Genomic DNA, 144,179 nt, shown 5'->3' on the forward strand with positions numbered 1-144,179 from the left:
GTGGCTGAGTCTGTTAGAATTCCTCTTTGCACCCCATTGGTTCTGTGTGGCCCATCAAGTATTTTGTTTATCAAACATTTAATCTTTTCATATTCCTGTGAGTTGCTTCCCTTTTCCTTTGAAGTGTCAAGCCTACCCCCTGGTCCAGGATGAAGTAATCTCCTTCTCCCTCACTGTCTTTGGAACCCATGTCTATACGTAATTAAGCTTTGTTTTTTCTACTGTTAGTCTGTCTCATGTGTCAGTTTGATTCTTAGACCAGCTAGAAGAACCTTGAAGGGGTAGAGGAAATTTCCTCCTCCCCAGCAACATTAAAAAAACTAGCTGTATGGGGCTTCCCAGGTTTACCTTCTAACCTTTTCCTCCAATCCTCTTCCTGGACCTCATGAACTTATTCTTGTCTCTCCTCACAGCAGACCCCTCATTATCCCTGAATATGTAATGAATCTGCTCCTCTTTCCTTTGCTGCTGCTGTTTCCCCTTGCCTCTGGCTTTGCCCATCTCCTGAGGCTCTTCATGCAGTATTTTTTTTGAGGGGGGAGGGATGGGGAGTGGTGTCAAAACCACACCCGATTTTGGGCCTTGATGGCTTGCAGCTAAAAAAATCTTCGTGTCACAGTGGCAAATCTTGGGGCAGCCTGCCATTGGTCCCCACAATGTCAAATGCACACTAAGGGATATGGCACACAGAGATGGTAGAGACTGTGGCTGTGTTTTCTAGCTGGACCCAGCTGTGTGAATTTGGGCTTATCATCTCTGATATTTAATATCTGAACTCTAATTTCTCTACTTGTCAAGTGAGGATAAAATGCAGAATCGAGCTTTAACTTAAAGACACTGTAATAACTATCTAGCAAGTATTTACTATATACAACTGTTGTGCTTTGCATGGATTATCCCAGTTTTTAGAAAATACTGTTATACTTTAGATATTACTATCCATATTTTACCATAGAGGAAACTGAGATAAAATGATTTTCAAGTAAGTGGGTAGAGTATGATTAAAACAAAGATCTGTCTAATCCAAAGTCCATGTTTTTAAGCAGTATACATTTATGTCTGGCACATAATACATGTTCAATAAATGTTAGTTAGAAATAATAGTAGTAGTAGCAATAGTTAGTAGTGGTAATTACAGTTTATACATAGGAAAAGGAAATATAGTGGTGAAAATTGTAGTAACAGTAGTAGTAGTCTACAGAGAAATAAACAAAGGGTTTTTTTGTTATTGTTTTCATAGAAAAAATAGCATGATTATATTTGAATTCTACAACACAACTCTGGAGGACGTATATTTCAAAGATGCATTTAGGGAGAAAGTTTCTAGAGCTTCAAAGGCCATTTATTTAGGAGGTTATTTCATTTATTTAGGAGGTTATCTCCCTCTCTCTCTCTATTCCATTTCTATCTCTATCTCTCTATCTCTTCTTGCACATACACCAAGGAAAGGACCCCGTGAAAACATACCATCTGCAAGCAAGTCAGGAAGAGATCTCACCAAAAACAGAATCAACTGAACCCTGGTCTTGAACTCCCAACTAGGAGAAAACAGATGCTGTTATTTAAGCCACCCAGCTTTGGCAGCCCAAGCAGACAAAGATACATACGAAGGAGTTTGGACCTTGTCGTGTAGGTCAAAACCTTCCAAAGTTCAGTTCCTGGACCATCTGCATTGGGATCTCCCAGAGGCTCTTCCAAATACAGATAACCCACATTCGCTGAATCAGACCCTCTCAGAGTGGGGCCTAGGAATCTGCATTTTTACAAATACAAGGAAGGCAGTGAGGACAGAGAAGAGAAAAAAAACACAAAGGAAATAAGAAATGCCCAGGAAATGGTCTTCACTGGCCACTGTCAATGGCTTCCCCAGAAAGTGGGGCTAACCAGCATGAGACTACATTCAAACTGGAAACCAGACCTCTCTTGCCAGATCTGGGGCCAGGGCTTGGATGCAAGGCATGAATGATAAGGGCAAGCCAGGCCAGCAATAGCTCAATAAACCCTCCCCGCAATGGTGGGGGTTCTGCTGATGGTGACTGTTCCCAAGACAGGCATGAAGGGTGGGGCACAAAGGCTGGCCTGGGCCAGGGCCCAGCTGTGGCTGCCTCTCTGTGCTAAGGGTTGGGGTTCTGAGTCAGCCCCTCAGTAAGGGGCAACAGACTTGGGGAAGAGTGAGCAGTCTTGGCTGGTAAAAGGAAGAGAGCCAAGTCCAGATCTTTCTCCTTTAAATGGCCACATCTTCCCTTTGAGAAATGAATAGAGACATGAGGGGGTCTCCTTAAGTCCCAGCCGATCCTCTGTCAGATGGGAATTCCATGAGATGACCCCCCAGTTCTGCGTTGAACTGTGATTTGGCACGATTTGAGTTGAGCAGGAGTCAGTCAGTTCGAGTCTTTGCAGCACTGGTATTCCACAGGGATGTATGTATTCAAGCCCTGTCTCTGGTATTTCCAAACGAGGAGCCCTGGGTCAATTATGCAACTGTTCTGAATGTCAGTTTCTCTTACCTGTAAAATGGGGATTATATATGACCTACCTCATAAGGTTATTGTGAGGACTAAATGAGATTATGCACGGACAGTGTTTACACAGTACCTGGCACATAGTTGACACTTACTGTCAACAGCTATTATTTTTATTGTTTTGTTGTTGATGATATCATTTTCATAGAATAAGGACTTTCAATAAGGCAGATCTCTGCTTATCCAGTGGGTGTGATACTTTCATCAACTTGCTCAAAAATTCTGAATTTCAGTTTCCTTGTTTTACAAATGGAGGTAATGATTCCAACATGGTAGGCTGTTTCTGAAACCAGTGAGATGATGTATAGAAAGGTGCCTTGCACCCAATCCTAGATCCCACCTTTCAGAAAAGCAAAAGTCCCCATGAATCAGGAATGCCTCCAAATACCTCCACAAGCTTCCATTTCTTCCCCTTGAAATGTGCTTTGGAATTCCTAATACGATGGAATGCTCCCTAGGTAAAAATTGCCTTTCTTGGGGACTTTGTTTCTCAATGTCCCTAAAAAGGTGCCGAAAAAGTACCAAGACAACATGCCCCCAGGCTTAACAAGACACCACTTCATGCTTTTCCACAAATCCCATTCCTTTAACACATGGTGTAATGCTTTTGTAATACTTTCAATAAAAAGACAGCCATAGATCCAGAAAATAAATAAATAACACGATGAAACATGCTGAGTTTGGATTCAGTTATTAGCCTTGCACAATATACATTTAAGTGGCAAAAATCTCCACCAATAACCCGGAAACTAGCTCAACTCGGTCTTCTTTCCAGAGAAACAAAAATTCTCAGCCCTTACCACCACCACCACCTAACCACTTGGACTTATGAGTTGAGCTTCTGAGTTGAGCTTGACTACCCTTCCCTACATGGATAAGTCGCCAAAGATGCAGACAGCTCTAGGAATCTGTGGTGCAGAGAAAGAGGGGGAACACTTTCCAGTTGGAACCACTAGGAGTGTTGAAGCTGTCGGCAGCTAAGAAGCTAAAGAAATTAATTTGCCTCTGTGAAATTGGCACCAGATTTCAAAGGTGTTGATGAATCAGCTGTTCCAGACACCTTTGATCTCCAGGAGGGAATCTGTTTATCTATGGATAAGAGTTGCCTCCAGGTAAAAACTACCCAGGCATCCTGCCCATCTTCTTGGGAGATTTTAGGCTGGCAGTGCCCTCACAGCCCCCAACAGAATCAACCCCAGATGTTCAGCAGTCAAGGTAAAAAAATCAGACTGCTCTTAATGTTCTGCAGTCCTGAGGAATGGGGAACACAGAGCAAAGTAAAGACCATGGCTTCAGAGTCACAGACCTGAGTCCAAACTCTGGATCTGCCACTTCTCAGGTGTGCAAATTATTGAACCTTCTTGAATCGCGATCTTCATATCTGTGAAATGGGAGCATTGCCTTTCATTAAACTGTCCTGAATGTCAGTTTCTCTTACCTGTAAAATGGGGATTATATATGACCTACCTCATAAGGTTATTGTGAGGACTAAATGAGATTATGCATGGACAGTGTTTACACAGTACCTGGCACATAGTTGACACTTACTGTCAACAGCTATTATTTTTATTGTTTTGTTGTTGATATCATTTTCATAGAATAAGGACTTTCAATAAGGCAGATCTCTGCTTATCCAGTGGGTGTGATACTTTCATCAACTTGCTCAAAAATTTACAAATGGAGGTAATGATTCCAACATGGTAGTTTCTCTTACCTGTAAAATGGGGATTATATATGACCTATCTCATAAGGTTATTGTGAGGACTAAATGAGATTATGCATGGACAGTGTTTACACAGTACCTGGCACATAGTTGACACTTACTGTCAACAGCTATTATTTTTATTGTTTTGTTGTTGATGATATCATTTTCATAGAATAAGGACTTTCATAGAATAAGGATTCATCAGACGTGTGTGTGTGTGTGTGTAATGGCCTTAACTCTGGTTCAAAAATCATGCCAGCCCTTTGCTGTGACAGGCAGCATCACATCACAGAGTGGTGCAAAGCAGTAACCCAAAATGAGATTCTCTTCGAAAAATGCCCCTTTTGGTGTTCATGCTCTTTCCAGAGTCAGAGGGAATAACCAGCGATTTGACTGTTGAAGACCTGTTGGAGCTATTGCCAATATAAGGAAATAAGTACAAATGAAAGGGAGTGAATTGGATTAATTAAGGATATTATCACTTGCTCTGTTTAATTACCTCCTAGCAGCCGTTCCCAAACTGCTGTCAGATGCTAGCATGTATGCCCAGAAATAAAAAAAGGAAGGGTCAAATGATCTCAGGAAATGATCCATCTTTGAGATTCACAATTCATATTAACCTGTGAAAGACTCCTTTGAGTCCAGAAGCCAAGAATCCCATTTAAGTTTGTTACCTTGGGAGGCTGGCTCAGGACTCAGGAAAATATAGGCTTTAATCCGAAAGCTGACCCCAGTGTGGTTATCTTGAGCACCTTCCTTTAACCTCTCTGTGCCTCAGTTTCTTCCTCTGTGAAGTGGGGATAATAAGGGTCATGAGGGTCAAATGGATGACACACACAGCATGGGTCCTATGGATAATTAGGGCTTTAAAGATAATGATGATTTTCCAACCTGCATTGACCATATGTTGGGCAAAGTTTGGACAAAGCAGAGCAAATGGGGAGATGTGAAAAGGAGTGCCTTGCGGGTTAAAGAAGAAGCCCCTTAAGAGTCAGGCTTCTTACCTGTTTGTAGCAGAATATTTGGTGAATAAAGTTCAATACCGACGCCTGTCAGATGCTGGGGCATAGGGGAGTAGACTGAATGTGATCATTGCCACTCAGAACTTAGGGTCACGCAAGTTTCTGTTGAGTTCACAGCTCGTGAGTCGCTGCCAGAAGCCACTGGCCACATGTTCTAGGCAGATGAAAGCCCAGCTTCCTTCCCAGGCTCTGAATACCACAGGCGAAAGCCTTGAAGGCCAACACAGACCCCGAGCTAAGAAACAAAAGGGCCGCCAGCAACCTTGTCTCTGAGCTCATCACTCCAGAGGAACTGATGGTAGCCAGCCCCGCAGAGGACAAACAGCTTGCAGGGCACGTGTGTCTGGTCAAAGCTGGAGGCTTCAGCGCTCATTAGCGCTGGGCTCCTGGGAGCCCGCCAGCCCTGGGGTCTCTCATGGAGTTCGCAAGGCCCAGCGCATTGCCAGAAAGCTGCCTCGGATCCCAGCACAGAACGTGGAAATGTGCTACCTCCTTGGCCCCTGACCACTTAATCAGTAAGAACTTAAGAGAGGGAGAGCGGGAGAGAAAGGCAGGACGGCCTGGCAGTCCCCTAACACAGATCTGTTTCTATAAATACCCACTACCCAATGTGGTGGACGGGCGAGGGATGTTTATCCGGACAGGGAAAGGAGCTCTGGGAAGCAAGGACGAAAAAGGAGGGAAAAGAGAAGGAAACCAGCAGGGAGGAAGTTCAGAGGAAAAGGAGGGCAGGGGTGGGCGGGCTCCGCAGCGGGAGTGGGGGACCCACGCCACGGATCTTCCTTTGTGGCTGCAGCTTCGGCCTCCTCGCCCAAAAGACGGAGGACGGCATCCAGGAGTGGCCACCGGCCAGGGGCGTGGAGACACTCGCTCTTGGACCTCTCCTCTCCCGGCGTCAGAACCGCTCAAGTCCAGTGTTTATGCCCGGGCCCTCCCGCACCCCGTCCCCCGGGCCTCCCTCGGGCTTGGTCTCACCGTGTGGGCTGCGGCGGCAGCGTTGCTGGCCCGGAGAGGCGGCAGGGCGATGGGGGAGGGCGGGCCGGTCCCCACTCCGGTCCGAGGGGCCCCGCGCCGAGCCCCGGGGGAAGACTGAAGCTGATGAATGGCGCTGTCCCCTCCTTGGCCTGGGAACCACGCGCGGGAGGAGACAAAAGAGGGTCAGGGGGGCGTCACCCAGGCCCCGTCGCCCCGCCCCGCCCCTCTGGGCAGCAAACCCCGCTCTCCCTACGACAGATCCCCGACTCTAGAAACCGCCGTCCGGGGGGCCGACGCGGCGCCTGGGACGGGGATCCCCAGCGCGCACCCACGGGCGGGGCTCGGGCAGCTGCAAAGTTCAGTAGGGCCCAAGCGAGAGTTCGCGACCCCGCGGGGGAGCCGCGCTGGGCCGGAGCTCGGAGCCCCACGTTGCAGGCCGGGAAAAGGACTGGACTGCAGAGCGCGACGGCCCAGCCAAGCCCGGGCGGGAGGAGGCCCGGCAGGCTCGGAGGGCTCCACTCGGAGAAGCCTCCCGGCCCGCGTGCAACGATGAGCAGAACCGAGGCGAGGGCGCGCCGTCCGCGCCTCGAGGGTGGCCCGGGGGCGAAAGCGCGGCGCGGGGGCCCCGGCCCTCCTTACCCGTCGGGTAGGCGGCGGGAGCGGCGGCCGAAGGTTTCCTGGTTAACATGGCCGCTGGAGGAGAAAATGCATTTCAGGGCTGCAGTCTCCGCCGCCGCCGCCTCGTCGTCCCTTTCGCGGGTCTCCCGCGCCTCCTCGCCGCCTCGCGTCCGCTACAGCCAGACACACACAGTCCGCTGTATCCCCTCGGCCCGGGCTCGCCGCCGCGAGCCCCGCGCTCTCCTCCTCGCCGCCGCCGCCGTCCTCCTCTTCCTCGGGCGGCTGCAGCAACCCCCGGCCCGAGCACATGCATCGCCCTTCCCTGCGCGCCGCTGGCCTCCCTGATTCCCTCACATAGGGCGCGGAGGAGCGGGCTGCGCCGCCAGGACCCACACGCTCGGAGCCTCCTCCCGTGATCGCGGGCGCCCGGGCGCCCGCGCACACTGGCTTTCTCTCCCGCGCGCGCGCGCGCGCGCAGGGCGAGTCCCGGGAGGACAACCCCGCCTCCACTCCGGGCCACCGCGGGTGCAGGCCCCGCCCCCAGATCCCGCCTCCCCCGCCCAGCCACACACTCGAGTGTACACCCCGCCCGCACCAGGTCTCCCACAGAAGTCCCTCCCCGCGGCCCAATCATCTGCATGGCCACCCCTCCACTCCCCGGAAAACTGCAGCCTCTGCTCGCCCTCTGCCTCCCCCACTCACCCCCCACCCGGCATCTGCATCGCCCACCTTGGCTCCCCTACTAACGACCTTTTCCTCCCCAGCCTCCAGCCCCTGCAGGACCCCTCTTTTTCCCTACCGTGTAAACCTACCGCTCCTCTCCTAGCGAAATCACTGCAAGACCCCTCGTCTTCCATGGGCGCCCCCAAACACAAATTATTGCAGCTTTTCGAACCTAATGGCTGCTCACAAACAATACCACCCTCCTCCCTGGTCCCAGTGGCTCATCCACCCCCAATTTATCATCTCAATAACTTAGTTGTGCAAGAATCACCTCGGTAAGTCAAGTCCAGTAGAGGGCCGCAATGTAGCCCGGTGACCCCGAGTGTAGGCGAAGGAGGGAACTGCCTTCCCACTTCCACCTCCACCTCCACCACGCACACCCACCCCGATTTACTGACACCAAGTGACCGCTCTCCAGTCGCTAGGACAAGGGGAGGCAGAGGTGCGTGTGGACTGCTGCTGGGGAAGCTGCTGGCTGCGGGTTTGTCGTGTATGGCCTTTATTATGTTGAGGTACTTGCCCTGTATAGCCATTTTGTTGAGAGTTTTTATCATGAATGGATGTTGAATTTTGTCGAATGCTTTTTCAGCGTCTATGGAGATGTTCATGTGGTTTTTGTCCTTTTTGTTGATGTGGTGGATGATGTTGATGGATTTTCAAATGTTGTACCATCCTTTCATCCCTAAGTTGAGTCCCACTTGGTCATGGTGTATGATCCTCTTCATGTATTTTTGAATTCAGTTTGCTAATATTTTGTTGAGTATTTTTGCATCTATGTTCATGAGGGATATTGGTCTGTAATTTTCTTTTTTGGTGGGGTCTTTGCCTGGTGTTGGTATTAGTGTGATGCTGGCTTCACAGAATGAGTTTGGAGGTATTCCCTCCTTTTCTGTTTTTTGGAAAACTTTAAGGAGAATGGGTATTATGTCTTCTCTATATGTCTGATAAAATTCCACGGTAAATCCATATGGCCCAGGGGTTTTGCTCTTGGGTAGTTTTTTGATAACTGGTGATGAGTTTTTAATCAATATGAGGAAATCTGACTTATCTGTCACACTGAACTAAAATTATTCCAGCTCAGAAGTAAAATGCATTTTACTTTCCCTGCGTAAACTTATCACAGTAGTCATATAAGAAATTTGATAACTTACCATCAAGCTCTCCCCTTTTTTTGGAATTCTAGTTTAAGTGTATAATCTTTCTTCTTCACATTTTTGATAACTTGTAAATTAAAATAAGAAATAAAAACATACATCTACATAGAGAATCTAGGAATTTTAAATTTCTTTATTAACTTCTTAAGTTATAAACCCACTTAATATCTTATTCTAGCTATGCCAAACTATGATAATAAGTGTCTTATGAAAAAAAGTGTGGGGGTGTTCTTTGACCATATACATTAGAAGATGCGGTACATGTCCAGTTTGAGATAATGTTTTACTTTAGACCTTCTCAACATTTAATATGATACTATGAATCATGATTTTCAAGGGGGAAGGATGTTGGAAATGGAGTTTTTTTTTCAGACCACTTGTTAACCTCTCATAGAATTATGTTTCATGAAAACAGTTTAGAAAACTTGACTTTGGTATTTCATATAGAGAACAGATATTGGAAACTAATGGCTTTTCCAAAGGTCTAGAAATTTGAAATTCTGGTATTTACTTAGAGAATGTAACTTAATCATTCAGGAAATATCTTATCACTTTGTAGACTGAGATTTCTGATATTGCCAAAAGGCAAGTCAACATTTTGATGCACAACAACAATCCAGGGAAAAGGAAGTAGAGTCCATCAGAATGCAACTGTCAGACTACCAGGTGTGTACAGGGTTGGCTCTTCTACTCAGATTTGTTCCTTTTTCCTAAATTTACATTAGATATTGGAGTGATTTCATACCTTCAGTCAGAGGATATATCAAATAGAAGCTCCTGTTATTACTGATTGTATAACCTGATTTGAAAAACTTTTTAATTTGAAATACCATTAAGTACTCTTTAATTTGAAATGCCATGAAATTTCATAACACAGAAAAAGCATTTAAATGCCCACAAAATGCATTGTGCTGGCTGCTCATCAAAGTTGAAGTCGGGGAGGGGAAATACCAAATCTCTCATAACAGTATTTTCTCTTGTATTTATATGTAGCTTTTCACACATTCTCACATTATACATTTATTTAGGATTAAAAAAATGTCCACACCAGTCTAATACCAGAATTCTTTTTTACATATGGGAGTTAAAAAAAAAAACAGTGATATTGCAACTGTTAATTAATTAGATGCCAGATTTGGATTTAGAATGTTTGATTCTGATTCTTTTATAAATTTTTGATCATTCATATTAAAGCAAGGCTAGATTTTTGTAGTCTTTCAAGTACCACACTTTTAAATTTTATTTAGTAAGTTGTGATTTTCTAAATCCATGATAAGTTGCACTGGAAAAACTTGAAACTTACCACAAATATTTGTTTATATTAGGCACAGTGATGAAAAGTTGCTGATTGCCAAGTTGCACCAACACATTGTCTCTCTTCAAGTGAGCGAAGCTACTGCGCTTGGTAAGTTGGAGTCAATCACATCCAAACTGCAGAAGGTGGAGGCCTATAATTTGCGCTTAGAGCAGAAACGATGAGAAAGAACAGGCTCTCTGTTATGCCCGTTCCGAGGGGAGAAACAACAAAACATCTGTCCCAAACAATTCAGTCTCTACGACGACAGTTCAGTGGAGCCTTACCCTTGGCACAAGAGGAGAAGTTCTCTAAAACAATGATTCAGTTACAAAATGACAAACTTAAGATAATGCAAGAAATGAAAAATTCTCAGCAAGAACATAGAAATATGGAGAACAAAGCCATGGAAATGGAATTAAAATTAAAGGGGCTGGAAGAGTTAATAAGCACATTAAAGGATGCCAGGGGAGCCCAGAAGGTACATTGTTTTAGTTCAATATTTCCAAAAGTTATGTAATAATTTTAAGTTCTTAACGTGCCTATATGAAAAATACTTAACATACAATAAAAATTCCAATTATAATTTATTAATTTAGATTCCTGAAATTAGGAGTATTGATGATTTGTATGTCTATTTATAAAAATAAAATGAGATTCTTCTAAGTGATAGTTTTAGTAGAAGTGCTTAGATTTTGTAATATCAAAAAATTTTAAATACCGTGTATATTTATTAAATACTAATTATAATTATTCATAAACATAATATTTATCAGTTGAATTCCACCCTTCATAATAAGATTACCCTTCATAATCTGTTCAAAATTACTTATAAGTAATAGGCCCACAGTTATTTTTCAGTATAATTTAATTTTGCCCTCATTTGGTCAGAGTTAAGCGGAAAAGTTACATATTTACATAAGTACCCAATAAATAGATGAAAGTAAATAAATAAATGAAAGTGAATTTTAGTCATCTCCATTCCAACATAAGGATGTTTTAGGCTAAGCCACCACATATCTTAGAAAAGTCTATGAAATTTCTAAATAAACTGCCATGTGGCTCAATTAAGGAGTTTTATTTCTTTATTATAGGATATCCATTAATTTCAATTTAAATCATTTTAATCAATACAGATATATATTATATATGTAGTATTTACATTTGTATATGTAATTTATACATTTTTAGGTAATCAATTGGCATATGAAAATAGAAGAACTTCATCTTCAAGAGCTTAAACTAAATCGAGAATTAATCAAGGATAAAGAAGAAATAAAATATTTGAATAATATAATTTCTGAATATGACCATACAATCAGCAGTCTAGAGGAAGAAATAAAAATTCCAATTATAATTTATTAATTTAGACTCCTGAAATTAGGAGTATTGATGGTTTGTATGCCTATTTATAAAAATAAAATGAGATTCTTCTAAGCGATAGTTTTAGTAGAAGTGCTTAGATTTTGTAATATCAAAAAATTTTGTACAGCAGAACAAGGTTTCATTTAATATTTATTTTGGTGTTTTGTTGCTAAGATTTTAAAGATAAGAACATCATAGTTAAAGATAACTATGTTATTCCTCTTAGTGAATATATTTCCCATTATTATTGTGTTTGAAATATTGTTTCCTATTTTCCAAAGCTTTCTAAAATTGCATAGCTATGTTGTAATAGTAGTATTAAACTTAAAAGGAATAATGCCCAATTTATTTGGTAAGTTAATTTTTATTTCATTATTGGTTATTTGCCTTCTTCCTGTTACAAGTTACTACTGGCTCTCGCTGATGGAGCAGGAGATGGCAGCTCGGTGCAGCATGAAGTCCATGGGCTTTGGAGGCAGATGAAATTCACTCAGCACGATTGCTTGTCTTAGAAATTTTGTTATTCCTTCTCCGAGAGTTAAGGAGGCAAATAGCTAATACTGAAATACCTGTATTTATGCTCGCACTGCCTTCGGGTCTTAGCTCAAATGCCTTACTTACCACAGAGACAGACCTTCATTAGCCACCAAGTGTATTGCTTACTTGTATACTACATACAGGTAAATCCTACCACCAGGATTCTCCAGGTGGGGATTATCTAGCTTCATTTTTCTCTATAGCACTCATCACCCTCTGACAAACTACATACTTAGTCATTTATTTACTGTTTACCCCACACTAGTATATACGTTCCATGGTCAAAGGGATTTGGTTTTGTTCATTGCTTTGTTTTTATTGCCTAGAATAATGCTTGGCACATGGTACATGTCATTAAATATGTTCTGGATGGGCACATGGATGGACTGACAGTCTGACCCCACATGTGCCTACTTCTGCGATCGTAGGCAAATTACTTCCCCTCTCTGAGTTTTCTTCCCTTTTCTTCCTAAAAGGAGAAGAATGATAGTGACCTCAAAGGGTTTGTTCTGTGATTAAAAATAAGAAATGTATGTAAAAGTTCCTGTTATATGCTAGGTGAGTGTCTGTGTATATGAACAAAAAAAGAACCTTCTCTTTTCAGTTTCATGAAGAAAGGCAAATGGCCTGGGATCAAAGAGAAGTTGTGCTGGAACATCAACTAGACATTTTTGACCGTCAGCAAAATGAAATATTAAGTGCAGCACAAAAGGTATTAATTCAGTAGCATGTACTTTTTTAGAAGTCAGATAGAATTTTAATTAATGTTTTTTATATTTCCAATATAAGTGGTGTTTAACCATGTTTTGTCATACTAGTTGTACAAATTAATATTGTTCTTCTAAATGCTGCAACTGCGTTTTTTTAATGTTGTATCTTAATAGTTTGAAGAGGCTACAGGATCAATGCCAGACCCTAGTTTACCCCTTCCAAATCAACTTGAGATTGCTCTAAGAAAAATTAAGGAGAATGTTCGAGTAATCCTAGAAACACGGGCCACTTGTAAATCACTAGAAGAGGTAATTAGAACAATTTGCACTTTGATCAGTGTATTATTGGGTATGTTTGTGGAATTTTCCAAATATTTTTTAACAAGGGTGAAGTGTAGAATGATGAATCTGTTGGTAATTCCATTCTCCTTTTCCACTCTCCGATAATGTTTCTCATAGCCAATGAAGAAAAGCATGTATAGCTAATTTGAATTTACAACCCATTTAATTACTACTTGTCACTTTTGGGCATTCTGATCAGTAGAAGTGACCTTGAAAGGAAACAAAAAGCATTTATTTGTAGTTTTATGATGTATGTTTTATCCTTATATATTTCTATTTTATTTTGAAGTGTATGTTGTATACTCTGAATCAGTTTTCAGTTCATTCATTTTATGGGTGGCTCAAGCATTAGAAGGAGAGCTAGAAATTACTTCTTAGTTTAATAGAGGTCTTAAATTTGGTTAATAGGTGATCAAATCTGTATTAAAGAGAAAATAATATAAACGAAATATTTTCATTTTAGTTTACATCTAAACATATTAATTGTAAATACATTTAAAAGTAACTTTGCAAGTAAAATTGTACATTTGTAATTAATTGAGGAAACTTAGATTTTCTTCAGTAATTGGAGTATTAGTCATTTATATGAGTTGCCCGAGTTACTTAAAATATTTGTCTTAATCCTTTGAACAGTGAGCATTTTTTCTGTTTTGTTTTAATAAACTTCAGATTTTATAGTAATGATTCATTGTCTTGGACCTAACATTTGAATTTTTATACTCAGCTTACCTTTATGGATGGATTGTTCTTCTAGTGTTGTGGACCAAAATAAAAGTCAATGGACCAAAATAAAATGAATGATTTATTATATTTCTTTTCTAAATCCAGCACTATCAGACATTTCTAGTTTTAAAACTACAAGATCTAAATAAATTACCTTAATTCAATTTCATTTTCATCATAACAATGAAGTTTCTAATGTGTGATAATATTATAAATAAATGAAGTACACATGCAGTAACTGAACTGTCACCCGAGTTTAATCAATTTAACCTTATTTTTTACATCATACTTACAATAGCCAAATAATATTTAATGAAGTGAAACTCCTTTTTTTTTGGTTTATAACTACTCTAAAATTCAGATGAAACTTTTTTGAAAGAAGAAAATATACTTAAATCATTTCTTATGATTTATCTTTGCAGAAACTGAAAGAAAAAGAATCTGCTTTATGGTTAGCAGAGCAAAATATTCTATCAAGAGACAAAGTCATCAGTGAACTGAGGCTTCGATTACCAGCCACTGCAGAACGAGAAAAGCTTATAGCCAAACTAGGCATAAAGGAAGTAGAACCAAAATCACAGTATACATTGAAAATTGCTCATCAGACCATTGCAAACATGCAAGCAAGGTTAAATCAAAAGAAAGAAGTGTTAAAGAAGTATCAACATCTTCTGGAAAAAGCCAGAGAGGTATTATGTTATGCTATTTCATTTATTATGTATTTTAGTCAAATGTCAAATATTATTCTGCCTTGAAGTGGTAGTTCATTTCTTACTTTCAAATCATTCTATCTAGGAATTGTTACTTTCATGTGATTGGATTAGAAATCTGTCAGTAAAACTGGCAGTTTGTGTATGTGTATCTTTCTCTTATGGACTGACTAAACCAGGAAAGCCGTCTTGGTGAGACCATATAATTTTGAAAAATATCAAATTGAGTTTATAGGTAAAGACAGGCAAAGATAAGAAGGAAATCTATCACACTAGTCATCAGTGTAAATCAGATTTGCTAGAACTTTGTGGGGGGAAGGGGAAAAAACATTTAAAACATTTTTTAGAAATAAGTTAAAAGACGATTGGTATTATTCTAGTATTAAAAGTAAATCATGATCAAGGTTGTCAACTTGAACATGTGCTAGAGGAAATGCATACTGGTGTAAATGTATACAGGCAGATAATTGTTCCTTTCCAATCATAGGAATCTTGGAAGATTAAAGATAATAAAATATTTAAGATCTTCAGAATGTGACTATATTTAAATCTTAATTTAAGGTAACAGTTTTCATTTGCTGTAAAACAGGAGCAAAGAGAAATTGTTAAGAAGCACGAGGAAGACCTTCATATTCTTCATCATAAACTAGAACTACAGGCTGATAGTTCACTCAGTAAATTCAAACAAACAGCTCAGGTAAGATCTAATAACTTTATTCAATTCTTTATTGATTTTTGAGACCATATAATAGAAAATTTAACACTCTTGGGTATTTTGTTTTTTGTTTTTGTAGTAGAAGCCACCTACCTTTTGTTGCTGGAATAATCTACAAAACACAACTCTTGTCATTCTTTTCCCTATATCTACAACCTTTATTAGCTCACTGCTGCCTACAAAATCATGTACCTTAGCCATGTACTCAGAGGCTTCCAAGATCTGACCCCATTCTACCTTTTCAAATTCTGCTCATTATATGTTTACCTACATCTAACTGCTTTTTCTGTTCTAAATTCAGGTTACATTTGCCTCTTTAAATCCTTGCCTTCTTTATGTGTGAAATGGCCTATCTTTCATCTCCAGACATGCAAACATTAGCATCGTGGAGTTTTAACTCATTAATTCAGTCAACACTTGTTGATCCTCCACTACATTGAGGTACTTTGGGAATACAAAGAATGAGATCTCTGTGTCCTGTCTTCTTTAAGCCTTCATTGCCCATTAAATCAGTAAATTTTAGATTAGATACTATATTTTGATCATTTGAGGGAACCAAATCAAAATGATGGAGTATGTATGGCATTGAATTTTATATGCTCGTGGCTAACTTACTCATATTTTACAGGATTTAATAAAACAGTCTCCTACTCCAGTTCCTACTAACAAGCATTTTATTCGCCTGGCTGAGATGGAACAGATGGTAGCAGAACAAGATGACTCTCTCTCCTCAATTTGATCAAACTAAAAAAAGTATTTCAAGATTTAGAGAGACAAAAAGAAATCACTGAATTAAAAGTCAGAGATTTGAAAATATCAAATTATGGTAAGTATTAGAAATATAAAAATAGACAAATGGTAATAATGATATAATGAGGATAAATGCATACATTTGCTGTGTTGTGCACTGATCTAAAAAGTTGATGTATATTATTTCATTTTATCCTCAGGACTGCTTAAATAGATTTTATTCTCCCCATTTTTCACATAGGTAACTAGGCCACAGAAAGGCTCAGTAAAATGCCTAAGGGCAGGGTTGTAAGCCATGATTTAAACCTAGTCAATCTAACTAAAAAATCAACCTACATTCTTGTCTAGAATTTTGTTTTTAACATATTTAAACTTTTGCTTCATCATCTGTAAAATGGAAATGATGGTACATACCCTGGGTCTTTCAGAGGGGTTATATGAAGGTCAAATGATACTGTATATGAAAAAATACTTTGCAAATTATAAGGCAACATATAAATGTAAAACTATAGTCTACAACTTTTAACAGTTCTGACACACAACAGAGGTTCAACAAATACTTGTTGAATGAAAAATCAACTATTTTTTTATTAACCATGTGCCAGTAAAAATCACAGCAGCCATTCTTTGTATTAGAGATTCTCAACATTGAATTTATCAGAATGCAGATTGTAAACCTAAAGTAGGCTTATAGTTATGTATTATGTAGTCTTTGTAGAACTCTCTCTCTGAGCTTTTATTTCTTATCTGAAAAAATGAGAAAGTGGTACTACTTGACTGTATAATTCCATTCCAGCTCTGAAGCTCTTATTAGAACCTTTAATTATTTACCCAAGATGCCTCAGACAAAATTAACACTATTTTTGCTTTATTAAGAAGCTGCCCCTTCTAAGAAATTACTTTCTAAAAGAAAAGGGGATTAGCAGTAACATACTATCTTTTTAATCTAGTTTTCCCCATTCTGTTTAACTGTATACCTGAGATGTTACTTTTGGTACCGTAAGTTTCTGTCATGTTTTGGAGTATAGAAGTTGCTTGTGCTTTTGAATTTAATTCCTGGAGGTAAAAAAAATCATCTTTTGAAATTGCCTGCTATGTATAATTATTGCCACATGAAATACTTGAGTAGTTGTTTTATACTTCACCAGATCATTTTAGCCTAAAATCATACTTTTATTCTCTGTGTGCACATTGGTATGCATATTGTAATGTGTCTTTGGAAATTATAGATCTGTGTTTTATTTAGTAAAACCTTATATTTTCCAATTGGATGATTAAAGTGACACGTTTTCACTGTAAGCAACAAGTCTCAGAATCTCCATATTGATAACCTTATTAATGTAGTGTCTATATACACAGTGAACTGGATATAATTCAATGTATCAGACTTACTAACTAAAGCTGATAATATATCCATTTCCATATGTATAGAGACATCTATTACTTATAGATAAAATTCTAATGACTTTGGGACCATAAGCAAACTAGTAATTCATGTGACTTCTGCGGGAGTTTACGTTTTGTCTGCATCACGGCCCTATGGGGTGGTAGTTCTCAAGAGGGAGTTTTGCACTCCTCCCCTGGGGACCTCTGGCAATGTCTGGAAACATTTTTGATGGTCACCACTAGGGGGTGCTGCTGGCACATGGGTAGAAGCAAGGGAGGCTGCTAAACCTGTCAGTGCACAGGACAGCCCTCCCCACAAAGAATTATCCAGTCAAAAATGACAATAGTTTTGGGGTTGAGAAACCATGATGTAGAGGAAGTCACGTCTTGCTGGAGGCAGTAGTTAAAGTGCTATGTTTTGTTCATTCTCTGTGTTGTTTGTCTAGAGTCACAAAATTACTTGATGCAATTATTGCCAAAAAATAGGAGACAGAAACTAGAGGGAAAAAAAGTTATTTTATGTAAGTTTAAGAAAGCTAAGTGAATAATGAATTGTTCTTTTGGATTTGGATCAAGACTTAGTTTGGAAGAATATTTAGGACCAAGCATTTGCTCTTCATAAAATTTATATCAGTCAAAGTGTTAATTGGAGGAACCAGTCTATCAGATCCAAATGTTTTCTTCTATTAGGCTCCAAGAAAACCGTGCAGAGGAAGTGAAAAAAGTGAAAGGAGCAGTAGAGGACTTAAGGTGTCTTCTGTCCCAGTCACAAAAGGAGTCACAGAGTTTAAAATCTGAACTTCAGGCTCAAAAAGAAGCAAATCCCAGAGCTCCAACAACCACAATGCGAAATCTGGTAGATCGACTCAAGAGTTAGCCTTGAAAGAGAAACAGCAAAAAGTAAGTAACATTAGAAAACTAACAACATTTTGGAAATAACGTGTGGGAGATGGCTCTTAAGAGAAGACATGAAACAGATGATAGTGTATCTGTCTGCTTTAATGAAAAGTATGAGTCTTACTTCATGCTGTCAAGCGAGGTCTCAAGATAATTAGTTTAAATAGCCCTATTGGTGGTGATTTTAAATGTGTAGTCCAATTTACCTTTTTGTGTTGTCATCAGTCTGATTTGTGGGTTGTCTGTAGGAAATAAGGGAAAATCTTAACTCTATCTTTCCCCTCTTTTCTACTGAGGTCTTACGATACTACGGCTATTTTGAACAATCTGAATAATTGAACAATTTTGAGCAATTTGGGGTATTAAGAGGGAGATAGGACAGTGGGAAGGAAAGATTTAAGAAGCAAGTCACAGAGATAGTTTGATGAGGAGTTTGTCAGTGGCATTTCTGATTTATTAGTTTTTTAAATTTCTCTCAGTGTTAATATACACAATTGTTTTAAGAAGTGCTTCTATTTTCTCTGTGCTGGCTCATGTTTATTGGCAAATTTTAAGCCTTTTCCAATCCTATAACTTTCATTGTCTACTTAAATTCAATTATACTGAGAAATTCTGATAAATAGTTAAACTTGGATATTTGTAAATAAAACATACCTGTTTTCTGAATTGCAAATTGTTTGATTTGATGCTGAGTTACTATTATCAAGATCTTGAACTGTCACATTCAATTTGGAAAGAATTGAGTGCAATTAGTAAAGGAGATTCATTTGAAAGGGTTGGGTGGTTTGTAAGTTACACCTGATTAAGCACATGGTATTTTAGGAAAATAGTTAAAAGTAATAAAGCATGAGTTGTTTTTTTGTATTACATATTGCTCATATAAAATACCAACTTTTTTTTTTTAATGTATGTATGTTGTAATTTTTAGGCACTTAGTCGAGCACTTTTGGAACTCCGGGCAGAAATGACAGTGGCAGCTGAGGAACGTATTATTTTTGCAACTTCTCAGAAAGAGGCAAATCTTAATGTTCAACAAATTGTTGATTGACATACTAAAGAGCTAAAGGTGAGCACAGGCATTACTATAACAAAATTTCTGACAATTACCATGCAGAGAATCCCCTTTGATATGTAATAATTCTGATAATGAATATTCTGATGAATTATTGGTAGAGAGATACACACATATTCACACACTTTTGAACAATAGCTATCTTTATTGAATTTAGGCACTGATTATCACCTTGAAGATTAGCAAAGGATAGGCCATGATAAGCTACTCTTCCTAATAGAATTAAATTTAAGAAACATATATAGGATTTTTACTTATATGTTAAAAAGTGAGATAGATGTGTAGTTTTTTATTTCTTTAGTCTTATCAGAATTTTCTAATTTTTGCTTGCCCATAATGTTAATTAGCTTTCCTTTCCCCCCACCCCAAAATAGTTTATGGAAATCATGTAGCTCTTGACATATTGGTGACTCTAAAGCCTTTTTTTTTGGAAGTTCTTTACTTTTTGGCAATGCATTTTATAATTTTCTAACCTGATCATTAGATTTGGCGATTAAAATGTTTTTTTATAAAACGTGTATTTCATAATGATTTTCAAATTTGTTTACACAAAGTTTCATATATTATGCAGGAAATAAAAAATTTGCTTTCTATATGTTTTATTTTATTTATAATTTTCATTTGCTCTTATTTTCTTTGTACATGCCTTTCAGCACCATTAAACTGTCTAGAGACTGGGTTTTACTTAGATTTTTTAAGTCTTGCATTGTACCCATCAAGCTTATGAGCATAGTTGACAGGAAAACTCTATTTACTTAATAATATGTTAATACAAATAGCCCTTTGTTGATGTCTCTAACACCTTTCTCTTTGCCTGAAATGTCTTCTGTTGAATTCTTCATATTTCTCAGGTCCTTTTTCTTGAAGTTTTTTTCTGACTTCTCCAGGACAATTTATGTTTTTCTTCTAACTACATTATAATACTACTAATTTCCCTTGAGTGTTATTAGTAATGCTTTAGGCCGGTAATAATTTATGCAACAACATATATTTTAAGTGCTATCATTCCCTTCACTTTACTGTATAGGACAACTAACAACTCCTTTCTAGTGGCTTATGTATACTGTTCAGCATTGCAAGTTCTTGTCTTTGAAAAGTAGGTTAGAAACTACTTCAAGTCAGACATTTTGTTTAATGCCACTCTTATGCTTTGTAGTGTGTAAAACATTGCCTTGTACACCGAAATGTACTTGTTTCTTTACTAAAAATTAAATCAGGCATAATGAAACATTTGCTAATTTGGTAAAATTTTGTTTCTGATTATTTGTTGAAGATGAATTGCTTTAGCCTGTTTCTTGTTTTGTTTACTTCAAGTAGACTTGGTTCATTTGAAATGAAGATGGAAAAATATATATAACATGTGCAGTTTTTTCCTTGTGTTCTTAAAAAAATTAGATTGAAACATTCTTGAATTGAAAGTATTAATGGTATATGTTCTGTATTATATTGCTTTTATCCTTGATATTTGAAGATTCATAAATTAAATATTTATCTTTCATTAGTCACAAATTGAAGACTTAAGTGAAAATCTTTTAAAATTGAAAGAAGCCCTTAAAGCAAGTAAAAACAGAGAAAATTCACTGATAATTTGAATGACTTAACCAATGAACTGACAAAAAAACAAAAAGTCTATAATAAAATGCTTACAGAGAAAGATGGAATTGATCAAGAGAATGATGAACTGAAAAGGCAAATTAAGAGACTGACCAGTGGATTACAGGTACTTTTGTGTTTAATTGTGATCATGTCTGATTGAAAATACATAGGTGGTAGTTTATTCCATTTCTTAATTTTATTTATAGTATTTGCTGAAATTAGCTTTTAAGTCACTTTGATTAAGGTAGCTCATTCTTTTTTGACCTCTATTATATTTGTAGCTTCAGAGTAGCATCTTTAAAACGCAGAAGCAGCTATCATGCTATATTTATATATCAATAGTGTCATTTAGGAAGTATGGTTTAGCTGTAGCCTCAGCAAGCTTCTATAACTGGCATATTTATTGTGTATTTTGTTTAATTTTTTTTTTTTACTTAAGGTATAAAAATACATATTATATTTCAGGGCAAACCTGTGATAGATAATAAACAAAGTCTAATTGAAGAACTCCAAAAGAAAATTAAAAATCTAGAAAGTCTACTGGAAAGAAAGGTGGATAAAGTAGAACTAAAACCTATAAAAGAAAAGGTATGTGAGGAAACATATTGATTAATATGTTTAAGGTAGTGAAAGACTAAGTTAAACGTGTAATTGATAAGCAGATAATTTTTGAGGACCTACTACATACTATACCTGGTACTGGATAATGTAGAGAAGTCTAAGATAAATTTCTGTCCTTTAGGAATTCAGTCTACTTGAGGAGGTACCTATAACACAACTGTCATTCAGAGATACTACAGTATGTCCGTGTCCTCTCCCTGACATCACAGCACCTCCAAACCTTCATACCTTACATATCGAACTTCTCCCCAACGTAATTGTTCACATAGATTGGTGCTTTCAATCTTTGAGAAAGAAAGCTGGGCATTTTTAGTCTTCTACCTTGACCCAAATGTGTCCTTTTTTTAAAAAATGTGTCCTTTTTATCCTTCAATAAACTGGTCTGTTATTTCAGGGTAACAAAATGATTTGGAATATATACAGATTTTGCAATAATAATAATCAACCCACTCATTGATTGATTCTATAATGTGAGAAAAAAATTTTCATATAAACAAACTGTTTCTAAAAGATATTGCTGATAAAAATAATCAGCTCCCCAAAACCCTAAAATTAGCTAAACTTCATACAATTAAATTTGTTGTAAATAATAAACAAAATATTTATCTTGTAGTGAATACCAAAAGTGACCTGGAAAATATTGGTGTTAATAGTAATGTTTGCCCCTGAAGAAAATTGCAGTGGAGGATCTATGGTTAAGAAAAGAATTGATCCTAAAATTTACCCATAAAATATTTAATATCTAAAATAAACATGAAATAGAAAAGAAAATTAACTATCTTTAATGGCAATGAAGAATAAACAGATAAAGGGATTAAAATGTCATAATAGACTATATTCAAAATATCCTTTCCCTATGAAAATTGATCAAGGTCAGTATAATTTTGATTAAAATGCTCACATTTATTTAAGTAGAACCCCAACACATTGCTGTCACAGACTTTGCTGGTGAAAATTGCAAGATCACAATGTCCTTACTCTTTTTTTTTTTTTATAGTCAACAACATTTATTATGATTCACTATTTCATACAAACTGTAATGTAGAAAACAGGTTGGTGTGCACTAAAATATTCTTACAATACAGGCTGATTCACGCTGCTCTGTTCTCATGGGGAGCAGGCTCTCCCCCGCGTCAGGCACAGCAGCTGCACTTGTCTGACACCCCGTTGCAGATGCCGCCCTGGGCACAGTTGGCACAACCCGCAGGACAGCAGGAACAGCAGCTCTTCTTGCAGGAGGTGCATTTGCACTCTTTGCATTTGCAGGAGCCAGCACAGGTGCAGGAGCCACCAGTGGGGTGGGAGTAGTTGGGGTCCATTTCGAGCCGAGGTGTCCTTACTCATCCCGATTGCTTTCTTCACTGCCTCCCTAGTCGGACATAGGCCTCATTGTCGGACAGCAATTCCTAACCCGATGGCTATCAGAATACCTCAATAGCGTTGTGGCCTTGCCTGGACTCCTGACTTCTGTACTTCAGTGTATTTCTCCTTAAAATAAAAATAATACCATTTGCATTGCCAACTTCTCAAAATCATTTTGACAGTCAAATGAAATAATGTGAAAGTCTTTTGTAGGCCATCAAATCCATATCACTGTACAGTATTATTACTAATTAGAAAAAAGAACACAAAGAACAATACTAAAATTAAATTCTGTATATAGGAATCTAGTAAGAATATGCAGTTTTTAAGGTGCTGGGCATTTCTAATTTATGAATGTTTCTATACTCAAAGATGCTTTCATATTGAAATTTCACCAACTTTTTTCTCTGTAAACAATATTTGTAGCCTGTCTACATGAGATTTAAAAAAACCCACCCCCAGGCCCTGCATTCCTTTTTCTTATGCTTCTATACTTTTTCCATAGTCTTGATTACTGTCTCACATACTAACATTTACTTATTTACGTATTCATCTTTTGGACAAAATCTTTGACGGCAGGAAACTTACCTGTTTTGTTTATTTTTGTATCCTTAGTGCCTGGCATGTAGTAGATGTTCAGTATTTTTCGAATGAATGAAAAATTTTAAATACAATAACATTTTAATATCTCTATGGAGGAGGCTATTGGTACAGAAAATATGAGAAGAGAACTTCTCTCCATTCCCCTTCTCCCTTTCTCTTCCCCAGTCTATAACAGATCTTTGACATTTGCCTGTTATTTCTTATTGTTCATTTTAAAATTATTTCAGCCTTGCTTCCATCAGTCTTTCTGCAGACGGCAATGTCAGATGAGACAGAATTGCCCACCCCCTGCAAAGCATTCCATGCCACAGAATATTTACTTACATACCTTATGACCCCAATTAATAGTTACATTTCTGGAAGTTCATAAAATTCCTTTTGTATATTTTGGGAAAAAAGAAGTTAATAACTTTCAAACACTTAAGTTTTTATATATTTTTAAAGGCTACTTGTTAGCTGAACTAAATAAATAAGGTCAAAAAGTTGGCCAGAATTGGAGAAGATAGTTTTGATAGGGCAAGTTATTTGAGTTGGGCAAATGACTTTAAGCTCTGGCTTTTAACCCTTTCAGCCCCGACATTGCCTTATTTAGAGTAAATACAGTGTTTCATAATATCCTCTTTCCTATTCCCCATGAAATTCATGGTTAATATAAACATTACATGCATAATTTCAAAAATATTGTTTGAAATAACCTTAATGAAATAAGAGAAAAATAAAAGGAAAATAACTTGTAAAAATAATAAATATACTCATATGTTTTTTCTTATTTCTGCATGAAAATGCTGTGGCATACTACACTAGAAAACACAATGAAGTAGGCATGTGCATGTACCTTTATGCATGATCATGTGAATTCAGAGCTGCAGTGCAGACTGACACGAATGCACGCTGCTGGCAGCTAGTGTGTCACAATGCCATTGCCAGTTGTAATTTCATCTCCAAAATGGTATGCAGTGGTTGGTATGGTTTTTAGCAAAATGATCTCGACAGTCTTTCCTTCTATAAGGCTGTTTCATTCCTTGAAAATGCAGTATATAGTAAGCCATTAAAAAATTGGTTTGTGGAATGAAGATAAGTTATTTGCTCAGATAACTGAACAGACTTTTTAGTTACATGAATGTCCAGGAGAACATTTGAAGGTTCAGCACATGGGACTGTTCTGCGTTATATGGATTTTTCTTGGTGACTTCATCTCAATTACAATGAACTGGGACCACTACACCTACTAATTCCCTTCTCTGCTTTGTTTGTTTAGCACTTACCACCAGCAAACATACCAAAATTAATTTTCTTGTTTTTTGTCTATATTTTACTTCCTTCTGCTCATCCAACCAACAAAAACTAGACTGTAATATCCATGTAGATAGGGGTTTCTGTCTGGTTTATTCATTGCTTCTGTTCCTGGTGCCTAGAGTAGTACCTGACATATGGTTAGTACTAAACAAATATCTGTTGAATAAGAGAAGTAATGCTCATTGAGATTTGAAGGGGCTGTGATGCTATATGGTGACAAAACTGGTTTATCTATACATACCTATTCTTTGTCTGAAGCTTACTTTAGTCATGATCGCCTGTATTAGAACCTTTATTTAGAGATTCCTAAGGGCATTAATGTTAGTGTGATCTGTTCCCCAGAATTTCTTCTATCAAGTTATAAAATACAGAATCCTTAAGCTAAGTTCCATAGCAAAATGAATATATTTACATATTCTCTAGGAAGTGTTGGTTTACCATTGTCTAGTAAATTATAGTTGATAGATTTAAAATGAAAATAATATTGGTAATTTTCTCCCTCCTTTGTTATTGTTTACAGAGTGCTAGAGAAGAATTAATTAGGTGGGAAGAAGGTAAAAAATGGCAAGCCAAAATAGAGGGAATTTGAAACAAGTTAAAAGAGAAAGAGGGGGAAGTCTGTACTCTAACAAAGCAGTTGAATACTTTGAAGGATCTTTTTGCTAAGTGAGTTTATTTAATGTAAGCCTATGTATAAAGTCTTTAATTGACTTGGAAGTTAAATTGTTTTATTATACTTGATAGTATGAGAAATTTCTTAGCTTTAATTATATATTATCTATGATTCATTTTTTTCTTTAAAATGTGTTTTAAATATATCTTAACAACTTATAAATGGAGTTTTGTAAAATTTTGAAATATGTTAGCTCATAGCAAATACAGAAGGACCCAATTTTTTGCATATTGGTCTTGTTGTGAGTAAGCAGCAGTTTAATAAATTGAATATGCCAAACAATGAATGGTGTATTTTCATGATTCTGTCTCACAGAGCTGATAAAGAGAAACTTACTTTACAGAAGAAACTAAAAACAACTGGTATTACTGTTGACCAAGTTATGGGAGTGCGAGCTTTGGAGTCAGAAAAAGAGTTGGAAGAATTAAAAAGAGAAATTTTGACTTAGAAAACGATGTATCGTATATGAGGTAAGCTATTACACGGAAATACGCTATCCATTATAATGAAGGAACTGGTTGACCCATAGAAACTGACATAATCGCATAATCGTGTTAAGTTTGTGGTCTGTTGCTTGTCTTTTGCCGTGGGAGTTGAGATGTTCCTGGGTTTTTGTATACAATTTTGGATTGTATTCTTGAACTTTTGAATATTATGTCACGAGAGGGGTCTTGGTTAAATGCTGTGGGAAATGTAGATATCTTTGTTTTAGCAGAGGGGTGGTCCGGACAGGTTCAGGTCTCAAGTTCTAACTTGCTATCTGAGATCTGTGGTTCCAACATCAGTTCTGTTTTCAAAACCTTGACAGCGCTCTTTGGATCTGGCTGTGCTCCTTCCCGGTGACAGCCGGCGGCACGAGAGCCGCCCTCTGTGTGTTGGCTCAGTTCTCAAGAGTCTTTGGTACTCTGATTAGGATCAGATCCATACATGCTCAGCCCAAGGGTGAGTCCAGAGGTTTGTAACCAACTCCGTAAGGTTCCTTTCTTGAGCTTCTCCCTTTTTGCCGTCTCCCTGATGCTTCGTTTCCCTAGGGCTTCGGCTTTTGGTACTTCGAATCAAATCGGAGCTTTAGTTACCCTATCCCGTGCACTTCAGCAATTGCACACAGCCCTGCAGCCAAGCAAGCAGCAGAGGGCAGAAAGGGGATGTGGGGGCAGTGGGGGGAGCGGCGGCTACTTTTGCTCTGCCTCCTAACGATCACAGCTCTACCAATCAGAGAGGAAAAAAGAAGGGATTTTTGCACTTTGTATTGTAAGTGCCACTTCTCCTTACTCAACTTTATGGATTCCTTGGAGCTCTCTCCCTTGGTGCTAACACTCACTTTCAGATTTCCAGCAGTGCTGTCTGTGTTCAGGCCAAAAAATACCAGAGGACATTCGCCACCTGTTTGCTCATACTTCACATTCTGGTATTCTTTCCTAGTCTAAAATATTTACTCTTCACAGTCCTCAAATAGCTGCTCCATGCATTTGTGAGATACAGGATTGGAAGTGTTCACTCCACTGTACCTAGAACCAGAACCACCTCTCCTCCCCACCATGTTACTTTAGCAGAGCCTCTGAGATTTTGTGTTGTTTTTCTGTCTCTTTACAAGCTATGTCTTTTCTTATAATCACTGTCATGCAATGCAAAATAAAATCAGAACTAGTAACAATAATTAAAACTATTTATAATTTTGTTTCACTCATTTCTTCCAAGATGAATTTAGATTACTTTTTTATAATGTTACTTCCTCTTCTGTGTGCTTATGAAGTTTGGGATCATGTTAATGATTACTGTCAAAGTCTGGTACCTACATATAATGTTGGACATGAAGATATTTACTATTTAAAATTTATCACACTTTTTTCCTTTATATTAATCTTCAAAAATTACCATTAGTGCTTCTCAATTAAAGTCTATATTTGTGTCAGTGTTAATGTAATGTGAGAATATGTAGTTGAATTCCTTTAAAGGAACACTCATGAGCTTCTAAACTACATTCCGTCTCTTTTCCTTCTAAGTCCTTGTTCCTTAAATCCTTCAGAATTTTCCTTGATGAAGAAAGAAGTGATTGAAGAATTTGTCTTTCTTTTGATATCTATTCATAGTTGCTATCTGATCCCAGTAGTGGCTCCTTCCCTTCCTGATTTTTCTTGATCTAAACATATATTGAAAACAAAACTGAACGCTTTGCAATTTTCACAAGGATCAAAATTCTTTAGTTTGCAGTCCTAATGATTTTAGAGGTTTACTTGCTCTTTTTTTCTAATGTGAGTCTATATGGGTTGAAGTATTTGGAGAAGACTTAATAGAAGAGATTGAACTTATCTTCTCTCTCAGTTCAAGTGTAAATTTTTAAACTTTAAGAATCAGATCTAGATGTTAAAGGGAAGAAGGACATTTCCAGAAAGAGAACCCCTAGCAGAGATGTAGAGGCAAGGGTGAATCTTTCATGTGTGGGTAAGAGTGAATTTAATTGCCTCAATAAAGGTAGACTCTGGCATAATTAGGTTGAATAGTGATGTGCAGGGCCTTGTAGGTCACACAGATGACCACAGACTTGAAGTGACAGATTATGTCACCACTAAGAACTTGAACTTTCTGAGAAGCTTGAGAAGCACATGGATTATATGGAATTATTACATGTTTTAAAAACACTGATGTTTAATTCAGATCTTACACAATTCCATACAAATAGATTAGATGCATGTTTTTTCAAAATGTTAATGTAAACCAAAATTTACTTGTTTACTCCTAATTCAAGAGAGTCCTGCAGTGAATCCTCTGTAGAGGGTCATTTTATAATATAAATAGTCATGTCCTATTTTTATAAAGTTTGTAAGTTTTAGAAAATTTAAAATAGAGTGTTAATAAATACATTGTGTTTTCTTTCTTTCCTATATTTTAATATAGTAAAAACAGTGAAATTTGAAGTTTGACTAGTAAAGAGTCTGTGGTTGTTTATTTTCTAGGACTCACCAAGCTCTTCCTCGAGATTCTGTCATAGAAGAAAAACTCCATGCTTTAGAAAAACAGTTTTCAAAGGATGCATATTCTAGGCCTTCAGTAAGTGTACATCTTTTTTTTTTTTTTTTTTTTTCATTTTTAAGCTCAGAAGTAAAATCAACTTCTGCCTTTATCTGGTCACAAACATTTGATCCCTTTCATTAATGTTAATGCAGTAAACTCAACTTTTATTTTTACCAGGTAGTAATATATGTTGACTTCTTTAATTCTTCTTACATAACAACAGTGAATAGTAAACTTGATTGTTTTGCTTTTGCATAAAACTTCATTACAAATGATTTCTGAAGATTTTAAGTGTAGTTATCATAAGTTTTGCTGTGGTAAGAACATAAAATTAGATAAAAAAAGAAAATAGAGCATTGTTCCCATTCAAACGTGACATGTTTCTAGTTTTTCTTTATAAAGAATCATTATGTAGAATTGTTTGGTATGTCTTACTTTAAAACATTGAGCGTGTATATTTTTGTCTTTTTCCTTTTATCTTTTCATATTTCTTTCCTCTGCTTCAAGCAGAATCTGTTATGTAACACAACTCTTTGTACCCTTGCTACCAGTATTATAAATACAGGCATAATGTTTTTCACAAAAAGAACACTTTACATGGAAACAAACAAAACCCATAAGTGTGTTCAGAATTAAAATATGGGAAGGGAATAGATGCCAATGACAACTTATATCATCAGACATCTAGAAATAGTCTCCGTTGTCACAGTAATGAGGAAAAACACAAAGCAGAAGATAGTGTAGGTCCCACTGAGTTAGATAAATCTGAGGCAAGACCAAACAAAAAATCAAGTCCATTTAGGTCAACAAGTGATACTGGGGCAGATTTTAACTCCAAATTTGAAAATGAACCAAATCCTGAAATTGAGAAAATAATCAAGACTTGTAAAAATAACAGGAACATAAGGACAAGGAGGAGAAAGAGCTAGGCAAGAAAGAGAAAGGGAAGGGGACACAGCTGAAGGTGTGAGTCACAACTGCCACGGGGATCGAGAATGACCTCCTGGGCAGGATCACCGTGATTCTACAACAAGCCACACTTGCTGCTGCGGTGACTGGTGGGCTGAGCGGGAGGCACAGGCAGATTCTGAAGCTCACACGCCAGTCCAGCGAAGCAGTGTGAGTGCACGGCAGTCCTTTGCTTCTTTGTTAGCAGAGTCTTCTTACAGCCAGTAGTATATACGTATGGTGCAAATGGAGATAAACTGTGCAGAATTTGTAAAAAGTATGAACTATTGAAACTTCATCTTTTATTAAGCCCTCATATTTGACTAGTTCCTACAAAATTTATGCTTATACATTTCCTTATTCATTTTAGTAGTGTTTTACCCTTGGTACTCACCTAAAAAGTACTAGATTAGATAACAATAACAAAAATAGGGCACGTTAGAGGTGTTGGTTTTGCTAGAGAAATTCCTACCTCATCTATAAAATCTCACTACAGATAAAATTTCAGTGAAAACATGTTGTGATACTGTGGGACATTCTAAAATAAACTGTTCATCTTTTTGCCTTGTAATGGATATCTTATTTATATTGAGAAAAAGGAGCTTGCATGGGTTGCTATCTATGCTGTGTTAGAATATGTACCTAAGTCTAATTTTCACAGTACCCTGATTTACGTGGGAAGCTTGGAGAGTAAGTAAAATCTCTAGTGATCAAGAAGACGCATAGCCAGAATTTAACTGCAGGTCTGACTTAACAGTTCCTCATGGACATTCCATCAATACACTATTTTTGGTCTGTTTACCTTGCAGGACAGAAGAAGACAAGTTTTCCCCAATTCAAATAAAATAGTAGTTATCTTCTTTTTTATTTATCCTTTCTACTTACACATTCCAGTCACCTAAGTCCTAAAAACATCAACTAAAATCAAACATTTAAAAGTTAAGAGAAGGTGGATGAAAGTGACTTAATTCTTATTTCATTTATTTATCCCAGTTCATAGTGTTTTTCACTTGATAATCAGTAATTGAAAATTTGAGACTTTCACCGTGTGTTATTGTTAACACCCATCCACTAAGAATTTAATTTCTACCTTTTAACAGGATTCCACTTATGTACCAGGATTCCACTTATGTAAAATTCTCATAAAATTCATTATTTAAGAATTTTATTCTTATTACTTCATAGGTAGTTTTATTAGAATTCATTTTCCAGAAATTTGGACAATCTCAACTAATACTTCTAGTTTTGTTTGATGAGACTAAGGGGGGACGGATGATCCATATTTACTTACATAATAACGGCACCCATATTTGTGGGAGGAGAACTGTGTTAAAAAAAATACCCTTATGTGAGCTCATCACAATTACGCTCTTCTGTAAGTGATATTTAATATAATTTATGTCGATCCATCAGTAGTACTCAGGTATTTACCATTTTTTTGTTAAATTAGGTAGCTACCATGTACAGAAGAGATGTGGGAAAGACAGAAGAGCTCAGAGACAGGAAATTACAGATTTCCATGTCTGAAGAGATCTTAAAAACTGTTCCTTCTTGTGGCTTCATTTGTAAGATGCAAAAACTGAGGACCTTACAGGTGGCATAGTTTGCTCAGCATTAACCTAATTGTAGAAGAATCGGAATGTATTTTGAGGTGATTTGACAGAATAAGTAGGGACATATTCCTGCGGTTTACAGATACCAGCACATCCTTTTCTTGCTACTGGGTGTGTGCATATGCACACACATTCCCTCAAACACATAGAAATTGGGTGGATGCGTACAGTGCTTCTAACAGTGTTCTGTTACATTCCCTTGAGTCAGAATCAAATAGCCCAGAATATCTTTATTTCTTAATGTCCTATTTTCTAATTTCTTTAATTTTTTTACCTATATCAGAATGTACAATATTTAACCTACTGCTAATTAAAAAGATGTTGTAGAGCATGTATAAAAAGATGTATTTGTTTGATTTTGTATTTTTAAAACTATAATGTCTGGAGTTACTACCCAAGCCAGTAGAGAGAGAAAGGGACGGGGGAGAAAAAACTTAATCTGTGCTGTGTGCTTTCACTAAATTACTTCATCTGTTGTTCATAACAATCTTATGAGGTAGGTGTCTTCTACCCACTTTACAGAAAAAGTAATCAAGCACAGATTTCCCTTTCAAATAACCTATAGTTTAAAATGAGAAATAAAATTGAACATAAATAATAATCTGAATGTTACTGGATTTCAGAAGCGGGAGTGATTATTTTCATTCAAGGAAGGAGGAAAAGCTTTCTGGAGGAAGGGATTGAGGCAGTGATTGTTGCAGGCTTGTGTATTAGTTTACTAGGTCATCATAACAAAGCGCCATAGATACAGTGGTTTAAACAACAGAAATATATTCTCACAGTTCTGAAAGCCAAAAGTCCAGAATCAAGGTACTGGACGGGATTATTTCTTTAACCTCTGAAGGAAGGTTCTAAAGCCTTCTCCTTGGCGTGTAGATGGGCACCTTCTCCCTTTCTCTTCACATTGTCTCCCCTCCAAGCTGCCTCCATGTCCAAGTTTTTCTCTTGCGTAAGAATACCAGGCATACTGGATTAGGACCCACCGTAATCATCTTATTTTAATTTGGTTTAAAATCTTTAAAAAGGCTCTATTTCCAAATAAAGTCACATTGGAGGTACTGGTGGTTAGGACTTCAACATATGAATTTGTGGGTGGAATGTGGGAATGAGGCATAATAAAATCCTAATAGATAAGTCATACTTTATTTTTGGACTGGAAAAGCCACTATAAATCAGTTTAGTCATTATGAGTACATACGGAAGCATTATTTGTGTGGACATTGTTAAGTCCTACTTGACATTGTTTTTTTTTTTTTTTCTTTTAGAATTGAGGTTTTATTTGAGGGTCAGTACACAGACATCTAAATTTGAACACAATTCTTAATGTACATACCAAATATCTAGAAAATCATGTAATTGTGATTTTTCACTCAACAGTTATTCCAGTGACTTTCCAGCTTAAACTTTGGAGGCAAGTTTTCCTTAATAGGATATCAAGTACCGTATCTTCAAATATTGATATGCTGTTACATCAGTTTCACTAATTCACAACTTCTTATCATATGCACTACGTATGCAGATTTTTAATCTTTCACAGCACATTAACAAGGTTACTAGGAAAACTGGACTGCCAAGACCAAAGATGTTACACAGTGCACACAATTCTCACAGGAGAGCCAAGATCAAGGAGTGGTTTTCTTTAGGAAACCTACCAGAGATAACACAGGAGTAGAAGTAATTTAAAATGTTCAAGATATATTAAATGCACAACTGACTCCAAATTGCCATTTAGTTTATGTTTATATTACAGAATATAAAAACTACCCCCATTATGGAATGTTAAGCTGACACCCAAGACAATCAAAGCCTCCCATATTCAATACCCCACTATTTTCTGGTTGTACCAAAAAATAAACAACCAGCAAATTTCACCTCTTAAAAAAAAGCATTTACACTTAAAAAATGGGATGAGGTGGGATCCCCTCCTTCTTAAAAATGTTTCTAGAGCTACTAAAAAACTTGCCATTTACAAAATAGTTGATAAAAATATTCCTCTGGATTGTACAAGAAGGGAGACAGGGACCACTGATAAGACATGGCATATGATAGTAATCTGACTTGGCTCCTTTCTCTCCTGCTTCATCAGAGGCTGGACTCTCATTTTTAGTTTCTCCGTTTTCTGCGGGTAAATCTTCTTTAGCTTCCTGGTCAGCCACTTCGGCCTGCTTTCCCTTTGCTCCCCTTTTCCCTTTTGTTTGCACTTTCTTGTCTGAAGATTTATCCTTTCCTGCCGCCTTTTTTGGCTTCGTTTCCACTTTTTGCAGGAGCAGGTTTAGCTGACAAGCTGGCCGACCTCGTCTTGGGCTCCTCCTTCGCCGCGCCCTCGGCGGAGCTGACCGTCCTCTTGGGCATCGTGGAGGCGCGGCGGGCGCGTGCCGGGTGCCTGCGGGCCGCGGCGCGCCAAGAGCCTTCGCGAAGCTGGGCCGCCTGGCCGCTGCCGCTCCTCCCGCCGCCCGAGCTGCTGCGGCCCGCCGCGCGGGCGGTGGGAGAACCGGCTTGACATTGTTTTCTTTTTAATTTAAACAAACCCCATTACCGTATCTCCCTGCAAGTTTTATATTCTAACTTATTTATTTTGGTTTGAATTTCTCTAGAGCTCTCCAATTTTCTCATATTTTTCTAAGGAAAAATGTTCCCTTTTTTAGCATAGTGTTTACTTATCCAGTATGCCTTATGCCATTTTTATTTATTAAGCCTTAAAAATATTCCTAACTTCATTTTCCTGAAGACTTCAGAAATGGAGTCAGAAGATCATGGTCAAAGAGAACAGGACCTTCAAAAAGAAAACCTGAAGCTGTCATCGGAAAATATTGAACTAAAACTTCAGCTTGAACAAGCAAATAAAGATGTGCCAAGATTAAAGGTACATTTTTAATGTTTTTTAGTTAGTAAATGAACTATTCCATAAAATATTTTTCACTAACTAAACTCATCATAAATTTAAATAGTTGCAAAGGATGTACTTGACTTTTTTCATTACTGACATTTAACAATAAAAATTTCATTCCAATGACATTTGAATTGCCATAGTGGTTTGATACTCATCATCTATGTAAATAATTATAAGAAAAATAATCTCAATAAAAATTCAAACAGGTCCTAAAATTTGTATGGAAATGCAGAACCAAGAATAGTCAAGACTGCTTCAAAAACAATAAAATGATAGGACTTGTTCAATAAGATATGAAAGCCTAAAAAGTGATAGGCTTTAGGACAATGACTAAACAAACTGACAGGTGGGACACAATGAAAAGCTGAAAAATATCCTTGCAGAGATGAATACTTGATTTGTAACAGGTAGCATGGTTGAGCAACGAGTAAAGGATGGCCATTTCAGTTAAGGAGGGAAAAATGGACTACTCTTATACTGTATCTAAAAACCAATTCTAGGTATATTAAGCCTAATTTTTAAAGGTTTCAGAAGGTAATAAGGACATAAAAAATTATTAAAGAAAGAATGAGTAAATTTGGATATATTAAAATAAATATTTCCATTCACCAAACACCATTAAAAGGATAAAAAGATAAGCCACAGAATGAAAAGATATTTTCTTATGTGGTGATACAACCCTAATAAAAGATCTACACTCAATATTTGAAGAAAAATAAGTGAAATAAAAAAACAGAGAACCTACCAATTAAAAGCAATGAAATCAAATTGGTAATCAAAAACTACCTAAGAACAAAATTCCAGAACCAGATGGCTTCACAGCTGAATTTTATCAAACCCTTCTTAAAGTATTCCACAAAGTAGAAGAGGAGGGACTACTTCCAAACTCATTCTATGAGGCCAACATCACTCTAATACCAAAACCAGGCAAAGATACCACAAAAAAAGAAAATTACAGACCAATATCCCTGAAGAACATAGATGCAAAAATCCTCAACAAAACATTAGCAAACTGAATTCAAAAATACATCAAAAAGATCATCCATCATGACCAAGTGAGATTTATTCCAGGGATGCAAGGATGGTGCAATATTCAAAAATCAATCAATATCATACATCACATTAAAAAAAGGTCAAAAATCACATATCATGTCAATAGATGCTGAAAAGTCATTTAAAAAATTCAATATTGATTCATGATAACTCTTAACAAAATAGATATGGGGGTACATACCTCAACATGATAAAGGCCATATACAACAAACCCACAGCCAGCATATTTAATGGCTAAAAGCTTTAACCTTTTCCTCTAAGATTGGGAACAAAACAAGGATACCCACTCTCATCACTTTTATTCAACATACTACTGGAGGTCCTAGCCACAGCAATCAGAAGACACAAAGAGATAAAAGGCATTGAATTTGGTAAGGAAGAAGTTAAACTGTCACTATTTGCAGACAATATGATGTTGTACATAGAAAACTCTAAAGAATCCACCAAAAACCTACTAGAACTAGTAACTGAATTCGTTGCAGGATACAAAATCACTACACGGAAATCTGTTGCATTCCTATGTACTAATGATGAACTAGCAGAAAGAAAAATCAAGAAAATAACTCCACTTATAATTTCATCAAAAAGCATAAAATACCTAGGAATAAACCTAACCAAGGAGATGAAAGACCTATACCCTGAAAACAAGATGCTCATGAGAAAAATTAAAGAAGACAACATTAAATGGAAATATAGCCCATGCTTATGGGTAGGAAGAATTAATATTGTCAAAATGGCCTTTCCGCCTAAAGCAATGTACAGATTCAATGCAATACCCTATCAAAAAACCAACAGCATTCTTCAATGAACTAGAACAAATAGTTCTAAAGTTCATATGGAACCACAAAAGGCCCTGAAGAGCCAAAGCGATCCTGAGAAGGAAGAATAAAGCTGGGGGGATTATGCTCCCGAACTTCAAGCTCTACTACAAAGCCACAGTAATCAAGACAATTTGGTACTGGCACAAGAACAGACCCATAGATCAATGGAACAGAATAGAGAGCCCAGATATAAACTCACCCATATGGTCCATTAATATATGATAAAAGAGCCATAGATATACAATGGGGAAATGACAGCCTCTTTAACAAATGGCATTGGCAAAACTGGACAGCTACATGTTAAGAGAATGAAACTGGATTATTGACTAACTCCATACACAAAAGTAAACTCGAAATGGATCAAAGACCTGAATTAAGTCATGAAACCATAAAACTCATAGAAGAAAACATAGGCAAAAGTCTCTTGAATATAAACATGGGCAGCTTTTTCCTGAACAATTCTCCTCAGGCAAGGGAAACAAAAGCAAAAATGAACAGATAGCACTACATCAAACTAAAATGCTTCTGTACAGCAAAGGGCACCATCAGCAGAACAAAAAGGCTTCTACAATATGGGAGAATATATTCATAAATGATCTACCCCATAAGGGGTTAGCATCCAAAATATATAAAGAACTCAAGTGCCTCAACAACCAAGAAACAAATAACCCCATTAAAAAATGGGCAGAGAATATGAACAGACACTTCTCCAAAGAAGAAATTCAGATGGCCAACAGGCATATGAAAAGATGTTCCACACTGCTAATTATCAGGGAAATGCAAGTTAAAACCACAATGAGATATTGCCTGACACCAGTTAGGATGGCCAACATCCAACAGACAAGAAACAACAAATTCTGATTAGGATGTGGAGAAAGGGGAACCCTCCTACACTGTTGGTATGAATGTAAATGGGTTCAACTGTTGTGGAAATCAATATGGAGGTTCCTCAAAGAACTAAAAATAGAAATACCATTTAACCCAGTAATTCCACTCCTCAGAATGTACCCAAAGAAAACAAGTTCCCTGATCTGAAAAGACATATGCACCCCTATGTTTATCGGTGCACTATTTGCAATAGCCAAGATATGGAAGCAACCTAAGTGTCCATCAGTAGATGAATGAATAAAGAAGAGGTGGTACATATACACAATGGAATACTATTCAGCCATAAGAAAGAAACAAATCCTACCATTTGCAACAACATGGATGGAGCTGGAGGATATTATGCTCAGTGAAATAAGCCATGTAGAGAAAGACAAATACCAAATAACTGCAAAGCAAAACAAAAGGAACAAAATCACAGTAGACTCACAGACACTGAGAAGGGCCTAGTCATTACCAAAGGGAAAGGGTTGGGGAGGGCGTGTTGGAAGGAAGAAGGGGATTAAAGGGCAAAATAATTCACAGAGAACCTGATGGAACAGGTTTCTTTGTGTTGGCACTATTGACATTTGGGGCTGGATATTTCTTTGTCGTACGTATTGCAGGATGTTTAGAAGGATCTTTGGCCTCCACCTACAAGATGCCATTAGCATCTTCCCAGACAAAACTACATTTAGCCATTGCCAAATATGTCCTACTGTGGCAGTGGCAAAATCATCTCTGAGAACCACTGTGATAGAAGTAATATAAAGACAATTCCATTTAAAAATGGGCAAGAATCTGAATTGACATTTCTCAAATATATATAAATGGTCAGTAAACTCATAAAATGATGCTCATTGTCATTAATATTATATAAATGTAAGTTAAAACCACAATGAGACACCATTTCATATGCCCTGGGATGATTTAATCAAAAGGATAACAAGTGTTGATAAGGGCGTGGAGAAACTGGAATCTTCATACATTGCAGGTAGGATGATACAGCTTCTTTGGAAAACAGCCTGGCAGTTCCTCAAAAGGCTACATAGAGTCACCATATGTCCAAGCTATTCCACTCCTGGGTGTATACCTCAGAGATGCAAAACATACATCCACACAGAAGCTTGAACACAGATGTTTGTATCTACATTATAGCAGCCCATAAAGTGGAAACAACCAAGTATCACCCTGTGATGAACAGATAAATTGTGGTATATTTGACTATAAAATGGGATGAAGTATTATTATAGATGACAGCATGGATATAGCTTGAAAATACTATGGTAAGTGGAAAAAATCATGTACAAAAGACCATATACTGTATATGATTCCACTTACATGAAATATCCAGAATAGGCAAATCCATAGAAACTAAGTATATTAGTGCTTGTGTAGGGCTGGGGACACTGGGAAGATATGAAGACTAACTGCTGATGGGTTTGGGTTTCTATGAATGTACTAAAACTTTTCAACTGAACACTTGAATGAGTGAATTGTACGCAAATTGTATCTCAATAAAGCTTTTAAAAAATGTGACTCACATTTATTGCTTCAAATATTTAGTGCAGCTTTTCTTTGCAACTGATGATAATTATTGGAAAACACTGAGAATGGCTAAAAAGGTTTGTTTAAAACCATGTCTTCCCTTCAGAGTTTCTTATTAGTGCTCTCGTATCATTGATGTATGAGACTTTCCTTCAAGAGTAATACATTCTTTAACAATAGTTCAGAAATAGAAGAAGCAAATTTTTCAACAAAAATTCTTAACTACGACAGTGTATTTGAATTCAGAACATTCCAACATGAATACCACTATTTCTAATACCATGTGAATTCATTTTCTGTCACTGCTGTAATAAATTATCACTTAGCAAGTGGATTCAACACCTCAAGTTTATTGTCTTGTAGTTCTATAGCTTAGAAATTTGGTGCAGATTTGTCTGGATTAAAATTAAGGGCTATATTCCTTCTGGAGACTCTGTGAGGGAGTCTGTTTCCTTGCCTTCTCCAGTTTGTAGAGAACATCTGTATTCTTGGTTCACGCCCCCTTCCTCTACCTTTGGGGTCAGCAATGAGTAGTAAACTCCTTCTGACACTGCATCACTCTGACCTAGCTTCAATTGTTACATCTCTTTTCCTGGTTTTCTTCCTCTGTTTTTCTTATCCACTTTTAAGGACCCTTTTGATTGGGCCTACCTGAATTATCCAGGATAACCTGCCAATTTTAAGATAGCTGCATCCTTAAATACATCTGCATCCTTAATTTCTCTTTCCCACAGAACCTAGTATAGAAACAGGTTCCAGGGATTAGGACATAGACGTGTTTGGGGGCCATTGTTCTGCCTACCACATCATGATTTTCTACTGGTAGAAATGTCATATAAATCAAGATACTGGAGAAAGCCCTACAAGTTCATGGAAGTTTGATTAAGCAGTAAAGGAAGATTTCTTTTTTGGTCAATGTACTATAGTAAATTTTGACATGTGTGAAGGGTAGGACTTTTTCTTTGTATATTGGAGGAAAGGCTTTTGCGAACTCAGGTCTGTTCTCAAGCAAACCAATTTTAAAGGAAAAATGTGTGGAAATTGAGAATCTGGAATAGGGTTGATTTATTTCAAATTACTGAGATGGCATATCCACCAAAGGCTTCCTATAACCCAGGACCCTGCTAAGATGATCATTGATTTGGGGCAGTGGTTTCTAAACCTGGCTGATTTCATAATTACTTAAAGCATTTAAAAAAATAGTATCAGATTTCCAGGCTTTAATGTAGACCTGCTGAATCAGTAGTTCAGAAGCAGAGACCTGAAAGATGTTTTGAATAATTTCTTTAGTTGGTTCTGATAATTAGCCAGATTTGTTAACTACTGGTTTAGAAAACAATGGGAGCTGAGTTAGCAATAACAGAAGACACAACTGTTCTCTAGCTTTTTCTGTTATTTGCAGGTTGGTTTTGAAGGTTGTAGAACATTTAAGTATAATCTAGGACTTTGGCCAATCTGCAGTGGAGCTAATAGAAGAATTTGAAAATATCATTCTTCTTACTTTCAAGAAATCATCCCCCAAGCCACAGAAAATGAGAACTATTGAATTATTTTTCCTTTTTTGGACATACATATTCTACCATTATAAGCTATGCCTTATGTAAATTTGTCTTTTTAAATTTGTTGTAATGCAACTAGTTATTTTTATCTCACAGATCTAATGTAAGAATACAGTAATATCACTTTGCATTTATATAAAAAATTTGGTATACTAAATTATGGTTATAATTACCATCTAAAGCCTACGAACTAGCAAATTGTTGACATTTTTTGTAAGTTTGTTTAATAACCTTTCCAGAAATAAGGAGACACATTTTTTAAAACAAATTATGTAGCTAATCAGGAGAACGATGGTTGATCATTGAACATGTGCATAATATGTATCTTGAAAAGCCTGAAATGTTGCATTTTCTTCGTAGGTATTAGACTACAGTAAGAAACTCAGCAAGGAATTCCACCCCCAACCCAGAGTTAGGAACCCCTGAAACCTCAGAGGAATATTTCACTACCCATTCACCATCCTTTAGTTATAAAAACTGAGGAAGAAGAGGAGGATGATGAACAAAATGGTTAGTAAGCCTTTTCTCAGATTTACAATGCACATTAAAAGACCTCACAATATTTCATACGTTTGTTTAACTGTTAGAGGTTCATGATATATAAGGCAGATTTGGGTGTGAAAATGATTTCAATTTTATTAAGTATATTAAAATCATTATGTTCTAATTTATTCTATGTCTACACATGCTTATGCTCTTTTGGACTGGAAGGTTTTTGTATAATAGCTGGGAGACAGATCTCATGTTTAAATATGTACAGTTGTTTACAGGGATACTAATAACCTCTTTTATTTATATATAACTGAACATTGATAAAAGTGATTTATGTATCTTTTATTTATATGTAACTAAATATTGACATATCCTTCTGTCTGATATATGCTTACATCTGTCTCATATTTAATCCTGGAAGTTCTAGATATGCATGGAGTATTTTATAGTTTATAAAGGCTACCGTCTGTATTATCCCAAGGAAACCTTGCCAAATTATAAACAGCATTAGAACCCAGGTCTTCTGCAGCCTAGTGCATCCTATTCTTCCCATATCATCAGAAAACTGTGGTGCCAGAGAAACATGCAGAGAAACATGCAGAAAAGTAGACTCTTCCTTCCTGCCGTTGAACACATCCTGTGGGCTCCAGACCACCACAGCCTCTGTGCTCAGTAATACACAGAACTACTCATTCCTTTATGTTACTGCTGTAGCTCCGCATCCCCCAAACCCACATCCTCCTCCAAAGAACATGATCTCAGCGTGAGTCTATCCCTCCTGCTTCTCATCTCACACGCATAATGTGTGATTAGGCATTTCATTTCTCTCAACTGATTCTAATACATGAAAAACAGCAATTAGAAACATTTGCCAGTATGCAAATTACTGATCTTAAAGATTAAAAAAAAAACTAGTAATCCATCCATGAAAACAATATTTGGGATTTTTCATTATGGTTTATAAATTTTCAGATTATTTGGCTTTGGAACAATTTAATTAAAAAATATATCCTATAGATGCATCTAGTTTACGGACAATGACCCCTGAAGAAATTGAAGAACAAAGAGCAATAAAGGAGATATGTTATAAATCTGGTAAGAAATCAAACATTTGTGGATTTTTCTAATATTTGATGTGACAGATATGCTAACCATCACTTTTCTTATGGGAGATTAGGTGAATTCTACAGATTTTATACTTCTCCAGATATTTCATCATCAAAAAGCCTAACCTCTACCGCAGAAAAAGAATTAGAAAAGCCTTTGGAAAATGGCAGTGAATTGCAAGAAGGTAAGGGATGACAAGGCAGCGCTTCAAGGTGATTTGTGAAGGATACTCAGTCCAATAGGCTGTGAATTATTTAGTAAGATGTACAGTAGAGTTAAATGACAAGACATCAGAATTGAGAGTGAGAATGAAGTGCTTTTCTCAGATGACCTTAACTTTAACATGAAAAGCTGCTATTAATATAATTACGCTTTCCCAGAGATGCCACAGAATGAGGAGCCTTCATAAACACATGGTGACACTACATTCCATGCAGTAATTCTGTAAATAATTTGCTTTTATGATTACATATTTCTTTGGAAGCAATTCTTCCTGTGTAATAGATGTAGTTTTCTGGTTTAGAACCCAATCCAGAATAACATGTGGTATTAGAATTTCATTTCTCTTTTATTCTCATTTTAATAGTTTATTTTATAAGAAAATTATCTAGAGATATATAAGAAAAATGGTGAGACTTATTTAATTACCACAGTTCAATTAGCATTTTTTAGTCAGTAGTAGACACAAATAGTTTTACTCATTTTCTTTTCATGGTATATAAATAAAAACAAAAGAAGTATCACAATTCATTATATGAAAAGCAAATCAAATAGACTAAATGTATTATGTACAAACTATAGTGTTAGAAGGCTTGAATTTTTAAATTGCCATTTGATAAATTATCCACACATGCAAATCAATTTGCTTGCTGCTTTCCTGATAATTAAAACATTCGCCTAAAATTTATGTATTTATAAATCGACTTTTTTCATCATATCACCATGCAAACAACACTTGCATTAACTTTTAGGATTTTACTATCATCATGAATTCTATCACAAACTTATGTAAGCATGTAGTCGTTTCCGGGATGATTTTTTCTTTCTTAAAAAACTTCTAGGGGATGGTCTTACAGTTCCAAAAAAATTTAGCCTATGTGAAAAGCAAGGGGAGATGAAAGCATCATTGGATGGAAAACCAAGGACTGACCTTGCTGCTTTTGAAAATGGAAGTGAGTTAATTTATTACTGGCTGATTCTGAATATATCATCATATTAAAAAGTGAGTTTGAATTTTCTCTCTCATAACTAACTTAGTTTCTTCAAAATCTTTTTGACATTTTTTGCTGGCTTTGAGTAAGCTCCTTGGGGCCAAGAACTGTATATAATCAATTGCTGTAAGTGAATCCCTGCAGTAGACTATCTGGTACATGATGTACACACCATACATATTTGTAGAAAAAATGATTTTATGTTTAAACAACTGAATGGATGAATAGGGACATGTACTTAAAATTTAGAGATGACTGGAAGTTAATATGCTGGAACAATGAGTCAAATTTAACAAGGTAAACTCACACAAGGATGAACATAAAGTCTTACATTTTATTTAGTTTCAAGATATTCATGGCGGGTTTTCTTAAAATTGGGAAAGAGCTGACATGATAGAGATGGTGAAGAAAAAAGTATTTTTTGTTGGCCACAGAGTTTCAAATGAGTCAGTAACATCTGTCAGCTACCAAATAGCTAAGGTAAATTCACACTGAATTATTAGGAGTAGTATAGGAAGATAATGAAATGTGGTAAGTCATTTAAAGTACTCAACAGAGTCTCTGACAAATAGAAAAATGCTCCATAAACGTGAACTATTATTAGAGCAGTTCCACTGATTTCTGCATAGTGTAGTCCATATTCAGTGTCACTTTTAAAGAAGGCTACTTGAAACATATTTTATGTTAGGAAGGGTAAGTTGTATGGTGAAGGATCTGAAAATTTAGTGTATAAGTAATATTTAAAGCAACTATAGATTTTTATTCTGAAAAACAAGACCTTTAAGGAACATAAAAAATGACTTTCATATTTCTGAAGATATTATATGGAAGATAAATTATATTTACTGTATCTCTAAAGGGTGGAAGAAGTAGAAATAAAGATTGTTATACATTAAAGGAAAATGTGCTGACTATGAATTTTCTTGCATATTATCTGTATGCAAGTGTACATATTGAATATTCATATTCAAATTTGCACATGTACTAATCTAAACATATATGATATGAATAGAGATGGGGATGGTATCACTGAGAAGTGTTTGACAAAAGTGGGCAAAAGGGATATTGTAGGTGTGGATAATCTGTGTTGAAAGATGGTTTTGTACAACTTACTGCCATCACTGCCACTGACAGTAAGGTGTTGTCCTAGGAGGTGACTGCCACGTCCGACAGAGGATCATAGTGCTTGGAGTAGACAAAAATAAAGCTTTACCTGAAAAGAAAGAAATCACCATGTCAAAACGCTCAGATACTAAAGGTAATTAATCATTCTATAATTTTAATCCATTTGTAATTTGAATAGACAAGTTATTCATAAAGTTAGACTGCTTTAGAAACCAATACAAGAGACAAGGTAATAAATAAAAATATATTGCTACTAAATGCACTAAATAGGAGTTAAGAGCCCTAAGGTTCCCTGAATCTGTCCCTAATTGTTTGACAATGGGACTTTTTTTTAGCTCATGTCCTTATCTGAAATACTGGACTGTTGGACTCCATACGAGTCTTGCTAGCTCTGCAGTTCTTAGTTCTCTCAAATGGTAATACCAAGTCCTAACTTTAGTTTCTTTTTCAGCTTCAAATACTCAGTATGATTGAATTTTCTTAGAAAGCTTTTTTTTTAATACTGTGAAGAGTATTAATCTCATGACATCCCCATTTATAATTATTACTAGCTTTGGTTTATTACTAATCAAGAGATATAATAATAAAATACATCTTCTATAGTTCTATACTGCTCTTACTATGCTTACAAAATCCGAGCTGGTACCTCTCTGCTGGGCAGCTAGTCACAGACTAAAAGTATACCAGTCCTGTAATTGAATGGCAGGATGGCTTCACATACTCTCCATTCAAATATTAACCAATTTCACCTACTATTTTCTCCACTGTTAAATAAATGTCCTCAATAATAGATTAAGGCACTTGTGTCCAAATTATTCTTATGGAAAATTACTTGTAAATCTCTCTTCCTCTTTCTCATTCAGAGATGGGAAAGTCTGCCCAAACCATTAAAAGGAAAAATACAAACAAAAACTCTTACTACACCAATAATGATAGCCACAATCCACATGTGGCTGTGTAAATTTAAGCTAATCGAAATGAAGTAAAATTGAAAAGTTCAGCTCTTCAGTTTGCACTAGCCAAATTCCAAGTGTCAGCATCCACATGTGACTAGTGGCAATCACTTCAGAGAGCACAGGTTTAGAATATTTCCATCATTGTAGAAAGCTCTGTTGGATAGCCCAGCTGTAAGCATAGAATATGTGAAAGTCATTACATTTTAAATATTTCTGGAACTTTAATTTAAATCAGACCATTTGACGTTAAATTGATCATCTTTTAACACTTTGGAGGGATTAAAAATATTGCCAGAAATATATAATTTACATATTGAAGATAATGGCTGTATTTCTGAATTTTTAATGTTTTGTTAATGACAAGCTTTAGGGACTAAATGTGGTAATTAGGGAATTTCATGGATACATGGTAAAAATTAATATACATACATATTTTTTAAAGAGGTGCATCCATCATATGTTTGAAAGTGAAATTCCAACTGAAACACTTCTACTAATATTGACATTTTATTTTCTTAATTTGCTTTGAAAGATAACAAGGACAATCCTGATCCAGAGTGTTCCCTAACTACCCAATTAGTACCTACAACGCATCTGTTAAATGCTACTGAGAATGTCAGTGTGAAGTGCAGAGTGGATCCCTCTTCAAGTGAGACATTAGCTCTATAATTTTTGGCCTTAGATATATATGTATATGTATATATTTGTCTTACCACGGATTTGTTTTGCTTATTTTAAATAGAATTTTTAAAAAGAAAGAAAAAAGGAAGGTTTGGAAATTATTCAGGATTAAGAATTAAAAACCCAATATTCTTCTACTAACTCTGACAATGAATTATGACATACATCCTAGTAAATTACATTCTTTCCCACTAGTTTACTTTAGGTGTTAACATTAATAATATGCCAGTTTTTCAGAAGATTCATTAGTATAGCACTTTAAATGTAACCCACAGTGGGTTATATTGGCAGGTTTTTATTATGTTCTGGATTATTTTTCTGGATTTGGCTTCTCCTTGCCATTCAGTACTCTGAGCCACTTCTCTTGACATAATTAAGAATAATGAATCTTCCTTCATTTCCTCTCTCTTTTCCTTCTTTCCCCTCTTTCATTTTATTGAACCCCTGTAATATTCTTGGATCCCAGTTAGGAACCGAAGGGAAGGCCCATGATGGTTTACTCCAAGAAGTCCAGCTTACTTGTTAAAAATATAGTTTCCAAATCCTAGGAGTGGGAGCTTGAGAGTAAGGGTGGAGTATGATATTTGGAGAAGAGGCAGTGAACCCCAGCATCACTGAAGGTTTAACACATACGCTGAAGTAGAGAACTAGGGCAAAGACAGATTGATGAGTCCACTGCAGTGAGCTAATGTCACCACACTGAGAACTTGATGTTCATTTCCTCGGCACAGTAGTTACTTGGGAATGTTCATGATCTCCACACAAAGAGATAACAAAGAATGCCCCTCTCTACCATTGTTTAAGATTCTCTGTAAAACTGTACCTTAGAAATTCATGGAAAATTGAGCATGTACATATACTTTTTGATGTAAATAATGCAAGTAAAATATGAATGATATAGTGATCTTAACACATACAGAATCTGACTCTTCAGTTTTGTTTCACCAAACTACCCATACACCCAAATTCTTAAGATCTCAAAACAATAAGGTAAAATTCACTAGAGGTATTTTGCCTTAAGTCAATTTCTTAAGTAGTGTTCAAAATAACAATTCTAAAACTACTCAAAAACAACATTGGGAATGTAATTGTATGTTCTTTTAAAAGAATCCATTCTTTCCTTTGGAGAAAAGTATTTTTTCCTCTAAGGAATACTACTTATTGGAAGTTTTCTCATCAATCAATTTCCAAGATAGTTTTTTTTTGTACTTAAAATAAATCACCCTTTGTTCTACCAAAAAAAAGTGTTAGGGTGATGCATTATTTTTTTTCTCTTGCTTGACATGTCAATGCACAGACATGTAATTATCACCTCCAGTAGTTTTCAGATGAAAGCATCTCTTAAAAAACTGTAAAAATTTTGTGTCTTCTTTAAGTGTATGATGTCCAGCCAGTGAGGAAGCCTGATTTTAAAGGTGTGAAAAAAAGGAAATGGATTTATGATGAACCAAAGAACTCTCCTGGCCCAGGAATGTAGAGAGGTAAAGTTTCTTTTATATTTGGTATTTTGATAATTTGAAAAGAGATTAAATATGAAATGGTATTTTCTACCTGAAAAACTAATCATGACTGTGCGATGTTATTTTAGATGTCAAACCAACTTCAATAAACTTAGTCTTTTTAGCTTATATTGTCTCCCATTATGCTGTTAAGCACTTAAAAATGCAATGTGTTAATTATGGGTTTGAAATCAGCTTGTTTTTTTTCTTTCACTCCCTTCCCCCTTTCTTTTACAGTGGTACAGGCACCAATTTCCCAAAATAAAATGAGGGACCATCGCAATTATAAAAACAGAAATGCTGAAAATGCATCCTATATCCATGCTCAGAGAGATGCTGTCAAACCTGTCTCGTTGAATGCACCTTCTTACAGCGGGCCCATGAATAGTTCCTACATTAAAGGCAATGTTAACAAGGAACCCAAACCCAACCGCTGTCCTGGTGAGGTTCATTACTTACATAATTTACTCATGTCTATAGTTTGCATCACCATGGAATTTCTGGATGGTCCAACTGACCTTCACTGTTACCCACCTTCTCTTCTTTTTCGAGGCCATCACCACCATAACATCTTAGAAAACTAGTGAAGGGATTTCTTCCATGTGTAGAAATACACGATTTAAAGGATATGGAAGAAAACATGTTGGGTGACATCATTTGTTGTGAACCTCCCTAGAGTTTTGTCTCAGAGCACAGCACTCTGTTCCCCCTGGATAGCTTTACTTCACCCTTAACGATTGTTTTCAAATGGTTGACCTTGTCTTGTTCCACTAACTACATTGTTCAATGATCACTTCATGCTAGTGCTTCAGCTTTTCTTGAGAACCTCATGACTACTTTTGGAAAGGGTTAGTTTGGGGGTTAATGGCAATTATTTTTGACAACGTCTCATCTCTTCCACCATACACAGATTGCTTCTAAATCATTGCATCACGTAACAGGCAAAATCACAGTATGTGTCAGGCAGTACAGGCCTCAAGGGAGGAGAGAACCAAATCTCTTTTTCTTCCTGTCTCACATGAATTTTGCTCTTTTAAAGTTGGGTTGCAAAGTCCACTCAGCTCCCTGTGATATCATGCTTGTATTTTCCTGTGTTCACAGTCTACTCAGGGCAGTTCTGAATGTTGTGTACTTTCTGAAATATAAGTAAAAACTCTGCTTCTTTTAGGTCTTTTCTTTTATAATTTAAATAGAAGTTAGTTTTATGTAAATTGTTTTTCTTCTCCTTGTTTTAGAATAGAATGATGTATGGATTTACATATAAAAATAAGGATACCAATAGGTAAAGCAGACTTTTCATTTTATTTACTAATTTTAAAAAATCAATTTTATTGTTATTTTACTGTGAGCAGACACCTGTGAAGAATACAATGGCCAGCAGAACTGCCTGGTGCCATTATCTAGATTTGTGTGAAGGTGGCTGCACTTACACTCGCTATTGCTTTTGCACCATTTGTGCAAATGTCAACACGGAAAAATCAAAATAAATTCGTAGGATTATTGTGGACCATTATTTGAGAATCACAGCTGTGTGGTAATACTTGAAAACACAAATATATCACTGTTAGTTAACTGTTCAAATACAGAGCCATCAGAGGAAAGTAGACATTTAAAGACCAAGTCAATATATAAATGCTTTGGTTTCCCGGGGCAGAGAGTTCACTGTGGCAGAGCGATTATTGCCATCATGGAGTCACTTCGTGGAAGGAAAGGGACTTTGCCTGTACCTTCCAGGTTGTCCTTCCTTCCTTTCTCCTTTTCTTCCTTCTCTGCTTCCTTCCTCCCAGTTTTTAAAAAAGCTTTTTAAAAATTGTAAAATCATGGCAAAGAAAAGCAATGTAATCTTTCCATTACACCGAGATATCATATTCTCGTCTAGCTTAGCCTCATAGGAGAGAGCCTGATATGAGGAACAAGACAGTTAATTAAGAGATGTGTAACCATGTTCATTGAGAACTTAAATGGTCTTTTAATAAACTCATGTCCCTGATGCCTTAGCTTTGAAAGAGTAACTTTAAAATATTCCTGCACTATGATTTTAAAGTTATAAAATATTCAATTCCAGTCTCCTTTTTTCTCAGATAAATATATGTCAACATCATATAATGGTTCAGCCTGGCAGAAAAGAATTCCTTTTTCAAAAACATATTCAAAAACTGAAAAGATAAATACAGGTAAATATTTACTAGTGATTTTAATGCATCATATAATTCTGAAAATGAATGACAAGTTTTTAAGCTCAAACAACTTATTTTAGAAAATTTAGAAAATTTTCACAATGCATATAAACAAGTACTTGTTTAGATATTCTCTCTACTAGCCATCTTACTTTGTATTGTTGTGTTCGTCTTTGTTCATTTTTATGTGTTATCAGAAATCTTTTAATGTACTTCTCTCCTAGGCTATAAGTATAGCAGTTGCAGCAATTTTATAATACGTTAAGATGCATTCTTTGTTGAACTGCAAAGCAAAGATATAAAACCATATGCTGACCCAAAATATTACAGCCTTACTGTGTCCACCATAGACAAATATGGGCTGGTACACACTGAAAGGGCATCAGAGATGAAGTTTCTAGGCCAGGAGGTTCAGAGCGACTGTGGTCTCCCCCTTGTTGTGCTCTGATCTCCAGGAAGGCGTGGGGACCCTGGGAAGAACCTCAGGGTAGAGGCTTGTAGCAGATCTGACCTCAGGTGGTTCTCTGGCTTAAAAGCTTCTTCTACCTTATCCGGGAGCTGGCTCAATGGCTTTGGGAAGCCACACAGGATAAAATGGTTTCAGTTACTTCTCAGAGAAATGAACCTTTCAGAAAAAGCCCTTGATAGGGAGTCCCTACCTAAATCGATAGCCCAGAACTTTCAGAATCATCTGAAATACATAAGCTCTTGTAAGAGCTTCCCAAAATGAGCCAGAACACATCCAGACTAGAGACTATCCTCTTCCCAAGATAAACTGCTGAAATCTTCTAAAGCATTATTTCTCTAAGCTCTTTGAACTTTAACTGTGATGCAATATGCAAACTTGTATATATATTTATGTACTGGAGTTAATTGTTTTTCATTTTTCCCATCTGTTCCCAAATTCTGTTGTTCTGCAAGAGAACTCTGCTTGTAGCACTATTTGACCGAGTATATTTTCTCTTAATTTTGTGTGGGTTTTCACATGTGGTTGCACTTAGTTTAGGGAGGAAGGAGGTGAAAAGTTGACAAAAATCCTGGATGAAACTGCAAATTGCCAAGCCACATCTTTTTCTTCCATGGTTTCCTTGTGGGTGGGATGGTTTTGGAGAATCAAAGGATGTACACCTCACCCCCAGGTCCCAGTGACAGCTCCTGTCCCATCCCAGATAGTTAAACATGAATTACAGAAGGATTTGGGGGAAGGTGTTGTCACTTCAGAGCATGAAACATGTACCGTCCATGTATGGCACAAGAAAGGGAATGTAACGAGGGATGTCAGCTGACAAAGCTGCTCTTTTCTTTCAACCTGGAAATTACAGAGGAGGGAATGGAAAGGCAGCAGGAGAACAGATCACTGTGGGGCCGCTTATTCAGTACTCATCTCCTCCTCGTCTCTTACCACCTCCAGCTCTGCCAGGTGGCTGGCAGGAAGGTCAATAATAGAATTCCTCTTAAGTTTATAAGAATCTGAGCATAAAGAGGAACTGCGTTGCACTTCCCAGATGCAGTCTAGGGAGAAGTTTTAGAGAGAGTTTCTCAATACCAGATGGTGGTGGGTTGGAGGGGAGAGCAGGCTGTGTTGAACATGAGAAGCTTCTTAAGATTTCCAAGTTCCAAGCTTGCTTGCATTATATATTCTTGTGAATTTCAAGTGCAAGTGAGTTCCTGGGAGAGAGGAACAGTGGGTCTATGCAAAGTCTCCTGACTGGGACAACAGGAATGGCATCAGAATGATGCCTTTGCGGTTGGAGCCTATTACAGGGGAGAACTCAGCTGGGATCTCAATAGATTGCTCTGCCAAGGAGTTGATTGGAAACCAAGCCATCATCCATTGGTCAAACCCTTGTTACTTGAAGTATGGTCTGAGGGCCACCAGCAATGACATCCCCTGGAAGCTTGCTAGAAATGTAGAATCTCCATCTAAGATCTGCTGCATCAAAATCTGCATTTTAGCCAGACTCTCACATGATTAGAAAGCATATTATAGTTTGAGAGACCCTAGACTACGTCATCTGGGCCTTGATTCACTAGCACATGACCCAGACCTTGTTGACACCCAAGATTGTCGAGATGATACTCTCTTGTAAGCTATCCCACAGCAGCAACCATTCTCCTCTGTCCCAACCCTAGAAATGAGGGGAGCAGCAAGGAGGTGAGAAAGGGAGAAAAACCCTGAGAGAAAATTTTAAATCTCAGTGTGACTGAAATATAAACCTGAAGTAACTAAGAAATCACTGACGTGGACTAAGTTTATGTACAAAGGACTAGATAAGTTTTCTACATCAGGCAGAATGGGGGGACTAAGAGTTAAGACAGATTAAATAGAGTTATAACAAAATAAAGTTAGTTTCCTTGTTTACCTGTGCTTTAGACTGGGAAATTTAGAATGTCTGAACTCTTATCCTTTCCAACTGGGGTCATCACCAGACTAGAGAAACATTGGCTTGAGTTTCCTCCCTTGTACTTCCTGCTAGGTCAGAGAGATGTCAACACTTCCCAGTGGACAGCTGGACTGCTGGAGAAAGGAGGCAGAAAGCACAAGCTACCACTGGTCTGTTCCTCTAAGGAAAATCTGGGAGCCAAGGCCACAGGAGTAGAAATGGGGAAGATGTTGTTGGATGCTCTGAGAATAACGCACTAGGAGAGCAAAATGTGTCTGTGGGAATCTAGGAAAGGAGCTGAAGGTGTGTAGAGGTGTCACTGTCATTGGCAGCCTTTCCTTGACGTCACATGTCCTTTCTGATAGGGACACAGCTGGTGTGACTGGAGGCATCTGTCTCCATTGGATGGAACATCCATTCCGTTTATTCTGGGTGCCCCATGGTGCAGTATTATACACAGTATTTTTTGCTTTCCTTTCCATCCCTCCATCCAAATTCAAAACACAGCAAGCTTCAGAAAGACGTGCAAATAGCTGAATGGCATTTTGAAAATTTATGAATAAAAACAACAAGCTTAGTTTTTGGTTTGCCTTTAGATTTATGGTAATGTAATGGCCAAAGACATATAAAATGTTGGTTACACTGAAGAATGCTGAAGAAGAAAATAATTGAAGTATTTCATGTGTTTTGTTACTAGAGGCAAGAAGAAATGGGAGCAAATAAACCTGGAGGTTGAGAGAAGGGAAAAATGAGAAAAGAGAAAAGTGTCAGACATCATCTGATTTACAATCAAAATGAAAATACAAATAAGATGTTCAAGTACTCCATACTATATAGTGGATAGGCAAAGATAATAAAATGCAAATTCTGAAATAAGACGCAGGAAGTACATTGTGCTTTTTCAAAATGCAAATTACAAACAGCTGCCTGTGTATTTATATAGGTCTGGAATTTATTCAATGCCTTGCCACAAACATTTAATAAAATTTAAAATTTTGACAATTAAAATCATTCTTTAATTGTAAACTGATATTGCACAGATTGAGTAGTAAAATTATGTCTTTGATTTCTGTTTTGCAATATTCTTTTTGGAAGAGACTTCACATTTTCTTTATAGTAGATTTTTAATCCAGGCCCTCAGCAACAATAATAGATAAAATGTAAACAAATTCAATGAAGTCCCACAGTTACAGATTAGGATGAGTATGTTAGAGGAATTCCAATAGAAATTCACTTTGATGTATTGTAGAAAGAGACTAAGATTGGTTTATTATGCAGGGAAGTTGCCGAACAATGTCTTTTAATGGGCAACTACAAAATCTGTCTGCTGAGCTATGCCCTATTCAAAACTGAAAAATAAACATTTTTCTACCATGAAAGCAAAAATTATACAGTCATATTGGAGTAAAGGACTTATTATAGAGAAAAAGTGAATTAATAACAGTGTCCCCAAAGTCTTAGTGTGGTTTTAAGACTTTAATAACTCCACAAGTATAAATGCTTACAAATACAAAAGAGACATCATTTGAAAACTTTTCATTTCTTTTGTACTTGCTTAGAATTGTGTAATAGATTTTCATTTAATTTTTGAAATTTTGTCTACAGGGTGACTGAAACAAGAATTTAAAAATGTATTCTTCAAACTTAAAAACAAGTGTGAGAATAATACAAGTAATTAACCTTTCAAATGATGTTTTTCTAAGTTTGTAGCATTTACACTTCTGAATTTATTAAAGCCCGTAATTTCATTAAGACTTTGAGACACCTGTATTTATATTTGCATGCATCTTGAGTTTACCGGTAGCCTCTTTTTCAGTGTATGTGGGGAGCGGTCAATATTTGTAGAAATATTTTATTTTAAAATATTTTATAAGATGTGATTCCAGCTTGTGAAGTAATAGGCCATGATTTCTGGCTTCTGATGGTGCCCTGTCTACCCACTTTCAAATACATGGGGGTATGATCATTTTGTTTACACAGACAGAAATGAAAACTGTGTCAGAAAAATATCTTGGTGAGATAGATTTGAGAAAGATGTAAGAAAAGAGCTGAGCTGAAAAGCTGTCTAGATGGAGGCTGATAGGGAACATCCTGTAATTCCATTTAACTAACAGACCTGTGTCCTTCTAAAACTTCACCTTGTGATGAAGAAGAAAGGGTTCTAAGAAGGCAAATAAAGATATCTTTCTTGAAGTACTGACTCGGGGTGTATCTTTATTACATGCAAAATGCTGAAGAATCAATGAGGAATGAGAAAAATCTGAAGGAAGGCTTTAATGTCATTCTTTTGAATGTGAACACATATTGCTCCTGAATAAATGAAAATTTTATTGTGATATACTTTGTCTAGGACCAAGTAGACAATGGCAATGACCAATCCTATTCCTATTACAGTTAAGGGAAAAGTCTATTGGTTGAAATGGTGTAAACTAGTAGCCAAGAAGGAAGAAGAAAACAAAACACAAAATAAGTAAAGATAAAGGATGACAAAGATAAGTGGAAAATAAAAAAAATGTAGTAAGCCAGCAAGAAGGTAGGCCTGCTGACTCCTGAACATAAAAGTAGTACATTTAAACTTAAGTTTATGATGGCAATGGTGGGCAGTTGCTCTTCTGACACAGATAAAAGATTTCAAAGAATTTAACTGATATTTTACTCTTTCCAAAATGTAGCAGTAATAAAAATAAGAACAGAAATAGAACTTCTTGGACATTTAGTATATTAGTTTGCTAAGGCTGCCAAAACAAAGCACCACAAACTGAGTGGCTCAAACAGAAATCTATTGTCACAGAGTTCTGGAGGCTAGAAGTCTAAAAGCAAGGTGTGAGCCAGGTCAGTTCCTTCCGAGGGCTGGGAGGGGAAATCTGCGCTAGACCGCTCTTTTCAGCTTCTGGATCACGGTCTTCTTGTGTGATTGCCTCATGTGATCATCTCTTCATATCATCTTCCCTCTATGTGAACTTTTGTGTTAAAATTTCCTCTCTTATAAGGACACAAGTCATATTGGATCAGGCCCCACCCTTAGGACCTCATCTTAATTTGATTGCTTTGTACGGATCCAATCTCCATGTAACATCCCATTCTGAGGTACTGGGGGTTAGGACTGCAACATATGAATTTTGTAGGGACACTTTTATGGTTGTGAGTAGATCTTAATTCTAACACTCCAGTCTCCCTAAGCCTTTGAATCCCTTCATCTGCAGTAAACCAAGGCATGTCTGGCATTACTAGCTTGTACACTTTGGTTAGTGAGCAGTATGGTCAACAAACTAGTCCATATTTAGGCCAACCAACCAAACTGTTAAAGCTCTTTATCACTTTGATAGCTGCAACATTAAAATGTAGAATGTCTGCTAAGTGGGCCCCTATCAACAACTTTGGTCTGATCCAACTTTATGTTCCTTTTGCTACTATCCCACATCTTTAATACCTAGTTACACACATTCCAGGACTTTTGTCTGTACAAATTAGAAAATTCAAATAGTTTTTTGGAATGTAGTGTACCTCCTCATGGGTCATACTTTGTACCTCACCTTTAGTGGTCAGCTGGGACTTGAGTCTACTTGTAGGTCTATATCTACAGTAATAGCAAAAAGCAGTGGAGGGGGTCAGTCCTGAGGGGAATCAGCTGTTGTCTTGCATGGAAACTGCTTCAGGATTAATTTGAGACAGGGGTGGAGGGACTGCTTCTACTCGGGGTGGAGATGTTAATTCTTCTGGCAAAACAGATTCATCAGAATTTAGGAGCTCAAACATTCCCACGCTTCATGAGTAGCTTTCCCCGCATCCCCAGTCTAACTTTAAGAGGGTGTTCCTTCCCAATCAATGCCCTCCCTTCAACAGTAAATAACTTGTGAGCCTGGCATTTAGATTTGTAATGTAATTTAGTCACTCACACGATGAGATTCTGGTTTTGTTTTTCAGCAACCTCAGTTCTTACCTACAGGAGATACAGGCCTTACTATAGGACAGGCACAGAAGCTTTCAGGTCATTTATGTGATGTGTGAGCTAGGAATTCAAATCCTTGCCCTCATCCATTTCTTTCCTCACTATGTTCAGTGACCTTAGGAACAACCAACCAATCTCATTATATTTGTTAGCTTGACAAAAATGCTCAAAGGTATTAAATACACGGTCAACTAGATCATTGATTCTTCTAAGTGTTTAATTATGAGACCCTAATGGCGATATTTTGTGTATTTCTATTGCTGTGGACTATCAATGCTTTATTTACTACTAGAAATAGTCATTAAATCTAATCGGATTAGACAGTCAATTCCAGAAACCCCACAACCAATTCAGAAGACTCATCCTTAGAGCCACTCTCAAAGTCTGATGGAGGAGGCCAGCAGGCTGGAGACTTAGAAAAGAGTTATGTGTTGAGTTCAAAGACAGTCAGCTGGAAACAAGAAAGAGCTGGTCAGTTTGCTTATGGACAGTAATATGGTGTTTGAATGAGAAGCCCTAAAAAGAGCCTTGAGCCCTGTGGATATGCTAACACACATTGCTGCCTCTCCTATACAACTGTATGTACAAACCAAAGAGGAGTTATTGAAGCCAGGATATGGTCAGCAGAGCAACATCCTGCTGCCAGTCCCAACTGCACTAAGCCCTGGAAACTTTGTTGAGTGGATGTGGCCTTGGACATTCTGAGACATGGACCAGCGATGGCTGGCCATTCTGGCACCTTGAGAACAAGGCCTGGAAGTTGGTCACTGGTGTGGTCTTGGAGTAACAGCAGAGTGGCCCCTAAAGATCACAGTAGTGTACCTAAAAATGCTGGGAGGTGAGAGCATTTTATGGAGAAGTTTTGTCTTATCTTTATGGCCACTACATTTACCTCCAGGAGCCCTATATATTGACCCATCTGTAACTCTCCCAGGGTGAAAGTCTGGTATACTGGACCAGGACGAAATCCCATCCCTGCCACTGTCCTATCACAGGACCACTCTCCAGCATGCATCCTACCTGATGGACAATACTTGCCTATTCTGGTGTCATTAAGACATTTATCTTATTGCCCTTAAGGTTATTTTCTTCTACAGTCCTTGCAGCTTGGACCCACCCCCTGGCCACAGCTGCTGCTTGCTGTCCTGCTCAGAGCTCCCTACTAGTTCAGCTGCAGGTCTCCTCCTGTGGAATGGGGGAGCCATGGACTTAATCTGCACAGGACTTTGAACCTAGCTGAATCCTCCGGTTTAAAGATTATCATGATTTATTTCTGTTTTTATTGTATGTTATTGGTCTAGTTACAGTGCTCCAGTTGTCTCACTCTTTTTTCTCCAGTTTTTCAGCTTTTTAGGGGCTGTTATGGAAGATGGGAACTTAGTAGACTGTATGGCAAGAATTCTGGAGGGGTGGGATGAGGGTAAAATTGCTGTATTTCCAGAATCTCTCATCTGACCTTAGTCCATCTCCATATCAATAAGTGTTTACAAGGGGTGGAGAGAAACTGTTCTCTCCTTAGCCATTTCCATATCAGTAGGTGTTTATGAGCAGCGAGTGGCGAGTGTGCCCCTGGATGGAGAGAAACGGGTGAGCAGGAGTAGCTGAAGGAGAGGCGTGAACCAGGCTTCTTGTTAGCAATAAATGGGTTTCCCCCACTTTAGGTTTTCCCTCAACTGATTTTGGCTTCACTGGTTTCACTGGTTTATTCACCCCATGCTGGGAACATTCTTTCCTCCTGTAACTACACAACCTTAATTCCTTTTTGCCATATGACTCACAGGTTCCAGGGATCAGGATGTGAGCATCTTTGTAGAGACATTTTCCTGCCTACCCCAACTACCTTTATTATGCACAATAAAAATAATAGTTGCTACAATCTAGCAGGCACTATAGCACATGACATGACTCATTTAAGCATTACTACTCTGTCCCTGATGTATGGCAGTGGTGGTACTGCAGATTGGTGGAGAAAGGAGAGGCTATTAAATGTTTTGAGAAATTAAGTATCCAGACAGAAAAAACAAAGAAGACTATGGATCCCTAGTCTCGCACAAAAATTTCAGATGAATCAAACAGCTAAATGTCACAAAGCTTTAAAATGTACAGAAACTGTGTGTTGAGTGTAATCGTAATTCACAGCATATTTAGAAATGTGCCACTGAATGAAGTTTGATAAGCCTGAAGTAACTGCTCTGCTTGTTAATGTTTGGGTAAATGGAGGAAGGCAGGAAGAGAGAAAGGCAAGCATATTCCACTCCTAAAGTCACATCGGACCTCCTAAATATGCTTCCCAAATTAACAATGGCATGTTTGCAGGAAATTAGACACTAGGCCTCTGGTGCTTATCACTATGGCGCTGTGTGTTTCATGGTATTTCTCACTGAACTCATTATTTCTGGATTGTACATAACTTATTTCACAACTATTGTACATTTTTACCTAAATTCTCTTTTCTTAGCTTTACTTGAGGGACCTAAATTGCTTGTTTTCAACTCTAATCTTAGGATATGTCTATGCTACCTTTAAGTTAAGTTTATTAGTGTAGGGACCAAGGGCATGCCACGCCATGATGTGCCATTGTGACATGAAGATTATTTTGAGCTGAAAAACTGTCAAGGCCCAAAAGACTCAGGAAAATCCTTTGGGCATCCCCCTCCACTCCCAATAACAGAACAAGAAGTTGGAGGGAGGAACTCCTCCAGAAGAACCATCACCAGAGAGCTATATTATAATGTAAACTAGGAGTGATAGGAAGGAACGTGACAGAGTCTGTTAAAATTTCTCTCTGGGCCTCATTGGTTCTGGGTGGCCCAAGAGGTATTTTGTTTACCAAACATTTACTTTTTCATAGTCCTCTGAATTGATTCCCCATTCCTTGATGGGCCCAGTCTCAGACCCCAACTGCCTTCTCCTTGGTTCAGGATGACATAAATACCTCATTCTCTTTCACTATCTTTGCAACCCAAGTGTATGGCTTCCCCATGGATAGATAAATAATTGAACTTTATGAAAGTTGTTTTTTTTTTCTCCTATTCATGTCTCATGTCAGTTTGATTCTTGGACCAGCTAGAAGAAAGAACCTCGAGGGACAGAGGAAATGTCTTCCTCCCCAGCATTAGAGACAGCCTTTCCTTTGAAAATGATTTTTGGCTCCTCTTACCAGAGGCTGCCATTTGAGTTGGAAATGAAAGTTCTAGCTAGACAGTCTCTTTTTACTTAACAATGTCTTTGTCACAAATTGGAGTCTACAGCCTGGCAAAACTAAAAGCCAAACTTCTACTTTGCTCCTGGCGTAAATTCAAAAGGACAATTTGTACCATTTGTAAACTAATCAAAACAGATCATCCACAGTAAGACTGGGATAACCTTTAGTTCCAATTCAATCTGCTTTGAGTTGGTTTTGGATTGTAGTGTTTGTGGAGATAATTGCCCCTATTGCCAACTTGATGTTTATTCTCTTTCACCCATGGAAAAGGTGCCATTGAACAAATTAAGGGGGATTATCATGAAGAGTAGGTAATTGCCAGTAAGTTCAATAAACTCATATGAGCTTTGGAGCCAGAGGGTATTTTTTAGGCTTCTGTTTTTGTCATTCGCCAGTCATGTTACCTAGGAGGAAATGCTTATTCTCTCGGTGCATAAATTTCCTCATTTGTAATAATAGATTCCTGATAGGGTTGTGATAGGCATTCAAGATTATATATGAATTTCCAAAAGTTCTGTCTGGGACAGGAGTGGTTTTTTGATAAATGATACGTATTATTTTTGAAAAATATCATTGATAATTGAAAATAATTTAAAATTGAAATCATTGAAAAATATTATCACCACTTGCTGATCAATGTAACAGAAATAATGTGATCATTCTCTTAAGACTTAACATGCTATTTAATTTGCATGATAGCAACTAAATATAATAAGATCTGGATGTTTCAACCGGGGCATAGGCTAGAAATACAGTTTAAAGTTGTTTTTGAGAACAGACTGATAATGCTCAGACTTACTTGCTCCTTTTCTATGAGATCTCCTGCTGACTAAGGATACACAAATGTTTCCCTTTCTCACACTTTTGGTTCAGAAACAAATCTATTTCCAATATTTTAATAGGAATAAAATATAAGAACAAAGTAAATTTGATGCATTATATCACTGAAAATTAAATAATAAACCACATGATAGAGCAGAATTTAAAAGCTTTTTCATTTTTAAAAAAAATCATGATTTAATAATTTATATTCCCCAGGCATGCAGCCCTAGGAAATTTCTAGCCCAGGACATCATAGCTCTACTTAGAGTCTACCAAATTATTTGCATGAGATTTTTCCACAGGGAAATAACTTCAAATATCCTTCCTCCTGACACCCAGAACTTCTCTTTTCCCTCCATAGCTAGTGGGTTATTATGTTTAAAGCATACAAGATTGGTTAATATCAAATAAATTCATATTCAAAATCCAAATTGTGTCATTGAAAAGGTATATTTAAAATTAAACAGAAAACATTATTTAGTTGGTCGATTTTCTGGCCTATCCAAATTATGCTTATGATGCCGGGGTTCTTGTTTGCAGAGCCGAAGAATGAGCTTCACAAACAGTCAAGGTAGGAGAGCAAGGTACAGGCTTTAATTTAGAGATACAGTGAAAGGACAGAGCTCCCAGCTTACGCCAGGAGGGGACTGGAGAGTCCGTAGTGGTGCATTGTCTAGGGGGTTTTATAGGCAGTTGAGGATTTTTCGAGAACATGAAAAGAACTTAGGGGTGTGGACTTGTTAAGTGGTCCCTGAATATTTAGAATGAACTTAACACGAGCAACTTCCTCTAATGATTTCTCTCTGACATATCAGCATCGTGGTCTGGGAGCATATGAAATAAGGCCACCTGCTCAGCCCCACAAGGTGGGCTAAGGGATTGTTTGCTAAGAAGTAAGTTAGGAATCTCTAACGTCTTAACTTCTTGGGTATTAAAATGCAATCTTATCTTCAAGGTGGAATCCTTCCTGCCTTTTACTGTGTTGTTTATGCCTGGACTTACTTGCTAAATTAGTTGCCCAGTTTACAAAATCACTCCATCAGATCTGAAGGAGGAAAGACAGCACATAGGCCTGGGCCTTTTAGTATGCTAAAGTGAACCTTACCCATGATTATAAATGGTTAGCATAATAAAACATGTGCTACTCTTCTTTATCTGGGGAACATTAACTGATTTCACTGAAGAATGATTCTAGAGCTCAATATTTAACATAGAGTTTTAGCAGAGGGGTTTCTTTGCATGTAGTTACATTGCTCTGACTGCAAATATCCCGCACTGCCCCCTCTGGAGGCCCTCACCCTACTCTGACTACATCCACGGTCTCTGTCTCACTTACTCTATAGGCCTGAATAGTCAAGGGATAGTTACAATTATTGGGAGAAAATAATTCTATTTATGTAAGTATATATATATTTAATAATCTTCAGACTAGCATTGCATTACATAATTTGTGAATTTGAATTTCTGGAATTTATAAACATTAATGTGCTATTATATTAACATATGTTAACATATTAATGTGATATATTAAGGGTAATTTTTTTCAGAAGTGCATAAAATTCAGATTCCACACTTTATAAGCCTTTATCTAGTGTGTGTTGATAAATGTGTAACAAATGGTTTCCAGGAAAAAATAGCTGCAGTTTGTAGCATTGCTTAATTCTGTGTAAAAACTCCCAGCATAGCAGATTTAAAGCTACCAAAGCAAAATCACTGAACACAGAACTGGAAACAAATGCATGGAATTGGCTCTCCTGAGCCTGAAAGAGTTCTCCAGTACATCTGCATATTCATAATAACATAATTTCATGTAATCAAATTGAATTTAACTTAAATTGAGTACCTATTATGAACTAGCTCCTATTCAAGATATTGGGGATATCTCTCTAATTGTATATTATTTATGTTCTATGTTTTTGTTTATTTATTACCAGTTTTTACCCTAAGTAAAAGCCTCAGGAATGTAAGGATTTTTTCTTTTTAGTTTATTTTTTATTTCTTTGACCATAAAATGATGCCTGACACATAGCAGATAAGAAATAAAGATATGGGGGGCGGAGCCAAGATGGCGGCATGAGTAGGACAGTGGGAATCTCCTCCCAGAAACATATATGTTTTTGAAAATACAACAAATACAACTATCCCTAAAAGAGAGACCAGAAGATACAGGACAACAGCCAGACTACATCCACACCTGCGAGAACCCGGCACTTGGCGAAGGGGGTAAGATACAAGCCCCGGCCCGGTGGGACCCGAGCGCCCCTCACCCCAGCTCCCGGCGGGAGGAGTCGGAGCAGGGAGGGAGAGGGAGCCCAGGTCTGCTACATAGCCAGCCCCAGCCATCCGTACCTGAGGGTGGGGTGCTGGATACTAGGGAAACAGGACAGTAAGACCTGTGAGCGGGTCCCCGCAGCCTGCGCCCCTGGGACAAAGAAAAGCAAGTACTTTTTGAAAGTCTTAAAGGGATAGGGACTCCACTGCTGGACAGAAGCATCCCGGGACACTTAGCCCAACACCTGGGAATCCCAGGGAACTCTGGGTGCCCTAAACCCCTGGGCAGCAGTTCTGAGACCCCTCACAATGATAAACAGCACCCCCTGTCCATTCTCCCTCCGGCACCCCACCATAGCAGAGCAGCAGCCTGAGGCTGCCACACCCACAGCAAGGGAGCTTCCTCCATAGCAGCTGGGCAAGAAACAGACCCAGACTACATGCAACTGCCCAACACAAGCCACTAGGGGTCGCCATTGTCCCAGTAAAGAAAGGCCAGGAGCAAGTGGAAAAGGTCTTGGCTCTCCCACATGGCAGGCAAGTCAATAGCATACCACTGCATCTATCAACATGAAAAGGCAAAAAAATTTGATCCAGACCAGGCTAACCCAGACACCTTCCACATCCTCTCCTGAGAAGGAATCTGGGGAGGTAGATTTACCCAATCTTCCTGAAAAAGAATTCAAAACAAAAGTCATAACCATGCTGATGGACTTGCAGAGAACTATGCAAGAACTAAGGAGGGAGAATACAGAAATAAAACAATCTCTGGAAGGACTTCAAAGCAGAATGGATGAGATGCAAGAGACCATTAATGGGCTAGAAATCAGAGAACAGGAACGCAGAGAACCTGATGCAGAGAGAGATAAAAGGATCTCCAGGAATGAAAGAATATTAAGAGAACTGTGTGACCAATCCAAAACGAACAATATTCGCACCATAGGAGTACCAGAAGAAGAAAAGAGAAAAAAAGGGATAGAAGGTGTCTTTGAAGAAATAATTGCTGAAAACTTCCCCAAACTGGGGGAGGAAATAGTCGCTCAGACCACAGAAATGCACAGAACTCCCATGACAAGGGACCCAAGGAGGGCAACACCAAGACACATAATAATTAAAATGGCAAAGATCAAAGATAAGGACAGAGTAGTAAAGGCAGCCAGAGAGAAAAAAAAGGTGACCTACAAAGGAAAACCCATCAGGCTATCATCAGACTTCTCAACAGAAACCGTACAGGCCAGAAGAGAATGGCATGATATATTTAATGCAATGAAACAGAAGGGCCTTGAACCAAGGATACTGTATCCAGCACAATTATCATTTAAATATGAAGGAGGGATTAAACAATTCCCGGACAAGCAAAAGTTGAGGGAATTTGCCTCCCACAAACCACCTCTACAGGGTATCTTAGAGGGACTGCTCTAGATGGGAACACTCCTAAAAAGAGCACAGAACAAAACACCCAACATATGAAGAATGGAGGAGGAGGAATAAGAATGGAGAGAAATAAAGAATCATCAAACAGTGTTTATAATAGCTCAATAAGCGAGTTAAGTTAGACAGTAAGATAGTAAAGAAGCTAACCTTGACCTTTGGTAACCACAAACTTAAAGCCTGCAATGGCAATAAGTACGTAGCATTCAATAATCACCCTAAATGTAAATGGACTGAATGCACCAATCAAAAGACACAGAGAATGGATAAAAAAGACATAGAATGGATAAAAAAGCAAGAACCATCTATATGCTGCTTACAAGAGACTCACCTCAAACCCAAAGACATGCACAGATTAAAAGTCAAGTAATGGAAAAAGGTATTTCATGCAAAATACAGGGAGAAAAAAGCAGGAGTTGCAATACTCGTATCAGACAAAATAGACTTCAAAACAAAGAAAGTAACAAGAGATAAAGAAGGACATTACATAACGATAAAGGGCTCAGTCCAACAAGAGGATATAACCATTATAAATATATATGCCCCCAGCACAGGAGCACCAACATATGTGAAACAAATACTAACAGAATTAAAGGAGGAAATAGAATGCAATGCATTCATTTTGGGAGACTTCAACATGCCACTCACTCCAAAGGACACATCGACCAGACAGAAAATAAGTAAGGACACAGAGGCACTGAACAACACACTAGAACAGATGGACCTAACAGACATCTATAGAACTCTACATCCAAAAGCAACAGGATACACATTCTTCTCAAGTGCACATGGAACATTCTCCAGAATAGACCACATGCTAGGCCACAAAAAGAGCCTCAGTAAATTCAAAAAGACTGAAATCCTACCAACCAACTTTTCAGACCACAAAGCTGTAAAACTAGAAATAAATTGTACAAAGAAAGCAAAAAGGCTCACAAACACATGGAAGCTTAACAACATGCTCCTAAATAATCAATGGATCAAGACCAAATTAAAATGGAGATCCAGCAATATATGGAAACAAATGACAGCAACAACACAAAGCCCCGACTACTGTGGGACGCAGCGAAAGCAGTCTTACGAGGAAAGTATATAGCAATCCAGGCATATTTAAAAAAGGAAGAACAATCCCAAATGAATAGTCTAATGTCACAATTATCGAAAGTGGAAAAAGAAGAACAAATGAGGCCTAAGGTCAGCAGAAGGAGGGACATAATAAAGATCAGAGAAGAAATAAATAAAATTGAGAAGAATAAAACAATAGCAAAAATCAATGAAACCAAGAGCTGTTTCTTCAAGAAAATAAACAAAATAGATAAGCCTCTAGCCAGACTTATTAAGAGGAAAAGAGAATCAACACACATCAACAGAATCAGAAACAAGAAAGGAAAAATCATGACAGACCCCACAGAAATACAAAGAATTATTAGAGAATACTATGAAAGCCTATATGCTAACAAGCTGGGAAAACCTAGGAGAAATGGACAACTTCCTAGAAAAATACAACCTTCCACAACTGACCCAAAAAGAAAATCTAAACAGGTCAATTACCAGCAAGGAAATTGAAGCAGTAATCAAAAAACTACCCAAGAACAAAACCCCCGGACCAGATGGATTTACCTCGGAATTTTATCAGACATACAGGGAAGACATAATACCCATTCTCCTTAAAGTTTTCCAAGAAATAGAAGAGGAGGGGATACTCCCAAACTCATTCTATAAAGTCAACATCACCCTAATACCAAAACCAGGCAAAGACCCCACCAAAAAAGAAAACTACATACCAATATCCCTGATGAACATAGATGCAAAAATACTCAACAAAATATTAGCAAACCGAATTCAAAAATACATCAAGAGGATCATACACCATGACAAAGTGGGATTCATCCCAGGGATGCAAGGATGGTACAACATTCGAAAATCCATCAACATCATCCACCACATCAACAAAAAGAAGGACAAAAACCACATGATCATCTCCATAGATGCTGAAAAAGCATTTGAGAAAATTCAACATCCATTCATGATAAAAACTCTCAACAAAATGGGCATAGAGGGCAAGTACCTGAACATAATAAAGGCCATATATGATAAACCCACAGCTAACATCATACTGAACAGCAAGAGGCTGAAAGCTTTTCCTCTGAGATCGGGAACAAGACAGATGCCCACGGATGGAGCTAGAGGGCATTATGCTCAGTGAAATAAGCCAGGTGGAGAAAGACAAGTACCAAATGATTTCACTCATATGTGGAGTATAAGAAAAAAGGAAAACTGAAGGAACAAAACAGTAGCAGAATCACAGAACCCAAGAATGGACTAACAGTTACCAAAGGGAAAGGGACTGAGGAGGAAGGGTGGGAAGGGAGGGATAAGGGCAGGGGAAAAAGAAAGGGGGCATTATGATTAGCATGTATAGTGTGGGGGGGGGCACGGGGAGGGCTGTGCAACACAGAGAAGACAAGTAGTGATTTTACAGCATCTTACTACGCTGATGGACAGTGACTGTGAAGGGGTATGTGGGAGAGACTCGGTGAAGGGGGGAGCCTAGTACACATAATGTCTTTCATGTAATTGTAGATTAATGATACCAAAGTAAAAAAAAATTGAAAAAAAGAAATAAAGATATGTTGAAGTGAAGGACACAATCTCTGTCTTCAATGAGCTTGAAGTCTATCAGGAAAAGAAACAAATGACTTTTCAAGAAGAAAAACAAATTAGAGCATATTATAATTAATAAGCTTTAGAATTTTCTAAAGGTGAAAATTATAATAAATTCCATAATACTATAATTAATAATCTATCTCTGTACCAACAGCTACATTTTTATTGATGTGTTACTTGTTTGTGATTCTGCAAAGAATAATAGCAATAATGCTGACAGTAATAGAAAGCTTTTATACAGTGCTTATTCTATTGTAGGATATACTGAATAAATTACATATATTATTGAATTTAACTCTCATAACAGTCTTTCAAATATGCACTAATTTTACCTTCCACTTCAGAAATGAGAAGAGTGCGCTACTTCCAAATAGTTTAGTAACTTGCTTAAGTCAAAGGCCGTAAGTGTCAAGCTCTATTTTGAACCTGTCTTTCTGATTCTAGAATCTATATTCTTTTTTTTCATCTTTTACTATCAGTGTTTTTAATGGCCAAATATTTGAATAACCTCAATACTCAAGAATAGGGTCAAACAGATGATGTTCTTTCATATGGTGGAATACAATGGCTGCCACTGACAATCATGATATAGACTCTCTATATTCTTAACCTCTATTCAGGTTAACATTAATTTCCCTCTTTTTTGTTTTAAAATGGTCTTTGAGAGTTCACATTTTCATTTTCATGCTTTGCAATGTGCAAATGCAAGATTGGCAATTGGAATTTATTTTTTAAAATAAAAGATGCTCTACCATTGACAACAGGGTTCCCACAAAGTGCTTCAAACTGGCCACAGAATTTGAATGAGATCACTACAGATTGTGAAAGGAGGGAGTCATAAATGATACTTTCCTGAGAGTGTTGGGAGCCCACGGGCTCACTATGAGTAGATATTAATGATGCAGACAAGTATTTTAGGGTCTTGTGGTGGAAAATAGGGTAATTAAACATTTCTTATACTAACTACCGCTGATTCTCTTATCTAGTACCTACACAGTTTTTATATGGTAATTTATTCAATGTCTTCATCTGATTTTTGTAATTGTCATGATTCTGCCTTTTAGTAGTGCATGACTTTTGGCAGGTAAGTGGGGATATTAACAATAAAACCTCATATAGTTGAGAGGAGTAAATAAGATGATTCATGTATTTTAAATAATACCTGGTACATGGTAAGTAAGCACTTTCTATATATTAGCTTTTATTATTTTTATTCTGAACATTGGAGAGACCTAAGCTAAGGAAGAATAACCTTTCAGCATTTCTTAAGTTAGGTGACAGAATGCTGAAGTATAGTGCTATAGAGCTTGGAATGGGCTGAGGAGTGGGGTGTAGTCCAGGGCACAGTAAAGATCCTAACCCCCAATATTGTATCTTCTCCTAAATATTCCAGTTAGCCAGCAGTTCACAAGTTTCTCTTTTAAAATATACCCTCATTTTGCTTCAGATGTTCAATTACTCTCATTAGTTAGCTTTCTTCCTAAATACCCTTTCAAAATTGTCTTATTTCTTATTACAGCATAATCTTTTATAATAGGAAGTGCATTTTATTCATTGCTATGTCTTACAACATTCCATTTAGTAGATTCCTCACTATAGTCGCTGAATCAGAAATTAAGAGGAAGCAAAGGGAATTGATAAATCTATGAGGTGTGTGTTTCTTCTAATCGAACCTACTTTTTAATTATTGCTTTTCCAATTTTACCTTGTATCTGTCAATGTCTTAGTAAAATCCCATTTGAAATGCATTCACAGACTTATTTCATAGATTATACCAATGAAGTTGCTCAGCCTGTTTAAGTTAGGATCACCAGATTTTAGATAACTGAATTATTAAAGTTAAGACTTAAGGTTTGGCCTCCAATGACACAGAAAGGCATCAGATAGCCACTGATGCTCAATTCATTGTTGTTCTTTCATACAACAAATATTTACTTTAGTACTTCCTCAATACCTGTGCCAAAATGTCAGGGACATAGCAGTCAACAAACCAGGAAAAAAAATCCTGCCTTTGTGGGCTTATATTGTACTGGGGAGAGACAGACAATGAGTATGTAGTAAGTCTTGATGATGAATCCTATGGAGAAGGATGAACAAAGTTAAGGTGGAGAGAAGACTGGGGGATAGAACTTGCTATTCCAGTAAGGGAGGAGAGCTCACTGATAGGGAGGTGTTTTGAACAAAGGTCTGAAGGAAGTGAGGGAGTAGCTCATGAAGATGAACCTTGGGGTCAACACATTCCAGAGGGAGGGAACAGCAAATATCGAGAGCCTAAGGAATTGGGGTGCTTGGTGCTGGTAAAGAAAAATTGCACCTGGCAAAGTTAACCAGGCAACGAAAATTTTATTTGACTATTGTAATGGGGAAGAGAGATTCAACTCAACTCCACAAACAAAGGGCTGGAGACGTTTAAGAGCTGGGTTGGTGGGCATCCTAGGTTCTCAAGCTGAGCAGCACTGGTAATTTGAATAACTATTTGCTCTGGGAGGCTATCTTAGTCCCTAAAGGATGTCTAGCAACATCCCAAGCCTCTAACCACTGAATACCAGTAGCACCTCCCCCTGCTCCCCAAATACCACCCCCAAGTTGTGACAATCGAAGATGTCTCCAGATGTGGCCAATGGTTCTCCTCGGAAAAATCACCCCTGGGTGAGAACCACTTTTCTTTGTTATGAGGACTATAGAATTTAGTAAAAGATACAAATATGGGTCCAGAAAATTAAGGAGGCTGCTCTATAATATTTGGTTGTCACAGATCTTAAAAAAGTCTTTTCTTTTTCGATTGTATGGCACAGGAAAGTCAAATCCCATTTTACCTGTACATGGTTAGGTATGCAATCATTTTTTATGATGTTGCTTCAAGGACACCTACTGTAATCAACTGGGGCCAGATGGCTTGGATTCATGAAATGTACTCAACCGCATTGATAATATAATAGCTCCTAAATTCACAGAAAAAACTTTTGAAACTGACAGAGTAGAACTGGCTTATAATTATATAAGGGTTCCAGGGCCTAAATAACAAAAGGAAAAAGAAAAGAAGACTTAGGTTGGAGTTGCTAAAATATCTAGTAATGTAGTCTTATTTTTGGACTACTCAAAGCAAGAAGAACTAATGGTTACTGGGTTGGTTTCAATTTTGGAAAATCCTTACATAGACTTATGACTGTTTGGGAGACTCTAATAGTCATTTCAGACTGCCGTAACAAAAATAGAAGACTGGGTAGTCTAAAGAAGAAAGTTATTTCTCACACTTCTGGAGGCTGAAAAATGCAAAATCAAGGTGCTGGCCAATTTGGTTCCTGTTGAGTCCTCCATTGCTGGTTTACAGGTGACTGCCTTCTCTTTGTGTGCCCACATGGCCTTTCTTCCCTATGAGAGAAAAATAGCAAGTTCTTTTGTGTCTCTTCTTATAAGGGCATTAATCACACCATGAGGACCCACCTTTATGATCTCATATAACTCTAATAACCTCCTAAAGGCTCCATCTCAAATACCAACACATTGGGGGTTCATGCTTTAACACAATTTGGGAGAATGCAGCATTCTGTCTGTAACAGGGACTCTGGAGGTACTGAGTTAACACTTTGAAGGATGTGGGCAAATGTCCTAGGTGATCTCAAAAAGGCTTTTTCATAAAGAAGTCATTGAACAACAAAGCTCCCTAATTAGACTGAACTGATTTCTTTTCAGGAAGATACTGGGGACATTAAACCAGAGGCTATTACATTCCCTTGGAGCACAGTTCCATCTCCTGAGATTTAATTCCTGCCTAGTAGATGCAGTGATTCTCAGCATTTGATTTTTTTGTGAGATTCAAATCAAAAGGTAAAGATTTATACCTGGAAGTAATAAAATAATTAAAGAAAAACAAAGGGGACAAAAAAAATGTTAAAGTAAGCCTGCTTAAAAGGTTAAGCTACATGCTGTCCATCTGGCTATGTTTGCCCTGTGTTTACTGAAAATAATACCCACAGATGGTATACAATATTATGCATCAGAAAAAAAAATTGAACACAGAAAGTAGAGATTATTCAAAGTCCTATGACACAGAAGCAGGAATTGTGAAAGCTTTTGTAGTCAAGCCAGACCAAGATTTATGTAGATGATGTGGATGAAATCTGTCTGCTTAAAGAAAGAGGTGTTAGTGATTGAAATGGTTTTGGGAAGGTCTGAGTTAATATGATTTGTGGGGAAAATATTTTTTAAAATTTAAGGTCATCATTAAAGATGGTGGCATGAGAGGTAAGACAGAGGCTTCCTCCTAAAACCGCATATAATATGAAAATATAATTAATACAACAAACCCTGAGAGAGCAACAGGAAAGAGGACTGCGCCAGACTGCACACACCTGGAGAAAAGAGCGGACCTCACGGAACAGGGTAACTTACCAAAGCTGTGGCCTGGTGGGGTCCAAGCCATTCCGCCACCCCAGCTCACCGGTGGGAGGAAGAGAAATGGAGTGGGGGAGGGACTGGAGGCCTGGGACTGCTGAACACCTAACTCCAGAGATCTGCTCTGGGAGCACAAACCTACATTTCATGGTGCGTTCATGATACTCTCATGATTACGGGGTTGTAAAGGTAAGACAGGCAGAATTCCTGGAGAGACTTGAGATTCCAGCTGCTTGTGGAAAGCAGGGATCCAGATCTGGCTGCTCTCGGAAAAAGCTTATACCTGTGTGCTCGGCCCACTAGTTCAGGCAGTGGAGACAGGCATAGTAGCCTGGAAGCAGGAAACAGCTCTTTCCTCCCCGCAGGCAGCAATACCACTCCCCTGCGACCCCCAACATTGCTTCAGGGGCTGAGCAGCTCCAGAGAGTAGAGCTTCTGGACACTAGAGGGCGCCATATCCAAATATGAAACACCAAAGGAACCTGGTCCAGAGTAAAATTATTAATACAACTCTCGAGAAAGATTTAAATGACATGGACCTCATGACACTTCCTGAAAGGGAGTTCAAAATAAAAATGATTAACATGCTAATGGAGGTATGGAAAAATATTCAAGAACTCAGGAATGAATTCTGGTCAGAGATCCAATCATTCAAGAGCACAATGGAGGGTATTAAAAGCAGATTGGATTTGGTGGAGGAGATAATAAATGAAATAGAAACTAGAGAACAGGAATACAAAGAAGCTGAGGCACAGAGAGAGAAAAGGATCTCTAAGAATGAAAGAATATCGAGAGATCTGTGTGACCAATCCAAATGGAACAATATTCGCATTACAGGGATACCAGAAGAAGAAGAGAGACAGATATGGATAGAAAGCGTCTTTGAGGAGGTAATTGCTGAAAACTTCCCCAATCTGGGGAAGGACATAGTCTGTCAGGCCATGGAGGTGCACAGATCTCCCAACACAAGAAACCCAAGGAAGACAACACCAAGACATATAGTAATTAACATGGTGAAGGTCAAGGATAAGGACAGACTATTAAAAGCAGCCAGAGGGAGAAATAAGATCACATAGAAAGGAAAGCCCATCAGGCTAACATCAGATTTCTCAACAGAATCATTACAGGCCAGAAGGGAGTGACATGATGTATTTAATGTAATGAAGCAGAAGGACCTGGAACCAAGATTACTTTATCTGGCAAGATTATCATTTAAATTTGAAGAAGGGATTAAACAATTTCCAGATAAGCAAAAGCTGAGAGAACTTACCTCCCACAAACCAACTCTACAGTCTTATTTTGGAGGGAATGCTGCAGATGGAAGTGCTCCTATGGTTTAATAGCTGTCACCAGAGGTAATAAAAACACAGTAAAGAAAGTAGAACAGCTAAATACTAAGCAAATGGAAAATTAAATTAACTATACACAAAATCAAACAAGGGACAGACAAACAGCACAGAATAAGATACTTAATATATTAAGAATGGAGGAGGAAAAAAAAGGAGGAGAAAAAGAAAAGAAGCTTTAGATTGTGTTTGTAATAGCATACTAAGTGAGTTAAGTTAGATTCTTAGATAGTAAGGAAGTTAACCTTGAACCTTTGGTAACCACGAATCTGAAGTCTGCAATGGCAATAAGTACATATCTATCAATAATTACTCTAAATGTAAATGGACTGAATGCACCAATCAAAAGACATAGAGTCACTGAATGGATTAAAAAACAAGACCTATCTATATGCTGCCTACGAGAGACTCACTTTAAACCCAAAGACATATACAGATTAAAAGTGAAGGGATGGAAAAAGATATTTCATGCAACTAATAGAGAGAAAAAAGAAGGACTTGCAGTTCTTGTATCAGACAAAATAGACTTCAAAACAAAGAAAGTCACAAGAGACAAAGGACATTACATAATGATAAAGGGGTCAGTCCAACAAGAAGATATAACCATTGTAAATGTCTATGCTCCCAACACAGGAGCACCTACATATGTGAAACAAATACTAAAAGAATTAAAAGGGCAAATAGAATGCAATGCATTCATTCTAGAGACTTCAACACTCACTAACTCTGAAGGACAGATCAACCAGACAGAAAATAAGTAAGGACACAGAGGCACTGAACAACACATTAGAACAGATGGACCTAACAGACATCTACAGAACTCTACATCCAAAAGTAGCAGAATACACATTCTTCTCAAGTGCACATGGAACATTTTCAAGAATAGATCATATACTAGGACACAAAAAGATCCTCAGTGAATTCAAAAACATTGAAATTGTACCAACCAGTTTCTCAAATCACAAAGGTATGAAACTAGAAAAAAATTACACAAAGAAAATGAAAAATCACACAAACACATGGAGGCTTCACAACATGCTCCTAAAAAAACCAATGGATCACTGACCAAATAAAAACAGAGATCAAGCAACATATGGAGACAAATGACAACAATAATTCAACACCACAAAATCTGTGGGACGCAGCGAAGGACGTGCTAATAGGAAAGTATATTGCAATATAGGCCTACCTCAGGAAAGAAGGACAATACCATACATTTAAGCAATCTAAACTCACAATTAATGAAACTAAAAAAAGAAGAACAAATGAGCCCCAAAGTCAGTAGAAGGAGGGACATAATAAAGATTAGAGTATAAATAAATAAAATCAAGGAGAATAAAACAATAGAAAGAATTAATGAAAGTAAGAGCTGGTTCTTCAAGAAAATAAACAAAATAGATGAGCCCCTAGCCAGACTTATCAAGAAAAAAGAGTCTACATGCATAAACAGAAACAGAAATGAGAAAGGAGAAAAACGGGCATTATGATTAGCACACATGATATAGTGGGGGAGGACATGGGAAAAGGCAGTATATACAGAGAAGACAAGTAGTGATTCCATAGCATCTTACTATGCTGATGGACAATAACTGTAATGGGGTATGTGAGGGGGAGTTGATAATAGGGGGAGTCTAGTAAACTAATGTTCAAGTAATTGTACATTAATGATACCAAAATTAAAAATTAAAAAAAGTAGTAGGATAACAGCCAACATACAAAAATCAGTTGTATGTCTATACATTACCAATGAAAAACCTAAAAAGGAAATTACAAAAGCAGTTCATTACAGCAGCAGCAAAGAGACTAAAATAACCAAAGAAGTGAAAGACTTCTACAATGAAAAGTACAAAACACTGCTGAAAGAAATTGAAGACATAAAGACATGAAGACACATCTCACATTCATGGATTGGAAGATGTGATATTGCTAAGATGTCAGTACTACCCAAAGCAATCTAACAGTCAACCCACTCTCAAAATCCCAATGACTTTTTTTCTGTCATTAGGATTTTGAGAGAGTGTAATTCATATGGAATACAAGGGACCATTGAAGAGCCAAGACAATCTTGAGAGACAAAACTGAAGGACTCACACTAACTGAAATCAGAATAGTGTGGTATTGGCATAATGACAAGCAGATAGGCCAGTGGAATGGAACAGAGACCCCAAAAGTAAGCCCTTGCATATGTGGTCAGATGATTTTTGGGTGCCAAGATCACTCGATGGGGAATGACAGTTTTTCCAACAAGTGGTGCCAGGAAAACTGGATATCCACATGCAAAAGAAGGGATCTTTTCCTAACACAATGTACAAAATTAATTCAAATTTGATCAAAGACCTAAATGTAAGACCTCAAATAATATAACCCATAGAAGGAAAAATCGGAGAAAAGCTTCATGACATTGGATTTGGCAATGATTTCTCGGACATGGCACCAGAGGCACAGGCAACAAAAGAAAAAACAGATAAATTTGACTTCATGAAAATGAAAATTTTGTGCATCAAAAGGCACTATGCACAGTGTAAAAAAGAAACCCAACAGAATGAGAGAAAATATTTGAAGATCATATGTCTGATAAGGAATTAATATCAAGATTATATGGAGGACTTCTAAAACAGCCCAATTCAAAGTAAAGGACTTGAGTAGTCATTTCTCCAAGGAAGATACACAAATGGAAATAAGCACATGAGAAGATACTCAACATGACCAATCATTAGGGAAATGAAAATCAAAACTACAATAAGATACCACTGCATACCCATTAGAATGGCTACTAAAAAAAAAAAAAACCCAAACCCCAGCAAGTGTTTATAGGATGTGGAGAAATTGGAGCCCTTGTGTACTCTTAGTGGAAATGTAAAATGCTACAGCTGCTATGGAAAACTGTATGGTGGTTTCTCAAAAAATTAGAAGTGGAATTTATGTATGGAAAATGGAATCCTATATGTTCAGCAATTTCACTTCTGGGTATATACCCAAAAGAATTGAAAACAGGATCTCCAAGAAACAGTTGTACACCCATGTTCATAGCATGTTTAACAGTAGCTAAAATATGATAGCAAAATATAAATTTTTATACAATAGTGTCCCTGGAATAATACAGATTGATGAATGGATGATCAAAATGTGGTCTGTAGATATAATGGAATGTTATTCAGCTTTAGAAAGGAAGAAAACTCTGCGGTATACTACAAAATGGATAAACCTTGAGGACATTATGCTAAATGAAATGAGTCAGTCACGAAAAGACAAATACTGTATGATTCCACTTACGAGGTCCCTAGAGAAGTTAAAATTATAGACAGAAAGTAGAATAGCTGTTAACAGGGGTTGGAGGAAGTGGAGAATGAGAAGTTATTATTTAATGGGTGTGGCGTTTTAATTTTTCAAGATTAAAGTGTTATGGAGTGCTGGATGCACAGCAATATGAATGTATTTAATCCAACTGAACTGTACATTTAAAAATGCTTAAGATGGGAAACTATGTTATGTGTAATTTACTAAAAAAGAAAAAAAACCCCAAAAAACCGTGCAGGAAACATTTTTCTTAATGGGACACTAAATGCATTCTCTGCAGGGTTAGGAACAGATGACAGTAGTACTGTCAGCATCACTACGCAAAATATATTGGAATCCTGGACTGCATGGGAAGAAACAGAAATAAGAATACCTTAAGAAAATGAACATGGGAAGAAATAGAAAAAAGAATGTCTTGAGAAGAAAAACACCTAGCCAGACTTATCAAGAAAAATAGAGGGTCTACACACATAAACAGAATCAGAAATGACAAAGGAGAAATCACTCTGGACACCATAGAAATACAAAGAATTATTAGAGAATACTATTAAAAATTATATGCTAACAAACTGGATAACCTAGAAGAAATGGACAACTTTCTAGAAAAACACAACCTTCCAAGGCTGACCAGGGAAGAAACAGAAAATCTGAACAGACCAATTACCAGTAACAAAATTGAACTGGTTATCAAAAAACTACCTAAGAACAAAATCCCTGGTCCAGATGGCTTCACTGCTGAATTTTATGAAACATTCACTGAAGACCTAATACCCATTCTCCTTAAAGTTTTCCAAAAAATAGAAGAGGAGGGAATACTTCCAAACTTATTCTATGAGGCCAGCATCACTCTAATACCAAAACCAGGCAAAGACACCACAAAAAAAGAAAATTACAGACCAATATCCCTGATGAACATAGATGCAAAAACACTCAACAAATTATTAGAAAACCAAATTCAAAAATACATCAAAAAGAACATCCATCATGATCAAGTAGGATTTATTCCAGGGATGCAAGGATGGAACAACATTCGAAAATCCATCAACATCATCTACCATATCAACAAAAAGAAGGACAAAAACTACATGATCATCTCCATACATGCGGAAAAGGCATTTGACATAATTCAACATCCATTCATGATAAAAACTCTCAACAAAATGGGTATAGAGGGCAAGTACCTCAACATTATAATAAAGGCCATATATGACAGACCCACAGCCAACATCATACTGAACAGCGAGAGGCTGAAAGCTTTTCCTTTAAGATCAGGAACAAGACAAGGATGCCCACTCTCCCCACTTCTATTCAACATAGTACTGGAGGTCCTAGCCATGGCAATCTGACAACACAAAGAAATAAAAGGCATCCAGATTGGCAAGGAAGAAGTTAAACTGTCACTATTTGCAGATAATATGGTATTGTACATGAAAAACCCTAAATAATCCACTCCAAAACTGCTAGATCTAATATCTGAATTCAGCAAAGTTGCAGGATACAAAATTAACACACAGAAATCTGTGGCTTTCCTATACGCTAACAATGAACTAATAGAAAGAGAAATCAGGAAAATAATTCCATTCACAACTGCATCAAAAAGAATAAAATACTTAGGAATAAACCTAACCAATGAAGTGAAAGACCTTATATAGCCTGAAAACTGTAAGACACTCTTAAGAGAAATTAAAGAGGACACTAACAAATGGAAACTCATCCCATCATCTTGGCTAGGAAGAATTAATATAGTCAAAATGGCCATTGTGCCCAAAGCAATATACAGATTCGATGCAATCTCTATCAAATTACCAACAGCATTCTTCAATGAACTGGAACAAATAGTTCAAAAATTCATATGGGAACACCAAAGACCCCAAATAGCCAAAGCAATCCTGAGAAGGAAGAATAAAGTGGGGGGAACTCGCTCCCCAACTTCAAGCTCTACTATAAAGCCACAGTAATCAAGGCAGTTTGGTACTGGCACAAGAACAGACCCACAGACCAGTGGAACAGAATAGAGACTCCAGACATTAACCCAAACATATATGGCCAATTAATACATGGTAAAGAAGCCATGGATATACAATGGGGAAATGACAGTCTCTTCAACAGATGGTGTGGGCAAAACTGGACAGCTACATGTAAGAGAATGAAACTGGATCACTGTCTAACCCCTTACACAAAAGTAAATTCGAAATGGATCAAAGACCTGAATGTAAGTCATAAAACCTAAAACTCTTAGAAAAAAACATAGGCAAAAATCTCTCGGACATAAACATGAGCGACTTCTTCATGAACATATCTCTCCAGGCAAGGGAAAAAAAAGCAAAAATGAACAAGTGGGAGTATATCAAGCTGAAAAGCTTCTGTACAGCAAAGGACACCATCAATAGAACAAAAAGGTACCCTACGGTATGGGAGAATATATTCATAAATGACAGATCCGATAAAGGGTTGACATCCAAAATATATAAAGACCCCATGCACCTTAACAAAAAGCAAATAAGCCAATTAAAAAATGGTCAGAGGAGCTGAACAGACACTTCTCCAAAGAAGAAATTCAGATGGCCAAAAGACACATGAAAAGATGCTCCACATTGCTTGTCATCAGAGAAATGCAAATTAAAACCACAATGAGATATCACCTCACACCAATAAGGATGGCTACCATCGAAAAGACAGACAATTGTTGTAGAGAAAGGGGAACCCTCCTACACTGCTGGTGGGAATGTAAATTAGTTCAACCATTGTGGAATTCAGTATGGAGGTTCCTCAAAATGCTCAAAATAGACATACCATTTGACCCAGGAATTCCACTTCTAGAAATTTACCCTAAGAGTGCAGCAGCCCAGTTTGAAAGACAGATGCACCCCTATGTTTATCGCAACACTATTTACAATAGCCAAGAAATGGAAGCAACCTAAGTGTCCATCAGTAGATGAATGGATAAAGAAGATGTGGTACATATACAGAATGGAATAGTATTCAGCCATAAGAAGAAAATAAATCCTACCATTTGCAACAACATGGATGGAGCTAGAGGATATTATGCTCAGCGAAATAAGCCAGGTGGAGAAAGACAAGTACCAAATGATTGCACTCATATGTGGAGTATAAAAACAAAGAAAAACTGAAGGAACAAAACAGCAGAAGAATCACAGAACCCAAGAATGGACTAACAGTTACCAAAGGGAAAGGGACTGGGGAGGATGGGTGGGAAGGGAGGGATAAGGGTGGAAAAAGATAGGGGGCCTTACGATTAGCATGTGTAATGTGGGGGGGGGCATAGGAAGGGATGTGCAACACAGAGAAGACATAGTAATTCTATAGCATCTTACTATGCTGATGGACAGTGACTGTAATGGGGCTTCTGGGGGGGACGTGGTGAAGGGGAGAGTCTAGTAAACATAATATTCTTCATGTAATTATAGATTAATGATAACAAAATAAATAAATAAATAAGGTCATTCATCATGACCAAGTGGGATTTATTCCAGGGATGATAGGATGATATAATATTCAAAAATCAATCAACATTATACACCACATCAACAAAAAGGACAAAAATCACACAATCATCTCAACAGATGCTGAAAAAGCATTTGACAAAATTCAACATCAATTCATGATAAAAATTCTTAACAAAATGGGTATAGAGGGCAAGTATGCCAACATAATAAAGGCCATATATGACAAACCACAGCTAATATCATCCTTAACAGTGAAAAGCTGAAAGCTTTTCCTCTAAGATGGGGAAAAAGAGAAGGATGCCCACTCTCGCCACTCTTATTCAACATAGTACTGGAGGTCCTAGCCATTGCAATCAGACAACACAAAGAAATAAAAGGCATCCAAACTGGTAAGGAATAAGTAAAACTGTTACCGTTTGCAGATGGCATGATATTGTACATAGAAAAACCTAAAGAACCCACTGAAAAACTACAAGAAAAACTGAATTTACCAAAGCTTCAGGATGCAAAATTAATACACAGAAATCATTTGTATTCCTATATACTAACAATGTATGAGCAGAAAGAGAAATCAGGAAAACAACTCCATTTACAATTATATCCAAAAGAATAAAATAATGGGAAGAAACCTAACCAAGGAGGTGAAAGACATATACCCTGAAAACTATAAGACATTCTCGAGAAAAATTAAAGAAGACACCAACGAATGGAAATACATCCTGGGCTCAGGGATAGAAGAATTAATCTTGTCAAAATAGCTATCATGCCTAAAGCAATCTGCAGATTCAATGCAATCCCTATCAAAATACCAACAGCATTCTTCAATGAACTAGAACAAATAGTTCTAAAATTCATACGGAACCACAAAAGACCCCGAATAGCCAAAGCAATCCTGAGAAGGAAGAATAAAGCAAGGGGTTATGATCCCTGACTGCAAGGTCTACTACAAAGCCACAACAATCCAAACAATTTGGTACTGGCACAAACAGACCCATAGATCAGTGGAATACAATAGAGAGCCCAGATATAAATCTACACATATATGGTCAATTAATATCCAATAAAGGAGCCATGAATATACAATGGAGAAAAGACAGCCTCTTTAGCAAAGTTAGACAGCAGTATGTAAGAGAATGAAACTGGACAAAATGTTGCTCAAGTAATTGTATATTAATGATACCAAAATAAAAACAACAAAAAAAGAGAATGTCATTGGATTACTGTCTAACTCCATACACAAAGTAAACTTGAAATGGATCAAAGACCTGAATGTAAGTCATGAAACCATAAAACTCTTAGAAGAAAGCATAGGCAAAAATCTCTTGAATATTAACATGGACAACTTTTTTCTGAATACATCTCCTCCAGCAAGGGAAACAAAATAAAAAAATGAACAAATGGGACTACATCATACTAAAAAGCTTCTGTACAGCAAAGGTCACCATCAGCAGAAAAAAAAGGCATCCTACAATATGTGAGACTCTATTCGTAAACTACTTATCTGATAAGGGGTTAACATCCAAAATATATAAAGAACTCAGACGCCTCAACACCTAAAAAAAAAAAAATAACCCTATTAAAAAATGGGCACAGGATCTGAACAGACCCTTCTCCAAGGAATAAATTCTGATGGCCAACAGGCACATGAAAAGAAAAGATGCTCTACACCGCTAATCACCAGGGAAATGCAAATTAAAACCTTAATGAGATATCACCTCATACGAGTTAGGATGGCCAACACCCAACAGACAAGAAACAACAAATGTTGGCGAGGATGCACAGAAAGGGGAACCCTCCTACACTGCTGATGTGAACGTAAATTAGTTCAATTATTGTGGAAAGCAGTATGGGGGTTCCTCAAAAAAATAAAAATAGGAATACCATTTGATCCAGTCATTCCACTCCTAGGAATATACCTGAAGAAAACAAAATCCCTGATTCAAGAAGACATATGCACCTCTATGTTTATTGCTGTATTATTTACAATAGCCAAGGTATGGAAGCAACCTAAGTGTCCATCAGTTGATGAATGGATAAGGAAGAGGTGGTACATATACACAATGGAATATTATTCAGCCATAAAAAGAAAATAATCCTACCATTTGCAACAACATGGATGGAGCTAGAGGGTATTATGCTCAATGAAATAAGCCAGGCAGAGAAAGACAAGTACAAAATGATTTCATTCATTTGTGGCATATAATAACAAAGCAAAACTGAAGGAACAAAATGGCAGCTGACTCACAAACTGCAAGAAGGGACTAGCGGTTACCAAAGGGAAGGGGTTGGGAAGGTTGGGTGAGAAGGGAGGAAGAAAAGGATTAAGGGGCACTATAATTAACACTTACAATATAGGTAGATCACAGGGAAAGCAGTACAGCAGGGAGAATCAATTAGTGACTCTATATCATCTCACTACACTGACAGACAGTGACTGCAATCGGTTGGGGGGCCGGTGAGGACTTGATAATATGGGTCAATGCTGAAACCACAATCTTGTTTATGTGAAACCTTTATAAAATTGTATACAATGATACTTTATAAATGATATATATATATATATATATAGTTCTGCTCAGCTTGGAAAGCTAGTCTCTGCTACTTAAGGTCATACTCTGTAGATTAACCTGAACTTCTTAAATGATGATCTCAGGAGGGCAAGTCTTAATGCACAAACCCCTTTCAAGTCTCTGCTTAATGCGTATTTTTTACTATCCATCAAGCAAGGCAAACCTAGAATCAATGTGTAAGAGGTCTCAAGAGTCAAGGTAACAAATTTTTCAAGAGTTTCCAAGTATTTTATGAGAGAAAGGGAGAGGGAGCTAGTTCTTATGCATGTCAAGAGCTCAGTTTTGGAGTCATCCTAAGTTATGTCCAAAAGAGCCACTTGTAAGGGCAGAGGCCAGCAAAGGGGAGAGGGTTACATAAAGGCATAGAGAGAGGGAAGCACATTCACAGGGGCTATTACTGTACAATGTAGCACATCATTGTTAAATGTTAGTTGCAGGAATGATAGACTGGATGTTTGTATCCTCCCAAAATTCACGTTAAATTCTAATATGCAATGTGATAGTATTTGGAGGTGGTGCCTTTGGTAGATGATTACGTCATGAGAGCACCACCCTCACCAATGGGATGAGTGTCCTTATAAAAGAGGCATGAGAGAGATCCCTTGCTCCTGCCTTGTGAAGATACAACAAAAAGATACCTTTTGTGAACCTGGAACGGGGCTGTCACCAGACACAGATACTATGGATGCTTTCCTTGATCTTGAACTTCCTAGCCTCCAGAACTGTGAGAAATAGATTCCCATTGTTTATAAACTACCTAATCTAGGGTACTTTATAGCCACATGAATAGACTAAAACTGGAAACTTCCAGCTCTTTTTCTAGGCATACAAGCATATTCACAACTATTGTGCCAGACGGGGATTTCAACTCTGGGCAAGTTCACTCTGGATTCACTGAGACAGAGCGACGACAACAGAATGTTGGATGTAAAAGGGTTAATACCAAGCTTTATTCTCACAGTGCCAGGTCGAGTGCTAGAATCACATTTGCAAGTGGCAAGTTTGCAATTCCCCTGAGCTTCTGTCTCTGCCAGCCCAACACAGCACTGGGTGGAGCTCTTATAAAGGCTCATTGCCAACACATGTGCAAGCACATGCCTGTGGGCATTGTATGTGTGCAGTGGGCAAGTAGATTAGGGTCCAGTGAGGATCCTGCCCACAGGAACTTGCATTTTCCCTATAGGAAACACATATTCTGAATAGATGGGATGACTGATTATGTTTGCTTAAAAAAGTGAAACGTCACTAAATATGTGCAAAAAATCCAACTGCAATTGAAAATCACTCATGAGCTATATTACAGAGATCCAGAACTTAATATAATTCCTCAACAGAATTGTACTGAGTGCCCACTTTTTCTAATAATCCAACAGTACAATTGTGGAAAAATTAACCTGTAGAAAAACTACATGGATCTGGGATATTTAGCTTGGAAAGTTAAGTCCTCTCAGTTCAATAATTTCATGATTTTAACTATTTTAATAAAAACCTAATATACTTTATTAAAGTTTGTAAAACTTTGGCCTGCAGCATCTGCAAAGTCTGCATTCACAAGGACAACTCATCTTTCAAGTCTTTCAATGTCCACAGCTTGCTGCACACTGATTTCTCTCCCTGAGAACACAGCAAAATGAAACATTTACTACAAATAGTGGATTTTAAATTTCTCATGGCCATGTTTTGTATTAGATGCTGAAGAAGTAGGTTATCATTCACTTTCTTGATAAGGCAGCAAAAAAGTGAATGGAATATAGGTTGACTGGTACAGAAAACAGATGAAGCAATTATAAAAGTCAAGACTTTCCTGTGAAGTAATTTTAGTCAGATAAAACTGCTCATAAAACCGCAGAGAAGAATGCAAGTTCAGACAAGTGTTCCAGTAGTGAGGCCATTTATAAAATTGTCACATAAATCCTTTCTCTTGGTAAAAACTGACTCATGCAGAAAATTTGATGAAAAAATAATGGCAAGTTTAAGCAATTTTCTGCAAAATTATATAGTGAGTGACTGAACTTGAGGTAAATTTTATTCAGTTAGCTACAAATATACTACAGTGCATTAGGACTTGTACCATAGATAACTTGTATCCTGCTTATCTCCAGTGTGTAGTGTGATATACAAGCTTAAAAATATTAGAATGAGCAAAAGAAGTAAATTTAAGCAAGATTTTGCATTTAGTCATGACTGTAATGACATATGGGTTACAATCTTACCTTCATTAACTATTAGGAAATTACTTGGTTTCTCTGAACCTGTTTTCACTTCAGAAATGAGAATAAAATTTACCATTTGACCAGGTAACCTGAGTTGCTGGGAATATAAGTGTGAGGGGAGCAAGTGTAGAAAAGACCAATAGTGACAAAACAAAACTAGTAAATGAATAAATGGAAAATAATAGCTATAATGAATGGAAAAACAAGGTGCTGCAACAGATTCCAAAACAGTATGGTTTCAAGTTTTATGTTCAGGTCTTTAATCCATTTTGAGTAGATTTTTATGAGTACTGTAAGATAAAGTCCCAGTTTCATTCCTTTGCGTGTGGCCCTCCAACTATGAAAATAAATAAGCAGTTTTAAACATAGTACATGACATTTTATCCCTACCTTCCCCTGCTAAATAAGGAATATGTAATTCAAATTATTGAGTAAACAAAGTTATATAATAAGAATATATTTACTATAGATAGCAAGACTGAAGAAGCACTTTACAAATAGGGTTCCCAGCATGCCTAGGAGACAGCATAACTGTTAAGAACATGTCTTCCAGCCAGAAAGATCTCTGTTCAATTACACCATTTAAGTTTGAGCACAGCATAAACCCACTCCAATCCTCAGTTTCTTAACTTATTTGGAAAATGAGGACAATATAACCACCTTTTACAATGGATTGTTATGAAGATTTAATGGGATAATTTCAGTGTAGTAATCAAAACAGTATGGTATTGGCATAAACACACACACACACACACACACACACACACACACACACACACGGGTGGAACAGAATAGAAAGCCTGGAAATAAAAGACCAGAATATATTATGAAGAAAGGCTAGTCTTTCTGATCAATGGAAAACTGGAGGGCCACACGCAAAGGAATGAAACTGGGACTTTATCTTACAGTACTCATAAAAATCTACTCAAAATGGATTAAAGACCTGAACATAAAACTTGAAACCATAAACTCCTACAAGTAAATACAGGGGTAAGCTCCTTGACATTTGTCTTGACTATGATTTTTTGGGTTTGAAACCAAAAGCAAAGGCTACAAAAGCAAAAATAAACCAGTGGGACTATAGCAAACTGAAAAGCTTTGCACAGCAAAGAAAACCACCAAGAAAATGAAAAAGCAACCTACAGAATGGGAGAATGTATTTGCAAATCATCTTTCTGACAAGGGGTTATTACCCAAAATATATAAAGTACTCACACAACTCAGTAACAAAAAACAATCTAATTTAAAAATGAGCCAAGGATCTGAACATTTTTCAAAAGACATACAGATGGCTAACATGCACCTGAAAAGATGCTCAAAGTCACTAATCACAGGGAAATGCAAATCAAAACCATAATGACATATTTACCTCATACCTGTCAGAACGGCTATTATCAAAAAGATAAGAAATAACAAGTGTTGGTAAGGATGTGGAGAAAGGGTACCCCTCAGACACTGATGGTAGGAATGTAAACTGGTGCAGCCACTCTGGAAAACGGTATGGAGATGTCTCAAAAAATTAAAACCGTAGCTACCACATTACCCAGCAATTCCACTTCTGGTCATAATCTGAAAGAAACGAAATCACTACCTTGAGATATCTGTACCCCATATTCACTGCAGAATTATTTATAACAGACAAGAAATGGAAATAGCCTCAGTATCCGTCAACAGATGAATGTATAAAGAAAATGTGTGTATATACACAATGAAATATTATTCAACCTTAAAAAAGAATGAAATTGTGCCATTTGCAACAACATGGATGGGCCTTGAGGGGATTATGCTAAGTAAAGTAAGTCAGAGAAAGACAAGACTAGTCCTGGGGATGTAATGTACAGCACGGTAAAAAATAATAATGAACGGTACTTGGATATAATCTCTCAGTAAAGGATTAGAAAAAATCACCATAGTTTCAAATCTGATGAATGTCTTTAAAATATACCTCACAAAATCAGTACTGTTTTTATTTTCTACTGAGCTATTTCTTGTTTTACCCAAACACGTGGTCTGGAGATATCTACTATTTCTTTTTATTTTCAAAAGGAATGTCTACTGTCAATTATATTTTTAAATGCTATAAAAAAAAAAAAGGGTAAAGATGAGAGGCGCTTATCCAAACAGTGGAAAATGTTATTTAGATTTCAAATCTACAGCTTAAGGAAGTTACCTAGTGGCATATTATACTCCAGAACGGCTGAGAACAGAGGGATGAACAACACTTGCACAGGAAGAGCTGCAAACACCTGAGCAGGCACTTTCATGTAAGGACACACTTAGTAACCAAGCAAGTTACAGCACAGGACTGGTGACAATTGAGGCCCCTTCGTCTCTCTCCACTCCCAGCAGTTAGCTGGGACAAATTCTAAACTCTTCTCTCTAGAGCCTTCGCTCTATCCTAGCTCCTCAACCTTAAAGTCCTCCAGTTCACGAAGACAATGGTGCTACAAGAAAGGCAGGCGGTATCGGAGAACGAGATGCCCTCTACTCAATGCTTCATTTACCCCAAACCACGATCTTGGCTGCGCGGCCCCCACTCCACTTATGAAGAGGATTCTGACAGCAAAAAAAAGCTAAAACTTCCCCCGCCCCCTTACAGAGGGGACCCCCTGCAGTACCACTTACAAACGTCTAAGGAGAAGACGGGCTTTTCCCACCTCTACACCGGGACCGAGTCCTTCCGCCCACACGGTCCGAGCTTCTCGAAGCCGGGACCGCTCCCCTCAACTCCACCGCCGCCGCTGACCAGCAGTCCCACCTCACCTGGGAGTTGTATCCTAGGAGACGGCTTAGGGAAACCTCAGGAAGAGCGATCCGGCGGGCGGCGCCTTGGGAGTCGCAGTCATCGTCTACCGCACTCAGGTCACCAGCGGAGACGCGCCTGAGCCCTGCGCCTCCCGCCTCCAGCTCCTTCCCCCAGCGCCCCAGTACGGGCGCAGCCCGCCGCACTGCACGCCGGGACGGCCTCCCTCTTCATTCCAGAGACTTCAGCTCCCAGCATGCACAAGCCTCCAGGGAGAAGTGCACTCTGGGATTTGGAGTCCTCATCCGCGCCTTCTACAGTCTTTGCCACAGAGTACAGGGACCCCGCAGGGTTGTCTAAACGTAAAGCATTATCCACTGTCGTGAACTGCAGGCTCAACTTGCATCCGGGGCCTTTTCCCGGCCTTGGCGGGGTGGTAAATGGGGAGGCCTAGCAGCCGCCGCCGGTATCTTTTGCTCTGGACCAGGTGGCGGGATCTAGGGTTCTGTTGTCACCGCGCTAGGGAGCGGTCAGGCTGGGCGGCGGAGCCGGGCTCGGGGGTTGCAGTAGATGAGACACCGCTGCTGGTTGCCAGACTTGGTGTAGGTAGGTGGATGTTGGTGAGCGGGAGCAGCGAGTTCCTTCCCATGCAGGTTCCTTAAGCCTCAGGGCCCGGTGCGACAGTCCAGCTTCCCGACGCCTTAGTCTTTGGTCTGCAGCCCGTCTGCCTTCTAGCTTCACCTGTGATTTCCCCGGCCCAACTGCCCTCATTTCAATCGGTAATTACCGTCGTTTAAAATTTTACCCTTAGTTCCAGTTTCTCCGAATGAGGGCTCATTTTCAGCCTTCCAAGGATCCCCGGGCTTGGCACCCTTAGATGTTCGCACGCGTCGGTATGGGGACGTGGATGAGGGGACTCAACCTTAGTTCTGACCTAGATTAGTTTTAGAAAAGAATCCGTCGTTGTTTATTTAGCCAGTACAGTATCTGATGGTTTGTGCTAATTGCTGTAATTTTAATGAGGATTATTTACCCACTTACTGTTATGCGGTTAAGGAGCCATAGCTCTTCGCTAACACCATAGATGTAATATGTAAAAACTGCAGATTGCTGTAAAAACAGTAATGTTTTTACCTTGAAAATGCTAATACCTGCCTGTTTTGTTACAGAAGGTAAAGCACAGTGAAATAATTCAAGATGGTCCCTAATATAAACTGGAAAGAAATCATGAAAGTTGACCCAGATGACCTTTCTTGTCAAGAAGAATTGGCAGATAATTTATTCATTTCCTTATCTAAGGTACTTAATTAATAAATAATGCATAGATATATACATACAACTATGATTAATCTTGTCGCTGAAATCACTGAATGATACAGCTCGCTGAAATCACTGAATGATACAGCTGTAAGAGTTTTTATATTTTGCCTAGGTGTTATTTATAAAATGTAAAATGGTTGCTTTTCTGTTTACTTAGGTGGAAGTAAATGAGCTAAAAAATGAAAGTCAAGAAAATGTGATACACGTTTTCAGAATTACTCAGTCAGTAATGAAGGTTTGTATGCAGTAGGTTTTAACAATAGCTTTGACTATTAGAGGAAGTTTCATGAATAATAATCTCTTTTAAAGTACTCTGTAATGTCTAAAGCACCACTCAAAAATAAGATATATTCACACATGGATCATGAGTTGTAGTGTGCAGAACATTGCTAGTTTCTGCTCTAAAGTTCTTTAAAGAATGTGTAGGGGAAACAGAATGGCCTTATGTTTAAAAATAACATAAAGAGGTCCTATGTTAGTTATGTTAATGGTAATCTTGAGGTGGAGATGAAAAATACAGATGACTAACTATATAGATTTGTTAGAAAGGGAAGAGGTTAGGTGTGAGAAGACCTAATAAAGGGCAAAGATTGATGAGTAGCTCTAGGTAAGTAGAAGGCAGTGGTAAAATGTTAAGGAGATTGTAGAGCTGGAGGTTATCATAAATGAAAACTGGGAATAGAAAATATGCTTACTCTTTGCTTTTGAGGAGACAGGTGCATAAAGTTTATAGCAGATTGTGGAGAAAACAGAAGTTGGGTATAATTTGGAATAGCCTTTCAAGGGCTTTAAAGGTGTATCTCAGGGTGTCAGCAATAAGGAGCCACTGAAGTTTTCTGAGCAATAGTTGATATATAACAAAAATATACCTTAAGTAGGTAAAACTAGGTGTGTTAACAGGACAAACTGAAGGGACTTGAAGCTATTGCAATACAATGTTATGAAGGAGGTTAGACATAAAATTATAGACTGTAAGTGACAGAACAGAAAAAAGTGGGAAAGTTGCAATACTAAATATAAGATTTGAGGCATAAAGAGGAATCAAAGATGTTTCAAACTGTTAGGAATCTAGAAATTATATCCTTAAGAAAATTGTCTGTTAATTCAACAAATATTTACTAGAAGTCTTCATGTGTGCCATGCTTTGCAGTCGGTAAGTATTGGGATAGCAAATGAAAAAAATACCTATTTTCATTGTTTACCTTCTAGTATAAAGGCATATTGATACAACCCTTTTTTTAGTTGTTTAGATGAAAGCTCAAGAGGTAGAGCTAGCTTTAGAAGAAGTTGAAAAGGCTGGAGAAGAGCAAGCAAAATTTGGTGGGTACCTTGGGAAAAAGAAGTCTATTGTGATGTTTAATAGTGTGTTCCATTTATTCATTAAGAAATAGAAAATTAGGTTTATCTCTGAAATGTATAGCCTCAATTTATTTTGAAAGATATTTCTAGAGCTCCTATTTCCATGTCCCAAGTATAAAATAGTTATTCTCTCTTATGTTGCCATATTACTATAATCATGATGGGATTTACGAAAAGAATAATTTTATTATCTTGTTGATGTTTATTTAAAAGCTTTTTTTAAGATAGATCTGAGCAATTGAAATATTTGTCTTTTCTTTTTAATAGAAAACCAATTAAAAACTAAAGTAATGAAACTGGAAAATGAACTAGAGGTATGTTCTTTTGTATTCCTTAGGATGTATTGTTACTTGTATGATTTTGAATTAATACTTTAAAATTCTATTATTGGCTAGAGAAGTCACAAGCATGATACTGTGCTCATAATTATTTGTGCAGCATGTATTACATGCCTTCATATACCTTAAATTCTAAGGATTGAGCATCCAATTGTGAACAAAATAAAAACATTCAATAATCTCATGGAGTTTACAGTCTAGAGAAGTAGACAGAAGGAATACTAGTAACTGAGGCTAAGTGGAGGCATGCGGAAACTTGAGGACTAGTGACAGAAGGGTGTGGTAACACAAGTAAGAACAAGTAGCTGTTGAGCATGCCAAGAGCCAAAGTGTGAATGCAGTGGTAAGGAACTGAAAACACTGAGATTCTTGAGATTGTGGGAAGCAAACTAATACAAGTGGATTAGCCTTTGGAAGGAGAAAGGACCTTCCTTTGTAATAGGAAGGGAGGAATAATGGATATGTACAGAGCTTTTATGTTTGTAGGTTTAGTGACTGGAAATTGAGAGGCTGTAGAGAAGGTCATCTAAAACATAAAATAAGAGTTGGTAGATGTATGGTCAAATTTTAAGAAGTCGGGTAAAACTTCAAATATCTTGGGAAATGAGCTAGAAATTAGGAGATCTGGAGTCAGACAAGTTTAGTTCAAATCCTGATTATTTCATTAATTCTATGAACTTAGATGATATTTTTGATTCTCTACTGTGTATCCTGCTCTTGTAGGAAAATACCAACTACTATCAATAAGTATTTACTAAATGAATTATGAAGTTGGATCGATTCTGTTAGCCAGGGAGTTGGAGATATTGGTAAGAAAGTAGTGTATCGATGATTATGAAATCTTTACCAAACAGGCAAGAAAATCAAGATTGGAGAGGTAGGGAGAGATTAGAGAGGAGTAAGGGATCATAGGGCCCTGTGAGGTTAGAATGTTGATATTCCAGAAATAATTGAGAGTATGTTTCTGCTGGAACAAGGACCTGCCTGGTGTGGGCATGGCTGTGGGAGGTTTTAGTGAATTCAATTAATTTTGAGAGGTAATGACTGGGAAGTTGGTAGTTTGTGCTACCAGGAGTAGGGAGGGATTGATCTGATGTGAATATCATGTGAGATTCACAGCAGCTGGAATTTTTGCAGGGTAGTGAAGGAATGATAGCCTCGAAGTTTCAGGTTGTGGTAAATCAGTACCTTCTGTTGACCCTGAGGTCTGTGGGATGCAAAAGAACAAACATCTGCCAATTGAAAGGATTCCAAAGCTATCAGTAGACGAAAGGAGCCAAATTGCAGCTAAGGCAAGGAGATGGAGAGGATGATTCAGCAAAAGGGCTGAGGATATAACAATTTTTCCATGGAAGAGGATTTTCGAGAGCACAGTGGAAAGCTTTGAGAAGGAGGGGAAAGTGAAGTTTTAGTTAATGTAGAGGAGTAAAAGAAATGTAGAGGGAAGAAGTGAGTGTGAGAAAGGTTAGATGAGCAACAGATTTGATGTTTCTGACCATGACTACAAATAACAGGTATATGAAGTAAAATGGATTAATCTGCCACAGGATTTTAATGATAATCTTAGTCTGGGCTGTCCAGTATGGTAACACTAACCACTTGTGCCTATTTACTTTTAAATTCATTACAATTACAATTAAAAATTCCATTGTTTAGTTGCACCAGCCGCATTTCAAGTTCTCTTTAGCCACATATAAATCACGGCTACCATACTGAACACTACAAAGAACATTTCCGTTAACCTAGATAGTTCATCACCTGTGTTCTTAGCCTGGTGCCTGTAGTTCAGTGGCTATAACACAGCCTGAGTGATTGATGGTCAGTTCATAGCTCTGGGGGCCTCAGGAAAACCTTAAGAGGTTGTCAACCTGCTAACTAAAGCTTAAATAACCTAAGTTTTAAAAACAGGTCCTTGAGCTAATCATTTTAAACATCTGATGCTGATTATAATATAAATTTTTAAAATTCATTTTATTACCATTAATCTACAATTACATGAAGAACATTATGGTTACTAGACTCCCCCCTTCACCAAGTCCCCCCCAACAAACCCCATTACAGTTACTGTCCATCAGCATAGTAAGATGCTCTAGACTCCTTGTCTTCTCTGTGTTGTACAGCCCTCCCTAAGCACCCCCCACATTATACATGCTAATCGTAAGGCCCCCTTTCTTTTTCCCTGCCCTTATCCCTCCCTTCCCACACATCCTCCCCAGTCCCTTTCCCTTTTGTAACCATTAGTCCATTCTTGGGTTCTGTGATTCTTCTGCTGTTTTGTTCCTTCAGTTTTTCTTTGTTCTTAAACTCCACATATGAGTGAAATCATTTGGTGCTTGTCTTTCTCCGCCTGGCTTATTTCACTGAGCATAATTCCCTCTAGCTCCAACCATGATGTTGCAAATGGTAGGACCTGTTTTTTTCTTATGGCTGAGTAATATTCCATTGTGTATATGTACCACATCTTCTTTATCCATTCATCTACTGATGGACATTTAGGTTGCTTCCATTTCTTGGCTATTGTAAATAGTGCTGCGATAAAAATAGGGGTGCACCTGTCTTTTTCAAACTGGAGTGCTGCATTCTTTTTTTATTTTGATATTTGTTTATTTATTCATTCATTCATTTATTTATTTATTTTGGTATCATTAATCTACAATTACATGAAGGACATTATGTTTACTAGGCTCCCCCCTTCACCAAGTTCCCCCCACATACCCCTTCACAGTCACTGTCCATCAGTGTAGTAAGATGCTGTAAAATCACTACTTGTCTTCCCTGTGTTGCGCAGCCCTCTCCGTGCCCCCACACACACTATACATGCTAATCGTGATGTCCCCTTTCTTTTTCCCCACCCTTATCCCTCCCTTCCCACCCATCCTCCCCAGTCCCTTTCCCTTTTGTAACTATTGGTCCATTCTTGGGTTCTGTGATTCTGCTGCTGTTTTGTTCCTTCAGTTTTTCTTTTTTCTTATACTCCAGAGATGAGTGAAATCATTTGGTATTTCTCTTTCTCCGCTTGGCTTATTTCACTAAACATAATACCCTCTAGCTCCATCCATGTTGTTACAAATTGTAAGATTTCTTTTCTTATGGCTGAATAATATTCCATTGTGAATATGTACCACATCTTCTTTATCCATTCATCTACTGATGGACACTTAGGTTGCTTCCATATCTTGGCTATTGTAAATAGTGCAGCGATAAACATAGGGGTGCATCTGTCTTTTTCAAACTGGAGTGCTGCATTCTTAGGGTAAATTCCTAGAAGTGGAATTCCTGGGTCAAATGGTAAGTCTATTTTGAGCATTTTGAGGAACCTCCATACTGCTTTCCACAATGGCTGAACTAATTTACATTTCCACCAGCAGTGTAGGAGGGTTCCCCTTTCTCTACAACCTCACCAACATTTGTTGTTGTTTGTCTTTTCGATGGTAGCCATCCTTACTGGTGTGAGGTGATATCTCATTGTGGTTTTAATTTGCATTTCTCTGATAACTAGCGATGTGGAGCATCTTTTCCTGTGTCTGTTGGCCATCTGAAATTTCTTCTTTGGAGAACTGTCTGTTCAGCTCCTCTGCCCATTTTTTAATTGGATTGTTTGCTTTTTGTTTGTTGAGGTGCGTGAGCTCTTTATATATTTTGGATGTCAACCCTTTATCGGATCTGTCATTTATGAATAAATTCTCCCATACTGTAGGGTACCTTTTTTGTTCTATTGATGGTGTCCTTTGCTGTACAGAAGGTTTACAGCTTCATATAGTCCCACTTGTTCATTTTTGCTTATGTTTTCCTTGCCCAGGGAGATATGTTCGTGAAAAAGTCGCTAATGTTTATGTCCAAGAGATTTTTGCCTATGTTTTTTTCTAAGAGTTTTATGGTTTCATGACTTACATTCAGGTCTTTGATCCATTTTGAATTCACTTTTGTGTGTGGGGTTAGACAGTGATCCAGTTTCATTCTCTTACATGTAGCTGTCCAGTTTTGCCAGCATCATCTGTTGAAGAGACTGTCATTTCCCCATTGTATGTCCATGGCTCCTTCATTGAATATTAACTGACCATATGTGTTTGAGTTAATGTCTGGAGTCTCTAATCTATTCCACTGGTCTGTAGCTCTGTTCTTGTGCCAGTACCAAATTGTCTTGATTATTATGGCTTTGTAGTAGAGCTTGAAGATGGGGAGTGAGATTCCCCCCCATTTTATTCTTCTTTCTCAGGATTGCTTTGGCTATTTGGGGTCTTTGGTGTTTCCATATGAATTTTTGAACTATTTGTTTCAGTCCGTTGAAGAATATTGCTGGTAATTTGATAGGGATTGCATCAAATCTGTATATTGCTTTGGCCGGGTGGCCACTTTGACGATATTAATTCTTCCTAGCTAAGAGCATGGAATGAGTTTCCATTTGTTAGTGTCCTCTTTAATTTCTCTTAAGAGTGTCTTATAGTTTTCAGGGTATATGTCTTTCACTTCTTTAGTTAGGTTGATTCCTAGGTATTTTATTCTTTTTGATACAGTTGTGACTGGAACTGTTTTCCTGATTTCTCTTTCTATTGGTTCATTGTTAGTGTATAGGAAAGCCACAGATTTCTTTTTATTAATTTTGTATCGTGCAACTTTGCTGTATTCCGATATCAGTTCTAGTAGTTTTGGAGTGGAGTCTTCAGGGTTTTTTATGTACAATATCATGTCATCTGCAAATAGTGACAGTTTAACTTCTTCTTTACCAATCTGGATTCCTTGTATTTCTTTGTTTTGTCTAATTGCCATGGCTAGGACCTCCAGTACTATGTTAAATAACAGTGGGGAGAGTGGGCATCCCTGTCTTGTTCCCGATCTCAGAGGAAAAGTTTTCAGCTTCTCGCTGTTCAGTATGATGTTAGCTGTGGGTTTATCATATATGGCCTTTATTATGTTCAGGTACTTGCCCTCCATACCCGTTTTGCTGAGAGTTTTTATCATGAATGGATGTTGAATTTTGTCGAATGCTTTTTCAGCATCTATGGAGATGATCACGTGGTTTTTGTCCTTTTTGTTGATGTGGTGGGTGATGTTGATGGATTTTCGAATGTTGAACCACACTTGCATCCCTGGGATGAATCCCACTTGGTCATGGTGTATGATCCTCTTGATGTATTTTTAAATTCGGTTTGCTAATATTTTGTTGAGTATTTTTGCATCTACGTTCATCAGGGATATTGGTCTGTAGTTTTCTTTTTTGGTGGTGTCTTTGCCTGGTTTTGGTATTGGGGTGATGTTGGCTTTATAGAATGAGTTTGGGAGTATTCCCTCCTCTTCTATTTTTTGGAAAACTTTAAGGAGAATGGGTATTATGTCTTTTCTGTATGTCTGATAAAATCCCGAGGTGAATCCATCTGGCCCGGGGGTTTTGTTCTTGTGTAGTTTTTTGATTACTGTTTCAATTTCTTTGCTCATAATTGGTTTGTTTAACTTTTGTGTTTCTTCCTTGGTCAGTCTTGGAAGGTTGTATTTTTCTAGGAAGTTGTCCATTTCTTCTAGGTTTTCCAGCTTGTTAGCATATAGGTTTTCATAGTAGTCTTTAATAATTCTTTGTATTTCTGTGGAGTCTGTCATGATTTTTCCATTCTCATTTCTGATTCTGTTGATGTGTGTTGATTCTCTTTTTCTCTTAGTAAGTATGGTTAGAGGCTTATCTATTTTGTTTATTTTCTCAAAGAACCAGCTCTTGGTTTCATTGATTTTTTTCTATTGTTTTATTCTTCTCAATTTTGTTTATTTCTTCTCTGATCTTTATTATGTCCCTCCTTCTGCTGACGTTAGGCCTCATTTGTTCTTCTTTTTCCACTTTCGATAATTGTGATGTTAGACTATTCATTTGGAAGTGTTCTTCCTTCTTTCAGTGTGCCTGGATTGCTATATACTTTCCTCTTAAGACTGCTTTTGCTGCGCCCCACAGAAGTTGGGGCTTTGTGTTGTTGTCATTTGTTTCCATATATTCCTTGATCTCTATTTTAATTTGTTCATTGATCCATTGATTATTTAGGAGCATGTTGTTAAGCCTCCATGTGTTTGTGAGCCTTTTTGTTTTCTTTGTAGAATTTATTTCTAGTTTTATACCTTTGTGGTCTGAAAAGTTGGTTGGTAGAATTTCAGTCTTTTGGAATTTATTGAGGTTCTTTTTGTGGCCTAGTATGTCGTCTATTCTGGAGAATGTTCCATGTGCACTTGAGAAGAATGTGTATCCTGTTGCTTTTGGATGTAGAGTTCTATAGATGTCTATTAGGTCCATCTGTTCTACTGTGTTGTTCAGTGCCTCCATGTCCTTACTTATTTTCTGTCCAGTTGATCTATCCTTTGGGGTGAGTGGCGTGTTGAAGTCTCCTAAAATGAATGCATTGCATTCTATTTCCTCCTTTAGTTCTGTTAGTATTTGTTTCACATATGCTGGTGTTCCTGTGTTGGGTGCATATATATTTATAATGGTTATATCCTCTTGTTGGGCTGAGCCCTTTATCATTATGTAATGTCCTTCTTTATCTCTTGTTACTTTCTTTGTTTTGAAGTCTATTTTGTCTGATACTAGTACTGCAACACCTGCTTTCTTCACCCTGTTGTTTGCATGAAATATCTTTTCCCATCCCTTGAGTTTTAGTCTGTGCATATCTTTGGGTTTGAGGTGAGTTTCTTGTAAGCAGCATATAGATGGTCCTTGCTTTTTTATCCATTCTATTTCTAAGTGTCTTTTGATTGGTGCATTCAGTCCATTTATATTTATGGTGACTATTGAAAGATATGTACTTACTGCCATTGCAGGCTTTAGATTCATGGTTACCAAAGGTCAAGGTTAGCTTCTTTGGTATCTTACTGTCTAACGTAACTCACTTATTGAGCTGTTATAAACACTGTCTGGTGATTCTTTATTTCTCTCCCTTCTTATTCCCCCTCCTCCATTCTTTATATGTTGGTTGTTTTATTCTGTGCTCTTTTGTGTTTCCTTTAACTGCTTTTGTGGGTAGTTGATTTTATTTTTTGCCTTTAGTTGGTATTTGGTTGGTCTGCTTTCTTTGCTGTGATTTTATTTTCTCTGGTGACATCTGTTTAGTCTTAGGAGTGCTCCATGTAGAACTCCCTCTAAAATACCCTGTAGAGGTGGTTTAAGGGAGACATATTCCCTCAACTTTTGCTTGTCTGAGAATTGTGTAATCCCTCCTTCATATTTAAATGATAATCGTGCTGGATACAGTATTCTTGGTTCAAGGCCCTTCTGTTTCATTGCATTAAATATATCATGGCATTCTCTTGTGGCCTGTAATGTTTCTGTTGAGAAGTCTGATGATAGCCCAATGGGTTTTCCTTTGTAGGTGACCTTTTTCCTCTCTCTAGCTGCCTTTAAACCTCTGTCCTTGTCCTTGAGCTTTGCCATTTTAATTATTATGTGTCTTGGTATTGTCCTCCTTGTTTTCCTTCTGTTGGGAGTTCTGTGTACTTCCGTGGTCTGAGCGACTATTTCCTCCCCTAGTTTGGGGAAGTTTTCTGCAATTATTTCTTCAAAGACACTTTCTATCCCGTTTTCTCTCTCTTCTTCTGGTACCCCTGTAATGCAGATATTGTTCCTTTTGGATTGGTCACACAGTTCTCTTAATATTGTTTCATTCCTGGAGATCCTTTTATCTCTCTCTGCGTCAGCTTCTAAGCGTTCCTGTTCTCTGTTTTCTATTCCGTCAATGGCCTCTTGCATCTTATCCATTCTACTTATAAATCCTTCCAGAGATTGTTTCAGTTCTGTAATCTCCCTCTGGACGTCATCCCTTAGCTCTTATACATTTCTCTGAAGCTCTATCAGCATGGTTATGATCTTTATTTTGAATTATTTTTCAGGAAGACTGCTTAGGTCTATCTCCTTCTCAGGGGTTGACTGTGATTTTTGTCTGCCTCAAATTCTGCCTTTTTATGGTGATAGAGATAGTTTGTGGAGCTGTCGCAAGTGTCGGCTGGAGAATTTCCCTTCTTGTTGGTTTGTGGCCTTTCTCTCCTGGGAGAACAGTGACCTCTAGCAGCTTGTGCTGGGCAGCTGCACGCAGATGGGGCTTCTGCTTCTTGCCCGGCCACTATGGCATTTAGCTCTGCAGTTGCTGTGGGCATGGCCTGCCTCAGGCTGCTGCTCCAATATGGCAGAGGCGCGTTGGAGGGGAAATGGCAGGAGGCTGTTTTGTGAGGGGCCTCCGAGGTGTGCTGCTGCCTAGGAGGTTAGGGCACCCGGAGTTCCCCGGGATTCTCAGCTGCTGGGCTAAGTGTCCCGGGACACTTCCGTCCAGCTGTGGGGTCCCTTTCCCTTTAAGACTTTCAAAAAGCACTCACTTTTCTTTGTCCCAGGGTGCCAGCTGCGGGTCCTGCTCACAGGTCTTACTGTCCTGTTTCCCTAGTTTCCAGCACCCCACGCATGCACTGTGTCTGTGCTCTGGTGCAGATGGCTGGGGCTGTCTATTTAGCAGTCCTGGGTTCCCTCTCCCTCCCTTCTCTGACTCCTCTCCTCCCACTGGGAGCTGGGTGAGGGGCGCTCGGGTCCTGCCAGGCCGTGGCTTGTATCTTACTTCCTTCGCGAGGCCCTGGGTTTTCGCAGGTATGGATGTAGTCTGGCTGCTGTCCTGTGTCTTCTGGTCTCTCTTTTAGGAATAGTTGTATTTGTTGTATTTTCAAAAATATATGTGGTTTTGGGAGGAGATTTCCACTGCTGTACTCACACCGCCATCTTGGCTCTGCCCCTGCTTAGGTAATTTTTAATAAATAATGCTAAGCCATAAAATAAGTTAAAAAAGAGTCCATTTTTTCTCCTATGATATCAAATAATTTGAAAGGAAAAAATACAGTGCCTCTGCTGCCTGTGCTCTGAGCACACACACATTTGGTCTGTCTGGAGTAATGGAGCAGTTCAAGGCAGAGAAGTTTCTTCTCATATAGAAACTGGCCTGAAAGTAGAAGACATCTATTCAGACTCATCTATCTCTCACTGAGTCCCAGCTATAGACCAGATACCATGCTTAGCAGTTTTGCACACCTCATTTTTAATCCTAAAAACAGGGCAGTTTTATGGAGATTTGGGGTCAGATGTCATCCATTCCATCTAAATGGGAGTAAATCAGAGAGTTTGGCAATACTCTCCTAGACTGTGGACCATGTCTTACAAACAAGAAAACTGAGAGTATTGGATGGTTCTGCCAGATTCCAAGACAGGTTAGACATGCAAGTGACTTACTGAGGGAATAACAGGCATAGGCAGGGACAGCCTCCCGACTTGTTGCAGGTCTGAGGCCTGTGAGAGAAAAGGAGAAGGGAGGGCAGGGGATCAAGTAAGAAGCATCTAAGGAGGCAGCACTGTTCCAAGGAAAGCAGAGTCAGACTTGGTGGGGAGGGGCCCTCAAACCAAAGATGCCTGCAGAAGGAGTCTTGTGCCCCCAGTGGGTCTGCCTTGACCTCTCTCGGCCCTAGGTTACTGGCTGGGAAGAACCTGCAGGAAGCTTGGCTGGGGTGGACCCTGCACCTGGGGATGGGAGGGGGGGCAGCACATATGTCAATCATGGTCCTGCAACAGGATATCTGAGCAGTGTGTTTCCATGGTTGCCACACTGAGGCATTTGAGAATTAAAATGAATTTTCCTGCTCACCCAGCTTGTTTGGGGGTGACCTCATTCATATTCAGGCTCTTTGGATCCATTTTCCATATGTTTCTCACTGTACCAATCAGATCCCTTATTTGGGGTGGTGTGGAATTATGGAATTTTAGGTGATACAAATTTATCTGTGAAATATTTTATTAAAAAAGAAAATCTCTGTTTAAAGTGTTGCAGTCAGCTCACTTACAAGTTGGGGAGTTTTGCCAAGGACCAGGCTGTCCTGTGTAGAACTTATCCAGGTGTCTGGGTAGGAGCATGAGCCGAAAGAAAACGTGACACATTGGAAAAGGAACCAGCCATCTTCGTACCTCAGGCATCTCTCAGATAGATCACACGTTCCATCTCTCAGATAGATCAGACAGCATCCTGCTCTATGAAACATCTTTTCTGCAGGCTGATGCCATAAGACAATAAAGAGAAATATCAGCTTCTAGCTGTGGTAAAGATAGGCTTTTCTGCCACATTCACCTCCTTTTTCTTCCCTGCTAAGGAGGAAGTTTTGTAGCATGATAAGCCATCGAATTTGTGCTGTCAATGATAGCATAAGAAAGGTTTGTTAAACAGATGCCATCCTCTGGGGAATCCATCCATTCTACAATGGATGAGCACCTACTATGTCCCTGGAAGTGGATATACAGTGTTGAGCACAGGGACAGACAAAGCCCGATTGCCGTGAAGTTTTCCCTCTAAGGAAGAAGAAAGACAATAAGCCACAAACAAATAATACTGATAGCATTAATTACTATGAAGACTATAAAACATTACAAGGGTCTCTAGAGTGTGGAGGAGGGTAGTGGTGCTGAACTAACATGGTCAGGGAAGGCTTGACAGTATGGAAATATAAGAATGGAGGCAGCCATGTGAGGATGCAGAGAGAACATTCCAGGCAGAGGGGAACTTGGTAAAGAAGCGCTCAAAGGCAGGAAAATGTGCTTTGCATTTGAAGCAATGGATTGAAGGTCTGTGAGCCTGGAGCCTGGACAGAGGGTGTCATGGGTCAGAGGCTCAGGTGGGGCCTATGCACATAGGACTTTGGAAACCAAAGTAAAGACTGGATTTTATTCTGGGTGCAACTGGAAATCTCTAGAGAGTTTTAACCAGGGAGTAGGGGTAGGAGTTGATTTACTGCTATTGGGGGGAATGCACTGTGCGAAGCAACAATAGAAACAGAGGGGCTGTTTGGCAGAGATTGCCATGGTCTAGAGGGAGATGATGGCAGCAATGGAGAGGGAGGTGAGATGTGAGCAGATTCTAAAAGTCTTTGGCCTACTCTGAAAGAAACTTGTAGACACCAACCCCATCTCTGCAGGGTGGAGGCTGAAATAATGGTGTCACCACCCTGACTACATGGAATGTCCCTTGGGATATCAGTAGGATACAGTCTGGACCTGGCATGGGACAAAGGATCTTAATCAAAAAGAGAGAAAGAAGCCCAAAATATGGTCCCCCTTTGACTGCACAGTTGAAGGGAGATCTGATTCAAAAAACAGCCACCTATTAAACTCCACTTTTTGGACTTGGGCTATGGCTGTACACCCCTGGGGACACAGCAGGACACACTGGTGAGGTCAGGATGCCATATAATGCCAAGAATAGCTAAAGATTACCCAGTGCTGACTATGTAGCAGGTGCTAAGTACTTTACCTCTCATGTAGCTCTCATAACAACCCTATGATGACAGATTATTTTCCCTATTTTATAGATGAGGAAACGGAGGCACAGAAAGCCTAAAGCACTGAACCTGATTACTTTTATTCTGATGGCTCTCTTCTGCTCAATATGAGTGCTGTTTCAAAGACTCCAAGGACATCAGACCCTTGCCCAGCAACTCACGGCTCTCCTGCGTTTAAGGGCACCAAGGCCATTCTGAGAATGCTCTTCTAAGACATACAGCCATGTGCTGGTGCAGCCAACATGGAAGTGAACTCTCTCACTGTGGACATTGACAATAAATCCTATCAGAAGGACCCAACAGAATACCCTAGAAGAGGGTACCTAGGCCTCAACAATCAGAAATCACTGGTTCATTAGTGCTACAGTCCAGCTTGAACCAAAGAAATGTTTATTCTAATGGGAAACACTTAGCAACAAATTCATCCAGCAATTATTTATTGTCTTATTAGGTGCTAGCACTGTACTAGACACAGAAAAGGATAGGAAACAAAGCCACCTCCCGTTTCAAGATTTGTACAAGTCAGAAGGAATAACAACAGGTAGACTGGCTAAAGTTCACAAAACAAGAGAATTAACTCAAAATATGTATGCAGACATTTAACCAGAAAATTGCAGAACATAGAAGAGAAATGTGTTAGCTGAAGAGAAATTAGGATCTAGAATCCATGTGGGCTAGGGCAGTCAGGGAGAGAAGAATTTAGGAGATGAATGGGAGAAATTATTGAGGCCACTAGGAGGAATTTTGAGTCCTTTTAAAGATTCCAGACATTTCACTGGAAAAGGTAGCATCTGGCTATATTACTGCCAGAGGCCATTGTCCTCCTGTGAGGCTGAAAGGCCTTGCCATCTGCTGGATGATACTAATGCTAATACAGGAGCCATTTGCTTATTATGACTTCTGCCCAGGAGGGATGGATTTACCCACAAATCTAATAGCACCTGGAATGGAGTAAGATATGTTCTTGGAAATCTCCCAGGCTGAAGTCTGACTGCTCTTAAGAGCTCTTCATGAGATAGTAGGCAAGAGTTGCTTAGGGATCATTTATCAATAATTGGTGTGTTGGGAGAAGTACAAAACTTCTTTGGCAGAAGGAGGTAAACTAGGAAGAATCTGAGAACCCCAGGGCCCTAATTACCCTTCCCTTTCATCCACCCTGCTTTCCCAGACCTACAAAAGGCCTCTGGTCTTCAATGGTGAAAGAGTCACTTCTGAAGGGAGGAGAGAAAAAGAGGGAAGCATTCTGGTAAAGGCCCCACTCTTCTTTCTGAGTTAGAATTTCTTCTCTAGATCGTATTATAGAAGTGGGGACAATGTTTCCAACGGGCTGTGTTAAAATATTTTCTGTGACAGAGAATTGGAGGCTCCAGGAGCCCTTTTGCCGTCTCATTGGCAAAGATTATTATTTCCGTGACACTCTGGAAAGACCGGTGCATCTGGGGTGATAGGAAAGGGAGGGCCAGACGTGGTGGAGTGCCCCCTCATGGTTCCAGCCATTTGGAATAACCAGAGCACACCTCTATCTTTCTGATGAATCAAAACTTTTCTCCCAGTAATAATATTGATTCTTTGCTACTGAAATTGCAAATACTTTTATCCCATTTGCTACTAGCTTCTAGTTCTGCTTATGACCGTTTTTACTTACCAACGGATTTTCAAATAGCCAGCTCTACCAGCCTTGGCCTCTATAGTTTCTACCTTTGGGTTGTACATAAAGAAGCCTTCAATATCCAATATTATAAATCTATATTTCTTCTAATTCTTTAGCACTAATCCATTCTTCTTTTGGGGTATGACATAACAATCTAGTTTTATTTTGTTTTTCCACATAATTAACTGATTTTGCCAGGATGACCTGTGGTTTTATCCATTCCTTCAAATACTTGAAATGCATCTTAATCATACACTAAATATTTTATATACTTGGGTGTGGTAGATTGTAGAATCCCAATCCTGACAAATATTTAAGAGCCCCTCTTATGGAACCCCTCTGCAGGAGAACAGAACATATCCTGTGAACTCAGATGTAGCCTTGTAACTTATGTTGGTCAATGAAATGCAAGCAGGTAAGACATGTATCACTTACGAGCAGGTGGGTTAAGAGCCAGTGAGTGGTGGCTCATCATACTTTTCCAGGTTTGTAACAACACCATCAATGTTTCTAGATAGATCCTCCTCCACGTTCCCAGGTCCCAGGATGAAAGCCACATGGACAAGAGCTCAGCTGAACCATATGGATATATAGCTTATGACCCATATGGACACATAAAGGCAAAAAATATACCTTTATCATAGTAAACTCCTGAGATGTGTTACCATAGCAAAACCCAGTCTATCCTGACTAAGATGTGTTTCTGGCCTCTCTCCTATGCCCACTCTTGTGTCAGTTCTTAATTAGCTAGACCTCATCCAACTAAGACTAAAAAGAAGCATCAACTCTCACCTGAAAGTCCTGGGAAACAAATCAAGAAAACAATGCACCCAAACTGCTCCCTCAAAAGTTTTACATTTTGGTTATTTTCTTCCGACATTCAGCATTCCCGAATGCAGAGTGGCAAGCTGTGGGGATTGAAAAGGAAGGATAAATACTTGGTGAAAAGCAGAAGAGTTGCATTAATGCTTGTCCTTTAGGGTGTAGTGTTATCTTCCCCACACTAATATAAGAGCCCTGACAACAGAGTGGGTCCTCATGGGGTTGCCTGTGTCACCATTTCCCCTGTGAGCATCTCTCTCTGTCCATTGCTCCTTTTGGCCTGACTCAAAGCTCCACGTCAAATGGTAATATTGGGTTTGCAGGAGTGGTGTGGGGAAGTAAAGAATGGAATTTACCTTGGGAAGTGCTGAAAGGTCATAAAGCAGGAAGCCATTAAAATTTTGCCAAAATTCTATTTCTTCCAGCCCATGGATGCTGTTTCTTCCTCATGAGTGCCACCATGTCCAGAGGAACTGCTATGTCAGTTATTCTATAAGGCACTGAACTTTTTCAAAGGCGGTGGTGTGTTTAAACACCACTGGGTCTGGAATAATCGGACACCAAAGCCAGGAGGGATTGTCAGGGAAAGGCTTTCTTTACTGTTCTGCTCTGTCTCGAAGTGACTCTGCCTATGCCCAAAAGGGCAGAGTGTGAATCCTTGCACCTGGGAGATGCCACTGAGGCCCTGGCAAAAGTTCAGGTTTGCATTTCTGAGCTTCAAAACCCTCTTCCTAGCCTCAGAGTCAGCCAGTAACTGATGAATTCTAGTCAGAATCATACTCATGTGTGATAAGAATCCTAACCCTGCTCCTCTGCCCAAATCTTGACATTGAATGGCAGCCAGAATTTGACTCTCTTTTGAGCTTGAGGTCAGGGCAAACTGCACTCTTTCCAAAAGCAAACTACTCCAGCCCTGCCCCAACCCCAGTCACCTCCACAGCTCAGCAGGGATTCCCAGACATATAAATCAGAGCTGGCTGAGTTTAGAGGAAGACAGAGAGCTGGAGAGCACCCAGACAGAGAATTCATACCGAGAACAACCAGTTACCAGCAACAAACATTCCAAGCAACACAGAAACAGGAACCTCCTAAGTCTGATGCAATTAAGAACAGAAGCAGCTGGAAGAACAAAAAAATTGGTAAAGATTCTAACATAAGGCTACATTTTTGCTATACTGAATATTTGCATTTCCTCCAAATTCCTATGTTGAAAACTTAATCCCTAATGTGATGGTATTTAGGTGGGGCCTTTAGAATATGCTCGGGTTATGAGGGCAGGTCCCTCGGGAATGGGATTAGAGCCCTTACCAAAGAGACCTGAGACACCCCCTGGCCCCTTTAACCATGTGAGGGCACGGCAAAGAGACAGCTGTCTGGGACAGGAATCAGCCTTCTCCAGACACCAAATCTACCAGTAGCCACATCTAGACTTTCCAGACCCAAATCCGAGAGAGATAAATGTTTATAAGCCACCCAGTATATGGTATTTTTGTTATAACAGCCTGAACAGACTAAAACAACTCTGAACACTCGAATGAAGAAATGGAGAATTCTCTGCAGCTGTTATAGGAAGCCTTACCATGAGAAGAGGGCACTGAAAAACTGCTGTGGGGACAGGAAGAGCACATCAGGGAATTAGATGATGATGAAAACTACACCCACTGGATGAAATCAAAGACATTCTTGTCACTGCCTCAGTGAGAAGGAATCCAAAGGAACACACTGCACAGGTCAGTGGTTACCCCTGTGGGCATCCTGAAGGAGCTCTTCAGTAAGCTGTGGTCCTCACTTCACAGCTTACTTCCAGCTGTTCTGAATTAATAAAAATGTATTTTCTTTATAAACTCCCAAGGTAGATAATCCCTTCAGGCCTTTCCTAGATAGGTTTACCCTGCTGCCAAGTGAAGTCAAAATTCCAGCATGCAGACTGGACAGCCGGGTTCACCAGCATGCCTTGCAGAATGTGCTGTAACAAGGCTTGGCCCCCTCTGGGTGCACTAGAAGTTGCACTTCATATCCATCAGGCCCTTTCATCCTCACAATGCTCTCATAAGGCAAGTAGGGTACATATTTTACAGAGAAGGAAACTGAGGCACAGTAAAGGCCAGGGTCCAGGTTGGGAAAGAGCAATGCTTTATCCCTGAAATGGACTCTTGGGCCCTTTCTTTTATCCCTGCTGCCCAATTTGCAAACTCTTCCAGAAAAATACTGTGAATATTCATTGTTCAAACAACAAAGGAAGACATGTCTTAGATACTTTTTAGTATGGCTTCCCAGCTTCTTTGGGGTCTACCCTAGGGCCAGAGATGGCTGTCAGCAGCCATTTATAAAACATGAATGCTTACAGCACTCTGGCCCTGGCCTGTGGGTCCAGGGCAATGCTCTATCCAGTGTAGGACCTTTACAACATATTGCAACAAACAAACAAAACCATGAGAAATCCAGACCAAGGGAGCACTTGATTCTGTTAGGGGTAACCCTCTCAAGCAATTCTTTTTGGACGTGGATCATATACTTCAGTATCCATTCAACTTGTTAAAAAATAGAATTTTCTTTTCTTTTAATTTTGCCTTGTTGAACACTTTCTGCAACTTGCAGCCAAAGAACCGTAATTAATAGAACATGATTTTACCAGTGTTTCCCTTCTGGGCCTTAAACCTGTCTTTCCACATAACATCTCTTGCTTTATCCAAATGCAGTTTCCTCTTCATTGATCATTTTCTCTGCATGTCTCTAACAATAGCAAAGTTGGGGTACTTCCTGTTTTGGCCACATTTTCCCTGTACTCACCAACTATTGACCCTCTCAGATGACCATGGAGAAAAATTAGAGGCTGGAGAGGAAAACCACACTAAGGTCCTTAAGAGGGATGAGTGGACTGGCAGAAAGCCAGTGGGATTGTGCAATCCCTGTTAAATTAAGAAACTCCCTGTCAAACTGCCTCAGTTCCTCTGCACACTAAGAAGGTATGAACAGTTTGTCTCCAGCGCATCAGAAACAGCTGGTTGACTCACCTGGCAGGTTAGGTGGGGTCAGTATCCTTAAATCGCCTCTCTTTTGAGTAGAGTTTACAGTTCATATAATAGCAGATCAGCAGGCTGTAGGTAAAATAACGCTCAGAGGAAGAGTATTATGAGCTCCAAGCTTGCAAGTGCAGTTATAAAAAAAAAAAAGTCATCTGTTTAAACTTTAATCCCCACCTTTGCTGGAATTAAGGAGACAAGGATGAACTTTTAGCTGCTCTTGCATTTGATATGGCTGAGTGCAGGGCTGTAAATTAGAAAATAACAAATATTGCTGCTAGGTAGCATTTGCAGCCCCCTGGGGCCTTCCTGGGGCTTTATTGACCACTGCACAGGACTATGTGCAAGGCAGCTCGGCCTGGACACCAGTAAAGGGGAGAGATTTGCACAAGTGCCCAGAGGACTTTGCAAGGAGGCCTTCTCATCTCTAGGTAGTGCCAAGCATGGGTAACCAAGAGGGTATTTTATGAGCCTCCAGTGTCTACTTCAGTGTGGCTAAAGGTGCTCTTAATTAGTTTTCTATTCAGAGGCATTAAATTAACTTTACTTAAAAATATTGCTTACTTCATTCAATGAAGGAAAATTGGATTTAGATTTAGAATCTCTGTACAGATGCAAAATTAGCTGTAAAATCTCACATTTTTACCACAGCATATGGGCAAAGCAAAAATGCAAATGACTTTGCAGTTCTTGATTTGAATATAAGTACTATTGTGTCTGACACCAACATACTTTTCCACTTTTTCAGTTCGAAGTTGAGGAGACAGATGGGAGAGGTAAGGAAATTAGAGTCAGAATTGGCCTCCTCTAGGTCGTTAGTCCCCTCAGGTGGGAATGCATCTCATTTAGGATGGGCCAGTGTCAGAGCCAAGCAGATCAAGGTCTTGCTTTTTCAGTCAAATACATGAAGAGAGAGAAAGATCACTGAGCAGGGAGGCCTGAGACTTTGATAAGCCCTTTCTCATGGGTGAGCCTAAAAAATAAAGGATCTTGAGCCTAGATCATGTCTAAATCTCCTTCCAAGTCTAAATCATGCTTATAAATGACCATTTTCTGTATTATTTCTTATTACCCTAAAATTTAGGGAAAAATTTATCTCACAAAACTCTGCACAGAATCCAAACATAATAAACTCTTATTTATCTAAAATCTAAATACCTTGGAAGTTCAAATAATCAGAACAGTTTTTGTGAAACCAGATAATGTTCACAATAATGGTTGCTATGTTGTACAATGTACTAAATTAGCTTCAGAATCATAAAGAAAAGATTAATTGCTGTTCAGTTTGGTTTTATAAAGAGTGTTCTAATTCTCTTCCAGGGAAATTCTCAGGAATGAGAAACAAATCAGAGCAGGTCAGAAAAGATTAAACAGCCTCCATTATTCCACCAGATTCTGTCACCCTCAACAGAGAGGTTGTGGCTGGCATTGATTTTTTTTTCTGATAGTAAGTAAATCTCCTTTTGTTTGCACTTGCCTTGTTCCCATCAGTTATTCTTGGCATCCAGAAAATACATACTTTGCATGTATTTGTTTGTTTGTTTGTTTTACCAGAATCAGAATATTGTCAGGCCAGGAACAAGAAGAAAAGAGTCACTGACAGCTTTATTTCTTGGGATCTTGAAGGACTGACCCAACTTAGGTGAAAAGTTTCCTGAAGTCCAAAATGGTATTAGAAGAAACTTGTTTTGTTATTACAATAGAGAGCTAAGTGCAACATTTAAGATATTTATCTCATTCTAGAGATTACACAGCTATCCAGTAAAGACACTCAGAGCGTACCACAGGCTAAGCGCTCAGCAGACACTGAGTACGTGCTGATGGGTGAGACGCTTTCCCATGTTCAAAGCCGTACAGTCTCTGGGGATACAGACAAGCCCGCCCTGGGAAGCATCAGTCCCATGTAACTAGAAGCCCCATGGGGCAAAGGACCCAAAGAGAGGCCTCCTGAGTGTTATTTCCATTCAGTGAAAACTTCAGAGAGAATTAACTTACTTTTTTTAAAAAAAAGCTCTGATCAAGACCATCAGAGTTAGAGCCAGACAGTCTGGGTTCAAATCCCAGTTTAGCCACTTGCTAACCGAGTGACACTGGGCAACTAACTGAACCTCTCTGTGCCTCATTTTTCCCCTTGTAAAAACCTGCTTCCTAGGGTTGTGAAGATTGAAGTACTTAGACCTAACAGGGGTTCTTAATGATCTCAGATGCTTTAGGTTTTAATGTCTCACCCATTTAACGTCGCCTTAACAACTTCAGTGCTCTCGCACGTGGCAGAGAATATGAAAGCGAACAGCAAACTCTCGGGAGAGTCAGCTTGGTTTCCTAGCCACCCAGCCCGCCCCCCTGCACGGCTCTACCTTCTGCTCTCCCCAGGGTGCTCTGTCTACCCCTGTCCTCCTGACCACCTTCTCCCCAGGCCCCCACTCTTTCAGTGTCCTGGTCACCATAGACTTCCCCGTGGAGACTCCTTGACCTTAGGTGGTATTCCCTCTCTGGGGTGCTCCTGAGGACACAACTTGCGTTTGCATACTGCTTTGTACTGCATACTTCTTTTAATCTCCTCGTCTTACTGGATTGTAGATTTCTTGAAGGCAAAGCCATGTCTGGCTCATTTTGATAACACCCACAGTTCTGAGCACAGTGGCCTTCACATGGCTGGTCCTGAATTTGTTTCATAAATAAGAATAGAAGTAAAAACACAAAACCTACAAAAACAGTGAAGTAGAGGGTGGGTGCTGGAATCAGACAGCCTTTAATTCTGGCTCTGTCACTATTTGCTGTGGAATCTTGGACAGTAATTCTTTCTGTTCCCACATCTCCTCATCAATAAAGAGGAGATAATCACGGTACCTCTCTTATAGGGCTGTTGTAGGATTAAATGAGATAATTGTAAAAGGGCCTAGAAGACAACCTGGCATGTAGTGAGGCTCAGTAACTGTTAACCTTAGCTGTTGCTATCACCTCATCAGCTCCCTCATTATAATTAGCATGGGCTCTTTTGCTTATAGGGAAACATCTCTCCACCTACTAATGATCCCAAAGGAAAAAAGCGTCTTCTAATGCAGCACAGGAACTAAGTTTGGTGTTTTAGAAACATGTCCACTAAACAAACACTTTAAAATGTCAGCACTTCAGAAAAGTTTGCATCTAAGGAACCATTCTGTTACTACAATCTTTGGAGCACCCATCTGAAGGTGTGGTAAGGGACATTTGATGGCAAGTTCTATTTTCCCTCCATACAGCTAGGGCAAAAAGAGGCAGAGAAACATTTGGCTCCAAGCTAATAGAATCAGTGGCATAGCTCATCTGAAAAGTTTATTCATTCTCAAGCTAATAGAAGTAGAGGCATAGCTTATCTCAAAAATCTAGCCATTCGCTAGCCCACATCCAAACACCAACTGCAGAAGCAAATCGCATTTAGCTGTTTCTTTTAAGTGTTACTTTTAGTAAAAGAGTAGATCATGAAACTGAACCTTAAAAAATCCAAATCTACAGACAGTTAAGATGATGTGATTCAAATATTCAGCATTCTGGTGGTCTTGCTTGTTGAGAGAAGGAGCTTCAAGCATTGTATCATTCAGACATTGATTCAGTCAGGAGACGGAAACTGCATGAGACATTTTCACAGAGAAAGTATAAAAACTTGTTAGCTGGATATTGAAAAAGCAAAAAGGCAAAAAGAGAAGACTATCATAGGAGTTGCAGCAGTAGGAAGCACCTACCTCTCCCAGGCCTGGAGGAACAGAGGGAAGGTGCTGGAATTACTACAGTTTAGAATCAGAAGCTCAGAGGTGGGGCCCATGGGGCCCAAATCAGGCATCTTAGTAGGGGCAGCTGTTTGGCTGAGGCTGGTCTCTCTGAGCCTGGAGAAGGGGCTGCCTGACCCTGGGACACAGATCGCTGAGGAAAGGGTATCAGCTGGCTGCTGCTGACCCCCTGCAGGGTGTGACAAGCTGACTCTGAGCCTTAGAACAGCAGCAGCCCGGCTTCAGCTGCTGCTACTGGAATGAAAGGTGACTCTGGGAACAAGACACTTTGCAAGGCTGACCCGACAAGAGCGGGAAACAAATGCAGAGAAGGAAGTCGCTTCTCCCTCCTCCCACCTTCTAGTCTGTGTCTAGCACATGCAATTAGCAGAGGAGGACCAGAAGCAGCTGGCAAAGCAACAAAGGGCTTTGAAGAGCCAAGTTTGGTTGACATCACCAAATATCAGAGGAAAAGGTAGATTGGGGGCTAAAGGACAATAACTGGCACGAGTGCCTGGAGGAGGGGAAATTTAAAATATTTTGCTGTGCTCTTATCGTTATTTATACCCTATCTAGTAATGTATCTCTTACCCTTTTCTTGGTTCCTTTTTGTATGCTTTTTTAAAAATCATAACTGAGGTAAGAAAACTGTCCTACCAATCCAAACGTGTGTTTTTATTAGACTTTTAGATTAAAATCAGAGGTTTCTTAAAAAAGGGTGACACCAGAGTTTTAACCTGAAAGTCCTACAAAATTATGATTTATCCACTCTACTTTTTTCATAAATGCTGTTTATCTTCAAGAAAAAAACATTTATTAATCTGTAGTTTAAAAAGATTGAAATGTAACACTGAGAACCTAATGGACTCCATAATGTATCAGTAAATAATTATAATGAACCACTTTAGTAATGGGAGGTGCTAATGGAATCCACACATCACTAGAAAATTCTTAGTGTTTTTGTCATCAATGTCTTCATTTGAATTGTTACAAAGAATGAATTGTCCAAGACATGAAATCCCTAAGCAAACCTATTAAAACTTGATTTTGTTTTCCTCGGAAGTAACTACGAAGTTACATTCAGATTCAATGGAGACAGAATCTGGGAAATTTAGCCAAAGTATAGTACTCCTAAATGAATCGGAGTGCTGTCAATTTAAAAAGCACGTTAGGAGAGCTATTTTATGTCTACCACTGAACATAACTTTGTGAGTTAAGGCTAAAACAAAGTATCTAATTCAAGGAGCCAATAGTTTAATTGAAAGTATGTTCCTAGCACATCTCAAAGGGTCAGAGTCTGAGACAGATGGCTGATCACCTCGTGGCAGGGGGCATTTGGGCCCAGCTATGGCACATCTCCCAGTCCCCCTTGCAGCAACCTGTGGCCCTGTGGTTAATTTCTCTCCAGTGGACTCTGAGAGGCATGGGGTGCCTGTGTCACACAACATCCCACACATGCTCCTCCATGTTTCTCCCTTGCCATAGAGAAAATGGCAGAGACAAAGACCAGAGTAATGTTGGAAAGACACATGTTGAGGACAAGAGAGTGACATCATCCTGAGTTTCTATGTGACTGTACAGAACAAAGACAACTCTCTGCCGCCTCCCCCAGTCCCCAGCCTGGAACTTATTCCCTGGACGGCAGTAGGAGAAATAAACCTTGACTACATTTAAGCTAAAGTATTTTGGGTCCATTTCTTATAGGGTTTTAGCTTAATCTAATTAATACATAGTTGAAAACCAATATATTGTATAGAAGAATTTGAATTGTATTAGAGTTCCTAGATGCGATAAAACCTAATCTGGGTGTTAATTAGTAACAATTGCAAATAATTTAGAGATTTAATGTGCCAGGAACTGTGCCAAGAAACAACATGTACTATCTAATTGTCACAATAGCCCTTTACATTATGTGTTATTGAACCTTAACTTTGCCCGTGAATTAAGTTTAGAACAGCCATGTATACAGCTACAATGGATGGTAGGCCCATAATCTGAACACATCTACCTCTGCCTATGAAGTCGGTGTATGCTGGTGGGGGCTAGTGTAAAGGAAAGGCATGTAGGTGTGTGTTATGGGGCAGGTTGGGGCTGGGTGTGACAATAGCTGTAGGACTTGTCCTTTCCAGTAATATTCTTATAGAAAAAGAGTTCCCTTTGCTCTCCTGTTCTTCAAGCCAGTCTTGACTTCTGAAATCTGAACTGCTCTTTTTTCCATCAATGCTATGGCAATGGGAGAACCCAGAATAAATTATCTAGGTATTTAGAGCTGAAAAAGGAGCCAAAAACCTAGCCCTCACCAACCAGCATGCCCACTCCCAAACAGGAGCCCAGACAATCTGAGGGACCACTAAATAGAGAGCATAGGGCAATTAAATGGATGACCCTTCCTTTGGAGAAGGAACCCCAGAAGGATCACAGGCTGAGAGGCAGAAATTTGGGCCACAGAACAGAAGAAGAAGCCCAGTCAAAGGCAAATAAATAACCATTGTTCAAGATTACCAACTGCTAGCATTGATAATCAAGAGGTAACTGTAAGTCTTCCTTTTTTTTGCATCCAGATGGTCCAGGAGGAAGTCAAAGCAAATAAATACATATACGCCTGGGTATGTCTAAATACATTTATTTCCAAGAACTACTAGGTGTTGAGAAACCATGCAGAGTTTTGAATAGAGGAGGTGGACATCAACTGCAGGTATGGACAGTATTTCCAGTGTTGTCTTTGAGCTAACATGTTTAAAGTGTTAGAACTGGTCTTTTTATTTTTAATGGAGGACATTTATAAGTCATTTCTATTGCAAATGGTTCAGTGGCTCAGACTGACATTCAATAGCTAAATAGAGCCTTCTGCTTAGCCAGCTGTACTCCAAGACACCCCCACTTGAAGCCCTTCTCAGAAGCCTGCAGTTCTCCTTAACCAGCAGTGACAGTCAGAAACCAAAGAGGTTAAGGCCCCTCAAACTGCAAGCACCAAATGCTTTCACTTCGGAAGCATAACAGCAACAGAAACAGTGGGTGTCCTAAGTGCTGTTTGCCAAAAATGCTTGTTCCTGCCTTCCAGGCGTGTGATGGGTGGCACTTCCTGGCCCCTGGGTGGCTAAGTGTGGCTGTGTAACTCATTCTGGCCAGTGAGGTAGGCGCACAGGTGATAGTGCTGCCTTCAGTCTGGAGCATTTAACTGCTGGGGCAGGACTCTCCAGACTTCTCGTTCCTCTGTCAGAGCAAGTGGCAAGTTTGAGTCAGTGATTACTCCATGAGAGACATGCACCTTGAGCAATAAATAGCTTTTAATTATTTCACACTGCTGGGATTTTGTAGTTATTTCTTACTCTTACAGTTATTTTTGCAGTATGAGCTCACTTTTCCTGATAGGTAACCATAATTAAATCACATTAAGTGCTTACCCACACCTAACTGTAACCAGAACCCTAACTCTAATCCTAACTGTAACACTGAACCCTAAACCTGACTCTAATTGTAACTGACATTCAATAGCTAAATATTGTTACCCTAAACATAATGCTAACCTTAACCATAACTCTAACCTTAAAGGTCACCCATAACCTGGGGCCCAAACCAGAAATCCTGATCCTGAAGCCCCAAAATCCTAAAACCGAACCCAAAGTCATCTGAACCTGAACCACAACCCTAACCATGACCCCTTACCCTGAATTGAGCCCCTGAACCCGATCCTGAACCACTGAACACTAATCCAAGCCCTAACCCTGAACCCTGAACCTAAACTGTTGAATCTCACCTGGACCCCTGACCCAGACGTTTAGGAATCCAAAGGAACAACCATGTCCTGTTCAAGCCCGGTTGACTATGATAAAGCAATGAAGCAGAATCATCATTTCATTCCTTAGATCTGCTCTTTTGGTGCATGGCTTTCTTGTTAGCCTGACCTTTATGCTCATGATTTCCTTGAGGGACACTGGTATCCACAGAAAGGAAATGGTTCTTGTCAACGAATCTCTATTCCTACAGGATTGGGCTAGAAACCTGGTAAATTGAGCTCTTTTTTCACTTGTGTGGATAAAATGAGACTTCCTGTGGCCAGGATTCTCACCTGGCCGTGGCTGACTGGCTCACTGCACACATGTGGGCAATACATGGCTGTTGACTCTATGAAAAGAGCTCTGCCCAGTGCTCTGGGCATGACACAGTGGCAGGGCTGCAAGGCTGCAGGGGAGCAGAGCAGAGGCTGGAGTGGTGGCAGCACTGAGGACAGAGGCCCAGAGGATGGCTGTGCAGGATGACTGTGCAGAGAGGCCTGGAGGATGGCTGTGCGGGACAGCTGTGTAGACAGAGGTGCCCAGAGACCGGCTTGCTGCATGCAGACTCGCTCTGCGTGAACAGGATTTTAGTGACTGACCTGCCACCTGGAAACAAAGTTGGGTATAACCCTTTCAACCCAAAGAGCGTTTTGCTGTCAATTTCTTTGGTCACATTGAATCCATAGCAAACATGCCCGGGGCTGAAACCCATTGGCAAGACAACTTGTGATTGTGGTTCTTCTTTTAACCCCAACCCTAACCCTAACACTCACCATAACCCTAAACCTAAAACCTAGCCCGAACTCTAACGGTAACCATATCCTTGCCTTACACTCAGAACAAAAACTAAACCTACCACTACCCCTACTCCTAATTCCTCAACCTTACCCCCACCTTCACCCACATATAACCATAACCCTAAATCTAAATAAAAAACTTATCCTAACCTTAAACCCAAAACCTAACTCTTATCATAACCATGTTCTCAAACTATACCTCAAAACAAATCCTAAACCTACCCGTACCCTCCACCTTCACCATTACTCTCATCTTCACCTATACTTACCCTAAATATGACTGTAACCATAAACCTACCCTAAACCTAACCATAACCCTAAAAATAGTCATTCACCCTCACCCCTCACCCTCACCTTCACCCACACCTTACCATAACCTGAAACCTAAACCTAACCCCAACCCTAAAACTGAACCTGAAACCTAACTGTAACCATAGCCATATCCTCATGCTACACTTAATCCTAAACCTAATCCTACCCCAACTCTAGCTCTAAGACTAAACCCTCACCCTCACTCACACAGAACCATAACCATTAACCTAACTCTATTGCTAACCCTTACCTTATACCCAAATCCTAACTCTATGCCTAACCATAACTTCATCCTACACCAAACCCTACACCGAACCCTAACCCTAACGACACATACCCTTACCTCCTCATCCTCACCCTCATAATTACCCACACACAACCGTAATCCTAAACCTAACTCTAGCCCTAACCGTAACAATAAACACTAACACTAACCTTCAATGTAAACATATCCTCAAACTACACCTAACCCTCAATGTACACCTAATTCTAACCCTAAATCCTAACCCTTCTCTCATCCACACCTCACTCTTAGGCTGACGACAAACTTAACCCTACACATAACCCTAACCCCTCACCCTAACTCAAACCAAAACTATAACTTCATCCTAAACCTTACCCTAAACCTAATCGTGAATGTAATCCTAATCCAGGCCCCAAACCAGACACCCTGAAACTGAAAACCCAAAGCCCTGAAGCCAAACACAAACCCTAATCCTGACTCTTTACCCTGAACCAAGCCCCTGAAGTGGATCCTGAAACCCTGAACCTGAACCTAAACCCTTACATTTGAACATGAACCCAAAACCTAACTCTGACCCATTACCCTGAACCCAAACCAGAACCCCTGAATGTGAATCTGAACCCAAACCCTGAACCCTGAATATTAACTACTGACTCCCACCCGAATCCCTGACCGGTCCTATAGGAATCCAAAGAAATAACCCTGTTTTGTTCAAGCCCCAGTTGCATATGCTAAAGGACTGCAGCACAATCAACATTTATTTCCAACGATCTGCACTTTAGGCATGTGGCTTTCTTGTTAGTCTGACCGTTATGCACATGATTTCCTTGAGGGACACTGAGGAAATGATTCCTGTAGAATGAAGCTCTGCTCCTGAAGGACTGGGCTAGAAGCATGTTGAATTGCACTGTTTTTGTTTTCTGACTGTAATCATAAACGCACCCTACACTTAACCCTAAACCTAATCATAAACCTAACTTTCACCATAACCCGAATCCTAAACCCGAACCTTAACTCTAATGGTAACCATATCATTCCACTACACCCAAGAGGAAACCTAACATTACCCCTAGCCCTACTGCCAATTCCTTACCCTTCCCTCACCTTCACCTACACGTAACCATAATCCGAAACCTAAACTGAACCCTTAACCTAACATTAAGCCCCAAACCTAACTCTAACCACAACCATGTTCTCACCCTACACTTAACAGACACTAACCATACCTGTAATCCCCCACCCTCACCATCACTCTCATCTTCACCACTCCCCATAACCATAACCCTAATCCTAAATACGGCCTTGACCCTAACATTAAACAATACCTTAAGTCCTACTATAACCTGTAATAACTAATCCTCACCCTACACCTAACCCTATCCCTAACCCTGTACACTCACCTTTGCAGCTCAAGCTCACCCTAACATTCACCCATACCTTACTGTAACCCTAAACCTAAACCTAACTCAAACCCTAACACTTAACCCAAAGCCTAACTATATCCATAATTATATTGTAACCCTACACTTAACCCTACATCTAAACCTAATCCTAACCATGGCCACCAAACATAAACCCACAGCTTATCATAACCCTAAATCTAAATCTAACCCAAACCCAAACACTGAATGCAAAGCATAACTCTATCCATAACCATATCCTCACCCAAAACTTAATCCTAAACCTAACCCTGGCCACTAAATCTAAATCCTCATCCTCACCCTCACCTTCACCCACACTTAACCATAATTCTAAACCAGCACTAATGCTGACCCTCACCCTTAATTCAAATCCTAACTCTAACCCAAATCAAACCTTCATCCTTACCCTAACTCTTCACCTAACATTAACCCTAACACTACACATACCCCTAAACCCTCACGCTCACCCATATCTTCACCCACACCTAACCATAATAGTAAACGTATCTGTAGTCTTAATGCTAACATTAAACCCTAACCCTTTTACCATCAAGATATCCTCACCTTACACTACACCTAAACCTAACCCAAACCCTAACTTTAGCCACTAACACTCACCCTTCACCCTCACCGTCACTTTCACACACACCTAACTGTAAGCCAAATCCTAAAGCTGACCCTAACCTAATTCTGAATCCTAAGCTGCATGCTAACTGCAACCATATCCTCACCCTACACCTAAAGCTAACCTTAACCCTAATGCTGACCCTAAGGCTAACCCCTCACCCCCACCCACACTCAGTTGGATCTAGAAACTGAAACCTATGTCCAATGCTAACCCTTAGTATAAAGCCTAATCCTAACTCTAACGCTAACCATAGCTCATCCTAAACCTATCCCTAACCCTACCCTTACCCCTAACCTCTCAACCTCACCCTAACCTTCATCCACAGCTAACCATCATCCTAAACCTGAACTGAGCTCTAACCCTAACACTAAGCCCTTACTCTAAGTCTAACTGTAGCCATAAACCCATCCTACACTTAATCCTAAACCTAACTATAACATTAAAACCCTGGACACTCACCCTCACCTCACCTGCAACCTTACTGTGACCTGAAACCTAAACCTAACCCTTAGCGTAACACTGAACCTGAAACATAACTAACCATAACCATATCCTCACCCTACAGTTAACCCTAAACCTAATCCTAATCCTAACTCTGGCCACTAATACTAAACACTCATATTCAGCCTCACATTCACCCATGCCTAACTGTAATCCTAAACCTTAACCTAACCCCAAACTTAATACTGACCCTAAACCTAAGTCTAACCATAAGCATATCCACAGCCTACACCTAACTCTAACTCTAAAACTAAACCTAGTCCCAGCACTAAACCCTCACACTCACTCACACGGAACTATAACACTTAACCTAACTCTATTGCTAACCCAAACCCTAAACCCAATCCCTAAGTCTTTCCCTAATCATAACATCATCCTAAAACTAACCCTAACACTAACCACATCATCCCCCACACAAAATGTAACCCTAACCCTCAACAGAGCCCTAACTCTAACAATACAAACTAACCCTAACTTTAAATGTAACAGTATTCTCAAACTATACCTAACCCTCCACCAAAGCCTAACTCTAACCCTAAAAAACTAACCCTTCCCTCACCCACACCTCACTCTTAGGCTATAGATAAATTTAACCCTACAATTAATCCTAACCCCTCACCCTAACTCAAAGCGAAACTATAACTTCACCCTAAGCCTTACCCTAAACCAAATCCTGAATTGAATCCTAATCTGTGCCCCAAACCTGAGACCTAGAAACTGATAAACCAAAGCCCTGAACCCAAACCCAAACCCTAACCCAGAACTGAGCCCCTGAAATGGATCCTGAAGCCCTGAACCCAAACTGAAACACGTACACTTCAACACAATCCCCAACAGTAACACTGACCTCTTACCCTGAACTGACCACCTGAACCCTAACCTTAACCCCTGAATGTGAATCTGAACCCTAACCCTGAACAATAACTGTGGACTCTCACCCGAACCCCTGACCCAGAACTGTAGGAATCCAAAGAAACAACCATGTCTTGTTCAAGCCCCAGTTGCATATGCTAAAGGACTGCAGCAGAATCAACATTTATTTCCAAAGATCTGCTCTTTAGGTGCATAGCTTTCTTGTTAGTCTGACCTTTATGCACATGATTTCCTTGAGAGTCACTGGTATCGAGGAAATGATTCCTGTGGAATGAATCTCTGTTCCTGCAGGACTGGGCTAGAAGCATGGTGAATTGCATTGCTTTTGTTTTCTGACAGTGCTTCTTCTTCTAACCCTAACCCTAACCCTTGCCACCTACCCTAACCCCTTACCCTCACCTTTACCCATACCTAACTTCAACCCTAAGCCTAATCCATACCCTAACCCTAACACTGAACACTAAACCTAGCTCTAAGAGTAACCATAATCTCACCCTCCAGCTAATGTTTATCCTAACAGTAACGCTAACCCTTTTCCTCCTAACCTTCACTCTCTCCCTTAGTCACAGAGAACCGGAACCCTAAACTTTACTCTATCCCTAACCCTCACCATGACCTTAAAGCTGTCTGTCACCCCAACAGTAGCTTTAACCTAAACCTAACTCTACACTGACCATACCTGTAACCTTTCCCCAACCCCCACCACATCACTCTCACCTTCAACCATCCCTAAACCTAAATCTAGCCATAACCCTTACATTAAATGAATCCTAAATCTAAACTTAGCCATATCCTCACCATACACCTAACCCTAACTAATCCTAGCCCCTAACCCTTCTCTTACCCATACCTCACTGTTAGTCAAAAGCAAAAGTGAATCCTACACCTAACGCTAGCCCTAATTCTACCCATACCCCTACATTCTCACCCTCACTCTCATCTTCACCCACAACTAACTGTAACCCTAAACCTAAATCTAGCCCTAACCCTAATATTAAACCCTAACCCTAACTCTAACCATAACCCTGGCCACTAACTCACACTCACCTTCACCCACTCCTAACTGTAACCCTTAACCTAAGCCTTACTCTAACTCTATCATGAAACCCTACATGTAACTCTAATCTTAACCATATGCCACCATTAAATTTAACTCTTGTTTGCATTTCATGGCAATTATTTTATAAGGAGAAAAAAATTGGCATTTGAAATAATTGCATCCCAGATTGTCACTACTTGAGTTGCCAAGTTGCATGACAATTTTAACAAAGTTATGTGAAACAAATAACATTGAATCATGTAGTCTGCATTTTCTGCAAGATTTGGGTCTACATTCTTGATCCTGGGCTCCCTGAGTTAGAGTCATACCTTGAATGAAAAAACAGAAACTGGAAATGTTACCTATTTAGCAGGCTTCACATTAGATTAAATAGATTTTACTCCCTGTTTCCTGGTAGTTATATATAATTAAAAAGCACCGAGGAATGTGCACAAAAGCACAATGAAGTAGTAATCATGTGAACAGTGGTTTATTTTAACTCACTGCTTAGGGGAAGCTGCTTTTATTCAGATCAATTTGTGAAAAGGCCGATGAGAACACGACAGTGAGAGAGAAGGGAGCATGTTCTTTCAAATTGCTCTGCTGAGAAAACACAATTAATGAAACACATCTAATTGCACAAATGCTTCAGAGGGCATTATTACGGAGTAAACTTTAAAGGTTGTGCTCCTATGTAATGGCTTCCTCTTGGGGGGAAACCCATCCTATTCAATAAAACCCTTTATTGAAGTCAGATTCACTCAGATCGCTGTTATAAAAGAAGACTGAGGTGAGGAGCTCTAACCGTTGGGAGCTGGACCCGGGTGTCATGTTAGTGCCCGGCTACTCCTCACTGGAGCTTATGCTCCAGAACAAAGACAAGAATGGAGATGCTAACTCTTCGAATCAAGTCACTGATTTGTTAAAAAGCAATGTACTGGGCATCCACTGTGTTAAGATGCTGCCCTTGGTGCTCTGGGCACAAAGCATAAGCTCATTAACACTTGCTGGGCATTCATTGTGTTGGGCACCACCTCATTGAATCTCACACCCACTCTGTGGGATCAGGGCTGTTACTGCTATGCTTAGACCAGGTAGGAAATAAGCTTATGTAACACATACAGAATGCTGGATCATGATTTAAGTGTTAAGAAGGAAAATAAGGCAACGGAAGGAGGGTAGGAAGAGCTGGGGCTGCATTACTGCAGTAAAGAGGGTGGCTAGGAAATGTCACTAGAAAGGAGGAAGAAAGCCATGGAACCCTCTAGGGAGGGCACTCTAAGCAGAGAGAGGAGCATATGCAGAGGACTTGAGGTGGAAGGATGTGGAAGGGCTGGCAGGAAGGCTGTGTGGCTAGGAGAGAGATGGAAGGAGCAGGGGGTCCATCCGAGAGGCAGGGGGCCAGAGCACGGGGACCCGGGTAGGTCACTGAGGGACTGTGGACTTTAAGTGACAGGGACAGTCCTTGAAGCTGTATGAGCAGAGGAGGGTGATAATGTGACAGCAATAGAACCACTCTAGCTGCTGTGTTGAGAATAGTTGGGATCCTGGTTAGGATGAGGCAGTCCGTGGGGAAGAAGGTGACATGGTCTGGCCCCGGGCCTCAACAGCGGAATGTAAAGATAAGGCCAGATTCTGGATATACTGTATTTTAATGGTAGAACAAGAGGATCTGTGACAGCTCCGATGGGGAGGGGGAGGGGGAGTGGCGTTGGGCTCTGCAGGTCTGTGGCCAGGCTCCAGAGGCACAGAGCGGGTCGTCCTTTACTAAGGAGGGGACAACTGGGGCAACTTCGGAAGCCCAGTTTGAGACATTTAAGTCTGAAATACTCAGGTGACCAAGTGGAGATGTCAAAGAGGCTAACAGTCCTGAGCTAAAGAGATGAACAGATCTGGCAACATACTTTGGAGCAACATTATCATAAGCACAGAATTTACAGTCAGCGAATGAGGGAGGCCACCAGGGAGATGGCTGTGAGGGAAGCAGATGCCCAAAGGCTGAGTTCTGGGCTGCGCCAACCTTCCAAGGTTGAAGATGATGAAGAACCAACAAAGGGGGTCTGAGAGCAGCCACAGAAGCAGGAAGAAAACTGGAGTCCAGACCTTTGATCTGGGGGTCTGCTAGGCTGGAGAAAATAGCATTATTCCAGCTTTGCCTACTTCCATGGTGTTTTGAAATAAAATGAGACGATAAATATGAAATTCTTTATAAAAATGATGCAGCCTTCTATGTTTCTAAAATTCTCAAGGACTTCCCAAGGGTGCATGAAATGAAGCGTATTGACTTTTAAAAATAAGTGTACACACATTTATTATATTGATTTAAGATATATTAATTTAAATAAATCAATCAACCAAAATTATGAGGTAGACCTCTAGGAGTAATAATACATTTAAAAACACAGAAAATTATAAAACCCACCAAGGTTCTTAAACATTGCTGAGGCTCCCTGCATCCTCCAGCCATTTGATCCATCTTTCAGTGGCTGTGGCAGCTTGAAGAGAAAAATATTTGCCTTTTATGGTACCAGTACCACTTCGGGATTTAACTTCCCATCCCTCTACCAGAGGCTACACAGCTGTCTCTGGACGGTTAGATCCCAAGAAATAAGGCTGTGTCCAAATATGTCCTAAAGATAGTGACATCCTAACCCTAATGACTCTTAACCTTGTATGGCATCTATATACATTCCAGACCTGTTTTTAGGATTGTAATATTTGTGTTTATTGAACTTAGAGCTTATAATGAGTCTGAGTCTTCAGGTAATGGTAATGACAGAAGCAAAAATGCTAGAAATGCCCCATAAGGCAGTTGTCTAGTGCACAGAGAACTTGGAATCAGACTGTCAAGTTCAGATCCTAAGTGGGCACCTATAAAATAGAAATAAGCCTGGGACCTCCCTGCTAGGCTTGTGAGGATTCAGTGAGTTAATATTTGTAAAGCTCTTAGGATGGTGTCTGGCACTTGATGAGTGCTACACAAGGGCCCATTCCATAAGAGGAAATACTCCACACGCACCCACAGTGTGCACGATGTTGGCCTAAGCATGGGAGATACAACAGAGAACAGGACAAACCCGTACAGGGTGGTGGGGGTCTGGAGAGCAAACGAGGAAACAAACACATGGAATAATTCTAGTGTGTGTGAAGCAGTCAACAGAGATATGGGACAGAGAGTGGCTAGGAGTGGAGGGCAGTGAGGAAGGCCTCTGTGAAGGGGGAGTCTGAACCAAGGCCTGGGCACTGCAGAGGCACCAGGCATGTGAGGAGCCAGAGGCAGAGGGTTCCCAGCAGAGAAGACCACAGCAGCAAAGGTGAGGCAGCCAGGAAGGCAAAATACCAACCTGAGCTCAGAAAATGAACCATCTCATTAAATGTGGGAAAGGCATATGAGTGAGACATGCAGGGCCCAATTAAGTCATTCAGAAATCGGGTGGGAACATATCCATGGGGGAGCCTTTCACACCTCTGGTCACAACTCTGAGAATGTATTGATGAAGCATGGATCAAGCTTAATGCTACAAGGTAAGGACGTTTAAATTCTAATGTGACTGACAGGCACATTTTCACAGCAGGACTGAGGACTTTGCCTCCTCCTTCACCCACCCGTCCATCCCCTTATTAACATGTAAATACAATCTTTTTCTGTGTTCTTTGAACCAAGGCTGGACAAGGGACAAGGTAACTTTCCCCTAGTATAAAATGGCCTTTCTGGATGTCTTATTTTGCCCACCCAACTCTGCTGCTAGAATAACCTGGCCCAATCTCTTCTGTCTGAGATTATCCTCAAATTTTAAGTTGATAGCCACCTGGGATCAGGCTTTCTGCCTCAGCCCCCGCGGCCTTTTGGCCTGCACAGCCTGATGGCAGAGCTTCGCCTTTCTGCTGTCCGCAGCCCTTTGCTTTGTTGCACTTTTGACAGCTATGGACCTTGCGGAGAAGACAAACAAGTTTAGTGACCAGTTTGGTCCCAGCGGACCTGCACAGCGGGAACTCACCTCTACCCTGCGATCCAGGGCAGTGCCTGCCTGGGCACAAGGAAGTCAGCCAGGTTCCCAGAGAGCCCAAAGGCCTCCAGTCCAAGCAGATCTGTCAGTCTGCTCACTGAGGGAGCAAAGCTGGCTCCCCCACCATAATTACAGGGTGACTGACTTACCATTCTGAACTTGGGTGCATGGCAAGGGTAGTGTTATTTGTGCCAGTTTCTAGTATTGGGCCAAAAGATGAAATACCAAGCTAGTCTGATTGGTTCCAAGAATCCATCTGCACAAACAGAGCTCCTGTATATGCCAATGTGTGTTTGAAGATTATGCCACGTGGCTCAGTGTCTTTGGCAAAGCCCTTTCAAAAGGAAATTACAAATCTTCATATATTCAGAGCCATTTAATAACTGGCAAACTACTGCCAGCCACCAAAGCTGCTGTCAAATCTACAGAAATATCTTAAAGGATCCATCCTTGTCAGGTTAGTTTTATACCTAAATAAACATACTACAAATGACAGATGCTACATTTTCTCTAAAGGAAAGAAACATTCATTTATCTCTAGCCCTGGCCCATGTCACTGTAAACATGCTAAACCCCAGATCGGAAAAGAATACTTTGTAAAGATTGTGGAAGGCAGTGTGAGACTCTGCCCCCGAAATGGACTGTGGATGGCAGAGGCGGAGATTAGAATTATAGCTCCTCCATCTGACAGCTTCATGTCCTCCAGCAAGTTTCATAACCTCTACAAACCTCAGTTACTCATCTGTGCAATGGGAATTGTACGTTTTTACAGTGAGTGAGTCACCTGCTGTACAAGAGAGGCAGTCAATAAACCAATGTTTCTCAGACTGGCAGGAGTCTCATGAGGAATCCTCTAGATTTGGAAATTCTCTATGAAGCAGTTTTACATTTATGTTTACCTTTCAATCATAATCTTAAAATCAATATAGCCATATTCTAGGTAGTTTGAAAGATCCATTTGGATTAAATTTTAGGGCTCAATTTGGAATCTGAGTTTATGTGTACATTGGCCCAAATGATACTGCTTGAATGGTCATGAGCTAGAGAGAACAGGAGAAAAATAGAGCTGATATAAAGGAAGCAAACATGCCAAGTGAAGGTCCATGGTGTCTGCAGGTTGTGTGCATGTGGTCCTAAGAGTTCAGAAGAGAGAGAAGTGGGAGAACTAAGGGCATGCACGGTACCTGCCCTACAGGCACCAGGAAGGCCACATGCTTGCACCATAGCTGTGAGCCACAATTAAACTCACAGAACAGTGTTTGTCACGTTTAATTAATACCATTATTTTGAATATTATTTGTTTTAATTAATACTATTATTTTGAATATTATTGGTTTTATAATTTTGTTTCTAACATGTAAAATTGTTTTAATGTCCTGGTAGTTTGCACTAATAAAGAAGTTCACACCTGGTTTTAGGCTTTACATATTTAAGTAAAAATAGAAACAATTGTTATCAACAGTGGATGTTCATTCAAACTTTTTTCCCCCATAGAATGGTTTCAAAGATTCTTCAATCTTCAGAAACCCAGCAATAATTAGTCACTGTTAAAATAATTATGAAGGAAATAAAGAAACTGATGTAAGAAATAAACAGCCTTATGTTATTTTAAGTGCAAAAACAGACTCTATATATTACATAGATATTATGAATAATATTGTGTGGAAAAAATTATGTCCAGGAAAAACAACAACATAACAGGATATTCTAAATAATAATTGTTAGGTGATAAAATAATGAGCAATGTATTTTCTCTACTTTAAAACATTTTGTCTTTCATAGAAATGATTTTCATAATTCTGAAACACGCCTTCAATGGGAGGAGCGCCTGTACCTGAAACTAACACAGGCTGATTCCAGACCGGCCACTGAAGGGCAGGCAGGGAGACCGGCGCTTCCCAGCATTTCCACCCCAAGCCCCAGCCCCTGGCTCCAACAGATTATTGTACTGCTCACTAAATACCTCCTTGGTAGCTCCAACAGGTGTGATTTACAGGGCAAGTTTCTCTCTTAAAACACGTTTCCCGGAACTCCAATTCTTTGTAGTACTGCTAAGTTCCAGGAACAGTCTGTGCAGGCGTGAAGGTGGTCTCCCCCGAGGCTTCTGCCTTGGCACGTCCTCTCTGCCCACTCCTTTTCCCACTATGGGGAGATAGGTGTCTACTGGTTTCCTTGTCTTTCTAGCCCCGCTTTTTCTCACCTCTGCCTTCTTTCTGGTGTTCTTCCCCAAGCGGTAGTCATTGCACCACGCCCAGCCAGACGGTTGGTGGCTGCACTTCCCAGTTCCGTTCCTCCCTGATACTTTGGAGAGCGTGGTGGGAATTCCTACTTAACGCCAGCTGTACTCTAAGTGCCTAACGCTAGTTACAGTGGGCACACACACGAACACTGTTAAAATACTCAGGCTGCCCCAAAGCACACACATCAGTGTATTTGGAGTTGAGTGCTGGCATTGGTGATTCTAATGTCCAGCTGAGGTTGGGAGCCATCAAATCCGTGGCCCAGACCTGAGGCAATACCGTCAAAGTCTGAGAACACACACTCGGAACCAACTGCCTGAAACTGAAACCTGGCTCCGCCATGGACCTGCTAGCTGCATAACCTCCAGCAATTTAATTGATCCCTTTGACCCTCCGTTCCCTTACTCTCAAGGCGGAGAGGACACTGCTGGTGATATCTACCTCCTAGGGCTGAGGTGGGGATTAAATACTAGCACACCTATGAAGGACTTAGGGCAGGCCAGCATGCATTCAGGCTGGTTCCTCTTACTGATGATTATTATCACTCATCATCCTATAGGCACCTGGCTCAGGGGCACCCAGGTGGCAGCTCCAGGAATGAAGGAACAGGAGTTTTGGTCTTGGGGAAGAGTTGAATCTGCTCTGTTGGATGGAAGGCTGTAGACAGAGGTTGTAAGGTCCTCCTTTTCCTCTGAAACAAGATTTTATGGAAGTTCCTGTCCTGAACAGACCTTTGCTGGTCTCCAGTCCCCACCAGGCACTGCAGCTAAGGACACTTGGGAAGTCGTGTACATCAGCCACACTTGTGTGGACCTCTCCTAAGCAGCCCCATGGAGCTTTAAGCAGTGCCTGACAGGAGGAGCTTTTCATGTAAGCACAAAACCCCATTTCTGCAGCCTTCTCACAGGTGGACCTGATTTCCAAAGAACCTGCAGCCCCCAGAGGCCTTCGACGACCCCCCCCCTCCCCCAGCCCCAGGCTTGTGGGAACCGGGGTGTGTGGCCTGTCAGGATAGGGTTCATCCCCCCTCTGGTTTGCTAACTCTTGCCTTTGAACAAAAGCCCTCCCGCCTGCATGTGCAGCACACCTGCGTGTCTTTGTTTTGATGTGACAGTGTTGATTTAGCATCAGGCCCAGCAGGGGTTGTGGTTACGGCGCTGCGATAAGGGCCTCTGAGCAGCTTTGCGGACAGAAGGAAAATGCCAAGTCGGGTAATGAAAACTGAACCGCCCCGCTCTGTGGCTTAAAAATATCTTTACCAAAATTATGAAAGCACCGCAAAAACAAAACAAAGTAGAAACCATCCCTCTGTCTTGCGGAAGTTTTCCTTCCCCGCCTCGATCCCCAGAAAGCAGTGGGGCCTGTTGGAACAGGTACTCAACTCGCGGTGAGTACGGTTTCCACTGGCGCTTCCCGCACTACCTGCACTCCGCCCCCGCCGCAATGCACTGCTGTCTGTGATCCCTTCCATACGCCCTCGCCTTGCCTATCATGTTGGTGAATCACTGGATTGATGCATACGTAGCCAATTACGAAGCACCAACTATGCATCGGGTACTGTGGGAAACGGGAGAAGAGAGACGGAAGCAGGCCAGGCACTGTCCCTGGGTGCAAATGTGTGAACAAATAGGTACAACCAGAGGTTTAGTAAATACATGCTGGCGATGACACGCGTCTAGGGGAAAACTGATTTTCACAAATGAGGACCAGTGGTATTTTGTAAAGAAGGTGACTCTGAAATTGAATGTTGAGTGATGACTAGGTGCTTGCCAAGGCTGGGTGGGGTGGAAAGGGTGATGTGGCTGGGTGGGGTGGAAAGGGTGATGTACAAAGTTTCGACAAAGGCTAAGCTGCAGAGCCTGGTGGGTGAGGAATGGCAGACACTTCCGGGCACCAGAAACCTAGGTTGTGAGAGGTGTGTGTGTACGAGAGAGAGGCCAGGAGAGAGGAATGCTGTTGGATACCAGAAGAGGTGAAAAGGGAGTAGGGGCCACACCCAAGATGTATGATCTAAAGGAGTTTAGAGCTCCCTACAAACAGAGGAGCCAACGACAATGACCTGTAAGCACAACCCAGTCAGATCTGGGCCACTGGAAAGTTCATGCAAAATAGTTAGTTATACAAATGGCTAGAGATTAGAATAGGTGCTTTGTTTTATTTGCCACCTTCTTTTTTTTTTACCTTGTTAGGTAAGAAATCTGCAAGCAGTTGTATAATCCTGTTCTCTTGCTTACTTCTTAAGCGACAGTACTTAAGTTTCAGGACATAAATTTACAAGTTGTTGCTTTGATTTTCAGCCTCCTCTGTGGACCTTCCATTTAGTGCAGATTGAGAAAATGTCATATCCTAAAAGCTTTCAAGATTAATTCCATTGTACTCTTACCACTCCCTTACTCTCCTTCCTGCATCATGCATTTTTCTTCTTTTTTTGTGTACCTTGATTATCATCTGGCAAGCAGAGATTATATCATGAACATTTTATGACCCCATAGTGCCAGCATAGAAGAGGCTATTAATAGCTGAATGACTTAAAACAATATCCCCTCATGCAGTTGCACATGCCTGGCACAGAACAGGTGCATAATTAGAAGAAAGCACATAAGCTATGGAATCAGAAAGTGCAGGGATTTAACCCTGGCTAGGTCACTTGATCATTAGTGGTCCTGGGCAAGTCGTTTCACTCTGAGCCTCAATTTCTCCATCTGTAAAATGGAGCTAATAACATTGTTAAAATATTTTTTAAAAAAAGATAAAATCATGACTCTCATACAGATATAAAATGAACACATTCTAAAGATTTTATCTAACAGATTAATGTTAAATTGTTTCACAGGAGAAATAAAGGAAGCACAAATTTATATGACATACAGGAATGTGGAAATGAGTTTACAAATAGAAACTGACTTTTTCTAATGGGGCAGTGAGTGAGAGGAGAAGCCACTTTAATTCCATCCAGTCAGAATATATTTGGGTATCCATAGACCAGAATCTATGCACTGCTATCAGTTATCTGTAACCCACAGAGTAGCATTAAAAGCCGTGAAAGGCTCAGAGTCCCCCCTTAGAAGCAGAATCAGGTAACTTGTAAGAGAACAGCAAGGGAACCTGAATGACTGCTGCCATGGTGCTCGTGTGAACGTCAGTGGGCCTCGGCTCCCACCAATGTAAAATGATAGTGGTTGAACACGGCTCTGCCATGACCCCTTCCCACTGGAGGCCAGTGTGAGTTCTGTTAAAAGTGGGCATTTGCTTTACCCTGGTTCTAAGTCCTTATTCGAACACAGCTCTCACTGATGAAAACTGGATTTCTACTGTGCCTACTATGACTTTCCAGAAGCACTTTCTTCAAGGGACCAACACCAAGCGATGATGGCACCACTGTTGCTGACGGTTCAGTTCCTGTGGGAAGCAAACTAGACAGTTTCCTGAACTCACTCCATGTGAAATGATGAGGAAGCACAGATGGAAGCGGAGCTCAGTAGAGTATGTGTGTGCACATGTGTGTGATTAAATAGTGGTAATCAAAACAGTCAACCTAGATGTTCCTTGCATATAGCCAAAATAGTTTTCTGCTGGTAAAAAGGGATGGGATAGGTATAAAAGTTGGGTGTAGTTTGGAACTGTCTCTGCTTTTAGTGTTTTGGATCCCAAAGTGGCTCCACTTGTCTATGTCTTTCCTTTTTCAAAGCCTTTCATTTAAAAATGGTAATAAGGAATCATACAATTTGTACTGAACAGTTGACATATAATAAAGATTGGGTATCTGCACCCAGTTGAGGAATTGAAGTCAAAAGGGTCTGAAATGGTGAAGTCATCCAACAGAAGCTCATTTCTCCCCAAAGTCTGTAGCCATGTACAAAATAAGCAGTTTTAGAGATACTCTGTGTGTGCACTGGTCCTCAGGGTAGGGATCCCAGGCCGCTTCAGGCCTCGGTCCAGACCACATCCCTGTGGTCTCCCATTGCACAACAGAAGCCGACTTTGGCCCATTTAAGGAAAAGAGGGATTTAGTGGCAGGAAATGGAATGGAAGAGGAAACAGAGTTACTCTGGGATCCAGAGAGCAGGAACTAATTCCTAGTGAGCATGATTTCTCGTGGCTCTCAGTGATTTTCCCCCTGCCATAAGCAAGATTTTCTGAGGAATTCTTTGGCCTAGATTAGCCCCTCAATGGCTACAGGAAATGAAGCTTATTGACTGGTAGTGCCACCAAAACAGAGCACTATTCAGGGGTGATCAAGGCCCTCAAGGGAGTCCTGATATTACCGAGAGAGGAGGGAATGATGCCGGCAAGCTAAAACCACAAATGTCCACTAAACACACCCACTCGTGGAAGTCTGTATATCATGTGAGTGGGGAAGTCATGGAACCTTATCATGGATCTCAGCTTTAAAAACTGGGTTCTAAAAACCCCTGAGTCTGTCCACTCTGTGGACAATTGTAGGAAGGCAATATTGAAATGCCTTCCTAAACATACTCTATTTCCTGAAAGTATGCTTGCTGTTCGAGGACCTAGAATTAAGGAAAAATTGGAGAACCTGATAGAAAAAAATAAGAATGAAGATACCAAAAAGTGTCAAGAAGCAAATAAAGGAGCTGGGAACAGTTCAACTTTTCCCAGGCCTTATCCTCGATTATGTCATCTCCATGTAAAGACGTATCTACTCTTCCACCAGGTGATCCACCTGACATGCGTGGGGTCCAGTGACATTACAGCAACTGAAGTCCCAGGGAGGATGATCCAGACAGACCTGTTATATACAGACTGAAGCCGTCGGGTAGTGAGAGTGTAGAACCACGCCTCTTGGCTTGACTTCTGATCTCCCTGAGGCGGGTACAGCACCAGAGAGACCCGTGACAGAGCGCGAGCATCTCCCCCATCTCAGCAGGATGTGGTCTGGACCGAGGCCTGAAATGGCCTGGGATCCCTACCCTGAGTACCAGTGCACACACAGAGTATCTCTAAAACTTCTTATTTTGTACATGGCTACAAGCTTTGGGGAGAAATGAGCTTCTGTTGGATGACTTCACCATTTCAGACCCTTTTAACACAATTTCTCAATTGGGTGCAGATACCCTCTAAGGCCCCCTGTGAGTTTTGCCCCTGCCCACTTCCCCAGATGCATCTCAAGCTCCTCTTGCTCTTAATTCTAATCTTTAGCTACACTGGCCTCCTTTCCAACTCTCATCCTTCCTCAGACCTCAAGGCTTCATCATACATTATACGCCCGGCTGATGTGCCCCTCCCCAGCTCTGGCTAATTTCAACTTATTTCTCAGTTCCAGCCTGAACTGTATTCCCCACAGGAATCATCACTGTTCCAAATTAGATCAGGCCCTTACCTGTCAGCCCATACTTGTTTTTCATGGCACTTACCATACTGGTAAATTATCTGTGTGCTGACCTAGTATATCCCTGTCTCCCAAGCCTGATAAACTCTGGAAGGGTACAGGCCAAATCTGTCTCATTCACTTCTAGAAACCCAGAGCCAGGCACATGGTAGGTCGTCATTAAACAGACTGAGAGGAGCTATCAAGAACAAATGGAAGAAATCAGCTAAGGTATTAAATTTAGAGCATGATGTACATGCTAACAAGTGTAGAGGTAGAAACAGATGTAAAACATAAAGTAGAATTGCAGAATATTTTCCATTCTTTCAACCTCAGGAGTGAAGGGAGCCAAGAAAACATAAGGATTGTCGCCAAAGGAGTTAAGGTTTTAGTTAAAGCTAAAAGTTCACGTACAACATTTGGTTGCCCTGGCAACAGAACGAGCATCTTATGATAATGATATTATAATATGAAAGCAAATACAAATAAATTAACAACTTACCAGAAAAGGAGCAGCAAATGGTCTAGTTAGCTTCACCTTTGGGGATAATATGAAGTGAAGTCCTGGAAGGGGCTCCATGCTGCAAAGGACGCTGTCCAAAGCTTGAGTTATGTATAGAGGAACAAGTCATAGAATTTAACAAACCAATTTTAAAATCTATATGAGGAAGCACATAAGGCTATGATCAAACTAAGATGGTTTTAAATAACAGAACAAGATATAATACTTGCCCTGTATGTCAGTTACCTTTTAGCACAATTATGTTGTGGAAACTATGACTACAAAACCTCAGTGATTTAGTTTATTATAAAACAGTAAACATTTATTTTGGCCCATTAGTTCATGAGATGGCCAGGCAGTTTTGGTGCTCTAAGCCACGTGAGGCTATTTTGGCTGGGTTCTCTCACAAGGGCAGCTGGCGAGCTGCTGGCACTGATTGGTCTAAGATGGTCTCAGCTTAGATTGACTCTACCCTGCATCATGTGTCCTCTCATCCTTCAGCACCTGAGTGAGCTTATTATCATCATAAGGCAGAATTCCAAAAGAGGGAGTGAAAGCATGGAGGGTCTCTGGAAGCCTAGGTTTGGAACTGGCACACTGTTACATTTACCACATTTTATTGGCCAAAACAAGTAGCAGGCCAGTCGGGATCCAAGGGTGGAGAAATAGACTTAACTTCTTGATCCAATGAGCTGTAAAGTTGTATTGCAAATGGCATGGATTCAAGGAGCCCATTAATTATACCCATCAGTGCAACTAGCCTACCATACCAGAAGTCAACTTATTATAAAGCTACAGATAGTAACTAATTCAGTATGCTCTTGGTGTAGATATAAACAGAATAATGATAAAGTATTATGATCCAAAAGGGACTTGTATAATACTAACATATCATGACAGAGGTAGCAGCAAAGATTATCTATGGGGGAAATGATAGACTATTCAACAAATGGTGCTATGACCATATGCTATCTAATGGGGTAAAATGGATCGTTACCTCACATCATATACAAAAATCGACTCCAAGTTTATTAAAGATATAAATATAAGAAGCAAAACTTTAGAACTTTTAGAAGAAAAGAGGAGAGTATCTCTGCAACTTGAGTGTTGAGAAAGATTTATTAAACAAACACAGAAAGTTCAAATCATAATGAAAATGTAGATAACTTTGCTTATATTATAATTTATAACTAATATGCAAAGAAACCTCCAAAAAGTGAAAAGTAAATCCCTAGTCTTCGGGAAGATATTTACAAAGCAAAAAGTTGAGTAAAGATTAGTATTGAGAACTAATAAAGAACTTACAAAGTCTGAGAAAAAGATAAACAAATCAGTAGAAAAAAATAAATGAAAATTAATATGCAAAGGAAGAGGCAATTCACCGAGGAGGTAACCTGAATGGCCAATCAGCGTGTAATAAAACCAGTGATCGCATTAGTAAATGGCCAAGTGCAAATTAAAACTATAATTAAATATTTCTAACCATTAATTTGGCATGGATGATGTAGTCTGAAAACAAGAGTTAATGTGGAGCCACTGGAACTCTCATACACAGTGAGTAGGAATTGAACTCAGCATAACTACTCTAGATACCAACTTAGCAATACATATTTTGTAAAACCAAACATGCATATACACAACAACCCAACTCTTCTACATATGTGCTAAAGAAAGCTTCTCATACTTTTCTCACTTCAGGCATGAGACTATTTATTGCAGGATTATTTGTAATAGTAAAATGGGAAAAAAATAAGAGGATGCACAAATATATATCGGCATATTCTTACAATGGAACACCATGTTATAGTAAAAGTGAATGAACTAGAGGTAATATATTAACATAGAAAAAGTTCACACACATAATGCTGAAGAAAAACGCAAGTTGCAGGAAGGTATATACAATGATACCAAGTTTAAAGACATGTTAAACCACGTCATACTGTTTAAGAATGCATACATATGTAATAAAAGCATAAAGCTGTGCATGTGAATAATATTTAAGAAATTCAGGATAGTAGTGGTAGCTACCTCTAGAGAGCAGGTGAGGTTATAAAGAAGAGAATTTCATGGGAAAGTTACACAGGAGGTCCCAACTGTATGCATACTGCTACATTTCTTAAGCTGGGTGATGTTAACATGAGTGTTTTTTATATTATTCTCCATATACTATTTGTATGCCCAGTATTTAACTTAAAAAATTAGTAATATTTGAGAGTCTTGCTATGAAAGAGAAAAAGAGGTGATGGGATTGGACAAAGAACTTAACTAACATAAGGATGTTAACTGCTATGTAGACTCATCTATAGGCCTCTTTGCTCCAGCTGCTCTCTCTGGCCCACAGAACTTGTTCTGTAACATTAGAGATAAACAGCAGCAAAAAGATTCCATAATTAAATAAGTTTGAATAGTGCTGGGTTAAACCAAGTGAAATAGAGTTCTTTTCTGCAAAATTTGTCAGAGTATTTAAAATGCTGAGGGATGCCATGAATCTCTGAGTAGGAAATAGAGTAAGCAGCCTTTCTCCCAGTTGGGTAACCCTGGAACCATTTCTTCATGCAGCATGTCAGGCTGACAGGTTTCCATGAAATACATTTTTGGAAATGTACCCCCGAAAGTTTCATTTTCCTGCCCTCTGCTTCTATCCCCATGTCTCAGTCTGCCCAGAAATTCCAGTTCCTTTTCAATAATTGTGTCCTTGTCATTTCATTTCTGCTGCTCTGCAGCTCTCCCATGCCTTTGTCTCCCTTTCATGGCATTGTGGAAACAACACTCAATTTGAAATCCTGGCCCCAGCGCTTTTTAGCTGGGGTACCCTGGTTTCTGTGCCTTAGTTTCTATCTACAAAACAGAGGGAATAATAAAATCCCTACCCTTAAGAGCTGTGAGAATTGAGTTCATGCATATAAGATGCTTGATCTTTTTTCGAACTTGTTAAGTGTTGACTGTTATTTGTATTATGGGGGAGAATAATCATTTAGTCTCTTAAGAGACTACTTGGGTAGAGACGATGTTAGTTACTAGGGCTGCCATAACAGCATCGCAAACTGAGTAGCTTAAACAACAAAAAACTATTGTCTCCCAGTTTTGGAGCCTCCCTCCTAGTTTCTGGGCACTGTCTTGGCACTCTTTGGATCTGCTGCATCACCCTGACCCCGTCTTCATCCTCATATGGTGTTCTCCACCTGGGCATGTCTCTGTATTTCCCCCTTTGAGAAGGACACCAGTCATAGGGGATCAGGGGCCCACCCTGCTCCAGGCTGACTTCATCTTAACTAATGCCATTTGCAAGGATCCTTTTTCCAAATGTGGTTACATTCAGAGACAGTGGAGGTTAGGAATTCGACATATGAATTTTTCGGGGGACACAATTCAACCCCCAACAAAGACCAATTAAAAACTTCTATGAAAGTGTGCTGCATTCTTGTTACAAAATGTACAATTCTGTGTTTATCACAAATTCTACATTGTACAGCACCTAGTAACCTACTTCACTGCACACACAGCCAGAACTTGGCATGGCATAGCTTAGACAGTTTTGGGGGACTATGTTAACAGAGCTCCTCCAGGGACTCTTTAAAGTGAATGCCCTGTTCACTTATAAATCTATGCCCAGTAATTGATTGCTTTACCTCTGCTGACAGAGAAGATTCTGTTAAGAGTTATTAGATACGTAGGGTTTGTGTATAACAGGAGCTATAGCACTATACAGAGAAATTAAATAATTCTTGGAGTCAGGGACTTGAGGAAATTTCCCACATTAGCTGGGCTGTTCCATGGTTAAACTGAACAGAGAATCCAGCTTTTCTTATGTGCAGGATTGCATTATGCCCACTGGCCCTAAATACATGTGCCTTCTTAATGGACTGCTCAAAATATTTTTCCCCAAGAAGATTCAGAATGACATTGGTCTCCTTGAAGCTAGAAAGGCTGTTCAAGTCAAAATGACCTTGTTAAACTGAGGCAGCACAGCATGATGGCAAATAGCATGAATTCTGAAGTCTAACTATCTGGGTTTCTGTCTCAGATCTGACTGTAAGATCTTGGGCAAGAGCCTTCAACGTCCTTCATCAAATAAGCAAATAACCACACTCACCTGACAGGGCTGGTATGAGGATTAAATGAGATGATCCATGAAATAGAACAGGGTCTGGAACATAGACTGTGTTCAATAAATGTTAGTGGCCATTACTCTCAATGTTATCACATAACCTTAGAAAAATCCCCTTGAGATAACCTTTCCCTTTTAAAATGTGAAAAGTAAAAATAATACCAACCAACACAACCACTTTCATTTTGGTATATTAACTTACAGTTCCTAGACACTGGGAGTGTGAATATAATCTTGTATTGTTCTATATTAACGTAAGCAGTTTCTGTGTTCTTACACAGTTGCTCTAAATGGCTTTACGAGACTCAATTGCATTGATACACCAAATATTACCTAATAGTTCTCCTATGGTTTAATATTTAGAGTTTTTGTTTTGTTATTTTAGGTACCACTGACTAATATCACTTTATGCAAACCAATGAATTTTTTCTCATTAGGACAAATTAACCAGGACAGTCTCCCTGAAACCTCAGCCTAAAGGTCTTTGCTTCAGTTTAACCATCCATATCGTTTTGACTTAAATTACCATCCTCACAATCTATGCCTCTGCCTCTCTGTTCCCTAAGCTCTGGTTATGAAAAAGCCAAACCAGCATTCCTGTTTCTTATTCTTCCTCTGCAGTTTCTAGGCTTCCTGTACTGTTCCTTGCTGTGTCATGTCACCCCAGACCTGCTCATCCTTCTCCCACCCTCTTCAAGGAGCTCACATCCTCTTCCAGGGACATAGAACAGGAGGAACACAAACAAGATCAGGGTCATCTGGCAAACTCTGTGCTCGCTTTCTAGGACTGGGCATGTACTCGGAGCCCAAAAGGGAAACAATATGATTCCTTCTAAAGCATTTTTCCTCCTGTTCTTTGCCAAAGTTCTACTCATCTTTCAACAACCAACTCAAATTCATCAAACTCTAGGCATAGCTCATTGCTCCATCTTTACTGCTCCCAGAGCACTTGCTACATATCTTGGTATTCTTGGTAATTCATAGTGATTGTACCTTGTAGATGCTCAAAAATGCTTCAAAACAGGGATTGCACATTGTAGATGAGAAGTCAGTTGTGGATGGATCTGTGTATGAGAAGTTAAAGAAAAGGCTTAAGTTGCCAATTTTGACAGGATTGGATAGGAGGACAGTGGTGGTGAAGAACAAGGACTTTGGAATAGACCTTGATTTGAATATTAATACAGTATGCTAACTGGGAAACTTGGGAAATGTAAGCCAACCTCTGAGTCTCAGTCTCCTCACCTGCAAAATAGGATGATTTCTGTCAGCAACTTTCCTGAAGGATTAAGAGGTGGATTAAATGGGTTAATAGATATAAAGCACATAAGCACATGGTTTAAGTGTAGCAAAAAAATTGGCCCAAAGTATTGCTCCCGCCAGTGGATTTTGTCACTGGACCCCAGACTCCCACCTCTTAAAATATAAATAGAAGCAGCACCATTAGCTTACCAGGAGGACTGAGTAACGAGTGTTTTCAGTGAGTTTCTGGCATTAGTATCAGTGGGTATATTCTGCTCTGGTCTCACACTCACTCTTGTTTCTTGCTCCCTCTTAGGGGATGCTCATTTAACTAAGGCTGCTAACTGCATGCTTATCTGGCCCTGCTCCAACTCTGGTCCATCCCCAGGCCTTTAACACAGCTGCTTTGTTGCCTGAGATCCATCTCATTTTTTTTGTCTTTTCTTTGAGCTGAAGGTTTTTTCTGCACAGTCCCTTTCGGGGTGTGAATTCAATGTGCCATCTGGAAGGATTGACGTATCAAGTCACCAACAACCATAACTCATTGATCATGACCAATAACTTCAACTAATCTAATAAAACATTATTGGCCCCAAAGAAAGAGTCCTCACCAAGTAGAACTGTTATGAACAGAGGAGGAGGAAGCACAGGGGAGAAAATAGATGTGGACGGCCTTCCCTAAATGTAGTCCTGAACAGCAAGAGGGTGTAGACTATGGGCATCTCTCAGGAAAGGAAGGGTATGTACAAATGGGGGAAGGGAAGACAGAGGAAGAATGGTAATCACTTCAGGTTTTGCCAGGCATCAACCTTCCTGTGCCCAGCAACACTCATTTGCTAGGTTGGTGAATGGGCTGCAGGTTCTGAGGAAAGCCAATGTCACAGGGTCAGATCAAGGTCGCAGGCCTTGGTAGCATGGGCCAGTGCCTGCTAGTGACATGCATTGTTATTACAGGCTATCTGACCATCCAAAGGCAAGTGAGGTATGCTCACTGGCCCTAGGGAAGGCTCTTTAAAAACTCAAAGCTTTGCATTTGATTAAGAACCATCAGATAAAGAGGGAGTATTAACGTGTAGAAGGCTGCTAAGGGATAAAACTGAAGCAATGCCAAAGAATTTAATCTAAAAGCAGACACAAAATAAAATCATAACTCTGCTTGGCCCCGATGCCTGAAGCATCTTGAAAGGCGGCATAATTCTGCACCTGAATAATGTTAATCTTGGGTTTGAAAAGAGAGTGAATATAGACAATTCTGAGACTGCTGAAAATCACTTCTTATTACACTTAGGTACTTTAGTAAATCAAACATTTATTAGGAAATTACAAAGTAGACAATATAGTACAAGAAAATAATGATGAAAACAACAGCTAATCTTTACAGCTGACACAAGGCTCTCATATGACAGAGGACACTCATGTTACATGTGTGCAACATGGTACATGGCACAATTTTCTCCTTTAAGGAGCTTACATTCCAGTAACAAAAGAAAGGCATGTACACAATACATTATATAATACACGTTGGATGATGGTAAGAACTATAAGAAAGGTAATAAATTATGATTGTCAGGGAGTAGGCTGCATAAAGGAAGTATAATTTAAAATACACTTTGAACTTTTGATAGGTGGAGGTGTGAGACAGGCACAAAGAAAACATCATGTATAAGGGCAGGAAGTGGAAATTTGCAGCATGTGTTCGAAGAACGGTAGGGAATTCAGGAAGAGTAGGTTGTGGCAGACATCTGTTACTTTTTCTTACTCAATCCCTTCTCTGCATTATGGAAACTCTTCCTTTTGGGGAAACCCATGTACTCTTAAAATCTGCAGACCAACCCGCTCTGCAGAGTCTGTGATCATCACTTGACCCATCATTACCTTCCATTTCCCTGGATGTAGTAATTGCTTCAAAATAGGTACATGACATAAGTTATCCAATGTCCCAAGACTAAATTCTAAGAATTTCTTGGAATTTTAAGAGTCTCTTTCCATGAGAGTGGTAGCTGTAAAGGAGGATGAAAACTTGAACTTTCTAATGGTCCCTCTGAGGAGAGTGCCTGCCCTAGAGAAAGGTCACCTCATTTACACACGGTGGATCCTGTCATGTCTAAAGAAATCTCTCATTTGACTTTTCAGATAGAGAAGACAGCACATTCCCTATTCGTTTACCCAGTTTACATGGTTTTTCACCTGTAACCACAAGAATCATAGTGCATAGCTGAGGACAGATCAGAGAGATCTTTGAGTGTCCTTGACTTCATTCTCTGGTCAACAATATGTCACAGGATGTTTCAGAAAGTGAAGGATTTTTGCAATTCCATACCCAAAACAGTGTTTTGAGGAAGTGTTGTAGACAGGGAAACTAGGTAAGCCACTTTTACAAAGGCAGAAAGCCAGGAGTAAGAATCGTTGGCTTTTCTGAATTCTCTTTGTAAGTCCTACAGAATCATCATTGCCACCTTCTCCGAAACCTAGTTTCCTAAGCATTTTTGTAAGCACCTGCGTATGCATTACCTCACTTGATACTCATGCCAACCCTATGAGAAAGGTCCAGTTATTATGATTTAACATGACACCAACTCTACGAGGATGGTCTGGCTATTATCGCCACTCTGCGGAATATAAAATTGAGGCATGAGGAGGTTAACAAATCCCCACTGATCCAAAACTAACCACACGGCAAAACTAGGATTTGGACTTTGGAAGTCAGGTTCTAGAGCCTGTCCTCAAAGAAGAAAACTGCCCACACCATGAAGTCTCGCCTGCCACAAATTCTCCTCTCTAGTGGCCTGTCCTCTCCTCCTGCTAGCCTCAAGGTCCATATTTAGAATTACTTCTTTGACCTAGAAAAGGAAGCTGCAGGTGTTGTTTCTAGAATGCCATCAAACTGTTACTTGAGTAGGAGAACAGGATGCTGGCCTTTTCCCATTAAAACATCAACAGAGTCTTAAAGGGCACGGGTAAGTTTTGAAGAACAAAATGTGTGGATGAGTTCAGATATTGGGGCACTACCTGAGGAAATGTCAAGTTTCTCTGGTGTTAGCAGAAGGTCTTCTGGTGTGCAGGTGAAGAAAGAGGGGCCATGCAGAAAGTCTTTGCCTCCTCACAAAAATCCTCTCGCTAAAAATGCTGATTTCTGTGAAAATTCCCCAAAGCACATTCCTGCAAAGCCAGGCTCACATCCGTAACTGGCCCTGGCCTGCATTATTTCAATCCGTCCCTGGCTACAAGGAGATGAAGCTATGCCTCCCAAGTACTGCCACTGTCAAGTATTTCTCTCTGCCAGACCTTCCCACGGCCCCAGACGGTCTAGTTCTTCCTCCCTTGTCATTTCCTAAGGGGGTGGAAGAGAGGAAAGAGTTAGAAAAGAGGCAAGAAGCACAGAATTTGCCAATCCCAGCCCTGGTCCTCACACAACACGTCAAGCAGGGCTGGTCTCAAAGAGACCACAGGTTGGTGATTGGTTGAGACTCAGCCCCATGCCGGTGCCCCCATGCCTGCCCACCTTCCCTCCCACCTCAGGTTACCAGGTGCTCTCACTGCCTTGATCTATGTGATGGGGCACCCATGGAAGGCATGCCCTTCTGGGTCACCGGGGTGATGGCATTGAAGGGAGCACTGGGGGTAGAATTCAAAGGAGGAGGCAGCAAGCTTCTGGCATCATCCATTTATTCACTTGTTAAACAAACATTTATTCAGAACCTATAATACACTAGGGGCTTTTCTTGATGCTGGGGATAGATGGTGAACCACTGTCTTCGTGCAATTTTATTCTGGCGGGGAAGACAAGCGACAAACTAAGCCACGAATATACAAGCTAGTGTTAGATGGCAAAAGGTGCTATGAAGAAAAAAAGTCTGGATACAGGTAGTTAGAGAGTTTAGACTTATAATTTAGGAAGAGTTGTCAGGGAAGCCCACACTGATAAGGGGTCAAAAAACGTGACTGGGGGCCAAGTGAAAGTCAGAGGGAAGATCATAGCAGGCTGAAGCAAAGGGAGAGGCAGAACCGTTTTCCCGGTGAAGCAGACGCCTGCAGCCGGAGCCCGGTGACCAAGCAGTCACTGGGGATAAAGCTACAGAGGGAGCCAGGGGTACGTGAGAACTTGGTCGTGTATTCTCAGGGTGATAGGAAGCCCTTGAGGATTTTGCCTACAAGGGTGGTATGATGTGCTTCCAGGGGTGCTTGAGGTGCAAAGAATGTAGGAAGGCAAGTGAGGAGGCAGGAAGACCAGTTGGGAGGCTCTGCGGAGGTCCAGGTGAGAGATGAAGGTGGCCTCGGCCAGGGTGATGATGGTAGAGGTGGGGAGAAGTCAAGTTGGAGATACATTTTGAGTTAGAGCCTCAAATCTCATTCTGTGGTTGTGCAGTGGAAACCTCTGGTGGCTGTGTTATTTGCCTTGGCTCACCTCTGCCTTCAGCCATGGCTGCGATAGTTCCCAGGAGCTCCCTCTCACCTGCGGCTACTTCTCCAGGACCAGAGGAGCCCTTTTGGCCTGGAAGCGGCCCACACGGAGTGCAGCCTGGGGGCATTATTACACCAGAGCAACCTCAACTAACAGGGGACTGGAGTCATATAAATGCCCCAGCCACTTGTCTTTCAAGTGGAAGATTGTAGAACACATTCCATATACTTCTCAGAAGTCAAGCCTGCATTAGTGACATTGAACATGTCCCTCCACATTAAATTGTTCTCTATTCCTCGCTTTTCCTGCTCTCTCACTCCTGCATCCTAGGATCACCTCCCAAATAAGTTACTTTGACTCAGTTTCTTGCTTCAGTCTCTGCTTTGGGGAAACTCACACTAATATAGGGAACTTGCCCACTCCAACCATCACTCACCTGCTACTAAGCCCTGGTGCTCAGCAGTCCTAGTTTTCTCTCCAGGCCCTAGGCTCTTGAGGGAAACATCCAGGATATTCAATCTTGTAGGCTGGTTTCTAATCTTCTTCCTTAGGGTCTCTGATGTTTACAACCAGAAACAGCTTTTTCTCAACTTCTCCAAAACATCTGTCATCCATCCCCATTCAAAGGTCAACATCTACAGTCCAGCTCATAGAAATTCAACTGAAAAAAACTGCACATTATAGGGAAAAACAATCAGGGACTTTTCCAGTTAAGAGAATACGGGATACTATAAAGAAGACACAGTCTCATATACATAAGTGACTTTGTAATGTTCCTGAATGGACACATTGCCAAGTTTATAAATGATAAAAGGACAAGGATATGGCTGAGTAATAATTTGACAGAGAGATAATATGCTTAAATGAGACTTGGCAAGAATCACTTAAAGTGCTTTGGCTGGTAGGTTCTGAATGTTCTTTATTAGAAATGACTATAGATTAAAGAGATATGAGACAAGTGAGTAATGCAAAGCAGAAGAAATCCTTAAATCAAAATAGCCATTTTAATAACTATGCTTTAAATAAATTCCCCCTCTGAAATCTTCTAATGTTTAACAGTTGCAAATAAATATGACACCAGGAGAAGCTAATGAAAAAGTTTAATAATGTAGGAAACAAAAGAGCAAAAAGGAAACTGAAACAACCCATTTTCAGTCCCCACAGGATTTCAAGTTCTCTCCTTTTGCCCTCCTGCTCATGTTGTAGCCTAACACCCTGTGGGCTGGGCAACCTCCTGGCTAAGAATTAGGGTGCCAGCCAGACTGGGTTAGAATCTCACCTCTGTCATGTTTCATCTTTGTGTGTCTAGGCAAGTAACTTAACCTTCTAAGCCTCAGTGTTCATGTCTGTACCATGGTACTAAACCAACTGATAGTGTTGTTGCAAGAATTAATTGGGCTAATACGTTTCCAGGCAATGTGCCCAGGCAGGTTTACCAGCTGACGTCAGTTTAGATCAGTCACTACCAATGCTCCAATTAGTTGATAAACTTTGAAAATCATTCCTGACTTGGCTTGTGCATTATTCAGCCACAAAGAATCCACAGGATGTAAACGTTTACATAAGAAATCAGTATGGCAACACATATCAAAGGCCCTTAAACTGGTAATACTTTATCCCACTCCTGGGAATTTATTAAAAACACAACAAGCTGAAGACCCACCACTACTTGCAGAGGTGTGATCTATGAAGGCAAAACACTATGAGCAGTGTCAAAATCCAACAACAGGAAAAAGTTAAAGTTGTTGTCATTCTTTTCTTCAGTGAAAATTATATACTAGTAAAATTATAATTATGAAAAACAGAAACCCATAGAAATGTGGAGTGCTTATAATATAATGTTCAGTCAAAAATGGTAGCAGAGAAAATTATGAATACATTCTGATATAATCTGTACGTTACATGTGGACAGGAATGACAGAATTTGCAAGAATAACTGTGGCATTACTAATTTACTTTCTTTTTTCAAAACCATTTAGTATGTTTGTTACAATATTTTAACAATTAAGGCTGGGGGTGAGTGAAAAAAGTGGCCCTCCCTTCCTCAAACCACAAGCTCAGAGACAAGGAATAATACATATAAAGCATGGGCCAGAGTTCTCTTTCTTCCAGATACATCATTAATCATGGGGAGCTTTTATGCAAATTAGGAAAAGGATACCCTCTCCAAAAATTGCAGTCATTTTTGTATCAAGCTCTGTTCAGAGCTTTACCATCCTCCATTGAAGGCTGAGGAAACAAGATTCTTCTAGGAATATGTTGGCAGGATTGCCAAAGGGGAAACTACTGTAGACCCTGAGAGTTATTATTTTAGGTAGTTCACAGATGAGAATTAGAACAATGGCAGCCGAATAAAGAAATCTGAGTGGTATAGAAGCCGAATTGTATGTATAATAGGAACTAGAACTCTTTCCCCTTGACACCAGCAAGGTGTGTACTTTCTAAGCATTCCTCTTCTGCCTTCTGAAGATTATATTTAGACCAAGCCAAGAAAAATATTACATCCAAGTTCCCACAAAAAACTTGAGATGTGAGTCCCAGATGTAGAAGAAAGTGAGTTTGCCAAACCAAACATCTACACCTTTTTCAGAGGCAGCCCCATTCTGGGCCTCTGGTGAGGGACGAAGATGTGTTCCCACGGTGCTGTGGGAGGCAGAGATTGGGAGTTTGGGTCCATCACAGCTGAGGCCCTGGCTCATGCCTTTCATTTCCATATGCATCACAGGGGCAGAGGAGGGACCCCAGGCACCCCACAAGATGGGTTGTGTCCTTCAAAGGAGACTGAAAATGCATGAGAAGTTCAGGAGCACATAAAACAGTTCTATAAAAAGAGAGCTTTTACAATCAGCTCCTGCAGTCAGGACCGAGATTTTAGAGCCATGCTCCCCAAATGCTCCAACAGTAGGGCCATTCCTGTGTACTGACTCTTCAGTTGTTCCTGCCCCTGGTGAAGAATAAGGGAGAAAGTTCTTCCTCCCTGTCTTGCCAATGGGTTTCAGCCCCAGGCAAGTTCGCTATGGATTCAGTGTGACCAAAGAAAATGACAGCAAAACATTCTTGGGGTGAAAGGGTTATACCCAACTTTATTTCCAGGTGGCAGGTCAGTCCCTAGAATCCCATTCACTCAGAGTGAGTCTGCATGCAGCAAGTCGGTCTCTGCCTCTGGGCCCCTCTGTCCTCACAGCCGTCCTCTGGGCCACTCTGCCTGCACAGTGGTCCTGCGCAGCCATCCTCCAGGCCTCTCTGCACAGTCCTCCAGCACAGCCATCCTCTGGGCCTCTGTCCTAGGCACTGCCACCCCTCCAGCCTCTCCTCTGCTCTCCTGCAGCCTTGCAGCCTTGCCGCCATGTCTCACCCAGAGCACTGGGTGGAGCTCTTTTTATAGAGTCAACAGCCATGTAGTACAGGTGTGCAGTGAGCTAGTCAACCAGGGCCAGGTGAGAATCCTGGCCACAGGAACTCTCATTTTATCCACACTCCCTACCTTGGCTCC

At 39.5% G+C, this 144,179-nt stretch overlaps 2 protein-coding genes, 2 long non-coding RNA genes and 3 pseudogenes across 9 annotated transcripts; 4 read left to right on the forward strand and 3 right to left on the reverse strand.

Annotated features, from left to right (window-relative positions):
* Positions 1 to 853: 853 nt before the first annotated feature.
* Positions 854 to 7,001, reverse strand: LOC130682342 (dual specificity tyrosine-phosphorylation-regulated kinase 2-like). Its single transcript, XM_057496723.1, has 3 exons — positions 6,864 to 7,001; positions 6,225 to 6,373; positions 854 to 1,538 (listed from the first exon to the last, which is right to left on the reverse strand). The coding sequence occupies exons 1-3, from the start codon at positions 6,910 to 6,912 to the stop codon at positions 1,482 to 1,484; spliced, it is 255 nt and encodes an 84-aa protein (XP_057352706.1). The 5' UTR covers positions 6,913 to 7,001; the 3' UTR covers positions 854 to 1,481.
* Positions 7,002 to 7,697: 696 nt separating this feature from the next.
* Positions 7,698 to 43,592, forward strand: LOC130682340 (centrosomal protein of 290 kDa-like; annotated as a pseudogene).
* Positions 20,935 to 85,880, reverse strand: LOC130682338 (metallothionein-1A-like). 3 transcript variants are annotated; one of them, XM_057496721.1, is made up of 4 exons: positions 85,708 to 85,880; positions 68,909 to 69,028; positions 43,603 to 43,702; positions 20,935 to 22,925 (listed from the first exon to the last, which is right to left on the reverse strand). In XM_057496721.1, the coding sequence occupies exon 4, from the start codon at positions 22,754 to 22,756 to the stop codon at positions 22,571 to 22,573; it is 186 nt and encodes a 61-aa protein (XP_057352704.1). In that variant the 5' UTR covers positions 22,757 to 22,925; positions 43,603 to 43,702; positions 68,909 to 69,028; positions 85,708 to 85,880; the 3' UTR covers positions 20,935 to 22,570. The 3 variants fall into 3 exon arrangements, with proteins under 3 accessions (XP_057352704.1, XP_057352705.1, XP_057352703.1); XM_057496722.1 differs by lacking the exon at positions 68,909 to 69,028; XM_057496720.1 differs by lacking the exons at positions 43,603 to 43,702; positions 68,909 to 69,028.
* LOC118930745 (non-histone chromosomal protein HMG-14-like) lies at positions 32,660 to 33,545 on the reverse strand (annotated as a pseudogene).
* LOC130682341 (uncharacterized protein C12orf50 homolog) lies at positions 41,209 to 52,030 on the forward strand (annotated as a pseudogene).
* A 192-nt stretch (positions 85,881 to 86,072) lies between the features above and the next one.
* LOC130682339 (uncharacterized) lies at positions 86,073 to 102,914 on the forward strand. 4 transcript variants are annotated; one of them, XR_008995563.1, is made up of 6 exons: positions 86,073 to 86,293; positions 86,857 to 86,986; positions 87,165 to 87,242; positions 88,250 to 88,327; positions 88,634 to 88,680; positions 100,057 to 102,914. It is a non-coding gene; the product is annotated as an uncharacterized LOC130682339 (long non-coding RNA). The 4 variants fall into 4 exon arrangements; XR_008995564.1 differs by lacking the exon at positions 87,165 to 87,242 and having other exon boundaries at positions 86,074 to 86,293; XR_008995565.1 differs by lacking the exon at positions 88,250 to 88,327 and having other exon boundaries at positions 86,075 to 86,293.
* Positions 102,915 to 105,520: 2,606 nt separating this feature from the next.
* Positions 105,521 to 111,873, forward strand: LOC130682343 (uncharacterized). The gene is made up of 4 exons (XR_008995566.1): positions 105,521 to 106,969; positions 107,077 to 107,164; positions 107,266 to 107,346; positions 110,754 to 111,873. It is a non-coding gene; the product is annotated as an uncharacterized LOC130682343 (long non-coding RNA).
* The last annotated feature ends 32,306 nt before the right edge of the window (positions 111,874 to 144,179 follow it).

Source organism: Manis pentadactyla, unplaced genomic scaffold, assembly GCF_030020395.1.
Source record: "Manis pentadactyla isolate mManPen7 unplaced genomic scaffold, mManPen7.hap1 scaffold_296, whole genome shotgun sequence".
In the NCBI taxonomy this organism is placed as follows: Eukaryota; Metazoa; Chordata; class Mammalia; order Pholidota; family Manidae; genus Manis; species Manis pentadactyla.

Excerpts from the sequence above, each read along its gene's own strand:
- LOC130682342 (XM_057496723.1), bottom strand. The coding sequence starts at position 6,912 with ATGTTAACCAGGAAACCTTCGGCCGCCGCTCCCGCCGCCTACCCGACG. Across the intron at positions 6,374-6,863 it reads TCCCGCCGCCTACCCGACGG|GCCAAGGAGGGGACAGCGCC; the intron begins GTAAGGAGGGCC and ends CGTGGTTCCCAG. Across the intron at positions 1,539-6,224 it reads CTGCCGCCGCAGCCCACACG|TTGGGAGTTCAAGACCAGGG; the intron begins GTGAGACCAAGC and ends GTTTTCTCCTAG.
- LOC130682338 (XM_057496720.1), bottom strand. The coding sequence starts at position 22,756 with ATGGACCCCAACTACTCCCACCCCACTGGTGGCTCCTGCACCTGTGCT.